Source organism: Muntiacus reevesi, chromosome 1 (assembly GCF_963930625.1).
Source record: "Muntiacus reevesi chromosome 1, mMunRee1.1, whole genome shotgun sequence".
Taxonomy (NCBI): Eukaryota; Metazoa; Chordata; class Mammalia; order Artiodactyla; family Cervidae; genus Muntiacus; species Muntiacus reevesi.
Genome location: NC_089249.1, coordinates 237,954,514 through 238,076,409, shown reverse-complemented (window position 1 = coordinate 238,076,409; position 121,896 = coordinate 237,954,514). Strand labels below are relative to the sequence as shown.

The window sequence follows — 121,896 nt, the reverse complement described above, 5'->3', positions numbered from 1 at the left end:
TTCCATTGAAAATGTTAGCCAATGGAGAGGTAAGGATCGAAATGCAGCTAGGGTGGCCTAGGCTGGATGCTTTTGCCTGAAGTAACAGAAAGGAATCTTTCTGATTATCTCTGAAGACAGGCAGATCTGGTTTTACTTGGAACTGAAATTTGCCTCTGTCACAGCCGCCAGGCACATTCTGCTCACTTAAGATGTCCCTTTCTTCTCAGAGTCCTACCAGCTCCAGATGTATGGAGAAAATGCCCAGGACTAACAGGACTGTGATTGTGTGTGTGGATGTGCACATGTGCATGTGCGTGCACATCCACACACACAAGATTTGCATAAGTGAAAAACCAACACCTATAAACACTTTTCTATATCCTCACAACCACTCTGTGAGGGAGAACACTTTTGTTACCTCCATTTAATTATTATTACTATTATATATAATAATTATTGTTGTTGTTGCTATTTACAAAGGAAGAAATATGCCAAAGAGTATATGCAGCTTGAAAATGGCAAGAGCCAGGATTCAAACTTAGGTTGTCCAACCACAAATCCAAGTTGATCACTGAGATGTAAAAACACAGAGTGGTGGTGAAATTTCTGTTACCTTATTGGCCAATAGCTTGTTCCCCTAGCTCTTCCGCTCAGAGAAGACAAGCCCAGGACTGGGGTTGCTCAGGTGGGGAGGGGCATGCCCCTCTGGGTACCCATGTAATGGACTGTGCGATCTGCTCTCAGGTAAACTGAGTAGAGATGTGGCACCTTCAAGAAAAGAAGAGGCTTGCTCTGGTTCCTCTGCCGTTAGTCATGGATCCCAGCACCAGGGAGGGCCCTCTAAATAGGTCGCTGGTCAGGTGGAAGCATGAGGAGGCAGGAGGAGGGAGGCTATGTCTGCAAGACTACATTCCCAGAAGACAGCGTAGCTATTAATATTTTCATGGCAACAGCCACAGAAGATGATCCTCAGATGAAAAAGTTACCTCTTCTTGTAGCTATAACCAGCTACAGGCAGTGCTCTCTGAAGGCCATCAGGAAACTGTGAGGAGTTACAGGACTTTGTTACTGGAATATGCCCTCTTACTTTGAAGATGCTGCAGACATTGTGTCTGGCATTCTCCAACTGATATTGTCCTTCTGTGGTGCTCGGTATGAGAGACCCTTCCTCAAGTCAGAGCCAGAGTGTCAACAGCTTGAAAGTCACCCTCTCACAACCTCCCCGACACACTGTGTTTACCTATGCACCTCCCCTCCTCCTTCTCTTTTTTCCCCATCTTTCTTTGTTCCTGAGTTCTGTATTTATTATGACCATGAAACATTCTAGTTGGAAAACTTGCCTTAACACAGAAGTACATAAATAAAAAGACTTCATGTCCCTTTTCCCCTACCGCCACCTCTTCACCTGGCTACAGGAGGCAGGGATGTTGTCTGCCCTGCTCTCTGCTGATCCTCTCATCCAGTGTAGGGCCGGAGGCACAGGGGGGCCCTCGGTGAGCATCTGTGGAATAAATGAACAAATCGTCATCATCAGGCTGATGTGACCCCTTTATACATACAATCACATATACGGTATGCTTCTATACATAAATGGGTCCACACCATATGTACTATATACAAGTTTCTTTAGTTTTTGCTTCATAATATATCTTAGAGGTCTTCCCTTGACCCTCTATCTAGACCTGCTTCATGCTTTCTCACTGCTGACTAGATGCACCATCATTATTTGACCACTTCCATATTGACAGGCATTCAGGTTCCTTCCATTTCTATTTCCAACCATGCACCTGGATAGGCTGTGGGTAGTTGGACACCCAAGAAAGACATCTGAGATGGACTCACTGAATGGATGGGGCTCCTCCTTCCTCTCCCATTTCCTGAAAACCTGAATTTTTCTTAAACTGGACAGAGGAGAAATTCTTTTCCTTGGGAGTGGTGGGGAGTGTCAGCCCTAGGGCTTGTACTTGGCATGCACAGTCCAAGTGTGCATACACACACACACGCACACACACACCCCATCCTATCCTGGCCTGCTCACTAGGGAACTTAATTTTGAAACATGAACTGATTTATCTGTCATGTTCTATGGAAGCATGAATTGAGAGTTCTGAGGTTTGAGTTTTGACATAGGCTTTGCCACAAAATCGTCTAAAAGTATTGAGCAAATGACTCAGTTTTTATGGGGCTCATCTTCTTTACCTTTAACTGGGGTTGGGGAGTGGACGTGTTACTACTGTAAGGACACTTTTCACTGCTATCCTTCCAGGGTGAGGCATCCGTTGCCTGCCCTTGACTCCGGGTTGGCTGTGGGAGCCAAGAAATAGGAAACTGATGTTTTGGAAAGAGCAGTCAGCAGTCCTGGGTGAGGTCAGAGCTGGCAGCGTGGTGACCTCTGCCCTGGTCAGCAGATCAGCAGCCAGTTCTCCTTCCTGAGCTGCGGGGCCAGTTGCTCAGCTGACCCCTGGCAGGGGCTCGCTTTCACCCCACGCAGAGGGAAGTCTGGGCATCACCTTGCCCATGGTGTGGTGGCCTATCTACACCTCTGACAGCCTCCTGGCTACACGGCACAGACAGGGATCGGTCCTCCTGGCACTAACCAGAGTGGTGAGGACCAGGGCCCTGAAGTCACCCTCCTGGGCCCAAGCCCTGACTCTGCTGTGCTCTGTCAGTGGTGAGCTGGGGTGACTCAACCAGACCTAGTTTGCTGATCTTTAAGTAGGGGGTGAAGGTTAAATGGGAACTTTTCACATGAGCATGAGTTCAGTAAGCATTTATTATTATTAATGTCCATGACAAAAATAGCTGTTAAAGTAGGTGACCAGTAATGTTCAATGAATAAATAGATAAGTGATGAAAGAACCAGAAGTTAAGAGGCTTATACTTGGCTCCCTGCATCAGTCCGACTCATTCAAATGGAATGACTGTTTCCTAAACTTTTCCTCAGTGTCTACCCTAGCACCTTTGTTAATGGCTTTTCCTCAGTCTGGGATTCTCTTCCCATTTAGGTCTGTCTGTCAAAATTCAATCCTTCAAGGCCCTCAGTCACACCACTTCCTCCATGAAGCTTTCTTTGCTTTAATCAATGGGATATGCTAACTTTCTCCTCATGTCTCCAGTATATCTCTGTATACTGATGATTGATTCCAGTAGAGGCCTTTACCTTGAACTCCAGACTTGCGTATCCTACTGCCTGTTCAAGGTCCTCAGGAAGATGGAGAACAGACTTTTCATCCTCACCCTGTCTACCCACCCACTCAGCCAAGCTTACTCCCCCTGCAGGACCCCATCTTTGGTCTTGGCTATCCTGCTTCTTATAGGACCTTAGGCCCAAACATGGGAAGCATGATTTACTCTTCCTTCTCTCAACAGCCTGCATCTCATCCACAGGTAGTTCTGCCTCTACCTTCAAAATAAGCTGGAATCTCACCACACTTGCTACCTTCACTGCTACCTCCTTGACCCAAGCTGCCCTCTCCTCTTGCTTGGATTATTGCAAGTATCCTATGATAGCCCCTCTGATTCTTTCATATCATAAGTCACTCCTCTGCTCAAAACTCTTCAATGGCTGCCATTTCACTCAGAGTGAAAGCCAACTTCCTTAAAGTGGTCCAGTAAGTCCTGCACCCTCAGGACAATGTTACCGCTCCCTTTGTATTGGATAATCTTCAGTTATTCTCTGGAATCCTCTCTCCACCCTTTTCTCCACTGCTCTCGGTCCCTTGGAGGCTGGCTTCTGCAGGTATCCTCAACTCAGCTCTCTTACACTTTGGCTTCCAGTTGTGTTCAGTCAGTGGAAGTTGGGAGGTGAGAGGATGGAGTATTATTCCTTTGGCCCACATGTGCACATGGCCTTGGCTAGGCCACAGCTGTGTTCCACTATTAATAACACAGCGCCTGTCGTCAACCTTGGCCTGCGGCCAGCTCTTGCTAGGTTCCAACAGCCACTCCTTTCTCTTGTCCTTTCAGGCTTCCCTTCAGGATGTTAATGGCTCCTTCATCTTCCTAGCCCTGCAGTACCTCACCATCCTTGCTGGTTTTCTCTAACTCTACCCACACTTTTGTAAATAACTCCTTCTTTAAACTGTATTTAATTCCTCCTTTGGAGGTACCCTCTGCTTCTTGCCCCATGGTTACTCTGCTCAAGTTACACTCTCCCTGGCTCTTCCTCTAGCATGCTGGGTACTCTCTTGCCTCAGGGCCTTTGCACTGGCACTTCCCTTTTCCTGGCAGGCTCTTCTCCTGGATGCCCATGATCCCCTCCACCCCCCAAGTCACTCAGCTGTCACCTTCTCAGTGACCACTCCTTTTTTAAAAACTAGATACATTTTTTTAACATTTTATTTTGTATTGGGGTATAGCCGATTAATAAACAATGTGATAGTTTCAGGTGAACAGAGAAGGGACTTAGCCATTAGTGACCATTTCTTTCTCCACCCTTTTGAAAACTGTAGCCCCTCTACTCTGATGGTTCATTTTTTTTTTCCTGTAACACTTTCCACTCTCCAATACACTGCATAAATTACTTATTTATTCTGTTTCTTGTCTTTATTCCCTTAGTAGAATGTATGCTACACAAGGGAGAGTTGTTTGTCTGCTTTGTTCACTGCTGTGTCCTTACAACTTAGATCACAACCTAGATTAGTGGGATGCTCTATAATTTTCTATCCACTGAATAATGTGATTGAATAACTGGCCTGTTGTTCTTATCTCTCATGTAGTCTGCATTTGTTTCCTTGGGCTGCCCTCACAAAGTACCACAAACTGAGCAGCTTAAAACAACAGAAACTTAAAGTCTCATAATTCTGGAGGTTAGAGGCCCCAAATCAAGGCATTTGCATGGTCATGCTCCCTCTGCAACCTGCAGGGAGAATCCTTCCTTGCCTCTTCCTAGCTCCTGGTGGTTACTGACAATCCTTGGTGTCCCCTGCCCTGCAGCTGCAGAATGCTAATTTCTCTGTTCATTGTTACCGTCTGTGTATCGCTTCACAGATTGTTTTTGTTTGTTTGTTTTTTAAAGAAGGTAACCATTCATATTGGATTAGAGGCCTATCCTACTCCAGTATGAACTTATTTGAACCTAAACAATTACATCTACAACAATCATATTTCTAAATAAAGTTACATTCTCATGTATTGGGGGCTAAGGCTTCAATATATCACTTTTGGGGGCCATAATTCTACCTATAAGATGGTCTTTCAGTTCTTCCAGTGAATTTTAGTATCCAAGTGCATATCTTATTACCCAATTAGATTGTAAATTTTATAAGAGAAAAATTCAATTTTTCATCTGATGTAGCAAACTGTCTGGTCTCAGGCTGGATGTGACCTATAGGCATGTTTATCTGCCCTGAAGTATTGGCCCATGCAGTGATTTGGAAAATGTTCTGAATCAGTTTGTGAACATTTAAAAATTTGGAAACTATACCTGAAAATCTGAGAGTCTGGTTTTCATAACAAATCAGAATGTCTGGTCACACACCAGAGGAACATTGTGCCATGTTCTTCATTGCCAGAAGCCTAGCAATGGCTTGTCCTTGGACTGGATAGTGCCTTCTTCCTTACACACACACACACACATCCATATACTAGTGGATTTGCTTCTCTTAGACAACTTTGACTAATATAGTCTTCATTCATAAATGTCCATTACTATTACCCTGGTTCAAGCCATCATCACCTCTCTTCTGAATGTTACAATTGTTGCATACTTGGGATTCTGCTGCTGCTGCTGCTAAGTCACTTCAGTCGTGTCTGACTCTGTGTGAACCCAGAGACAGCAGCCCACCAGGCTCCCTTGTCCCTGGGATTCTCCAGGCAAGAACACTGGAGTGGGTTGCCATTCTAGCTATAGCCTATTTTCCAAGGAGCAACCAGAGAGACCCTTTATAACCACAAGTCAGTCATGTGACACCTCTATTTAGTGTCCTCCCTTGGCTCCTATCTCTGTCAATGTAAAAGCTGAAGTCTTTAGATGGCCTTCAAAGTCCTACACAATTGACCTTCAGTGACCTCATCTCTACAGCCTTCCCTGCCTCATGAGACGCCAACCACACACGCTTTTCCTTTAACTTTCTAGGCAAGTTCCAGCCTCAGGGCCTTTGTACCTGCTGCTCTCAGTCTGGAAAGCTCTTTGTTCTAGCTAATTCATCTGAGCTTCCCATAAGCAGAAGAACACTGCTTTCTTGTATCTCAAGAGAAGCAATGACTTTTTCCAAAATGGACCATTTAGTTCAGATTTGCCAAAATGTGTGTCTCAACCGACTGCCTGAGACTGTCCTCTCTGAGCTGGCCTGGGGTTCCTTCCATTGGTTGTTCTTGATCATTTATAATTTATGACCTCCATCATTGCACCTGTATAGAAATGGTGTTCAGCCAAGTCAAGGAGAAATGCTAAGTCTGAACATTCAGCATCACTTGCAAATTACACCATGGTTTCTCTTCACCAGTTCTCACATACCCCCCAAAGTTCTGAGTGGTTGCTTTGTAAAAAAAATCCTTGCCCTTTTATCTTAGGCCCAAGAAAACATCTGAATTCATACATGAAACATTGTGCTTTGGTGAGGGGAAATGATATGAGACACGTTATGGGAAGTGGATACTTTAAACTGATCTGTGCAGAGAAAACATCTTCCATGGTAGTTCTGTGATCAGAGAAACCCTGTGTCCCTGTATTCCTAACTCCACCCCAGGCGGCCTCTCCTGGGCCTTCTGTAAGTGGTCAGCTAAGCTCCAGAGGGCTCAGCATCAGATCACCAAATCCTTCCTCGTTGTATTCATGGAAAGACCCTGACTATTAGAAAAGAAAAGCTCCTGGACTGTGGAATCAACTAAGTTTGGCTCAAGCCCTGAATCTAACATTCATAAATGGTGGGGCCTTCAGCAAGTTATACATGCGTTAGCTTCCTCACTTACAAAATAAAGATGATAATGCTAATATTATGAGGCTGTTATGCGACTTAAATTAAGTAATGTATGATGAGAGCCTAACCTGTAGTGAACATTCAGTCACTGGGAATCAAGATGGGTTAGCACTGAAACTGAAGCCAGACTTCGGAGACATGGTGGAGAATCTGTCACCTGGGACTGAGCTGGGGTGTGTGATGTACACCCCCGATCCCTCCAGTGAGACTGATGCCTAGGTGCTCCTTCACATTGTATTCCCAGTGCTCCTCTCAGAATATAAAAGTGAACAGACCACCTCCCTCCTTGAAGTGGTCGTGTGACTGGCTGCAAGCTCAACCTCCAAGTAGCCTGCACAGCAGGACTACTTGCTTTCCCTAGGCTACACCTCCTCACTCTTTGGACCGTTCAGGAGTGACCTTTGCTCTAGGCATTAAGGAAACAATAAGTAACTTATGATCCTTCAGCTTGGCTGCTGGATCAGTCATGCCTCTGTGTAATGTTACTGGCATATTGCCATATTTTCTCCATCTCCCTTAGGAGATGCCATGGGAGGTTTTCTGAAATTCAGTCATACTGTCTCAACTGCATCCCACTGCTGTGCTTCTTATTGTTGTCAAGTTGTGTCCAACTCTTTGTGACGCCATGGACTGCAGCATGCCAGGTTTCCCTGTCCTTCACCATCTCTGGGAGCTTGCTCAAACTCATGTCCATTGAGTTGGTGATGCCATCTAACCATCTCATCCTCTGTAACCCGCCTTCTCCTTCTTCCCTCAATCTTTCCCAGCATCAGGGTCTTTTACAATGAGTTGGCTCTTCGCATCAGGTGGCCAAAGTGTTGGAGCTTCAGCCCCAGTCCTTCCAATGAATATTCAGGGTTGATTTCCTTTAGGACTGACTGCTCCTTAAACAAGATGGAAAAGAGTTTGGTCTGGTATGACCCATTTTGTGTGCATATTTGTAGCCTTAACATACTTACTTGGTCCTCCATCCTCTCACCTGTAAGATGTTGGGCTACATCGGGCAATTTCTTGGATTCCTTCTGACCTTCTGATTTTGGCAGCCAGGGCTGGGGATGAGGTGAAATGCCGTACCCGCAGCTCCAGCTTCACCCAAATAGCTAAGGTGGGGTGTTTGCAGAGAGAGACTGGGTGGGGAGCACTTTCCCAGCAGCAGGAGAATCCGTGTGGGCCAGGCCAGGCAGGGAGGGAGCAAGAACAGAAGCAGCCTTGATTCCTGAGATGCTCTCTGCCTCTTCCTCCCGTGCCACTCCCCCACACCGTCCACCCGCACAAGAACCAAACTGTGTATCTCAATCCTAGAATGTGTGGAATGTGCCACAGCCTGATAGGCATGAAGCAATCTGCAGAGAGGCAGGGAGGAGCTCTGCTCCCCAGTCAGAGGCCCGACAGTGCAAGGACTATGGGTCCTGAGGGCCGGGCGGCCCCTCCCATCCTCCCCGGGCCTGCTGCCACAGCCAGGATATCAAAGGCTGCATTGTGTTGTGAGCGGGACTTGGTCCCTCGTGTGCCAGGGAGAAGGCGGGAGGAGGGACACCGCTGGGAGGCTGTCTCCTCCCAGTGCTCCTCTGGCTGGTGTTCCCAGGGGCCTCCGCCTGGGGAGGATGGTGCACACATGGGTGGCTGCTTCTGCATCCCTGGGGAGCCAAGTCTGTCCTGGGGCCCAGGTGAGTTTCCTGGGGGGAAGGGGGACCCCGGCCTGTGGAATGCTTGAGGCGGTGGTGGGTCCACTGAAGGCTTAGGGATCTGCTGGGTTGTGGAGCTACTCTTCTCAAGATGGGGAGATGGTTGCACTTTCTGGTGTCTTCTCCTCCCTTCCTCTTCCTCACTTAGTATTTGTCATTCTGACATCGTGAAAAGGGGGTGAAACCTGGGAAGCATCTACTTTTCCTAAAGAAAGAGGCTTTGAGCTCACTCTAGGAGGAGGAGAGAAGGCTGCTTTCGGCTGCCACTCCCAGGGAGTGACTAAGCCCTTCCTTCCTTTTTTCCCAAGATGCCCCAGTTCAGGAAGAAAGCTCAGGCAGTTGGTTCCTCTGGGGACCAGCAGTGGTCATAAACTTGGTCTTAGTCACTCAACCCTATTTTTGTCAGGGTTAATGTTAGTGGAGGAAAACAGGCAGTTTCCTGCCTCCTACCTGCTACTGTGTGTGTGTGTGTGTGTGTGTGTGTACGTCAAACTGAGGTCACTCAGAGTTGTTGCTCTAAGAAATTGTCAGGTCATCTGAGGCTTGACATATGGTGACCAACCCTGCCAGTTTTGCTGGGACCCAGGGCTTTCCTAGGATGCATTCAGTGCTAAAATCAAAACAGTCCCAGGCAGACTGGGGTCACTGATCCCTCTAATGCAAGCTCCTTGCTTCTTTTCAGAGGGAAACCAAGGTGAGGCCCAGTGGTCTCACGTATGGCATTCACCAGGATGAGCTGTGGCTTTGTGGGAAGAGTGTGGATTGCGGGAGGACTCTCTTGGAAGACAAATGAGCATTATACCAAGAAATTATTTCTAACACTTGTTAGGATTCCATGTCTTCCTGGAGCACCACCATGTTTTCTTGGAGGGGGAGCCCAGGAAAACCTCTAGCCAAGGTTTTCTACTCTCTGATAGACAACTTCCCCCTGTAGTTTTGTGACCTGGGCTCAATAAGGTGGAAGGCACCAGAGGTTCCTAAAGCAAACCTGAAGCAGCCATGTTCTGCTTCCTCTGCTTGAAGTTCCAGCCTAGGCACCTTGGTATCTCCAGCAGGGAGAGGCTCCCAGACTAAAACTACCCCAGACTTAAAAATCCCCCAAATAATGCCCTTGGCACTAAATGCATGACCTTTAGCTAGAAAACATTTTGCTTCTCTAAATTTCTAAAATGTACACACTTTTCAGACCCTCCCCCTAAATCCTGCTGTCCTTGTACCCCATGGGAGCAGACATTGTGTGGGGGCTGCAAGAATATGAAGGACCCCTGGTATGTAAGGCAGGGACCTGTGTTCTAGATCTGACTTGGTTTATCTCCTTTTAGTCAGGCATCCTCATAGTTAATTGCTGGGTCTTTGAGGTTAGGTCTCATCTGGATTTGATCTTGGTTCTTTGATTTGCCTTGAGTAATTTGTTTATTAACCTTTCTGGTTTCAGTTTCCTCACCTGCAGATTTTATGATATAATTATGCTTTCCTTATAGGGTTGTGGTAGGGATTAAGTCTACACGAAAAACAGTTAAAACAACCTGGCACAGTTAATTAAGCACAGTAAATAAAACAAGGCACATTAATCACATCTCTATGACTCTGGCATATCACGCTCTCTCTCTAGGTCTCCCTCTGCTCATCTATAAAATGAGGGGGTTGTAAACTCAGCCTGTGGAGGTAAATCAAGGAGCTCTGCTCCTAGTCCCTGACCCCCCAGGTCCAGCCTGAATAACCCTGCTTCTGTTTGACATCCTGTTGTTTAGCCCAAGATTTCATGTAAAGAATTCTGCAGATTGAAAGAAACAAACCAACACTGAAGAAAACAATCTTAAAGTTCTTATGACACTATCACTCAATTACCTCATTATTTCACCACATTTTTGCTGTTCAATTGGTTAGCATCCTGGATTCACTTTTTCACCAATAGTCAGCCTGATATTTATTTCTATTGAGGCTTTTCATGCCATCTCCCCAGTTTTCTGTACTTGTCAGGGCCTTTCCCTCAGGAGGATGATATGGCATTGTAGGTATGAGGTCAGTTGTTATAAACATCCCCTTCTAGGTTCCCCTATTTATCCTAGAGAAATGGAACAAGGTATGAGACACATCCTAGGGTGACTTAATAGTATGTGAGTTTGGCAAGTCTCTTGTATTCTTTGAACCTCAGTTTTCCTGTCTCTAAAATGAATATAACGATATTATCTGTCACACAGAGCTTTTGTGAAGATTAAATCAGATAATTCATCTCATGGATTTAGCAGGGTCTGGCTTTTGATAGCCGCTCAGTAATTGTGGGCTGTTTTGTTGGTAACTAATAAGGACCACTCCAACATCCCTTCTCCTAAGCCTGACTCCACTGGAGTAGGAGTCGGTGCTCTTCTTTCTTCGGCTGCTTCTGCCATTGTGTCTGTTTCAGTGGGAGTAAACAGTGAGGACCAACAGTCCTCAGGGGTTAGGGAGGCAGGAAAGGAGGCCTGATAGCACTAAGCCCTGGACCGCTGCCCAGCTGGTCTGCAGTGGAGTGACAAAATGAAAAACACTGTTCCTGACGCCCCCCAGGTGTGCTGTATTCTCACACATGGACTCTGCCTGCAGCATTTGTTCCCATGATACTTCTTACTTTGGACATGGGCAGGGGGTGCGTTTCTGGTAACTGCCATTATTTCTGACTTCTGGATTCCTGGAAATTCTTGCCAATGTTAAACCACAGTTGCTTAGTTAAGATCACAGAGCAAGTCATGTCAAGATTTGTTGGTCTAAAAGCTTCTAGCACTGCCGATTTATCTTTCAATACTATCTTGAAGAGATCTGGCAGATTTATACCCTTAAACAGAGGATGTGGGAGAGATACATTTGCCTGCATTGATTGCTGTTGTTTGTAACTTTCCTTTCAACCTTCTTTGGTAAATATGAATCATCAGTAGAATTATAAGAGATGGAGGGATGAATGCTGACAATAGTAAATCATGATTCACATTTGAGCTTTAACAAACTTGTGAGACATTTTGAATATACTGATAATCGAGAATATGAGAACAATATGCAACTTTCTACTTTATGTCCTATTAGCTTCAGAACTTCTTTATTTGTTTCTTTTACTTTTTGGTAAAATAAAAGATTACAGATACAGTTAGGGTCCCCTGGTGGTTTTTCCCAATCTTACTCCTCACTCTCTCTCCCCCAAACTAATCACATTCATGAATTCAGGGGTTCTGTGCCTTCACTGCATATCTGTATACTCATGAGTGTTCATTAGAAGGACTGATGTTGAGGCTGAAACTCTAATACTTTGGCCACCTGATGCGAAGAGCTGACTCGTTGGAAAAGACCCTGATGCTGGGAAAGATTGAGGGCAGGAGGAGAAGGGGATGACAGAGGATGAGATGGCTGGATGGCATCATCGACTCGATGGACATGAGCTTGGGTAAACTCCGGGAGTTGGTGATGGACAGGGAGGCCTGGAGTGCTGCAGTCCATGGGGTTGCAAAGAGTTGGACACAACTGAGCGACTGAAGTAACTGAACTGAATCATTGTAAAGAATTTATTGTTAAGATTTTAAAACTTAAAGTGATATCATTCAGCAACCTTTTTTTTTTTTTAATAATTCAACACTATGATCTAAGATGGGCTTCCCTGGTGGCTCAGATGGTGAAGAATCTGAATGCAGAAGACTCAGATTTGATCCCCAGGTCGGGAAGATCCCCTGGAGAAAGGGAATGGCAACCCACTCCAGTATTCTTGCCTGGAGAATCCCATGTACAGAGGAGCCTGGTGGGCTACAATCCACAGGGTCACAAAGAGTCGGACATGACTAAACAACTAACACTACTAAACTATGATCTAAGATACATTCATGTAGATAAACATAGCTGTAATTCTAATTTGATATTTGTCCCAACAAGGACAATGTGGGCTCACATCATAAAAACTGCTGGTGGTATGATTATCAAGTCAAAGAAATAAAATGTGGGTGGAGAAAAAAAGCATGCAGGGAAATCTTTACTGTTTAGTTTTCTTCTTGAATTTGGGAGTGGTGGTGAATAAGTGGGACCAAAGAGAGACTAAGAGAGAAGTGGGAGTATATTCTCATTTCCAGCAAGTTTCTGTGACTGAAATATCTCCTGAGTTGGAGACCTTAGACTTCAGTGTTCTGAAGTTAGGTTTAAATAGTGGAACCGGCAAGATCTACACCCATGATCTGGATGATATCTGACTCTGTATGACTCTGGTAAAATCACTACTTCTCTCTGGGCCTTAGATTCTCAACAGTAAAATTAGGAGTGGAATTCATTGATCTCTATTTCCTTCAAATATTCATTTTCTGTAATTATTGCCTCTCCTCATTTTTATCTCTCATATTTAAAATGTCAAGATGCCTTCTCTTTTCTAACTTTAAAATACAGTGTCACTTTATTCCCTGTCTTCTCATTTGCCAAGATCACAGTCCACATTCTCACACTCACATTGTGGATTGTCATACAGTTTTCAGCTATCCTCCCTGCCTCTCTTTCTTGCCTCTTGCTGTCCTTTCAGTGCTATCCCAGGTAGAATTTCCACTTTTGTTTTGCCAAACCCATACTCAAGAATGTTCCATAGCTCCATATTGCTTGCTATATCCATTCTAAATTCCTCTGACTTCTTTAAAATGTTCTCCTTATCCTGACCCTACCATATTTATCAGTTTTAGCTCCATCATCCTGACCTCTCCAGTATGTTCTTTGTCAGCTCATGCACATGCAAACATTCGCTCCTGTCCTGCTGATCTCTTTACCAGTAATCCCACTTTTCTACCACCTATATAAATCTACCAACAAAGAAAAGAGGAAGCCACAGACTGAGAGATAATATTTGCAAATTACATATCTAATACTTGTATCCAGAATAGAAGAAAAATCTTATAACCCAGTAATGAGAAGCTAAACCATCCAATAAAAATTTTCAGATACTTTCATTCAGAAAATATAAGGATGGAAATCATACATGTGAAAAATGCTCAGCATCATTAGCCGTGCTCAGTCACATCTGACTCATGCGAACCCATGGACTGTCCACCAGTCGTCCCTGTCCATGGAATTTTACAGGTGAGACTACTGGAGTGGGTTGCCAAGTGGGTTCTCTCTTGGCAAATGAGAAGCCATTCTCTTCTCCAGGGAATCTTCCCAACCCAGGAATTGAACCCAAGTCTCTTGTATCTCCTGAATTGGTAGGCAGATTCTTTACCACTAGTGCCATCTGGGAATCCCTCATTAGTTATTAGGAAGGTGTAAATTAATGAGATAAAACTACACACCTACTAGAATGACTACAGATAAGAAGACTGATACTAAAGTGGTGTGGATGTGGAGAAACAGGAACTTTCATGTGTAGCTGATGGGAATGCAAAAGGTACAGCAACTTTGGAAAGCAGTTTGGCAGGTTTTTTTGAACTAAGTGTTAGTAATTTTCTGACCAATAATAAAAATAAAACTAGCTTCCAGAAAGTAATTTATTGATTCACAAATGAAAAGTCCAGGGATTGTTTGTTTCAAGTACGTCTGGATCAAAGTATTTAAATGATTTTAACTGATTCCAGGTGAGCTATTTGAAAACCTAAAAGATGATGCTGTTAAAGTGCTGCACTCAATATGCCAGCACATTTGAAAAACTCAGCAATGGTCACAGGACTGAAAAACGTCAGTTTTCATTCTAACCACAAAGAAAGGCAATGCCAAAGGATATTCAACTGTTATGCTGATTCCACATGCCTCCATGTGATTTCATATGCTTCCTTGATTTTACCAGGGCTTCCCTGGTGGCTCAGCTGGTAAAGAATCCTCCTGCAATGTGGGATACCTGGGTTTGATCCCTGGGTTGGGAAGATCCCCTGGAGAAGGGAATGGGTACCCACTCCAGTATTTTGGCCTGGAGAATTCCACGGACTGTATAGTCCATGTGGTTGAAAAGAGTCGGACACGACTGAGTGGCTTCACTTTCACTTTCACATGCTAGCAAGGTAATGCTCAAAAACCTTCAAGATAGGCTTCAATGGTACATGAACCAAGAACTTCCAGATGTACAAGCTGGATTTAGAAAAGGCAGAGGAACCAGAGATCAAATTGCCAATATCCATCGAAACATAGAAAAAGCAAGAGAATTCCCGAAAAACATCTACTTCTGCTTCATTGACTATGCTAGAGTCTTTGACTGTGTAGATCAAACTGTGGAAAATTCTTCAAGAGATGGAATACCAGACCACCTGACCTACCTCCTGAGAAACTTGTATGCAGGTCAAGAAGCAATAGTTAAAACTGGACATGGAACAACAGACTGATTCAAAATTGGGAAAGGAGTACATCAAGGCTGTATATTGTCACCCTGCTTATTTAACTTCTATACAGAGTACATTCGAAATACCCGGCTAGATGAAGCACAGGCTGGGATCAAGACTACCAGTAGAAATACCAACAACTTCAGATATGCAGATGACACCACCCTAATGGCAGAATGTGAAGAGGAACTAAAGAGCCTGTTGATGAAGGTGAAAGACCAGAGTGAAAAAGCTGGCCCTAAAACTCAACATTCATGAAAACTAAGATCATGGTATCCAGTCCCATCACTTCATGGCAAATAGATGGGGAAAAAGTGGAAACAGTAGCAGATTTTATTTTCTTGGGCTCCCAAATCACTGCGGACTGTGACTGCAGCCATGAAATTAAAAGACACTTGCTCCTTGGAAGTAAAGCTATGATAGACCTAGACAGCATATTAAAAGCAGAGATATCACTTTGCTGACAAAGGTTCATATAGTCAATGCTATGTTTTTTCAGGTAGTCATGTATGGGTGTGAGAGTTGGACCATAAAGAAGGCTGAGCGCCAAAGAACTGATGCTTTTGAACTATGGTGCTGGAGAAGACTCTTTTTTTGGATAAGACTCGAGAGTCTCTTGGGCCGCAAGGAGATCAAACCAGTGAATCCTAAAGAAAATAAACCCTGAATATTCTTTGGAGGGACTGATGCTGAAGCTGAAGCTGCAATACTTTGGCCACCTGATGCGAAGAACCAACTCATTGGAAAAGACCCTGATGCTGGGAAAGAATGAGGTCAGGAAAAGAAGGTAGCAACAGAGGATGAGATGGTTGCAAGCATCACCAACTAAATGGACATGAACTGGGCAATACCCAGGAGATAATGTAGGTCAGGGAAGTGTGGTGTGCTGCAGTCCATGGGGTCACAAACAGTCCGACGTGGCTTAGTGACTGAACAATTCCAACAACCTTTCCCACTCTGTTTAGAAAATCGCTAGCTACCCAAGTCATGCAAATACTCTTCTATATTTTGCTCCAAGTTTTTTGGGTGTCTTTTAAAAAAAACAAGTACCTAAATAATTCTGATGCAGATGATCCACAAATCACATTCTACAAAACTGTGATTTTTCTTCTCTAAACCTCACATGTTTTTTAAGAGCTGTGCGCCCTGCCTTCTCCCCCAAATTGAGGTCACCATCCTGAACTTCCTTCTTCAAGATGGGATTATGCCACAGACCCTCACGGTCCTTAGGCAACTGTCTCTTCTCATGGACACACAAAGCTTGGGAGGACTAGGTGTAAATAAGTGAGCTGGCATTCCTGGGGACCATGATGGCCAGAGAATAAATGCCCCGTAGAGGTGGCAGCAACCACTCAGTACCAGCTGACTGTTGCCAGATGAGCATGAAGGCCCCAGACTACAGTTCTTCCAGTTTTCAAAGCAAAGCCAAGCATCTGGGTTATGTAAAACATCCTGATTTCTAAATGATGTAGAGCAATTTAAATCTTAAAAGTGCACAGTGTAGAGGAAAAAAAAGAAAAGAAAATGGTGGGTTTTTATGGCCCGTGGCCTCTGGTATACCAGTTTTCAAACTCTATCCTAGAGTAGGGAACCAGGCTGCCACTCAAAGTGATTCTAGGACCTGCAGGATTATTACTTGGGAGCATATTAGAAATGCAGAATCTCAAGCTTTCAACTAGTGAGGCAGAATCTGCATTTTATCAATACGTGTTGATAAGTGTTACTCGCTCATTCGCATCTGACCCTTTGGGACTGTAGGTTCCTCTGTCCATGGGATTCTCCAGGCAAGAATACTGGAATGGGTAGTCATTCCATTCTCCAGTAAAATCTCCCTGACCCAGGGATGGAAAGAGGGTCTCCTTCATGGTAGGCAGATTCTTCACTGTCTGAGGCACTAGGGCAGTTTATCAATAGCCCCAGGTGATTCATTAAAGTTTGAAAACCTTATGCAGATAATGTGGTTCTTACTGACTCAAATCAGAGTCATTTGGGAACTTAAGAAAAATACCTGCATCGATGTGGTGACGTCGCGCTCTTCTTGTCTAGGCTTAAGCAGCACCTGGCAAGGAACCCAAGTTCAAGGCAACAGGACCACTCTTCTCATTTGTCCGGGCCCCTCATCTCCCCTTCCTGCCTGTTGGTGGTGTGTGTAAGGCCGGTGCTGTGTGAATCACGTCCCATCTGGGTCTCCTGCCCCCTCTCCCAGGCCATCGGCGGGGCTGGTGGCTCAGACGCGCCAAGGACAGTCTCGTTTAGTTTTCCTGGAGGGTCTCGCGAGGCGTCGCGCCGTGCTAGTCTCTCCGTGCGTAAACATCCCACCTGCCCTTGCGGTGCCCATGGAACGCTCTTTTTTCACTCAGCGGGTGAGGCTTCCAGTTCACAGCGAGTCCCTGGGGTTCCCCCTGAGGTGGTGCATCTTGTTGAGCAGCTCTCTTGGAGTGTCGAGATAAGATAAGAGAGGCCCGTGCCTCGTGGTGGTCGTCCTCACTGCGTGCTGTGAGGACTAACTTGGCCCTCGTATTCTCCCTTCGTCGGGGTTGCATGGGGGAGTTTGAGCGACCTTGGAGGGTCCGGCGAGGCGAAGCGGAGCCTCTGTGAGACATTTCAGCTTCTTGTGAGGTAAATGGAGGAAGAAAAGGGGGGAGGATACAGGGTGGGGTAGAGGCCGGGGCCAACCTGGAGGGTCCCTTGTATCCTGAAGGGCCTTGCATGTCAGGTCTTTTCCTCATGACCTCGTCATGGATGGGATCCTGGACGGCCTTGCGTGTCAGGTATTTTTTCATGACCTTGTCATGGGTAGGATCTCCAATAATGGCTCCCGGCATCTCCCCCTTTTTTATTTTTTAAAACAGCCAGATGACTTTTAGCTGCAAGCTTCCGAGTGCTCTGCTGAAGAGCTCTGACGATACAAGGGAGGATAGTAATAATAATAAGAATCAGTGTTTATTACAGCAATGTAACTGAGAACAGTAGACAAAATATGTTTGGCAGAAATAAAGTTGGAGAAGGCTTTAAAGAAATCACTGGGAGCTCCAGCGGCAGTAAAATCCAGTCGGGAATGCTTGATTGTTCTAATCTGTGCATGCAATCTGTCTAAATCTAAACTTATGCTAGAGCTATTCTATACCCCTGAAATATGATTTTTAATTTTTTCCCAATTGTAATCAGTCTCATTAACCTTTAAGGGTCTTACACAAATCCACTGGTAGTCTGCGTGGCAGGACAGTGCTAATTTTATTTTTAGGGCTTGCAGTTCTGTTTCGATATGCATCACCGCTTCCTCCAGAGCATCCACCTTCATCTCCAGTCCTCTGTCAACGACCTCTCGAGGAGCCAAAACCAAGGAGACACCCTTTGACATAGTATCAACATACTGTGCAGTATGCACCCGCAGGGTTAATGCAACTGCCGCTGGGAAGAAAGTAAAACAAGCATAGCAATAAAAACCCTTTTAGGAGAGGCTGAAGATCCCTGTAGAGAAGCTATTCCCTGTGCTTGATGGCAAAGCGACTCATTTTGTCTCCATGTGGGTATGGAGGCTTGTTGAGTTGTATGTGCAGAACATCCTGGTTGCAGGTCGTGAGGCATCTGATCTTCATCCAAAAATAAATTACTGAGATAAGCTTTAGAAACAAACTTAGAGTGTCTTTTTTAATAACTTAATTAAATCTGTTAGCAATATAACATAACAAGGAACTATCTCAGAAGTGAGTCTTAGTAAACACTAAACCTTAATTAACAAAACTAGAAACTTAGTTTAACAATTTACAAAACTTAATATTTAGTGATTTTAAAAAAAATTATGGATATATTAATCCTGTAGCCAGGGAAGGCTTTAACCCATCAAATAAAAATGAGGTTTGTCAGGGAGCTGGGAAAAGCCAAGCGGCTGTCTTGGATTTCCCATAGCCCCGACTCTTTGATTTTCAGCTATTGTTCACCCATTTTTAATTACCCAATTTAGGAGTAGACTGTTGCCATGTGTTAAGACATTAGGATAGCACAAGTCTAACAGTGAGGGGTTATTTTTGGTAGAAACAGAATGAGCTTCTACATGTACCATAGTCTTAAATAACACTTATTTGCTTTACTAAAGTAACAAAAGATTTTAAAAACAAATATAAATAACTGAAAGGCAAAGAAATTAATAATCTGTTATTGAAGATTCATTCTAAGAAAACTTTGTTCTCTTAACATAGAGAGTAGACTAAATTTCAGTCTGTTACCAACTTACCAGATAGCAAACAAACAAAATTTTTCAGTTAATCTTAGATAAGTCTTTTTTATAAATCTTGAAGAACTAGCAGTATTTTTTTTTAAGGCATGAGAGTGAAACCATACAAGGCATGTTTAAAATCTAATTAAATTGTAATTAACAAAGTAGTCTGGTCATTGCTGTGACTTGTAACACTTTAACATGATAACTAAAATTATAACTGACAGCATTTTACCAGGACATATCAGATTTTCATGAATGTCACATAATTTTTAGGATATCTATATAAGTAACATCAATCATACAATATATCCTGAGGAGATTTATCACTCCTCCAACAATATTTCCCATGCAATTTAACATGTCAAGTGAACTCAGGTAGTTTAATAGCTCTTTGGGATGTTTCAGGGGCCCTCTGAATCATCCCAAAGTCAGTTAGAAGTCAAGCTATTTAGGCAGTTTTGTCAATAAATATCAAAAGGATTTATAACACAGAGTCAGAGAGAGTCATATAGATCACTGTGAAATAATATATTCACTTAGCCAAAGTAACAAAGAAGATTTCAAAGGTAAACATAGAACAGATCACTTCAGAGGTAAAGAAACTTAAAATCCAATATCAAAGGCAGTTCAACATCTCAAGAAAATTTTTATTTATACACAAAACTCTTCCCTTGGGGTCTAGTTTCCATAAAACCTTTTAATCACTTTTTGTACCCATTTGTTCTCCCATCCTGGAACAGCCAACTGTAAGTCAAACTTACTTCCTTTTTTCTTCATAAAATGTAACTTCATTTTTCATACCTTCTTTACTGAACACACACATCTTACTTTTTTTTTTTAAGCAACCAAGAATTGACTTTCATATTAGCATTTTATAGATTGGTGAACATAAATACCAGTGATAATTAAAAAAAAAAAATTCTAGCGAACATCTCAGGATGGCATCAAACATTATTCATTTGTAGTCTCAAATCTCCTTAGTTTTTCTGTAAAAGAAAATCAGTGTTTAGTAGTAAATGTTTGAAAATCTTATTTTATTTGGAAATGACCTAATTATTTAATAGACTTACAATACTTAGTTTAGCACAACCCTTAGAAATTTAAGTTACACCAATCTGGAGAGACTATTGTAGACAGATATTTTTAAAGAATAATTATTCTTAATAGAGTTTATATACAAACTCATATCTCACTTACATTTTTTAGAAGTTTTTTCACTCGAGGTAATTTCTTTGTTGACAAACTTGTAACAGATATAATATTTAACTTATATTAAACCTAGGCACAATGAAAATATTTTACTTGATGTTAATTACTCTAAGACATGTCTATATTAGATAGGTCAACAAAAAAACATTAATATCAGGTATTTAATACTGAATATTTCCCAGTTTACCTGAACCTGGAATTTATTGTTTAATTTAGAGTTATTTGATTTGTAAGAAGTGCTCCCTTCTGGAAACCAAGGACATTGCTCTTGGACAAACGTAAAAAAGGACTGAACACTGGTCTTTTTAACTTTAATTCCTCTGCGGTTAAGGAGTTGCATTATGACTCCAATAAAAAGCTGCCTTTCTTTTGACTAACTGTTGCCCATTTTTGTTAGTAATTAGAAGAAGAAAAAGGAGAGGATCTTAATCTTAGAAAAGAAGGAAGCTGAAACCTACCCACCTTTTTACCCTACCTTTCTTATGTAGGGGGGCCTGTAGCGCCCTAGTGGGGTCTTACCTGAAACCTACCCAGCTAGTGGGGTCCTACTTGAAACCTACCCAGCTACTGGGGTCCTACCCACCCTCCTTACCCTACCTGTCTTATACAGGGGGGCCTGCAACGCCCGGGTGGGGTCCTAGCCGTTTCAAAAACTGGACAATGAGAGACTTACCTTTGGGTCCCTGTTTGGGCGCCACTTGCCAGGGCCTTTGCCCCAGCAGGATCCAGGAGTACCCTCAGGATGAATGGCGTCGGCGAGAGAGAGAGAGAGAGAGAGAGAGAGAAAGAGAGAGAGAGACACCAGACCAGGGTGTGCAGCAGAGTCTGGCAGTGTTTTATTTTTCATTGTAGCCTTTATACCCTAAGTTGGTACATTTCTAAGGGGGAGATAAGCATACAGACTTAGTTTAACATTACATCAGCTTGTCCTTCACAAAACCAGGTGTTCTCTGTATATTTTTGTTTATGAGAGTCTTTTCCATAGATTTTTTTGTACAGTATCTTCTGGCCTTGAGCTTAGCAGAAAACAGAAAAGTGGCGATCTCATGGTACAGCAGGTTGCAACATAGTAGAAATACAATCCTGTTAACACAAAGGTCAGTCTTTTTGCGGAAGTTCTCAGCTAAATTTGTCTAAAAAGTTTAGCACACAAAGACTCTGCGGCTCTGGTGAGGGAGTCCCTGTATAGCACTCCTGGTTAAAATGAACAATTATCTTATTGTTTTTACACTAGGGCTAAACTCTTATTTTTCTGGATCTTTAACTATATTAACAATAGTTTCTACTGCACAACCTCAGCACATTAACAGCAATCAAACGTTGATCCAATAACCACTTTTAAAATAATATTTTTTGTGTTCTCTAATAGGACTTCCTCACCCCCCAAAGGGCCCTGTGCCTATTAGGGCCTTTTTTATGGATAATCTCTATGTATAATATCTTTTGGCTTTCAGGCCTGTTGACAATTTATGGCTTGCACCTGGTGTAACTTTAAGCAACTTCAGTAGCCTACCCTGTCTTTTTTGTGGTTAATCTATTTTCTTTTTATTAGGTGTCATCTCCATGGGAACTAGATAGGATTACATTTTTACAGAACAGAAATACAAAGGATTGCAAAAACAGCAGGTATAGCACAAAACAGGCTCTAGTCTAAAAGTTGACTACCTGCAGGACTCACAAGCTAATCTCTATCTAAACTATTTTCTATTAGGCACATTTGTGGCTATTTTATTTGTGGAGCCTTTCTCACCCCGCGGAGGGACCTATGCTTAATGGTTTCTTTTGTTAGCATACGGTGCTTAGGATGTTTAGAACAATCATGACTATTTTTTGCAATGAGAACACACATTTATCAAGCAAGCCAGAATGCCAGCAAAAGGGTTTGAATTGAAGTATTTCCTTCATCTTTGGCCCCTTCATAGGGTACCAGTGTCCAGGAGATTTATTAGTTAGGGTTTTAAGTTGGTCCTCATTCAGTGAAAGAGGAGCAGGAGAGCTCTCAGCAGGCAACACAAGAATCCGCAACAGGGTGAACAAGAACAACAGCAGAAAAGGGGGGAGGATACAGGGTGGGGTAGAGGCCGGGGCCAACCTGGAGGGTCCCTTGTATCCTGAAGGGCCTTGCATGTCAGGTCTTTTCCTCATGACCTCGTCATGGGTGGGATCCTGGACGGCCTTGCGTGCCAGGTATTTTTTTCATGACCTCGTCATGGTTGGGATCTCCCATAATGGCTCCCAGCACTGGGAGAGGGGGAAGAAAAAAAGAGAAGAAAACAAAGGAAAGGAAGAGAAAAGAAAAATACGTGTGACTGGGTAGCATGATGAAGGACATAAATTAACATTTTTGGAGATGAGGCCTAGGCACTGATATTTTAAAAAGTCACTGCTTTTTCAGAAGCCTTTGGATAACTTGAATAGGCAGACAGAGTTGAAAATCACTCAGATCAAGCCTTCACCTATAATCAGGAAAAGTGAAATCTGAAAAAAAAAGGACAGATGAAATATCCTGACCAGTGTCACTTAACCTATGTATGGGAGAATCTGATTTGTGCAAACTCATATCTCATGATTCTCAAGCCAGAACCTTTTCTGCTACAGTTACTTTGGTTCCTGGGGGCAGAACTACAAAATGATCCTGGTAGACTATAGCTCATTACTGCTAGCTTCCAGGTAAGCTGCCTAATTTCAGGACTAACGCGATTGCTACATGAAAAGCTGTGAGCTAATGACCCGTCCTACAGCACATTCAAGCCTAAATTCATTTCATTCTCCCTTGTTCATTACCCTAAAAAAATGTTAACTGTTCCTGCTATGAAAAAATGGAAGATCCTCAGCTTTGGTCTCAAAATCCCACTGAACAGGCATGGAAGAAGGCAGACTTCTGGCAGCAATATGAGGGTTTGGGTTCAAGGTTAACCAGCCATGATTGGATGGTGCGTGATAACTTCATTCCTTATCACTCTTGGACTGCCTGTGCTTCAAAAGAAGCACAGGTTCAGAATGCATATCTAGTAGATCTGCTTGACTTTGATCCACCAGCATTTTACAAATGAAGAAGTCGGATGGATTAGATGACTGACTGACGATTAGTAGCTGAGCCAAGATTCCTAACCCCTATTTCCAGTATCAGGTATTGCTTACAATATTCTGACCCCATGGTAGAGTTCTTGACCAGTGTCAGGTTCTAAAGAACAGAACAACCAACAATAATGGGTTAAGAACCTGAGTTCTTTTGTTGTATTTTGAGGATACCATGAAAGAGGCCCACATTCCATGTCAATACTTTCAAATTTCCCTTCTTTTTTATCTACTGCCTTGTGCTTTATAACTGCACTTTTCTTGACTTTTCAACTCTTTGCCATCAAAATAGCCTCCTCCTTAACCCTAGTATGTGCTATGATCTTCTCTTTTTCACTCCAGTTTTACAGCTGCAAAGACAGGAACATCTTAGCGAGCTGGGGATGAAAGAAATCCCATAAAGCAACGGTTCTCAGCCTTTTTGGCACTAGGGAGTGGTTTTGTGGAAGACAGTTTTTTGCAGTGACTGGGGGTGGGAAATGGTTTTGGGATGATTCCAGCATATTGCACTTATTGTGCACTGTATTTCTATTATTATTACATCAACTCCACCTCAGATCAGTAGGCATTAGATCCTAGAGGTTGAGGAACCCTGCCATACAGAAGTCTGTATAGTGGGCAGACAGAAGGATAGTTTGGGGCCAATCATAGATTTCAGGGCCATTACAACCATGTCCCAGTCACCTCCCTCAGGATGTTATTCTCAATTGCTCTGCTCCAGCATTTCCATTATCCACCTTGCTGTAGTCAGATTTATTATGACCTCGTAGGCCCACCATATATTGAACATGTAAGCCATGGGACTCACTCTGACCTATAGGTGGGAAATCTGTTTTTTCCCCCCTTTTTAAAATATAGTGGAGATACCCAGGATGCTGTAGCATTGAGATAGCATGCTTTAGTTGAGAAAATAATTCTAAGGCAAAAGTGATAATAATTAGAATTCTTCTGGACCACCAGCCTGGAGAAAAGAATGATTGCTTGACAAAAACTTGTAACCCTTGCTTATGGCTTTATTACACTCTCACAAATGATCTTTCATTTGATTTCCTCCAGGTAAAGACACTTCTTCCAAGGATCCAACCATATCGAGTGAATTTATATCCTCATCTGAAAACAAGGAAAAATGTTTCCTGCCACAGAACATGATTCCAGGTATCTAAACCCCAAAGACAAAACTTATTTAAAAATATTTTTCATGTAGAATTTTACAGTAACCCCCTTATCAGTCTCATCTACAATTTCCCTCCCTCTGATCCTTCCTAGGCACCACCATTAAATACATCTTTGTAAGCGTGACCTTGACTGTGATATTCAATTGCCCACAAATCTTCCAAAGCTCTCCATTGCCTGTGTGATTAAAGCCAAACCATCTCAGCTGACTCTGAAAGCTTTTTGCAATCTGGTACATATTAGGAATTCTATACATATTTGCTGTATTAAATAAAGTATATATCACCAAATAGATTTTAAGGTGCTGAAGGACAGGTGCAATTTTGTGAATAATCAAGTATTCTACACAGTACCTAAAAGAGTTGTTTGTACATATGTAATGGTGCTCAGAAAATGTTTGGTAAATAAACACATGAATGATTGAATAAGTCCATGGAGGTCTTGTTTGTCTTCTATATACCACCTTATGCAGAGGTTATTAAATATATAAGGGCATAAAGGGTTGAGTATGTGGGATGAGATTGGCTGAGCAGAAGGGTGTCTGTCTGATTCTTTTTGGCGGAGCGAAGGGTGTCTGTCTGATTCTTTCAGAATGAAAAAAAAAAGATTTTGAAATTAAAGTAGAAAAAATCTTTTTCTTAATACATATTTTTCACAATGTTATCTTTAAGAGACTTTAATGAAATTGGCAAAGAGAACCATCCAGAGAGAGAGGTGCAACTGAGCTGAACCTTGTACTGGAAATTCTGAGGATAAACCTGGGGAAAACCCAGTTTCTATTATCCAGTAACAGGGACCATTTTTAATGGCAAATCACGTACCAAGCACATGCTAAGTCATGCATGCATTTACTTTTCATCGTCACATACTCACTTCTAGGAGGTGGCACCACATTCTGCATTTCAAAGGTGGCAAACAGAGACTCACAGAGTGGGGTAAGTTCCCCAGTGCCACACAGTTAATACATGAGGAGAAAGGGATTCAATCCCTGGTCCTTGTTTGTAACCATGAGGCCCTGTTGTCTCCCAAGTATGTATTTCTCTACAGCATACAAAATCAAGATTTGTGAAAAAAGATCTGCAGTATGAATATTTCAAAGGATATGTACTATGTAAACAGATAGTATATAATGTCATGCCACATTCTTTTATTTCCCCATTTTAAATTCTGTCAAACTTCTTCGTTGACTATGAAAAAAGACTTACCCTCTATTTTTTAGCTGTTCTGTCAATCTGCTTATCTGTCTGTCAGCTTGGGCCATCTCTGAAAAGGCTGAATTGCCAGCCATCTGTTGTTTCATGAACACAGTGGAGTCAGCATTTTATCCTATCAGTGAATGAACAAAGGGTACATGTAGGCGAAACTTAACCTCCCAAGCCAGAACTTGTCTATCTTTCAGCATTTTCTGCTATGATGCTGTTTCCAAGAAGATCATAGTGTAGGAAGGGGAGACTCAGCTCCAACTGCCAACCTCTTCTTCATGAGAAAGAGTCACAGATAGTCAATCAGATACATTATCATGATTAAACCACTAGTTTTCAGAAGGATTAATAAAAGTGACAAAACGTACTTTGCACTAAAAGTAGAGTGAACTTGACTTATTCCCTTGTCCTCAGTGGGCACTGGATCCCACTGAGGACATGCCACTGAGGATCCCACGTTGGCCTGGAGGTGTTGCTCTGAGTATCAGCTCTCACTGGTTGAGATCCAAAAGCAGTCTGCTTGTTTAAATCCAGGTCTTTTGAGTTCCATAACCATGAACTCAAGTGCATGGCAAGGAGATTCACTTTGAAGGGGCCATCACTTATCAGGAGCTTTTCTAGGGGAGATTCTGGAGGGGAGTTTGGATCAGGCTTTGGAAGGAGAAGAAGTTTAGTGAAAGGAAGTCACAGAATCAGTTAGTGTCAAGGTTAATTACAGTGTAACATGATGAGGGCAGTGAGCAGAAACTGCTGGAGTACTAGGGTAGGGATAGGGGTTTGTGACGGACAACAGCTAATGCTTAATGTGTTTTTTGAATGTTTAGTATGCACCCAACATGGAACAGAATACTTTATGCACATAATCTCATTTAGTAAGCCTCTTAAAAATTATGTGGGATTGTACTGTAAAAGCTCTTCAGCTAATGAGAAAAGTCAAGTATAGAGGGATAATTAACTGCTCAGGTGGTGCAGTTAACAAAGGCAGAGCCAAGCCTTGAGCCCAGGTCTGTGTGACTCCTCCTCCCTGGGCTTACCTCCCAGAGATCAGTGTTCAGTGAGGCTACCAGATGAACATTGGACCTGGACTGCTGAAGATGGAGGACTTGCATGAGATTAGAACACAGGCCAGGGAGGAGCAGCGTGGAATAAACATCCACCTGAAGCTCTCACCGATGTCAGGTCAGTGGGTATTGTCGTGTTGGAGCTGGCCTGCAGCCACAGCATTTCCGCAACTTCTGCATTAGAGACAAGCCTTTTTAAAGATAGAAGTTCAGGCTGCCTGTGTGCTCAGGCGAGCATGACAAGGGCTGTCTTTAATGTGTTTAGGAATTTACAGAAGCCCTGGCAAGTTAAGGCTAGAAGACAAACCTCTGTGCTTATCCAGTTGATGCCTTCATGGTTCATTGTGTTTGAAAATTGTTAATGGTATTGCTACTTATTGTCTAAAGAAGACACATGGCAAAGTGCAGTTATTATAATGAACCTCCTCAGCGTGGCCTTTCACGACAGCACTATCCACTCTCTAACAGCTCCATCACTCTGTCTCTTTACCCTATTAACATTTTTTTACTCACACTCCTTTTCTCCATCTGAAATTATTGTGTGCACGGAATTGGTTACTTGCCAAGAACACAAGCTCCATGAGAGCAGGACCATGTTTATTTTGTTCCCACTGTATCCTAGCACCTAAAACAGCTTCTGTTCAGAGTGCTGGTTTGAATGAATGTGCATTTTGATGATATTAAAGATAAGCTATATTAACCATTTATCCTGACAAACAATAAATGCATTATCAGAAAGAAGCGTATTAGAGGAAATACATGTGTATAAGTATAATGCATGGGCTTCCCTGGTGACTTAGTGGTAAAGAATCAGCTTGCAATGTAAGAGATGTGGGTTCAATCCTTGGGTTGGGAAGATCCTCTGGAGAAGGAAATGGCAGCCCATTCCAGTACTCTTGCCTGGGAAATGCCATGGACAGAGGAGCCTGGTGGGCTACAGGAGGCTGGTATGACTCCATGGAGTTGCAAGGGAGTCAGATACAACAACAGCAATGTATAATGCATAAAGTACATGATATTTATTACATATCATAAATCTGACATATAAATACTCTTCCATAAATATGGATAAATTTCATATTCTTTGGAAACTTTCACAAATCATCCACAGTAGGAAATATGTTTTAGCTGGTTCTGTGTGGTACTGTTCCTTCAAGGCCAGACAGCTAGGAATATACCCTGTACAAGCAGAAATAACCAACCCAACTGTAGCAGTTCCTGAGATTCTAGAACATTCTGGGCTTCAGCATATATATATATATATATATATGTGTGTGTGTGTGTGTGTGTGTGTGTGTGTGTGTGTGTGTGTGTGTGTATCTATCTATATATATAGATAAATCTTTCTTTTTTTTTTGAGAGGGAAGAAGTTTCAAGAATGTGTTCAGAGAATTGTTAAGATTACTTAACAATTACTTAACAATCTCTAATTGATGAGACCACCACTTTAGGGAATGGATGTGGGAATCACTGGGGGTTATCTAATTCTTTCTTCCCTATTAGTGCATTTCCATGCTCATCTTTCCCCTTTGTTCTCTTTAAGATCTGACACTCTCCTTCAGTGTGAAGAGTCGCTCCAGAAGGTGTGTAAATGGCCCTTTGCAGGAAGCAGCCAGGAGGCGGCTCTGGGCACTGGAGAATGAGGACCAGGAGGTGCGTGCATTGTTTAAGGTGAGCTTCTGGGAGCAGTGCAACCTCATCTTTTGTCCTTCCACTACCTATACTCTCCCCAGCACCTAGGACAGTGCCAGGAACAAAATCCCTCAAGAAAACTTCTAACTGAATGCACAATAATGTATAGGTTCTCTGCTCAGCAGGAATGGGTCAACCCTTGGAATCAGAGTCAGAGAAAGCCTCATTTTAAATCTATTAATTTTTGATTGCCTGCATACTTCTGTAGAATGGGAATCATTATAATATCAAGTATACTTTTTAAAAAATGTTGTGAATTTGACTCTTAAAAATTGTGATAAAATATACATAACGTTTTCAGTTTTAATGATTTTTACTGTACACATCAGTGATATTAAATGCATTTATATTATTGTGCAACCATCACCACTATCCATTCCGGAATTTCTCATCATCCTGAACTAAAACACTGTACCCACTAAACAGTAACTCTCCTCTATCCCCTTTCCTCAGTCACTGGTAACCTCTAAGTGTACTTTTTTTAAGTACCAAAGTTACCAATCAAAAATTAATAGCTATAAAATTTAGAATGAGAGGAAGAAAAGACAATAAGATAAACCAGTTTCTCATCTTTCATAGTAGGTAGATAGTATCTTCAAGTTCTAGACCAAGGAAGGAGGGTGTAATTAAATTATTTATATTTTAGGGGGTACTTCAGTCAGTTTAGTCGCTCAGTCGTGTCCGACTCTGTGATCCCATGAACCGCAGCACGCCAGGCCTCCCTGTCCATCACCAACTCCCGGAGTTCACCCAAACCCATGTCCTTTGAGTCGGTGATGCCATCCAACCATCTTATCCTCTGTCATCCCCTTCTCCTCCTGCCCTCAATCCTTCCCAGCATCAGGGTCTTTTCAAATGAGTCAGCTCTTCGCATCAGGTGGCCAAAGTATTGGAGTTTCAGCTTCAACATCAGTCCTTCCAATGAACACCCAGGACTGATCTACTTTAGGATGGACTGGTTGGATCTCCTTGCAGGCCAAGGGACTCTCAAGAGTCTTCTCCAACACCACAGTTCAAAAGCATCAATTCTTTGGCACTCAACTTTCTTCGTAGTCCAACTCTCCCATCCGTACATGACCACTGGAAAAACCATAGCCTTGACTATTCGGAATTTTGTTGACAAAGTAATGTCTCTGCTTTTTAATATGCTGTCATAACATAGGTTGGTCATGACTTTCCTTCCAAGGAGTAAGCCTCTTTTAATTTCATGACTGCAGTCACCATCTGCAGTGCTTTTGGAGCCCAGAAAAATAGTCAGCCATTGTTTCCACTGTTTCCCCATCTATTTGTCATGAAGTGATGGGACCGGATGCCATGATCATCATTTTCTGAATGTTGAGCTTTAAGCCAACTTTTTCACTCTCCTTTTTCACTTTCATCAAGAGGCTCTTTAGTTCTTCTTCACTTTCTTCCATAAGGGTGGTGTCATAGTTGCTAGGAGAATTAAAGGCAGAAATAGTTAAAAGTTGCTGTAAGTTGTTAAAAGAGATGGGGGAAAGAGAACACTGCTTTACATATTAAACTAGCATGTTCTAGTTATTTTACAGTCTCTGTATGAATTTGATACAAATTTAAAAAAGGAACATACTCTCTTAATCAGCCTTATAATAAAAAAGATAGTGTTTGGTTTGTTGGGAGAAGTAAATGAGGTAGTATCTGTAGAGAGCTTGGTGTTGTGCTTGGGTGGTAGGATGTGCTCCAGAAATAGTAGATATATTATAAATAACAGAATGGTTTTGTTTTTAAATCTCCAGAATTCAAGAATTTGGAGGGATTAGCTACTAACTGGCATCATTGAGTTTCTTTTAATTTGAGTCACTTTTGACATGGGCAAGAACTGGGTTTGGTGGTGTAAACTGGCCTGCTGGGGCTTGGAGTCAGTTGAATCTGAGATCCAGTTTGGGTGTCATGACTCCCTTGACTTACCCTGTCTAGGCTCTGGCATCCTTGAGTATAAAACAGGAATAATACCATTTCCTATTAAGTCTGAAAGGCCATTTGATTATAAATTTATTATTTTGAGAAGGAAAATAAGTGATGACAATTATTTATGATGTCACGCTTCCTCTTCTTTTATTTCAGAAATGGTTAAATGTTATAAAAGTGTATTTGTAATGGGTTAACTCCTCTTTTCTAGGGTTATTGTGCAAGTTAAATGAAGCATTGCTCATAAAACTATTGCTGAAGTGCCTGGTGTGTAGTAAATTCCTTGTAAACCAATTTTTACTAAGGACCCTCTTCCCTGACTACCAGGATCCACATCTCCCAAGGACCTGAGGCCTCTTGAGGCCTGGGATGGGAGAATCTCAGAGTTGACTTTGCTGATGTAGGGGTTTTTTCTTTGATCCTTCTGTCCTCTTCTTTCTCCAAGGTTGGATTTCAGGGGTTGATAAAATCAACCTCTCAGGATAGGATTTCAGGGGTTGATTTTTGATGGTAGGACCTGGCCTGGAGGGAGAGGGACTGTCTGATCCTAACTTGTTATTGTCAAGTCCAAAAGCTTGAACAAACAGAAGAGAAATGTTTTAGGGGAAAACCAAGTCTGGGCAGTGATTTAGGCCTTTTTATTCAGGTATTTAAAAAGAGGGGGTAAGTGTTGCAGGTCTCTTCTTGCTCTGCTAGTGTGTAAATTTACAGCCTTTTGGAGGGTAGCTTGGCTCCTGTATTTTAGGATTGAAAACATGTATTCCCAATTACACTTCTTGGAATTACTAGTGTCAAAACAATCAAGGATGCAGGCAAAGGTTTAGATATGGAATGTTTATCACAGTACTCTTTAGGATGTTAAAAAATTAAAACAACTCAAATGTCTAATCATAATAAATCATTAAGAATTAATTATCTTAGTGTGACAATGGCATAAATAACCATTAAAAATAATGTAGATTATTTAATGACTTGGGAAATGGTTCATAAAACATTGTTTAGTGACAAACTAAATAGTTACATAGAAACTCACGTTCAGGATAAAAGGTTCAAAGTTCATAGACAAAGTTGTTAACATTGATGATCTCTAGGAGGAGGGATTATGGATACTTTTTATTTTTGTATGCTTTTGTTTTTCTGTTTGCTAGTTTCATAAAAATAATTATTAAACAGAGATTCACAATTGAATTTACTTCCAAGGTGCCTTCTGTGATGCATTCTTCACCCTCTAACATGTACTTTTTTTTTTTAAACACAAAAGATAACATTTTCTGTGCATAGTTCTACACTTTGGTTTCTTTTTGTTGCTGCTGTTGTTTCATTCAGCGCGTAGATTTGGAGCCTGTATCAATTCACAAAGAGATTTTTTATGGATATATAATATTATAATTTTATAATATATAATGTATCTATTGAATGGATGAATCATAGTTTATCTTAACCAGTATCCTATTGATGAACATTTAGGTTATTTCCTTTTGTTTTTCTGGTAATGTAAAAAATATACACCAGAATTGGTGAAAGTGGTTAAAAGGTACAAGCTTCCAGTTATAAGATAAATAAGTGCTGGGGATGTGACATATAGCATGGTGACTGTAGTTAACAATACTATATTGAATATTTGAAAGTTACTAAGAGAATAGATCTTAAAAGTTCTCATCACAAGAAAAAATGAATCTGTAATTATATGAGGTGGTGGATATTAACTAAACTTACTGTGGTCATCATTTCACAATATATACATATGTTATACCATTATATTGCACAGTAAAAATTAATACAATGTTATATGTCAATTATATCTCAAAAAAAGAAGTTCATACACAGCATGTTGTTCACAGAACACTTCTGTCATCCCAGACTGACTCATTATTCTCTTTACTCAGGACCTCTCAGCCAGGTTGGTGGGTATCCAGTCCCAGAAAGCCCAGTTCCTCATCACCTTTAAGACTATGGAGGAAATCTGGAAGTTCTCCACCTACCTGAACTTAGGTATGACATGGAGCAGGCAGGTAAAGGAGCACCTGTGTCTCAGATCAGCCATTTTGTAGAGCTTGACATTAAGGAATTGGTGTGGCTCTAATAATTAAAAAAGATAGCACCTAATTGGATGTTCTAATAGAAATATCACAAACTTCCTGGAACTAAATCTAAAGCAGATACTGCACTGAAATGTCACATGCAACACTTCTTTGTTTCAAGGAGTGATTATTAGATAATCAGTTAAAATTGCCCAACAGTTATTGTTCATCTACAAAATTCAAAATAGAGATAGATTCAAAATTTATGGTTAAAAAGAAAAAGAAACCAGCCTTAGGTAGGATCTAAATAGCTGTTCAAAATAGTTCCAGATCCATGTTCCATGTTTTTGAAAGAGTCAAAGAAAGATATGGGGGAACTGTCTGCTAAAGAGGCCTCAGGATGAAGGATTTTCTAGAAGGTAAAGAAGAATATTGGGGCACAGCACCAGTACCAGTGTGGGGGGAAATAGTTTACCTACCATCTCCGTGGAGAGTAACTCATGATAGGGAAGTTACAATTGCAAAGCAAAACCAGGCAAAGCAGGAGGAGGCCTCTTGAATTGATGCACATGTTTTACATCTCTTAGACAATGTTGGGCTCCATGCAAACCACAGGAAGTGATTTCATGTAGGGGAGGAGGGTCAAGATGGCTCTTCACTAGAAGCCATAAATTCTTCTCTTGTAGTCAAGGTGATTTTCTACTCTCCACTCTACCCATTTGCTTCTGTGACCATTAGAGATCCTTATTATTCAAAGTGTGCTCCATGGACCAGCAGAATCAGCATCAAGTGGGGCTTGTTAGAAAAATGGAATCCTTAGCAAATGAACAACAATAGGCCCCACCCTAAACCTACTGAACCAGCATCTCTATTTTAATAATGTCCCAGGTGATTTTTGTGCACATTAAAGTATGATAGGCACTGTTACAGAAGATACACAGGGCCTAAATCAGTACAGTGGAGAGTCAGAATGGAAAAAGACAGGTTTTGCATCTTAAGAAAGTAAGGAAGTCTAGTGTAGAATCAAAATTTTAATACAAATCATTTAAATTTATAGGAATGTTTAAAATACTATCCATTATCATTATAGTTTTGCAATTTGCATAGTTTTTAGTCTGGTTTTAACAAGTGAGATCTTACTGGGCATGAGGTAAGGGGAGGGTCAGAGGAATGTTAAAGTAAATCCTGACTCACTTATGGATCATAGAGAATCTCCCTGGCTACTGCATCATCAGGGATATAAGAATTTGGATTTAGTCAGGAGAACTTTAAGGGGGAACCAGGAACCCCCAGAGTCAACATTGTAATCTTGGAGATTCCTCTATGAGTATATTATAAAAAGGTAGTTTGGTTTGATAATCTTGTTCTGCGTTTATGGAGACTCATAATATGTTGAAAATAAACATGATTTAAAAATGATTTATACTTCCCAATAGATGTTGAGAAGAACTAATCAGTTTTAGAAAATTTCTAGCTACCTCTCTATGCTCTTCTAATTCCAGTTACATGTAGTCAGGTTAGGGATGAAGGTCTGGGGGAGAAATTCAGGTGGGAAATTGCTCACTCTAATGCTCAGCTAATGATAGGAATCATGTTGTTGAGGAATCCTGTTGGGCTTGACTTAGGCTACGTATCCACATGTCTGGAGCATCTCCTTTTTGACCACAAGTACTGGCTCAACTGCCGACTCGTGGAGGATACAGAGATCCACGTGTCAATAGATGATAAACACCTGGAAACTATATACCTGGGACTCCTGATCCAGGAAGGTGAGTATGGTATAGGGGTGGGAATGAGGGTCTTACCTGGATATTTGTTATCAGAGTCCTTGCAATAGGATACAGAGGGAGGCAAAAACCATTCAAACATGAAAATATTCACAAACGAACCCACCTGTTATAGTATTATTTCAAGCATCTCAGTTTAACATCAATATCCCATGAACAGCTGTGTTGGCCAGTCTCACTGATTGTCTGATGTTGGAACTACTTGAGAATTTTTAAGAAGATGCCCATGTCAGGGCTCCACTGGGGTCAGTTTATCTCCAGAAATGGGGGTCAGGCTTTGGTATTTTTCAAAAGTTGCAGATTATTCTAACATGCACCCAAGATTAAGAACCACTATTCCAAGCATGTGATATAATTTGATTGTAAAATCAAATTGCAGATCTTGCAAAACTTGCATGATTTCATGAAATTAAAGAAAGTGATAGTAGAAAACTTCTTTGGTGGAACACCCACCAATCTGTTTACAAGAAAGGCTTGATCTAGGCTGCAACCAACTGGTTAACACCTGATGACATCTTAGACAGAGTGAAAGAGCCAGATTTCTGTAGAATATTTTGCAGAATAATTCTCTTTCTGATTGTATCACATGAATCATACATGAAAGAAAAACTTGCATACTGTACGACTATGAAGTTTAGTTGAAGAAATTATGTTCACCCAAATCAACTTAATTTATTCTTTTTTGATCTTAAGATTAAGCATGAAAGCATGAGGTTGCAATTGTAACTGCTGCTGCTGCTGCTAAGTCACTCCAGTCGTGTCCGGCTCTATGTGACCCCACAGACGGCAGCCCAGTTATAACTGAAGTTCCCTTAAATATATTTTCACTAACTTTGTTTCATCTTTTCTCAAGGTGAAGTCCCAATTAAACTTCATTCTTGAGAATTATTTGGAATTTTTGGTGCCTATTTTAAGTGAATTCCTTCTCAGTGGTTTTTTTTTTTTTTTGAACCTGGTACCAATTTCCTGGGGTCACAAAGACCTCATGTAGCACCTCTCCCTGGACTGTATACTTTATTTTCAGAAAGAAAAGTATTTGGGCTCTATGGAAATATAGAGTGGATACTCCCTTTTCACTTCCTGCTACTCCTTGGAAAGAGCTTGTCTCACTATCTACAGGTCACTTCTTCTGCAGAGCCATGTGCTCTGTGGCTCAGCCAGCTGAGAAGGAAGGGGAGTATTTGGCACTTTGCGAGAATGAGTTAATCTCGGTGAAGATGGCTGAAGGCGAGTCTAAGTGGGAAGGCGTGTCCTTGGTGACGGGTCAGCGGGGCCTGGTGCCAGTGTCAGCCTTGGAACCCCTGCTTCTCCCTTTCCACCAGTGAGTAGCCACTCAAATACTGGGAGAGGGTCCCAGAGCACACTGAAGTCTCCTTAGAACAGAGTAGGCACATTTGTAGATACGGACATCCGTGGTGCCAGGGAGGGGACAAACCTGGATGCTTTTTATCTTTTTTGTTTTTTTTTTTAACAGTCAAGATTTGCACAACAATTAGATGAAGTGGAGAAAACCCAAAATTTCAAATGGACATTGCTTCAAAGAGGAAATACACTGCCTGGTCTCCAATGCAGTGTTTGTGGGGACTGGGGACCATTTGTACCAGAGTCACTTGGGGATTTTACTACAAGTTTATACCCCCTGGTTTTCCTCAGTCTCTCTTGGGGTTGGATCTAAAAATCTTCAATTTATGTAAGCTCCCCTTAAATATCAGGGGATGTTTTTTACACTAAAGTCTGAGAATCCTTGCTGGGAGATAGTCTAAATTCCAGCAGAGTGACAATAAACGTGATTCCAGGCCATGGGCCCTGTGTGTCAAAGAGTCTGACAGTAGAATGGAGTGGGATCTCTTTGTTAGTTATTTAACTGACAAACGAATTGCTGAGCTAGAAGATACCCCATCCCTGTTGAGCTTCCCTCTTTTTCATAATGCTTGATAAAAAGTAAGTTCTCAATGAATGTTTGCCACTATTAAAATAAGAGTAATCCAAATGACAATAATACTTGTCATTATTACCATCATTGTTATTTTAATGAATTATTCTGCTCACTTTTCAAATTTTTTGAAATCCATGTTTACAAAGCCTGTGTTTCCATTGGCAGATGGTTCCTAAAGAATTTTCCAGGAAGCTGTGGTCTTTCCAGGAAGAGAGATTGGACAGGCTCCTATCAGATAGGTATGGCTGAGTTGAAGACAGTATTAGTAGAGAGATAATATTGCTCTGCCTCCTACTTTATCCACAGATTTGGAATCAGTTGATGTGAATTCCTGTCTCATCTCTGCTGTTGACTTCACTTGGGGAAGCTAGTTATACCATCCATAGACATGAATGGTATATGGATGTTATACAATCCATAGACATTTCCTTGCCTGTGAAGTGAGAGGTCTCAGATCAGGGTTATACTTTAGATATAAATGCCTCCAAGGGCAGGCAGAACACACAGATGCTTGAAGGGCCTGAATGGAAGATGATGTTAGGAGATGGTGGGGACTGTAGGGTTTTAAAGATATGTGGGTGAAAAAGAAGCCCCATATAGGCCAAATATGGCTTGCAGGCTGCTTGCTTTCAATCTCTAGTCAAAATGTTTTCTAATTTCCCTTAGAATTTTGCGCTTAGGAAGATTAAGAATGCTTGGCACATAGTGGGTGCTCAGTAAATATTTTTTGAATAATGAAATGCATGCATACATATATACGTATAAATATATGCATACATTATACATTATTAACTAAAGTTAATCTCTCTATGTATGTGTGGGTATATATGGGCTTCTCAGGTGGCTCAGTGGTAAAGAATCCACCTGCCAATGCAGGAGACACAAGAGACGTGGGTTCAATCCCTGGGTTGGGAAGATCCCCCGGAGAAGGAAGTGGCAGCCTACTCCAGTATTTTTGCCTGGAGAATCCCATGGATAAAGGTGCCTGGCGGGCTACAGTCCATAGGGTCACAAAGAGCTGGACTTGACTGAGCATGCATGTGATGCACATACTTATATATACATATACACACATAAATATATATATACACACACACATATATATACATAAACACATACACATATATCTGTAAGTATATTTATATCTACTAGATAATAAAATTGAATGTTTTCATCTTCATCCTTGGAGCTGCCTTACCACACCTAGCACAAAGTGCAATTTTTAAAGTTCTGGGCTCAGATAACACTTAAAAATATACAGAGGAAATTATGAGATCCAGACATTAGATCTAATCAATAATTGACCATAAACAAAATTTTTAGCTATCTGAGGCAGTATGGCCTTGTAGTTAGGAACATGGGGCTGTGAAGTATGTTCTGGGTTCAGATTCTAGCCCTACAACTTAAAACCAGTGTGACCTCAGCCTATTCGTGATGTGCCCTCACTATGCCACAAATTCCTCAATAGCAAATGAGGTTACTGTAAAACCAACTTCAGATTTGTCATGGGAACTAAACTAAGTGACATCTATAAATCACTTAGTACAGTTTTGTCACATTGTGTTTAACACATGGTAGATACTATTAACCCCCAACGCAGTGGGAACTTCTGATTTTGAAGACATAATCAATAGCTAGGCAGCTGGACAGTCATAATGGCCAAAGGAGCCAGAAAGAAATGGAGAGATCCTACAGTGGTCCTCACCCTGGTCTGCGGATCTGTGCTAGCCATGATGAAGTGTTTGCATGGTAATGGCAAATAAGACAAAGTAGGACAATATAGTGAGCTTTCCAGTTTTACACAAGCTGCCTTTATTCTGGTTTAAGAAATACCTGGTATTCTGAGTTTATATTTCCTACATTTGTTAAAGTTTCTTTTATACAACAATGGTAAAAGTGGATGGTAGTTCCTTTTTTGAATTTCCTAGATTGGCCAAATGAAAAACCAGTTACCCTGGATCATTCCTGCCAATTTCTTTTTCTTTTTCTTTTTTTAATTGAAGAGGGGGGAGAAATTTCACTGGTCCTTAAAGTTTCTAAAGTCTTGGGAACACTTCATTTCATATTACATTGGAAGCTAGTGGGTGGCTCAGCTGTTTCTGCCTTATTTGGTTCACCTGTGTGCTGTTTTCCCACAGGTAGAGGAAAATGTAAGGCCTGGAAGGAATATGAGAGGGAAGAAGAGGATGAGCTGAATTTCCACCAGGGAGAAAGCATTGAGATCATCGGCTTTGTCATTCCTGGGCTTCAGTGGTTCATTGGGAAGTCAGCGCTCTCAGGAGAAGTGGGCTTTGTCCCTACCAGGATCATAGATCCTGATTCTTATTCCCCAATGTGAGTATGACAGATAGACCGTCTGGGATGTGCTGGAGCAGGGCCTCTTTTCCCAGTGGTCCTGTCCCATTCTGTGCAGGTTGCAGACGAACTTCAGGGCTTCCTAGTAACACAAAAACCCATAAAAGCACATTATGACAACCTAGACAACATGAGGAGTGATAGGAAGGGAACGATGAGTGACCAGGGAAGGAGTCAGTTCATTTCAGCAGATGGTCACGGAGGCCTTCCTCTGTGCAAGGAGGGAAGCACAACCCTCCAAACTCAAGGCCCGCTCTTAGATCTGCCCATCCAATCAAGGGGCCCCATCAAGGGAGTGCATGCACAAGGACCTGCAGACTGCTGCTGCTACTGCTAAGTTGCTTCAGTCATGTCCGACTCTGTGTGACCCCATAGATGGCAGCCCACCAGGCTCCCCTGTCCCTGGGATTCTCCAGTCAAGAACACTGGAGTGGGTTGCCATTTCCTTCTCCAATGCATGAAAGTGAAAAGTGAAAGTGAAATCGCTCAGTCGTGTCCAACTCTTAGCAACCCCATGGACTGCCGCCCAGCAGGCCCCTCCATCCGTGGGATTTTCCAGACAAGAGTACCGGAGTGGGGTGCCATTGCTTTCTCTGACCTGTAGACTACTGCTTCGTAAATGGAGAGTTCCTTCTCATGTAGGTCTATCTGCTGAAAGTTCAGTGTGGGAAGTCAGTGTTGGCCAGGTTGATGGAATGCCTCTTTTACTGTTTCCTGCCTTAAATCCAAAAGGCTTGGTTCTGAGGGACAGAGCTACCATGTGACTAGTCAGCAGCAGGTGGCAAGCCTGCTCCAGTCACCCTGTCAAGAGTCCTAGAATACATCTACCTCTCTCTGGGTGAGCATCCTGCACTGGGATAGGAAGTAGTGAAAAGCCTGGGTCCAGGAAGTACTAGAGGAAACACAGAGTTGGTGGCTAAACTTGAGACACTGTAGCCCTCCATGTGGGGAAAAAATGGCCCAAGCAATGCCTTAAGCTCTGAACACTCAGACTGGAACTCCTTCCTTCACTGAAAGAGCCACTAAGGAGAGTGAGCCAAGAACAAGCTTTTTCCTTTGTAGGGAGAGGGGAGAGAAGGTGATTTTCCCCACACAAACGTGTAGGAACCCAGGTACCTCTATAAGAGGAATGACTCACCGAGCTCCTGGAGAGGTATGGAGTACAATAGGAATTTATAAGGAGGCAAACTCCTTCAAGGGAACTTTCCTCAAAAAGGTAACATGTGAGTTCAGCTTTGCATGATATGAGACAGTTCAACAGACATAAATAGGAAAGGAGGTCATGGGTAGGACAGTAAGGGAGATGTTGAATGATTCGTATTGTTAGGAGCAGGTCACTTGGTGGGCCCTAGTGTGGCAAAGGCTCATATGGGCCATGATGGGAAAGATGGGAAATGCCAATGCCAAGGACCTGTCCTTCACCTGGCAGGGAAGGAGGAGCTACTGAATGTATCTGAGCAAGGGTGACATGATGTGACTGGGACTTCTGTCTAGGAAGCCAGCTCTGGCTTTGGGCAAGCTATGCATGTTCAGGGGAGAGCCTGGAGGCAAGGGACCAATAAGAAGGCTGAGTTTAGGGGCATTTAGGAAGGAGGAAGGGGACTGGAGAGGAGAGGGCACTGCTAGGACCAGTCAACAGACTTTAGAGATTGTGGGAGCTTTATAAATATGGATCCTTGAGTCCTGCCCCTAGAAGTTCATTCTCATTGGTCTGTTTGGGGCCTGGGCAGCTATGGTTTTAAAAGCTCCCCAGGAGGGGCTAGGGTACAGACTGGGTGAAAACTGCTGCTCTAACTATCCCCTCAGTTTACTGCAGGGGTAGATGAGGATCCCAGGAGTGAAACAGCTGAACCCTCAGCCTTGGTTCTAGAATCCTAGATTTCTGATGTTAAATCTGGGGTTCTCTTTCAACAGCAGAGTCCTGAGGCTCTGATGACAGGGAGAAAGAATAAAAAGAACAGAGACTTAGTGGGGAAGAACCATTTACAGAGCAGAGAAAGAATGTAGTGAAGGAGACAACTGAGAAGGAGGAACTACTAGCCATGTGGGAGATGGGGGGATGGTTAACACTGTGAAAGGCCTTTGAGATTGACCATTGAGAAGTCACTGGCCAGGAGGAGGTCCCTGGTCATTGGAAAGTAGCATAGCTCAGTAATAAAGAGTTTTAGAGCCAGATTTCCTGATAGGCATTTATAGCCACACATCCTGTGTCTCTATTAGCTTACCAGTGGGTGACTTTGGGTATGTTAATTTGTGTCTCTAAGCTTGAGTTTTCTCATCTGCAAAATGCTTACAGTGTTAGTATTTGCCCATAAGATTGTCTTGAGTTGAAATGAGCTATGTGTAAATCCCTTAGAATGGTGTCTGGCATAGTGTGTATGTGTATGTATTATGATCAATATGCATTAACTCTTATTATTGCTGTTACTGTTGTGGGTGGTAATCTTTGAGAGGCCATTTAAATAGGCTGTTGAGGGTAGGTGTCAGATTTCATCAATTATATTGGACTTCTGTACCTCATACCATGGGCTTCCCTGGTGGCTCAGTGGTAAAGAATCTGCTTGTCAATGCAGGAGACACGGGTTCCATGCCTGGGTTGGGAGGGAAACTCCCCCAGAGAAGGAAATAGCAACCCACTCCAGTAGCCTGGCAGGCTACAGTCCATGGGATTGCAAAAGAGTCAGACATGACTTAGCAACTAAACAACAACCTCATACCCTGCCTCAAATGACAATAACCCAGTACTACTAAATTAATATGATCATCACATTTTAGCTGGCTTAGTTGCACAGGATATACTCATCCTGCAGAATATCATCCCCTGTATCACAGAGGTGGTAGGAGACCTTCTCCTTACTTGCACAGAGTTACCTGTTGGCCTCCACCTGGTCACCCGTGGGATGCCATGCACCAAAGATTGCACATTTGGTAGGGAAGGAAGGGGAGAATGGACAGGAGACAGAGAAGGGCGGCAGAGGGAGAGGGGAGGGGAACTTGTTCATTGCACACCCCCAAAGCACTCTCTAGATTACACTCTCTGCTGCTGCTGCTACTGCTGCTAAGTCACTTCCTTCAGTCGTGTCTGACTCTGTGCAACCCCATAGACGGCAGCCCACCAGGCTCCCCCGTCCCTGGGATTCTCCAGGCAAGAACACTGGAGTGGGTTGCCATTTCCTTCTCCAATGCATGAAAGTGAAAAGTCAAAGTGAAGTCTCTCAGTCGTATCCGACTCTTAGCGACCCCATGGAGGACAGGCTCCTCCATCCATGGGATTTTCCAGGCAAGAGTACTGGAGTGGGGTGCCATTGCCTTCTCTGACAGACACTCTCAAAACACAGCAATTAGATGAAAACCCCACAACCTGCCGCCTGCAGCAGCCATTGTGTGGACCAGGAACCAGCATCCCTGTGTGCTGTGCTGTCCCTGTGATCAGGCCACTGGGTGTCACTCTTAGTCTGTGTTCGTTTGGGGTCAGGTCTCTGAAGATGGCCCAGCATTTGCTGAAGTCTCCATCCTCTCCTCTCAGCTTCCCTCCCTTTGCTGGTTTTTTATTCTTTGAGGTGTTACTACAACATATGTATGCATGTATGCATGCATATATTTTTTGTTTTAACCAAATTGGCTGTGTATTGACAATGAAATTTCTCAGAAGCTGTTTTATGAGTCAAATTTAGCTCATGTCTCTGACATGTGGGAACAGGATCTTGCTTATCCATGGAAGCAAATTTTTGTGGGTTTCTCTTTTTATAGCTCAGATTTCAACATCAGCTACCTAGTTTTACAGCAATAGTAGCTGGATAACCTGTTCTTAAACCTTGGGCAGGTCTGTCTGAATAGATATAGTCTTTGTATTTGACCAGAGTGACTTTAAAGACTATCACCCTTTTGAGAGTGACAGAAGGTCACATTTGTGCTCTTTTTGTTTTTTTTTTTAAACATTTAATGTGTTTGTGTTTGAGTTTGTGTGTGTTTTGAGTGAAAAAAAGTCTTTAGATACAATTGAAGATGCCTTTTTACCCCCCCATACTTCCATCCTCTGATCCTGATTCCATCCTATAGGCCAACACTGTTTGAAATTTCCAATCCTTATTCTGATACATTTAAAAAATTGACATTTGTTTATAAATGAAAATACTATGGTTTTGTGTATTGAAATTTTACATAAATGTTTTTTCTACAACTGGCCTTTTCCGCAATTGACATTATAAATTTAAGATTTATTCATGTTGTAAAAGATATAGTTCATTTTCATAAAGTGCTACTTACAAGAAATTTATATACTTAAATGCCTAAATTTAAAAATAAACAAGATTTAAAGATTAATGTACTTGAAACCAGATATAAGAGAATAGGAGAAAAGCCAATATCTCGTGGTATTAAATGTTAAAAAAATTTCTTAATCCCTTCTTTTATTCTTATTGTTTGTCTGTTTCTTCTTTATAATTCCATTTCTTGTGGCATCTATTTTTGTTGATGAGAAGTTTGCTGTTTCATAACCATTTCTTTGCAGTAGGTAGCTTTTATCTTGTTTTTGTTAAGGTTTTGTTTTGTTATTGATGTTTTGCAATTGTACCATAGTATGTCTAGCTTTGATATATTCTATTATTTATAGCAAGTTGCCTGCTTCCTTCTCCATCATGTACACCTCTAGGTAGATATTTCAGTGGAGATCTGTGAATTGGTAAATGCTCTCCATCTCTTTAAGATACTTAAAATATACTCTTGAATGATCATTTACATAGGTGTAGAATAATATCTTCAAAGTGTAGAGTGAAAATTAATTATTAATATAAAATTTCAAATCCATTTTGCCAGAGTTTTGTCAATATTATTAGTCTTTTCAGAAAACCAGTTTTTCTTTTGTTTACCATCTTTATTGTTTGTTTCTATTTCATTAATTTCATATTTACCTTTATAATTTTTCTACTTTGCTTTTATTTCATTAATTTATGTTCTTATCCTTTGTATTTAACTCTTTTATTCCATGATTTGAATAGTTAATTAATTGATAATTGAACCCAGAAAGAATGATTAGGAGAAATAGAAAATCCTAAAAGACTTATAACCTTAATGAAATGGAAATCTTGTTTAAATTGTATTATTTTTATTTATTTTGCTTAGGACTTGGTGTGCTTCTTCAATTTGAAGACCCATGTCTTTCTTCAATTCTGGAAAATGCTCAGTCATTCTTCCTTTGAATATTGCCTCTCTCTCATTCTCTTTAGTCTCTCTTCTGGAATTCCTGTTAGAGGTATGTTGGACTTGTCATTCTGTCCTCAATCTTGCTTAATCAGTTCCTTTATATTTTTCATCTTTTGTCATGCTAGGCTACATTCTGGATGATTTCCTCAGAACATTCTTCAGTTTCACCAATTTTCTTCTCCGCTGTGACTAAACCTGTTGTTTAACTTTGCTCATATGGTCCCAAATGTCTATGCTTTTATTTTCACTTCTAAAATTTGTATTTTACTATTTTTCACATATGCTGTTCCTGCTCTTGTAGTCCCATATTTTCATTGTAGCTTCTATTCATTCTTTTTATTTCATTATTTTAACCATGCTTTTTATAAATTATCTTCAGATTACTGTTGGTTCTATTGTAGTGTTGATCTACCCATTTGTGCACTTGCTGACTCTCTTTGTCAATAGTTCATTTTCTTGTGTGGTTTGTATTTTCAGTTATGTGAATGAACTTTCAACATTTTAAAATATGGTCTTTGCCTTAAGCCTTGACTACAGAAAGCATTCCAGCAGAGCAGTTTTGGCCTTTGCTTTCCCTGGAAATTTAGAAACTCAGTGGTTCAGATCTGGTTCTCTGATAGGGTACCTACATTGTGCAGTGTAAATTCATATCCCACACCTTCTAATAATGTAAGCCTAGATGTTTTATTTTTTCCAGGCACTCAGACAGACAGAAAGCATGTTCTTGGCAGGTTATGAGACGTTTCCAACTCCCTTTTATAGAAGTTGCAGCCCTTCTAGATTTTAGGCCATAGGGAACACAAAGCTATTTTGGGAGCTCCATTCAGCTTCCCTGCTTCACACAGGTCCAAAGTCACATTCTGTCCCTAAGTGGTATTAGCAGGTGAGCCCCACCTCTGAGGGCCAGTGTCCCAGCTGAGAACCGCCAGCATCTCTGGACCATCTGCTCTAACTTAGCAACATGGCTTTGGTTTCTCCTTTTGTTTCTGGTTCCCAGGAGTTTCCCTTTCTCTCTTTAAAGACTATATTAAAATGTTTATCTTTATCAGATTTTATCCATGCTTTGTTTGTGTATATGGTGGCAAGTAGCCCTGTGCTTCAGCCTGCTGTATTTCTAGAAGCCCTACCACACTCCTTCTAAGTCCATCTCCATGCTGGCAAACCCTAATGTAATTTGTCAAGCTTCTTGGACTCTTAAGTATCTGGGACGCAGGGTATTAGCATATTAGCCATAGGCAATGACACAGAGGCAGAAGACCTCAGCTTCGGTCTCAGCTTTACCACTTTCCAGCTGTGTAATTTTGAGCATGTCACTAAACCTTGAATCTTCATCTACAAATATGAGTAAAAATACCTACGTCATAGGATTGTTATGAAGAGTAAATGAAATAGTAAGTTCAGGAATGGGATCTTATCATTCTTTTTATCTCAAATGAGTTTAGATGTAGAATTCAATTACACGCTCTTTTAAGGATGGAATATCTTAAACTGCTGGGGAGAATCTGGAGGTCAAGCCAGAGAGATAGGGGTTCCATAAAACAGGGAGGCTTGGTGTACTACAGCCCATGGGGTTGCAAAGAGTTGGACACGACTGAGCCAGTGAACTGATTGACTTAAATATGGTGTCAAGAGCTGTAGATATCAAGACAAGCTTTAGTGCCAGTTCTGCCTCTAATCAGAGTTGTGACCTTGAGCAGTTCACATTACTGGCTAGTTTTCTCAACTAGAAAGCATCTGCTAAATTGGCTGACTTTCAAACTGTATTTATCTGAGCTATGGAGACAATGGGTAAGTGGCAGACCATGGCACTGCATCCCAGCCCCTCCCTTAACCATGCTTGAAGTAAAGAAGCTCCTCTTATATACTGCTTTATGGTTACCTAACCACAGACTTTATTTTTCTGTACCTCAGTCTCTTCCTCTGTAAAAAGGGGACAAGAATAATATATGCATCATAGGGCAACTACATGCATTAAATGAGTATCTGATTCATAGTAAACACCCCCCACAAAGTATTAGCTGGTATTAACAGTTGGGCTTCCAAGTTATTTTTGTTTTAAAACTGGATTCTGAAGTTAAAAATATATTGGGAACAAAGAGATATTAAATGTTGTCTAGATAGATACTGGACTGAATACTTTCCACAGCACTTCTGGTCTTCATGTTCTTTGATTTTATGACAGGTATCTAGCCGACAAATTGGTTTTAACAGTTAGTTTATACAGTAAAGTGAATATACAGAGCTCTATTATTTATAAACATTTCTTCTAGCCCCCTGGCCTTCCTTCTACCCATTTCCCATGCCTTAGCCTTCTTTCCCTCTCTTTATGGTGCATAACACTGTTGTGCTGTGTCATGGAATCTGATGTCAATATCAGCTGTGAAAGGTTTCTTCTGACTATATTCAAGCTTTCTCCATCGTTCCTCTAAATTGTGTCATCAGTCCTGAGTGTTTTCATGAAATAATCTGTCAAAGAAACATCTTTTAATGGTCCTTTTCCAACCCTTGCATTTAAGACAGCCAGTTCCTGTTTCTTTCCTTAGAAATGGTCACCATGTGGTCTCACAGAATGGGTAGGGGTTGAAGAAAGGGGTTTTGTTTTTCTTGAGAGATGGAGATTTAATTGGAGGGTTGTTTTCATGTGCCCCTTCAGCCACCACGTAGGTCGGTTCTGCACAGATGAGGTGCCTCCAGCTCTTCTTTGATGTATAAATAAAAGCATTATACAGCAGCGAGATGAGGAGTCTGATTTCAGCTCTGACTGTGTAGGCTGATGGCTCCTCTTTGTGCTTCACTGCATTCTAGGGTAAAGAGAGAAGAGGTCATGTCTGAAACCTTGCACTGATCTGTGTCCATGTCTTCTGCCTCAACACAGGAGCAAGAACTCCGCCTTTTTCAGTGATGAGGAAAAATGCTCTCTGGGGTTCCTGGGAAGTGACAGGAAAGCTGAGTGTGTCAGCTTCCTCCGCACACTTGCTCAGACTGACATAACATCTGTCTACCAGCTTAGTGAGTATTTGCTTCTCAACTGCCCCCTACCACCCCAAGAAAGCCCAGGCTCCTCAAGATTAAGGAATTGTTCCTAACCAAAAAGTACAGTATCTCTAAGTCTAATCACATACATGTATGTGGGGCTGTGACCACAGCTGATAACCTGGGTCATATATGATTAGCAGCATTTTCACTTTGGATTTCAGATGATTCTAGAGTCACAAGTGACTTGGTGCCTATAAAGTATGAGATGTAATGAAATCAACTCAGCTATAGAATGGGAGGCTGGCCATATTGAACCTTCCATTATAAACTGGAGAAGAAAACTTCCTGGGTTGTGGCTAAGGGTCCTCCTCCTAGAGCTGAAGTAGGTCTGGCCCCGCAATAATAAAGGTGGGGCCATAGACCATTATAGCTGGAAAGACCTAAGAAATGACTTCTATCATTTTATAGATTAGGAAGCTGAGGCCCAAGTGGAATTAGTGCCTGAGCCAGGATAAGAACTGCCCTCCCCTGTCCTCTAGTCAGCACAATTCCTACTTCACCACAGTGCCCCTAACACAAAATGACTTTGGACTGTTGGATATGTCAGCCTTGGGTGAGTGAGGAGCCTCAGTACCTAGCACAGTTTTCAGCGGTGTCTGAATGACTGACTGAGTGAATGAATGACATTCCTTTCCCTTACTTTGTGAGGGGTCCCTTGCTCTGTGTCAAGAAGTGCTTCATACATTGACAGGGTTTGAGGAAGGATTCCTGTTTCTCCTATCTCTTCAGTGATGGGAATGCTGCATCCACTCCTTTGTGGCCACATTAGATGGTACACAGTTCATGGGTATGGCCAGAGATTCTGCAGAAGGACTCACAGGCTAGCCTCTGGAGCAGAAGTGGGAGTTGAAAACTTTCTCCAGGCACAGGAACATTTGTGATTAGCACCTTGCCCAGGTATCAGCACCAACCCAGGCAGCACTTTCTTACTACAGGCAGATCACACTGCTGCACCCAACTGAACTGCGAAGCTGAAGTTATGAATGCAGCCTGGTAGTCAGGAGCCAAGGTCTGAAAATCAAGGATTAGCGGCCTGCTCTGGAGGTAGGGGTGGCTGCAGACTTGGATCCAGGGTATCTGCCAACTGTTGACCCAGTGGTTGAGGGAGATCCAGGGACAGGTCTCAGGCAGCCCATTAGCTCTTATCTACAGACCAAGGGTGCATCTCTGCTGGGTGCTAGGCTGTACTTCATGGCTTTACAGGTTGTCCCTGGCACCAAGGCAACCAGCAGAAGGGGCATCCTGTTGGTAAGTTCCAACTCCCCCAAGGCCTATGCCCTGTAATTCTTTCTCTGAGAGGAAGCACTATTATTATTATTATTATTTTGGTAATTCCTGAATTATTTGTGTTCTTGGGGGTCCTGGCCCCAAGAGAAATGTTTGCAGTAAGACAGGCAGGTGTCCCACAACATCAGTGAGGGATAGGTGCAGGAACCCAGAGTCCAGCTTTCTAGCTCTGCTGTGTTTGGCTGTAGAACCTTTGGGGGTTGCAGATATCAAGTACCTTCAATGACACTCACAGAAGAAACCTTCTCCTGAGAATAGCAAGTGGAGGCTTGACTTGGTGAGGGACCTGCTACCCTCAAAGTTCACTGGAGAGCTCAGAGTGGGGGCACAGGTGGCTGGTTATTGCTTCTTTGCCAGGAAGAGGTAGAATCTTTTTTCTAGCAGCTCTGTTCTATGGAGCATGAACCTAGCCTTCACCTCCACCAGCTCCACTGTGGCTACTTTGGCCAAGGGGGTCAACTTCTTTGCTGCCAAGCCCAAGGTCATCTTTTTGGTTCTCACCTTATCTTATTTCACTTTTGTTCACTTTTGAACACAGTGAAATGTGTTCACTTTTGTTATCTTGTCACTTTTGTTCACTTATCTTATTTCACTTTTGTTTCACTTGTGTCACTTTTGTTAGATGGCTGCACCATAAACCACCCTGGTCTCCATGACTCTTCTCTTCTCTGTGCCTTTCCAGTCTCCTGGATTGGCTCTCATCTGCCAGTAAAATGCTGATGTTTTCCCAGCTCATTCGCAAATCCCCTCTAACCACTCCTCCCGCACCTGCTTTGCTTTTCCTTTCAAATCCTTCTTTTGGGACTTTGAGACATTTTTTGTGACCTAGTGTCAGTCACAAATCCATGTTTGCAAGTCTCCACTTTTCTCCTTGGCCACAGATCTATTTCATCCACTGCTAGAGCTCCTGCAAGTACTACAAATTAAAAATGTCTAAAACTACTAGAGATTGTGCTTTCTCCCACCTCATCCCACCAAAGTACTTCAGGGAACAAGACTTAGGAACCTCAGATGCTTCTTTACCTTCTTTTCTTAATTATTGACATTTGGTCACCTCATCAAGTTTACAGGCAACCAGCAGAAGGGGCATCCTGTATCCAGTTTACAAAGCACATTACAAACTTTGTATCAAGTTTACAAAGCACATTGTGCACACTGAATCTGTCTGTTGAATGGGTGGATGACAGAGGAAGGAAGAAGGAAGGCTGTATACATGGCAACGAGAAGCAATGCCACAAGCCACAGGTGTGCTGCCCATGAAGTTTGGTTCACGGCTCTGTCATAAACTCACTGAAAGATCTGGGCCTTCAGATTCCATCACCACCCCTGTTCTGCACACTCGCACCTCTTGGCACAGAGCTCCTGTTTCTGGCTTTTCTTCTCTGACTCTCTTCTCATTTCTACCTCTGCTAAACTGTATGGTGAGTGGGTTAGACCAGATAATCTTTAGGTCCCCGCAGCACTGATGGTGAAAGGGAAGTGCTGTCTTGTACCTTAGGGACAGCAGATGGTCTGAAACACAAAATGTCTAAGGTGCCACTGGTCTAGGGAACACATGCAGGCATAAGCATGCTGGACCATTCTGACCTAACTCGGGTCTGTCCTTCATCTCTATCCAGGTGGGTTTGAATCCATCCAAAGTCTTCCAAACGACCTGAGCGGTGAGTAGAGATCATGCTGAACCAGACCTGCAGTCCTGTGGGACAGAATCTTGTCCTCTTGCCAAGAGCTGGCCACCAAAGTTGCAGGTACTTAGTGTTAATCAATTCTGCCTGTCCCTTACAGTGTCCCAGTCCGAAGGCTTCAAGGAGACCCGGCCTGGTGGAGCCTGGGAGGAGCATCAGGCTGTGGGCTTCAGACAGTCCAGCAGCTCTGAGGACTCCAGTCTGGAGGAAGAGCTCCTTTCAGCTGCCTCAGACACCTATCATCTGCCAGAGCCTGATAACCTTGATGACCCAGAATTGCTCATGAACCTGAACACCACTCAGGAGGAGGAGGAGGCTGAGAACTTCACCCCCCTATTGGCTTTTCTGGATCACGAGGGTTATGCTGACCACTTTAAGAGCCTCTATGATTTTTCCTTCTCTTTCCTCACGTCTTCCTTTTATAGTTACTCTGAGGAGGATGAGCTCATGGCTTACCTGGAGGCCTCGAGGAAGTGGGCCAAGCGGAGCCACATGACCTGGGCCCATGCCCGGCTCTGCTTCCTCCTGGGTCGGCTAAGTGTCAGGAAGGTCAAGCTCTCTCAGGCCAGGGTGTACTTTGAGGAGGCCATCCACATTCTTAACGGGGCATTTAAGGATCTATCCTTGGTGGCTGCCCTGTACATCAATTTGGCGGCCATCTACCTGAGGCAGAGGCTGAGGCATAAAGGCTCATCCTTGCTGGAGAAGGCAGGTACCTTGTTGGCCTGCCTGCCTGACCGGGAGTATAGTGCCATGAGTGAGCTGGATGTGGTGGCCTATGTGCTGAGACAGGGCATCGTGTCAGGCAGCTGCCCCCTGGAGGCCAGGGCCTGCTTTCTGGCCATCCGATTGCTCCTAAGCCTTGGCCGGCATGACGAGGTCCTACCCTTCGCTGAGCGCCTGCAGCTCCTCTCTGGACACCCTTCCACCTCAGATGCTGCAACCACCATCTTGAGTTTTCTCTATGACAAGAAATATCTGCCACACCTTGCAGTGGCTTCTGCCCGGCTGCGTGGAACTCAGAGTGTCCAAGGGATGACCCTTCCAATTTGGCAGGTTCACCTGGTCCTGCAGAACATCACCAAGCTCCTTGGCATCTCCTCCCCAAGCTGGGGTGAAGTTTCTTCCTTGGCTTGCCCGGCACTCAGGCAGGCACTGACTTACTGTGAGGAACAGGCGGATTGGAGCACCCAGAGGGTCCTGTGTCTCATCCTGTCCAAAGTGTACCTCCAACACAGGTCTCCTGATGGTGCCATCCACTACCTGAGCCAAGCTTTGAGGCTAGGCCAGCTGCTGAGTGAGCAGGAAGCTTTTGAGTCTTCCCTCTGCTTGGCATGGGCCTGTCTCTTATCCAACCAGCCAAAGAAGGCTTTGGACATCCTTGAGCCATTCTTATACTCCCTGAAGGAGACAGAGAGTGTTATCCACAAAGGAGTGGTCTATAACCTCATGGGACTTGCACTTCAAGGTGAAGGCCGGGTGTACAGGGCAGCCAAGAGCTATCTTCGGGCCTTGAACAGAGCCCAGGAGGTGGGGGATGTGCGCAACCAGGCAGTGGCTTTGGCCAATCTTGGCCATCTGACCCTTAAGTCCTGGCCTCAGCAGCCAGCCAGGAACTATCTTCTACAGTCTGTGCAACTCTATTCTACACTCCAGGCCAGCATGGAGACAGACATGGAATTAGTACAGGTGCTTCTCTGGCTGGCCCAGGTCCAGGTGTATGGACGCCAGCTGGCCAGTGGCCGCTTTTGTTATGAAATGGCACTGCTGTTTGGCTTAAGGCATCAACACCTGAAGAGTGAGTATGTCCTGTGCTGCTGAGATGCTTTAAGAGAAAAGTGTTAGAGGACGTTTTTTTCCTTTGTCCTATCTCCAGTCATCTCATCCATGTTCCTGCTTTATGTTCAGGTCAGCTTCAGGTCACCAAATCCCTCTGCCATTTCTACAGCTCTGTGTCCCCCAACCCTGCGGCATGCATCACCTACCACGAGCACTGGCTGACACTGGCTCAGCAACTCAGAGACCGGGAGATGGAGGGGAGGCTGCTTGAGTCCCTTGGACAGCTCTATCGGAACCTAAATACATCCAGGTGAGTTCAGGCTCAAGGACGCTCTTAGAAACATCTTTTTTTCCTTAAGGAGAATCAGTATACTTTCCCTCGCAAAGTTAAGTACAAATGTACATGATGTGTTTATGGCATCATGGAAAAGAACATGGTCTTTGCAGCCACCACACATTGTAAACTCAATGCCACCCATCACTTATTAGCTGTGTGACTTTGGGCAATTTTTATACTTGCCCATGCCTCCACTTCCTCACAAGTTAATGCACACGGGTCACTTGGACAGTACCTGATAAGGCTCGATCACGTTGGCTGTGTTATAAGTAATTACCTGTGTGTTTCTATAACAATTTATCAAATGGACGTGGCTGAGGGTGCATAATTCAGAGAGGTGGCAATTATTATACTGAGGACCATGGAACCCTCAGGAGGTCTTCATTACCTGAGGACAGTTGGTATTACAGAAAGGACACAAAGTAAATAAATGCACAGAAAGTAGGGGTGTAAAATTTCACAATAAAAAATTTTGATTGGTAACTTACCTTTAAAATGAAACTGGAAATGATGAAACTAAGTTTATTTTCACTTTTTAGTTAAGAAGCTAAAGTTATAACTGCAACTATGCTCTAAGTCATAAACTAAACATAACAAAAGAAGTGTTTTATGATTGACTTTTTGGGACTCTCTTAGACAGGCTCATTTTTCCAAAATATCCCAAAACGTAACTGTTTTACCCAAAGGCTTTTTTCCCCCCCACTCTTGATATTTAAATTATTCTCAAGTGAACTATCCTGCCGTCTCTTGCTGATTTTCCTTTCTGTCTCTTCACTGATCAGATCTGCCTGATCCTCATTTGCCAGTGGCATGGCCTGCAGCTCTGCTGTCTAACAAGCCTTTAATTGATTCCATTAAACTCTGCATGGTTTATATTTAATTTCACTTTGCAATAGATTAGCATTGTAGCATTGTATTCAAAATTATGAATGACTTCTAACATAGGGGAGAGATGATTGCCAGGGTTGAGCAAAGAGAAGTAATTGAGGAAAAAGCATTTAAATGATAATTTTTGCTTTTCTAGGCAATATGGTAACCTTGGGTACCTGATAAATCAGACCACTAATAATCAGATAATGAAATCTTTCTTTGTCTTTCTTTCTCCCATTCTGTCTCCCTCTCCCTCATCTCTTCCCTTTCTCACAAGAATCAGGTATCCTCCAAATATCCCATTGTCTTTAGTCCCAGGAATGGAGTTTTGAATCATTGCACTCTGTGAGGGGCCAGGAAGCCTGGCCCCAGACCCACTCTGTTTCTGTTCTGAACACCTTAGGAATCTGTATAGCTTGGGAGCAGATCCAGAAGGTAGGCTTAAATTAACCTTAGAGATGAGAGAGTCATATATTCATGGTAACACATAGTGAGAATGGGCTTTGGGAAAGTTGACTTTTAAGGGACTGGAGTATGGGTGGCAAATATGTGTCAGGTTTATTGCCACCCTCCCCTGTGTGCAACTTCAGTCTATTGCTGTGCAGTGATTAATCACCTACCCAACTGCCATCCTTTGCTCACAGCCTTCCTCCTTCCTCCAGTTGTAAAAAACCATGGAAATTCTAAGGGAAGAGCCAGAGAAAAAGCCCTGGATGCTGTCAACAGAGTGCAGAGGCCTTTCTTAAGGCAATATGAAGGACCACTGGATTTCTTAGGTGTGGGGAGAGATAGAGAGAAGGGAAGGTGTGGAGCTGGAGCTGCTCCAAGGAGTGTCTGGAAGTCAGAGGCCACAGAGCAGTGAGAGAAGAGACTGAAACTGGATTGGGAGTCAGGAAACCTGAGCCTGCCATAAGCTTATAACGTGTCCTTAAATAAGTCATTTCTCCTCTTGGTTGCCCCATTTATAAGGTTAAATTGAATAAGGTGCCTTCTAGTTCTAAAATGTTATGTCTAGGACGAGCCAGATATGCTATGCTACACTGGTAATGGCCCTGTTAGTATAAGAATTCCTGCTGCCTCCAAAGAGTCTTGAGTTTTGGAGGCAGATTCTTAAAGTTATGGGCCTTCTAGATCAGAGACCTAGACTTTTGGGGACTCTGAAGTTATGGGCCTTCTAGATCAGAGACCTAGACTTTTGGGGACTCTGAAGTAGCTTCAGAAGGTCTTGATGTAGTGACTGTAAACTCCATGTGGGCAGACCTAGTGTCTAGCGTAGAACAGAGAGACATACATATTTGTGTGGGCGTGAGATGTTTACCCCTTTTCAGGATGCTCAGTTTGTCAGAGAGAATGTGCTATAATGCTCTATTTATTTAGCATGTATAAATCAACTACTCCTGCAAAGCCTTTGTGAAAAAGAATAGAACAAAGACCAGCTAACAGAAATAGATAAACAAGTGTTTCCATGCACCTGGAGGTGGTTACTGTAATTTAGCTCTAAGCTTCCTGGTAGCTGAGGTAAAAAGGGAAAAACCATATGAGGTTCCCACTGTCTGATAAAAAAAATATAAACAAATGTATCTGTTGGAGCAAATTTTTTCCTGGCACTGACTTCTAGGAAGAATTTATTAAGTGGGTTTTGATGTAATGGATACATTTTTTCAACTAAATTCTCCCCATGGGATTTCCATTCTTACAAAGCTCAAAGCCATATCAGGCAAAGGCAGGAAGTGTTCATGGGTGAGATGGCAGGCATCTGTGGGGTCAGGTTTGGAGGGAAAGGAAACAACACTTTCAGCTAAGTGTTGGTGGATCACCTTCATGAAGGTGATAGCATTTAAAGATGCCTTTGAGGGATAAGAAAGATTTTGAAAACTGGAGAAGGGTAAGAGAAGACCATTTGGGGCCAAGGGTCTAACTGTAGCAATGGAAAGGGGAGGGCACATTTGAAAAACATTCTGTAGATTTAACGGACTGAGTTTGATGTTTCTCTGGGTATAGGTACTAAAGGAGTGAGAAGACTATAGCCTACCTCCCAGGGAGGGATGTGGAGGTTAGATGGGGGTGCAGGTGGACCTCTGGACTGGCAAAGTCAGCATCTGTATTGAAAATGGTGGTCATAATAGTAACAGAGCATGCACTGATTACCAGCCAACGTGCAATCTCATGATGACCTTATGAGGAAGGAAGAGTGAGTGATTTTCACTACCCATACTGCTTTTCTGCTCATTTACATTCCTCCTATTTGAAAGGTTTTCTCTAGTGTTCAGTGATGGTGAGTAAGAAGGGAGGGCAATAGATAATGAAAACTTTGGTTCAGCGTTCAGAATTTTGTCTTGAGATACTTTGCTATCCCTTTGTTCAGTATATCTTTTGAGTCTTGCTTTCTTTGCCTTCATGGTAATGACTACAGAATCTAGTTTGATGAAGTCTCAATTCTCTCAATGAGACAGGTCATTAGGGGTCTTGTCTTCTGTTTCAAGGTGACACAATATAGACTTTAGATTGTCTATAGACTCAGCTCTAGAGCTGAACCAGGTGGGAACTTTATGGTTCCTTGAGAACTTTATGGTTCTATTGGATCAGTTCGACTAATACTTGCTGAACATGTACTATGGCCCAGGCCCTATGTTAAAAGCTGACAAATGTCAGCCCAGTCCCTGAGCTGATAATGCTTATCATCTAGTTCAGGAAGTAGATATTACACACATACTCATTGCAAGTATCACATAAATGGTGCTAAGAGACACAAAGAATGTGCATATTATTTTTCAGAAAGAAATGCCTTGCATGCAACAGGCCTTTGCGAAGTAATGATTCTTTGCATGTAATACAATCCCTAGATGCCTATAAGTCATTTTTCATGGCTTTTATTCTTATTCTTGTGCATCTTACTCCTGTGGAACTGAAAAAAAATGCTTCAATGTTTGGTTTTCAGTGTAGCTAATATGAGCAATCCCTAACATTTTTGGAATCATAAACAAGGAAAGAATTGCACTTGCTGACATGTTCTCCTTCTATCACAAGCCTAGGATGTACATCACCATCCATCTTTTTCCAATGGGGGCACTTTGTTCAAGGTTTGAGGTTGCTTTATGTCCTTCAAAATTTTAAAGTTGTTAAAGTGGCAAAAGAAACAAAAGTCTTTCCACAAGTTGGTTTCTGAGCCAGAAATTGAGCACTGTTCGAGGGTCTGTGGAGGGGCTCTGGAGTTTGATTCTCAGGGTTAGATCCTTGTTTAAACAGAGTTTATTACCTGGTCTTTATTGCCTACCCTCCAAAGCCTTATTTTTCCCATTTGCAAATGGATATGATAATAATACTGTTCTCTTAGTGCTGTTGTGATGATTAAATGAAATTATGAGTGTCAAGCCCCTAGTGCATGCTAAGGTCTCAATAAATCATAAGTAACAATTACAGTCCATGCTGTTATTAAAGACAAAACAGCAGAGAGCTACACATAAAGCTTTAGAAATGAGGAATGCAAACATGGACAAGTTTTTTTAAAAGACCCCTGGGTTTCTTTATTTGCAAAATGAGCTAAGAACTTTCATGGCTGGGGATTTCTTGAGGATTAAATGAGAGGATGTGTACTTAAAATTTGTATCCCAACACCTGGCCCAGGGTCAGCCCCTGGTGAGTGGCAGTTCTTATTATGGAAATTGGATAAGATCAATTAGTGGAAGCTGGGCTCTGGCCAGAGGTTCAACATTCATCCAGGCAGGGCAGGGATCTGGAAAACCCCAGTAGGGGTTGGTAGGAGGAAGTCTGGGAATGCAGGTGTACTGAAGTCATCTCACCACAGACTCATGACTGATATCCACAGGATATCAGAAGGAAGAAAGAAACAAGTATTCAGACACAGAGATTGAATTTTGGGGGCAGAAAAAAATGAAAAACGGAGATACTATGGCAGGGCCTGGGCATAGCTGGCCAGGAATTCATGAGACTTGGGATCAAGATTGATTTCATAGTCTTCCACCAGCTGTTCTCCTTACTTCTTTGATTTGGGAGCTGAGCCACACCTAGAACCTGAAGGTGTTGACTAGAGGAATTGACATGCTGGGACATTCCAGGACAAGCTAGTGACTCATCTCGTGGGTGATATAGCGTAGCCACTGGTAGATATAAATACATGGGGTGGTGAGTGGTGGTAGGAAAGAACCAAGAAAGCTGGAGACCACTTCCCAACTTTAGACCATAAAGTGCTTGTCTTATACTGGAGTCATGAATCAGGTATAAGTCTTGGTGGAAGCAGTGATCTTTGGAAAATCCATGCACATAGAGTGTTGATAGAGTTATGTGAGCATCTGGGTCTCTCTAAGTCCTGTCTTCCCCTTTGGAGTAATATTTGAGGAATTCTGACCTCCTCTCTTTCACAGTCATAGTGAGCTCAGAGAGAAAATTTCTAAGATCAAAATACCTTCTTGTGAGTTCATTTCTCTGTGATAACCCACATCTTGCTCCCTGGGGGTTTGGAGAAGATAACCATATCCCAAGAATCTCCCAGGATGAGATGTAGGGTCCTGTCTTCATTAATTGTTACAGTGGGAGTAGGGGAGCACTGGAGGCCAGGCCTGTAGAACCTGTTATCCCTGCTGGCATTTAAGGGGTGCAGAGTGGATGAGAAAAGGTCAGGGCCTCCTGTAGTGAAGGAGGCATGTGGTTACCAGGCCACGGAGGTTGGTGACCACCTCAGCATTGCGTGCAGCTTCTCGGCTCACAGCACAGTCTCAGGAGCAAGTCTGACATTCTGCTTCTTGACGGAGAGTGGCCACTGCCCATCCTTAATGTCAGTAAATGTCATATCAGAAGCAGGGCATTAGAGAACTAGAGTTCTTCTCAGGACTTACAAGGACCAAATGTCTGACAGTTTCTCTGAAGGCTAATAGCCGCCTTGTTGTCAAGATGAATCAGGGCCTTATTAGTCACAAACAATACTTATTTCCATCACTGTGCACAAGGGGGCCTGGGGCCTGGGTTGCCTATCATGAGAGGGAACCATGTTTGATAAGGACCTCCTAACTATTTACAGATTTAGTTGGTAATGGTCAGTATTCCTAGAAGGATTTCCACGGTTTGGTGTTTCCCAAACTTCAGTGCACAGTAGTATAATCTGGGTGTGTCTTAGAAATTCAGATTCCTGGCTTGCTACTGTGATGATTTTGATTCAGTCAGTCTGAGAGATCTCTGAGAGTCTGTTTTTAATAAGCTCCCAGGTAATGTTGGTACAGGTGAGTCATGAGTCACACTATGAAGAATATGGGTATTGTGGGATGGGTCCTGGGCTGAGAGTCAGGAGAATGGAGTTCTGGCCTTTGATTGTCCCCCAGTGCAGTGTACAGTCTTGTGCAAGTCACTTCCCATCTCTGGGCCTGTTTTCCCTATGAAATAAGGAGAGAGTCTCAACCCAAGTTGCACAATAGAGTCACAATAGTAGCTGATGAGGAGCTTTGACAAAATGCTGCTACTTGAGCTAGAGTGTACCAGTCTAGCATGGTATGTCAACACATTGGGGTGATGACTTTGCCTGTGGATGCATGTTTAAAGAGTTTCTAGATGATTCTAGTTACTGCTGAAGTTGGTGATGCCCAATTTTCCTTCTTGTTCTGAAATTCTGAACATGTACAACACTGTATTACCTATGCCTTGTTTCTTCATTAATCCCTGACGTGAGGGGAAGAGTTTTCTACATGAACAATTTCCAAATAACTGAAGAGTAGTCTGTTAAACATCAAGACTTTCCTCCTTCTTTGATTTTTCTTATTATACAAACATCAAAATCTTTCTAACGATTTACAGTTACCACTATGGTCATTCTTTTGTTCATTTACTCAATAATTATGCATTTATCATCCACTGTGTTAAGTTCTTATGAAAAATGTTATAGTGTCATGGAAAGATGGTTGGATCATGGGCCAGTAATCATAAAAATGATAACTAGCATTTAACGTTTATCAAGTGCCTACTCTATGGTAGGTACTGTTCTAAACACTCTATCTCATTTAATTCTCATAACCATCCTCTGAGGCAGGTACAATTATATCCCCATTTTGCAGATGGGGAAGCCAAGGCACAGAGAGATTCTATACTTTCTCAAGATCTCACAGTTGGTTTAGGCAGATCCAGATCACAGCTGGTTTGGAATGAGGTCACAGTTGGTTTAGATAGATCCAGATCACAGCTGGTTTAGGTAGATCTCCCTGTGTGATCTGAAATAATGTTGTCCACCCACCAGAGCTTTAGTGTCCTCCTGTGCTGAATGACTCTGGGTCTCTTTGAGCCCTCATACCTTATGAGTCCATGTTCATCCCCAGGTCCCTCAGGAGGTCCCTCATCTGCATCAAGGAGAGCCTGCGTATCTTCACTGACCTGGGGGAGAGAGACAAGGCTGCTGAGGCCTGGCTTGGGGCTGGGCGACTCCACTACCTCATGCAGGAAGATGAACTGGTGGAGTTGTACCTGCAGGTAGGTCTCCAGCAGAGCTTATCTGCTGGCCTGGACCATGGGAGTGGGGGCAGCTGTACCCTCCAAAGTGGTGAGCTAGAACTAGGGAGAGGTGATGTTCTTGTCAAGCTCTTAGGGAGACAGTCAACTCTGGGTTGCTCCCTGGACTAAAGGTGGAAACCAGGGCAGTCTGATAGGCTGAAAACAAGCAGCTGTGGGCCAGTCCCTGAGTTCCATATGCATGTGTGAGCTCTCAACATGATGGAGACTTGCTCATCTGTCTTGGCAGTTCTATCCATCTTTCTAAAGCTCAACACACAGCTTGACTTCAGGGAGGTAAGGAAGGTTGATGTTTGCAGTGTATTAACATTATTATTTTCTTATGATTTTTTTTTGTTTGTACACCTTTAACATCTGTAGTATATCATAGTATAGATTAAGTACCTCCGCTTTAAAGGAAGATGGACCTGGAATCAAATCACAGGGCCATTGATTATGAACTGTGTGACTTATCTGAGCTCTCTGAGCCTCAGTTTCTTCATGAGGGGATCTGTCTTTAGTAAATATTAAGTATAACATTTGCATAGTAAACACATGTACTTAAACATTTACTAAGTACATGGGAATTAGTAAATGCTTAATAAATGGTATTTCATCATCATCATTATCACTGTCTGCACAATACTGACATTATGATGGTAGATAAGAAGATGTACTCTATCAAAAATATGCCTTTTAATCTTCACTTCCTTCCCATTTTTCATTTTCTTCCCCTTTACCCAACTCCCTTACTCTATTACTTATACTCACACAAATTTGCTTCCACTGAGTCTTAATAATGATTGTATAACATGTTTGAAGTCTTACTTTGCATGGGATACTTTGTTAAACACTTCATATGCACGATGTTGTTTCATCCTCATTACAAATGTGGCAGGAGTTTCTATTGAAATTTACATTTTACAGACAGTACTCAGTGAGGCTGAGTTACTTGCCTAAAGTGATACAGCTAGTAAGTGGTTAAAACTGCTCTCCAGCAGTATGACTTAAAAAGTTTTTTCGTTCAGACTCTATTCTCTAGCCTTGGGATTTTAGAGGTGGAAGAATTATCAGAGAACAGACAATTCGGTCTTGTCTTTCTCTCTCCAGGAGACAAGGGCCCAGAGGGGGCTATTGGGGTTGTTCATTGCTTGGTAGTAGAACTCCTGACTCCAGGATTTCATCTCACTGCCTCTATTTTTGTGTATCTGTATATGCAATAAAAATAACGGAGGGACCTTGGCCCTGTAATTCACAGACCAGAATTGGTCCCAGACACCCCTAACCCTAGACTGCCACCTGACTTGATGTTCCACAGTCTTCCCATTGAGGTAAATCATTCTCTACCTAAGGATCTTTGAGATACAGTAGTTGTGCTGCAGGTGTGGTACATGCTTCTCTTCTATGTCTTCATCACATTTTGTTTAGGTGCAAAATTAAATAGCTTGTTCGAGATAAAGAGATCATAGGGGCCAGGAGAAGGGTAATGGGATCAAAGACACTAGCATTTGTTTGCCACTGACTATTGATGTAAACTTGAAAACTCCTTATTCTGAGCCTGTTTCTCCATCTGGAAACTACATGTTGGATGAAATCACTTTTTCCAAACTTCAATCATTTATACATCAGGTTTATAGTTTTGCCATATCCACTACCTCTGTGCCATTATTTATTTATTTTTCTTTGACTCAACGTCATATCAGCTTAACTTTTTACATTAAACAGTGCTATCTAAAATCAGAGATTTTGATGTATTATTTTTTTAATTTTTAAAATTTTTAATTGGAGGATAATCGCTTTACAATATTGTGTTGGTTTCTGCTGTACAACAATGTGAATCAGCTGTAATACATATATCCCCTCCCTCTTAAGCCTCCCTCCAACCATGTTCCCCATTCCACCCATCTAGGTTGTTACGCAACACTGAGCTGAGCTGCCTGTGTTGTACAAATTTCCCTCTAGCTATCTATTGATGTATTATTAATATTCTTTCTCTGAACACATTAAAATAAATATTCAACTATTACAAGATGTTTGTGCTGCTGAAAACCATTTCTAGGGCTGTCAAAGTAAACTCATCATCTCATCAAATGATCTCATCTCCATGTCATCAAAGGGGAAATGCAGAACTAGGGAATTCTGAAGGCTTCTTACCAGCCTTTTGAGTACGGAAGACAATTTAAGGTTCCGGGGACTTAACAGAGGGTTAAGCTAGATGGTCAGGATGTCCTTCTTGCTAAGCCTGTGGACATTTCGATGTGCTTCTCTCCGCCTTTGACAGCAGTCTCTCTCCCACCCAGACAGCCATCCAGAAAGCGCTGAAGTCAGAGGAGCCCTCCTTGGCTCTGAAGCTCTATGAGGAAGCGGGTGATGTGTTCTTCAATGGGACTCGCCACAGGCATCGTGCGGTGGAGTATTACCGAGTGAGTCATGGGCTACATAGTCAGCAGTATCTCCAGCCAGGCTGTGGCACAAATGTAGGCAGGTTCACTGGACTTTGGCTTGAGGCCCCATTCCCCTCTCTTGATGGTGTTTCTTTGTCTGCCCACAAGCTCTCCCTCTCTTAAGTCCAGCAGGCTCTCAAAGAAGGAGCTGATAAACTCTATCACTTTTGGGCTTGATAAATAAAGTATTCTTCCTGAGAGAACATACCATATTAATTACAACTTTTAGGTGCACGGTACTTTACAGTTTGTAGCACATCTTTGTTGACCAGAATGTTTCTATATACATGGCATGGTGGGAGATGATTGGTCTATGGATCAACACTTTTGCTTTACTATGTTTTATTACGTATTAAAATATACGTAATTTTAAAATAATTTTTAAAATTAAAAATGTATAATACCAGTTCATCAAACTCATGATTTCACAGATGTTATTGCAAAGAATGAGGCAAGAAAATAAAAGACAGTTAATTTAAGAAATAATATTAATTAAATAAATGTCCATATGTTAAGTAGATATGTAAAAAACCATAATTGCTCATTACAGACTGAAGTTTGGGAAACTTTGTTATCTTATTTGATCCTAAAATTTCACTTATTCCAATACTTACTCATTTGCTTGTTCAATTGTTTATTCAGTCATCAAACATTCATCAAACCAGCAATATGTGCCAGGCACTGTGCTAGGAGTGAATGAAAGACATGTCTCTGATTTTTGAGGTTCTCCTGGTCATATACATTTTATAGATGAGAAACCTGAGACTCAGAGAGATGAAGTGACCTGCCCAACATTCATAATAAAAATAATAGAAATGACTATTTCCTGGGGATTCTCAGACACTATGCACATACTCCATGTATGTACTTCGTAGATTAGCACTGTGGGTGTGAAGGGAGTGCATAACTGGAAGGTGAGTAACTTCCCATGTGGCCTTGAGGAAAGTTGTCTTTTCTTTCCTGCTCTCAGTTTCAGGGTAGCCTGATGACCCTTTAGTTCCTCCACCTCTGAGGGCTTGGGAGAGCAACCAAGAGCAAGGATCAGGAGAGAGAGCTGAGAAAAGCCATGCATGGGAAGTGCCATCTCCCCCTGGGCTTCAATCATTGCCATCCCTCAGTCCCTGGCAGTAAGATATAATATAACCTCCTAGAATATGGTATATGTTAATGATTCTCGGCTAGACTAAGTTTCCTTGTGCCTCTGTTCTCAGACTGGGGCTGTTCCCTTAGCAAGGAGGATGAAGGCAGTGAGAACCGAGCTCCGGATTTTCAACAAGCTGGCAGAGCTGCAGATCAGCCTGGAAGGCTATGAGAAGGCTTTGGAATTTGCTACCTTGGCAGCCAGACTCAGCACAGTTGCAGGTAGGTGGTCCTAATTGTCTGGGGTACTGAATGGGAGGGGGTGATACTCCCTGAGGGACAACAAAGATGTAAGAGCATACCCTTGGAGTATGACTCCATAGGTTCAAACTTTAGGTCAAAGTGTCAAGGAGCCCCCAGGTAAGCAAGTTACCTAATTTAATATCTATAAGCCTCAAGTTTGTCATTGGCAAATCAGGATTAAAAATGACATCCATAGCATGCAGTTGTTATGAAGACCAATGATAATCTAGTTGAAACCCACAGCACAGTGCTTGGTATATAATAAGTCCTTGATAAGTGTTACTTGTGCACACTATTATAGTTAGTATCGTTGGTATTATTCTGAGTCCAGGGTAAATGGTATTTTATCCTATGCACATTTGGTATCCTATCCTATCCTATGCACTAATGGCCTTTTACAAAAGCACTGTGCCTTAACTTTTTAATTAGTTGATTATTAGTCAGGTGCATATTTTCATATGGTATTGAAATGTAAATGAAAGTCAGATTCCCATTAACCTAACTCACTCAGTAGCTGAAATAGCTTGCATTTACAACAAAAGCTAATGGGAAACAATGTAAGTCACTAAAACAGGAAAAAAATGCAGAATATAAAAAGATAAACTCATCTCAAATATTGGTGCTTGAGGAAAAGCAGGTTTTATTAAAGGATGCCTGATTAGATGTAAGGGCAAATGGAGTCTTCTGTGATGATTCTAGAAGGGACTTCTGGGCATTCTCAAGGGCATGAGATGTGGATGGTACTGGACTTTATTGTGTTTAATTGCACTTCAGAGCTCTCTCTTCTTTTCCTAGCTCTTCCTTTACTGCAGAAAATCTTATTTGTGCAACTGTCTGCTGGTCTTAGGAAGAACTTGAGGGCCCAGGCAGCTCCCTCTGGAGCATTTTTATCCTTCCTTGGATGGAAGCTGAAAGGAGGATATATTCACCCTTTCATGCGATTCCGCATTACTGGATATTTCCGTATCAGAGAGCTGGATTCTTCTCTTTTAGCTTTGGCTTTTGGCTTTTTGAAGCTTAAAAGTGATGTTTTTAGATTACATCAAACAGCCACCTTGTAAATATTCCAAAAATACAGTTGGAAGCCTTTGTTCTGTTTTAAAGTCTGTTTTGTGTTAAAGGAGTTAGTTATTGAAACAATAAATCCACCAAAGGCAAAACCAGTCATAGACCCATTAGACCCCAAGATTCTAAAGCATAAGTTAAAAGTGAAAGGGTCTCTAACTTGTACAGAATGAATGAGTTAACTAATGATGCAAGGTGTTGGCTATAGGATATCTCTCTCAGTCTTCCAATTTCTAGAAGATCAGCGGCAGGAGCTGGTGGCCTTCCACCGTCTGGCCACTGTGTACTATTCTCTGCACATGTATGAGATGGCTGAGGACTGCTACCTGAAGACTCTCTCCCTCTGTCCACCCTGGCTACAGACCCCCAAGGAGGCCTTATACTATGCCAAGGTGTATTATCGTCTGGGCCAACTCACCTTCTACCAGCTGAAGGTAAGAAGCAGGCTTGCGAGGCTGTCTGAGAGCTGCTGTCCACTTATATTCTTCCCTGACCCTGAGCCTTCAGGGTAAAGTAGAGAGGGGTAAACTGGGGAGTGTTGTCTCATAGGGTGGGGAGTGGCTCCTCTGGGAACACAATGACAGTCTCCACTTAGCCCCCCTTGGAGACCTCAAAGAGTCTCCCATCTCTGCTGAGGAGACATGTTCCTCTCTTTCCTTGCCCTGCTGGGATTTCTGGGCCCATTTCATTTATCAGATACTATGGGTACATGTTCTAGTACCTGTGAGCTCCTCCAGGGCCTGTGAAAATATATGAGACCTAAACAATACACGAGACCCCCAAACAAAAGCTTCAAATAAGCTTCAAAATTAAAATTAATTCCTAACTGTATGTCTGAAAAATGTTATAGATGAACTAGTCAGTTGCAACTCACTTCTTAAGAAGTTTTGTAAATTATATTTTAGATGAAATCTAGGTACATGTTGGCATGTTTGAGATAATAACATGCAGGGTCTTAGATTGTAAGCATGCCTAGGTCCTGAGAAGATCTTAGCCCTGATCTCGTGTTTGCTCTTCTGGAGTTGAATCCAGAACTTCTTATTTTTCCAGTGACTTCTATTAATAGAACTATGTGTGTGGTCTATAATTCTCAGTTGCATTCTGGCCGTCGAACTTTGTCCCTAGACATTGGCTTCCCTTACCAGATGTCTCTCTCTGCTTCAGCAGAATTCTTACTCTTTTCACACAGAAACAGTGGCTTCTGTTTGCAGACCATTAGGGCAGCTCTGCTGTCTTTTTCTTATTTGCTAGAGTGTTTCTGGTCTGAATTTACTATTGCCTTATGAGGGTTAATGAGAACCAGACATGTGTTTTTGAGTCTCACCGGAAGAACCATATTTTCTGCATCCCAACCATGTAGGGAGGGACGATGGGGTAGTGAAGAACTCCCCTCAGCGATCTTGCCTTTGATCCACAGCTCCCAGGAAGTAGGACAAAGTGTGTATGATTTGATTTCATCAACCAAGGACTCTAGGCATTGCAAGGGAAAGAGCTCAACTCAAACTAGCTTAAGCAAATAAGGAGATTTATTGGCTCAAGGAACTGGGAAATTCAGGTATAAGTTTAATTTCAGGTAGTGCTGGAAGCTGGTAGCCAGAAGCCATCATGGATCTGAGAGAGAGGTGGGGACCTCTCTCTGTATTTCTTGGCTTAGAATGTTTCTACTGCTCTCTGTTACTTGGCCTTTTCTCCTCCTATTATTCGCAGCTTCAAGCCCCCATCTAAAAGGGTGAGGGACCATTTTCTCTCTTAGGTCACACTTGAAAAGTCCCAGGGAGTGACTTGGGACAAGTCAGCTTGAGTCATATTCTTATACCTAAAGCTCTGTGCCCAGGGTGATGCTGCTTCATGATTGTCTGTGTCTGGGTAAGACGCCATCCCTGTGCCTGGGGAGGAGGGCCTCCGGGGTTAGCAACGTCACAGAGCTGACGTGGACTTGGTGAGGGAACTCCCCCAAGGAACCAGGAGAAAGAGGTGGGAAAGGATGTCAAACAGGCAAAAGCTAGTTTTCTTAGATTTCCTGGCATTGCCTCCAAGCCTATCCTGGAAATGTCTGCTAATGCTGTCTCTTTTCTGCCCCCATGCTGGGGGTTAGGATGCCCACGATGCCACCGAGTACTTCTGGCTGGCCCTGGCGGCTGCGGTCCTGCTTGGTGACGAGGAGCTGCAGGACGTCATTAGGACCAGGCTGGACAACATCTGCCAGAGCCCCCTGTGGCACAGCTGTCCCTCTGGGCGCTCCTCAGAGAGGGCACGCTGGCTGAGTGGTGGGGGCCTGTTCCTCTGAGGACAGCTGTCCCATCTCCAACCAGTTGCCATGATCAGAAGCTACCTCTCTTCTTAGCCTCTTAGACACTAATCTGGGGAGTTCAAGCCATGACCTGGCCCATCATCTCATCTCAGAGTGGGAAGAGCACAGTCCAGAGGGAGAGGGCTCATCTCAGTCACACAAGGAATGGATGGTGGACCAGAGATTAGGGTCCTGACTTTGTGTCTAGAGCCTTTCCAGTAGACTGTGGCCCTTCCACACATGCAGCCCCTGAAATGTACTTTCTAGACACACAGTTCTAGAGAAAATGAGAATTTTTTCCCTAGAAAAGCTGTCCCCTTCTGTCAGTGAAGACATCAGGCACTGCACTGGAGAGAAGGCAAGCAGATTGGACTTTGTTCCCTTTACTTACTTTTCTCAGGGAAAGACCCCTCCCCTTGCCAGCAGTGAAACTAGTCATTTCTTTCTTTTCTTTCTTCAGCCAGTCGAGGTGCTACTCCTCCTGTCACGAGGACTGGCGGGTGAGAATTCACCATGCTCTTAGTGCAAAAGACAGCCTCAGAATGGCCAGGTGGAGTGCACAGAGGGTGAGGTCTGATGTGGATGCACCATCTCCATCCTTCCCTGAGGCTCTGCTCCCCCACAACCTCCCTAAAACCCAAGGGAAGCCTCTCCAGGGTCATGGCTTAAAAATTGAGCACTAAGAACATTGTGACATAAATTACATGTAAACAGTGTGTATTATTAAATATTGCTCATTTATGTTTATCACACATTTGTCTCCTTAATAATAAGGAAGATGAGATGAGGGACTTGAAGGATGGGTTAAATTCCAAGGGGTCATATTGACCCCAGGGTTGCTCATGTACAAAGCATCTCTATTATCTATCAATGCATAACACATCTAGTGACTTGGAACATTGATTATTTCATAGCTCCTGTGAGAAGGCAGGAATCCAAACTTGACTTTTCTGGGTCCTCTGGCTCAGAGTAGCTCATAGGGCTTCCATCAAGGCATCAACTACACCCGTAGTCTTCTTCTCAGGCTCAGCTAGGGAAGGATATGTTTCCAAACGCACTCACATTGCTATTAGTAGGAGTTAGTGCCTTGCTTGCTGTTGGCCAGAGGCTACCCACAGGTTCTTGCCTTGTGGGCCTTGCCATTGGGCAGCTCATAGCATGGCAGCCTCTTCATCAACAAGCATGTGAGAAGAATAAGAGCAAGGGTGAGAGTGAGTAGTCACTATCTTCTCATAGCTAGTCTCAGAGGTGGCATCCAACTAGTTTTGCATATTTTGTTCATTATATGTGAATCACTATGTCCAGCCCACACAAAAGGGAAGGATTTACCAAGGATATGGATTCCAGAAGGTGGGGAGTCAGCTGGGGTACCACAGTGTCTTGAGTTCTTTGATGACAGTATCAGGAATTCTAAGGCAGTGAGCTCCAAGTATGACCCACTGACTGGACAAGCAACATCAGTGTCACCCGTGAGATCGTATGAAATGTGAATTTCAGGGCTCTACCTAAGACATCTGAAGCACAGTCTCTGGGGCCAACGAGCCCTGGCTTTACCCTGTTTTCAAGGTGATTCTAATGCACACTAAAGATTGAGAAGCAATGCTCTGGAACCATGGTTCTTGGAGAATGTGAAAAGAAGGTACCTGAGAAACTTGCAGAAAATGAAATTTATGGTTCTTACTCCAATAATTTTGATTCAGTAGGTCTGGGAGATACCCCAGGAACATGGATTTTTAATGAGCATCTGAAATACTCCAGATGTTGGTGGTTCACTATTGTTCTGAAATGTGGAAACATGCAAGATGTAGCTACAGGTCTCACCATCTGATCACAGACAGCTTAGATTTACTGTAAGATGCTCTGCCCTTTCTTTCTAGCTTCTTGGGGCTACTGGATGATTGGTGGTGTGGAGGGGAAGGATAGAGGTGGTGAGTTGTGTCAGCAGTGCATCTTCTAGTCAGGAATATTATGCACATATTGGTACATCTTATTTTCTCTTAGGAGCTTGATTGGTTGTTAAAATGATCTCTACTCTAGAGTATTCTTCTTCAGGAAGGAAATGAAGTGACCTAGTCCACTACCATGTAAGACAGATGTGGTTTTGCCCCCACCACAAACCATAAAATCCCCCAAGGGAGGGATGTTGAAGTTGAGTCTAACCTCCCATACAGAAGCCTTTCAACAACATTCCTGGGAAGCACATGCATTCCAGAATGGTTACGAATCTTGTATTTGAAGAAGACTTGGTTGGCTCTGGGATCCAAGCCATGAACCATTCCCCACTTGTCTCAGGTTACAGACCCTCTCCTTTTTCCCCTTTTCCCCACTGACCTATTACTCTCCTCTGGCCAGATGCCAATTCCTGTCCCTTTGATAGTGTAGTTCTAATAACTGGTATTGGCTGGTGGGTAGAGAGTACTGAGGGTCATTACTGCACTTCCCCTGCTTCTTCAGTTGTGTCCAACTCTTTGCAACCCCATGGGTTGTAGCCATCCCCACCCCCGCTCAGGTTCATCTGTCCATGGGATTATCCAGGCTAGAATACTGGAGTGGGTTGCACTTCCTTCTCCAGGTGATCTTCCTGACCTAGAGGTCAAACTCGGGTCTCCCGTATTGCAGGCAGACTCTTTACTATCTGAGCCACCACGGAATCCCATTTACTTAATGTGGTTTAATATCGTATTTTAACATTGCATTAAGATTTTTATTCTCCCCATCATCTACATCTTATCATTGGCTCACACTGAATTTATCATTTGCAGTCTCTGCTCATATGAGTTTCTGTTTGGCCAAGTATTTTTCAGTATATCTGTATACATAAATACATACACACATGGGCTTCTCAGGTGGCTCAATGGTAAAGAATCTGCCTGCAATGCATGGGACATGAGTTCAGCCCCTGGGTTGGGAAGATCCCCTGGAGAAGAAAATGGCAACCCCCTCTAGTATTCTTGCCAAGGAAATCCCATGGATGGAGAAACCTGGTGGATTACAGTCCGTGGGTTTGCAAAAGAATCGGACATGATTTAGCGACTAAACAGCAACAACATTCCCCACCCCCCACCCCCCGCCAACATACATATATTTAAGTGAAGAGCATTATAGCCACCCACCCATTTTACACTTCACTGAGAAATTTGGTTAGACTTTCTGATTTTGCATACTTTTAAAAATTGAATTATAGTTGACTTACAATGTTGTGTTAATTTCTGCTGTACAGGAAAGTGATTCAGTTATATACACACACACAAATATATATTCTTTTAAAAATTCCTTTCCATTATGATTTATCACAGGATATTGAACATACTGTGCTATTCCCTGTGCTGCACAGTAGGACCTTGCTGTTTATTCATTCTATATGTAATGGTTTGCGTCTCCTAACCCCAAACTCTCAACCCGTTCCTCCCCTGACCCCCTTCCTCTTGGTGAGCCCAAGTCTGTTCTCTATGTCTGTGAGTCTGTTTTTGTTTCCTAGATAGGTTCATTTCTGTCATGTATTAGATTCAACATATAAGTGATATCATATGGTATCTGTCTTTCTGACTTACTTCACCTAGTGTGATAAGTATGATTTACTTCACTTAGTATAATAAGTATGATCATCTCCAGGTCCATCCATGTTGCTACAAATGGCGTTATTTCATTTGTGCTTTTTTATGGCTGAGTAGTATTCTGTTGTGTATATGTACCACATCTTTTTTTCCATTCCTCTGTTGATGGACATTTGTTTCCTAGTTTTGGTTACTGTGAATAGTGGTGCTATGTTTGTATGGGTGCATTTACCTTTTTAACTTGTGCTTTTGCCTGGGTATATGCTCAAGAATGGGGTTGCTGAATCATATGGCAACTCTATTTTTAGTTTTTTGAGGAACCTCCATACTGTTTTCCAAGGTGGCTGCAGCAACTTACATTCCTACCAATAGTGTAGAAGGGTTCCCTTTTCTCCACACCATACCCACTATTTGTTATTTGTAGACATTTTAATGATGGCCATTCTGACTGATATGAGGTGGTACCTCATTGTAGTTTTGATTTGCATTTCTCTCATAATTCGCAATGATGGGCATCTTTTTATGTGCCTATTGGTCATCTGTCTGTCTTCTTTGGAAAAATATCTGCTTAGATTTTCTGCCCATTTTTCACCTGGGTTGTTTGTTTTTTATGTTGTTGAGTTGTATGAGCTGTTTGTATATTTTGGAAATTGAGCTCTTGTTAGTCACAGCATTTGCAAATATTTTCTCCCAGTCTACAGGTTGTCTTTGTTTTATTTATGGTTTCCTTTGCTGTACGAAAGGTTGCCAATTTGATTAGGTCCCATTTGCTTATATTTGTTTTTATTTCTTTGGGAGATGGACCTGAGAAAACATTGGTATGATTTATGTCAGAGAATGTTTTGCCTGTATTTTCTTCTAGGAGTTTTATGGTATCACGTCTTACATATAAGTGTTTAAATCATTTTGAGTTTATTTTTGTGTGTGGTGTGAGAGTATGTTCTAACTTCACTGATTTCTGTGAGGCTGTCCAACTTTCCCAGCACCACTTACTGAAGAAACTATTTTTTCTACCGTATATTCTTGCCTCCTTTGTCAAAGATTAATTGACCATAGGTGTGTGGTTTTATTTCTGGGCTCTCTATTCTGTTCCATTGATCCATATGTCTGTTTCTGTGCCAATGCCACTGTTTCAATTACTGTAGATCTGAAGTATTGTCTGAAGACTGTGAGGGTTATGCCTCCTGCTTTTGTTCTTTTTCCCCAGGATTGCTTTGGCAATTCTGTCTTTTATGGTTCCATATAAATTTTAGGATTGTTTGTTCTAGTTCTGTGAAAAATGTCACGGGCAATTTGATAAGAATCTCATGAAATCTGTAGGTTGCTTTGGATAGTATGACCATTTAACAATATTAATTCTTCCAATCCAAGAGCATGGAATATCTTTCTATTTCTTTGTGATTCTGTGTACTTTTGTTCACCTGTAAATCTGATAAATTTACCTTTAACCAGGTCAATTATAAAAATGTTTGGCACATTTCCAAAGACGAGGATAAGGCTATTTTTCTTAAATGAGAAGAAACATTGCACTATATCATTGCATTGACTACACTGTATATGCAAATTACTCTGCTAAGATAGTCTTTAAAAGTGTCTGAAAATTCCATTTTAAAAATGTTGGTGAACTATTACCCCTAGAATCATGTTCATGCACTTTTTCATGATCCATAGAAAGTGAGTAAAGTGGTGTTTGGGTCTGGTTTCTATTTATGCAGGTATTATTATTCGTAGGTAGTAGCTAAAGATGAATCAATTACCTGCTTTATCCTAATCCTCCCCCAAAACTTAGTGACATGCCTGGCTCCTGGCTCGGGGCTCCTTGCATCTAATCTAAATAAAGAACAAGGAGGAAATTACAACATTGTGGAAAACCCATGACACATTTTCTCAGCTTTCAGGTACATTACTTCCCTATTCAATCATGCTAATGCTTTGAAATCTAATATTGCCTTTATTCTTTTCTTGTTTACTTTGCCATCATCTTAAGATGTCTTTATAATATGTCTGTCTGTGTTTGCTTGTAATTTGTAAATAAAACGTAATTCTTTTGACAAGTTTATCTGGAGAAAGAACTAGGAGTGCAGAGTTTCAGAAATGAAGAAACAGTTCACTGGGGGTTGGGTAGACTTGGATTTTGATCTTGAATTTGACATTAAATTGCAATGTGACCTTGGGCATGTCACTTAATTTCTATACACTTTGAATCTCTGATCTCTAATAGAAAAAGTATGATGCTTCAGGTTCCTTTTCAGCAATGTTATTTCTATGCGATATGAACAGGAAGAGAGATGTATCTGGGAGATGAACTCCTATATTTTTATGGCCCAGTTTTTTCTCTTCTTCCCAGGTGTCGCAATGGTAAAGAATCCACCTGCCAATGCAGGAGACACAAAAGACGTAGGCTTGATTCCTAGGTCAGAAAGATCCCCTGAAGTAGGAAATGGCAATCCACTCCAGTATTCTTGCCTGGAAGATTCTATGGACAGAGGAGCCTGGCAGGCTATAGCCCATGGGGTCGCAAAGAGTTGGAGACCACTGAGCACCCACATACACAAACTGAAAAACAGAAAAGTAATTTTCTCCCTTCCACACAGGTAGTTGTGGCCAAGAGCAGTACCCTGGATCCAAGGACTTAGCTCCACAAGTGATTACTTCAGGGCTATGTTCACAGTTAAATGCACGTGTGCATATGTGCATGTTTGTGTTCATATGTGCTCATGCATATGCACAGGTGCGTTTACCACCATACGTGCCCCCTTAAAAACCACTTACCAGTTTTTTTCTAAATTGACTGACTTCTTTACTCATGTAAACTAATTTTATAAAGGATGACTGGTCTGTGCAGAAGAGAAACTTCTGTATTGCTTTCTATAAACAGAATTTCATAAATAAAAATAAATACGGTGAAAACAGTGTACCAAATTCAAGTTAGATCTTGTTGCTTATGGCAAGTGCTGAGCCTAGGCTTGATCTAGCATTATTTGAAAATAAAGAGATTAACAAATGGCAGGGAGTGTTGAAGACAAACTAACACAGTTCTCCTTGCAATCAGGAAAACAGCAAGCAGTGGGAACAACTGGCCTCCTTACTCTGGGAGTCAATGCTATTTAATGTCATGCCTGAGTGCATGCTTCCCACTTCAGTTGTATAAGAGGAAAGGGGCATATATATATATATGATCCAGGATAGACAGCACTGTGATGGGAGCTAATTACTGGGTGCAATGAGAACTCAGGGGATAGGACTTAGCCCAGGCATAGGAATGAGAGCATCAGGGAGTGGTCCCCAGAGGAATCTAAACTGAATCCGGAGAAAGAGAGAGATTTCTATTTAATTCTAACTGATGCCTGGGGGGTTGACCGACAGGGTATGTGTCAAGAAAGGTCCAGAGGGTGCAGAGGGCTTGTTTTCTGAGTACAGCAGTGAGTTGAGCAAAGCTGGAGCAAAGTCAAGGAGGTAGGGAGGGGAAGTGAGAGACGACTCTGGAAACGGGAGCTGGAGACAGATCCTGAGGTGAGGGTGAGCCACAAAAAAGTTCTAAGCAGGAGAGACAGCATGGTCAGATTTGTGCTTTGGAAAGATGAATCTGGAAGCAGCATGAGAATGGATTACAAGGCAGCAGGAGGGAAAGCAGGAAACCCATTAGCTGGATATTGCAACAACGGCACTTCAGCTTTTATTTGGATTTCACCAGTTTCCCCCCCTTAAGTCCTTTTTGTGATCCAGGATATCACGTTTCATTTAAGTTGTCATGTTTCCCTAGTCATCTCTGATCTGTGATAGTTTCTCAGTCTTTCCTTGTTTTTCATGATCTTGACTTCCTTTCCTTTTGATAGATGCTGCCATTGATATGTGTGGATGAGGAGATGGGAGGAATTCAAGGGGATAAAGAATTCAAAATTTCAAAATTTTGAAAAAATTCAAAAATTCAAGGGGATAAACCCTGCACTCACTAAGTTCTTAGTTGGGGGCAAGGAAGTCAGGGATACTTGGATTAGAATCTCTCTTACTAGCTGTGTGACCTTCAGCAAATTAATTTCTCTGAACCCAAAGTTGTAAGAATTATATAAGACAGCACATGTAAAAAGTACCAAGCACACTCAATGCCTGACACATAGTGTAGACACTAGATGAAATGATACACTTATTTACATTCTTTATTTTATAGATGATGAAATGACTGAGGCACATCTGTCTTGGTGGCAGGCTTTTACCTGAGGAAGAAAGAAGTCTGATCCCAGACTTAAAACAAATGAGGCTATTTTTAAAGCAAATTAATAGTTTATGTTCTTAAAAAATGCCGATTATGACCCAGCCATTAGTTTATTTATTTTAAAGTTAAGATTAAACTCTTTTTTCATACTGAGTTTTATTTGCCAATCTACAATTCAGTCAGTTTTTTCTGTTTTTGGTGTAAGCTCTGAAGTTCTGAAGTGCAGCCAGACTTAGCGCAGTGGCTAGGAAAGCTGGTCCTGCACTCAAGGGGGTCTGGGTCTTAAGCTGGCTGAGTGACTGGGCAAGTTACTCTACATTCTTTAGCCTCAGTTTTAGTGGCTTCAAGTTTTACTTGAGACCTCAAGTGTGGATGACTAGGTATGAGCCTTCAATTCATAGTAGCTCTCATACTGAAGCAGGACTAGATAGATTCTTAGTAAGTGTATCTGGTTTTCTGGGCTTTAATGTCTTAAGACAGGGGTGTGTATTAGGGGTGCTGTTCTCTTAGGGTCTTTACCTCTTGGTGCAGGCTTACCTCTGTGGTGGGACAGCATATCTTTCCAAGTCTATGCCCCTCTGGTCTTCCCACCCTAGTGAGTTACTTTAGAATTCAGGAGCATTAGAGGTTGGAGGCTGCTGGCAGTCCCAGCTCTGAGAACACGCAGTCCGTTCACCTTCCTCTGAGGAGTGTCGTCTCCCCAGAGAAGCAGAGACATGCCCTTAAGCAGGGCAGGCTCTGCCAGGCTGTGATGTATGACAGGGCAGAGGTGAGACCTAGGATAACTCAGTTATGGTGCTGCTCAGCTTAGTTTCTGGGAGAGACTGGGAGGCAGGTGGAAGGGAGGGACACTGTGCTTTCAAAATTATTTTAAAGGTGAGAACTCTGGCTCCCACTTCTAGTGCTGCCTTGGACTCATTGCTCAGGGTGTCAGGATAGCTCAAGGGATGTATTCCCCCCAGGCAAGCTTCGAAACAAGGTTCTGGTAGGATGGATGAGGTCATGGTCTAGGAGAAGCAAGGCCTCTACCATTTTACGGTTGTTCTTCTCCATGAGAAATAAAGAATTCCAGCAGAGGGCAGTAATGTCTCTCTTAAATTGTATCTCATTACCAGAGTGTGTTTGGGAGTTCTGGATCAGCCTACAGCAATGCCTTTCAAAACTCATTTTTTTTTTTTTTAAAAACCATGACACACAACAAGAAATGCATTTACATTGTATCTCAGTATGCATATGCACAAACATACATATAATATTTGACAAAACATCATTTAGTGCTTACAATATGAAATGTACTTTAATATAGTCTATTCCATTCATTTTAAAGAACATTCTATTCTAATTAAAAATATTCAGATTATGACCTCCTAAATTGATTTCTAGACTTACTAACCTACCATTTGAAAAGCACTGACCTTGAGGGCTCTGGCTTTTGTTCTTTCATATACATCATTTGCTGGGACAACTTTATAGAGACCAGAGAATGTGTACATTTCAAAATAAAGACAATGGTTGACACTGTGAATGAATATTATGTGCTATTCCCTATGTAAAACTTTTTAAGAACTATCTCATATAATTCAACAGCATTTTGAGGAAGATACTATTGTTGTTATCTCAGTTGAGGTTTAGAGAATGATATGTCTGAAGTTAGTATGTGGTTGAGGTGAGATTTGTCTCCCAGATACTGGAAGTAGAATGGAGAAACTATTATGTTATATTGTGCATCTAAGTCAGGTGACACATCTTTGGGACAGATACCATTACTAATATGATCATGAAGAGAAGCAAGGTTAAAACTTGTTTCAGCAGCCTGGAATGCTAAACTGAAATCAATATGGTGATTCTGGTGGGTCAAGCAATTGTGGTGGGTCTAGAAACAGGGTTGGAAAGAACTGATTTTCTATGGGATCTTGAGAAAATTTGGAGATTTTCACGGATTACAGTCTAGTAACTCAGTTGGTAAAGAATCCACCTGCAATGTGGGAGACCTAGCTTTGATCCCTGGGTTGGAAAGATCCCTTGGAAAAGGGAAAGGCTGCCCATTCCAGTATTCTGGCCTGGAGAATTCCATGGACTGTATAGTCTATGGGGTCGCAAAGAGTAGGACACGACTGAGCCACTTTCACTTTCACCCACTTTCAGTAGTTCAGAAGAAATGATAGAACATCTTTTCCAGATAGAAAATGAGAGGAGAAATAGAAAGCTTATAGTCACACAAGGGTGATACATCAGAACAAATTATAAATTCAATTTTAAAGATTCCAGGTGAGGAATGGGATGAATTTGCAGGAGACCCCAGAGTCAATAGTAGAAGACTGTGGATACCTGAGTAAGTAAAGCAGTAAGGTAGATGGAAGTTGTGGTACTTGAAAAGGCAGCGCAGAAAGGAGGTCACAGACGTGAGAGAGTTTACCTACTTTTGATAATGGAAAGCTGGTGGGGATGCCCTCATCTTCCAGATGTGTCTTATGAAACAAATAGCCAGAGTGAAGCCTATGTTCATGTTGAGATGCTTTAATTCATATGCATGAAGACTGTTAGGAACAGGGTTGTTGTTGTTTTTAACCGACTCACAATATTTAGGAACACATTTATTCTCTTAAACTTCTATTTTATATTTATTTGGGATCGCAGATTTTTGCCTATGCAAATTTTTACCTACTGCAAACTCTTTATCTATGGAAAGAATTTTAAGCAGGTGATCTCTTCTGCTTTTGATTCTAACATTTTAGATCTAGAATATGATTTTTAAATGTGATATATACGACTCAATTACTTTACCTTTCTTGCATGGGCCAAATATTATGTATGAAGGTGACATTTTTGTTTTTGAACTTTCTTGTAAATTAAGAGCTTTGATGTTTGTTCATCTGGGAGTATACTGGGCATCTGCTTCGTAGAGATGCTCATAGGAACACCTGTTATGTATGCACATTGCCCCAGACAGCAGTGACACTAGCCACATCTGCTTTCTTCCCCAGGGGAACTGCCAAGGGCCAGGCTGAAAGAACAGCTGCAAGGTAATCCCGACAACCAATTCCTTATTCATGAAACAAACAAAACAGATTTTTGTCTATCCTAGAACATGTAGCTTTGGGACTCTACTGAGCAGAGAAAAGGATAGCCAAACAGAGAGATGACATGGAGGATCTGCATTTTTGGTAGTTTTAAAGTTCTAAGGGATTATTCAGATTTATAACCTGGCCCTCTTCCAAGTGCCATGGTATTCCTTTCTTTTCTTCCCAGTTATATAAAGTCTGCGTCTTTCTTTGTTCTTGTATCTTTACATTAAGCTATCCCTCTTTCATGTGCTCATAGATCCCTGCACTTTTCCATTAGGGCATTTATCGCAGTTTATAGTTATACTGTCTGTGTGACTTTAAAAAAAATTCCTGTGCACCATCCAGACTGGAAGCTCCATGAGAGCAGGGACTTTGTTTCAGTCACTCACTTCTATATTCGCAGAGTCATTACCAGTGTCTGACATGTGTTAGAACCTCAATAAAGGTTCAGTGAATGGGTCAATAAAAAATTGAATGAAACTTTCGATTCAGGTTGTGGCCCCTTCTTATTAATTATGAGATGGAGAAAGTATTAAGACCATAATCTACCTGATTTGTGCTCATGAGAAACATAAGGAATTAGGAGATAAGACTGCTCACATTCATAGCAGGTGCTCAGTAAAAGTTTATTGAGAATAATAAACATAATTTTCATTTGTTTAGGATGTATCACTGTAGATGTGCTAGTCTCTTCCTGATTTTCAGCTCACTACCAGTTATGATCAGGGATGATCACAGTCTTTTGCTGAGTCCCTGCCCTGTACTAGGCATGGTGTTAAGTAATATACTTATGGTATTTGACTTGATCCTTCAAATGACCGTACAAAGAATGTGTTATTATTCCCACTTTCCAGATAAAAGAGTACAGGTTCAAAGAAGTTAAGACACTTGCAGAGATTCAAAAACAGTTCTATCTGATCTGAAAAGCAGTGCTTTCAATAACCATGCAATTCTGGTTTCACATTTTCTATTTAGATCTTAGGGTCCTAAAGAGAATGATTTCCCTTGTGAACGCTTGATGGTTCCCCTTTGTCTTAAGGAAGTGAATGACCAGGAAGCTCAGTTTATATAAGCATTAATTTACCAAGCATTGCAGGAAATCCCTTTAGTTCTGAAAGTTCTTTGGAAGTAAGGGCAGCAGGGAACAGGTGAAATTTTAGGATGTCTTGAAGCCTGAGTGGGCAGTGTTGTTTCAGACTTCCAAGGCTCCTTCCTAGGTGAATCATAAATTGGGGCTGTGGTGAGATGTAGGACAAAAGACCTGCCTTTGAGTATCTACTGGTCTTCTTGAGGGAGAATGGATTCATGTATGAGAAACTCGTGGAAGGAGAGTTTGAATTGGGGCTAGCTCCTGTGGGACAATGGAAACAGAGCCATCCATCTATCCATCCAACCGACCAACCAATCACTCAACCAACCAATATTCAACATCTTTTATGTGCTAGGCTCACATTCCAGTGAGCAAGGTAATCAAGGTCCATGACCTCAAGGAGTCTATGGACTCTTGGGTGGGCCAAGGTCCCAGATGTGAGGCCCCATTATATCACTGACTCCTCATAATGGTCTCACCCTACCCAGGAAGTAACTGCATAGTATAATTGTTCATATAGAACACATGAGGAAACAAGTTCAGAGAAGTTAAGTAAGAAATTAACTCTTTCCCAAAGTCCTTCAGGTGGAAAGTGGCAGAGTTAGGATACCATCTGAGCCTCATCCAGACTGCAGGTATTACATAAAAACTGAAGCTCGACATTTGCTAAATTTCATGGAATTTCAGCTGGATTGATCTTGTTTACCTGAACATCCTGCCCAAGGTGAATGGTGGTACCATTAAACAATTTCACTGCTTATCAGAGAAGCTTTTAAGCTCTTGGTAAAATGAGGGTGATAATAGTATTAATAATTCTTTGTGGGATTTTTGTGAGGAATAAGTGAGTTAATGTATGTAAAGTCTTTAGATTAGTGCCTGGCACATGTCATATAAGTAGTGGCTATGATTGCTGTGGTTCTATTGACAGGCATTTGAGAAGAGTATTTATGTGAAGAAAATAATGAATTTCAGCTTGGAACATGTGGAGCAAGCACTTAGAGTTTGCATCCAAATGGATGTGAAAACAGTTTAATGTCCATATTGTCCACTTGACATTATGCGCCATGGGGTCAGAGATTGCCGGGGTCAGAGATTGCCTGGGTCACCCTTGTACCTACAGCATGAGAACAGTGCCTGACTCACAAAAGGTACTCAATATTGATTTATTGGATAAATGATTGAATGACTATGTGATTGCATGGTAGGCATTATTTAGGATATAAGTTATACATGGGTAAAGTAATGAAATAACTAAGTATGGTCCCCCTCTCCCAAAAAGGACATCAGCAAATGAGAAACAGAGAGGAATGCGATTGAGTGTGGCCTTCCTACAGAGACTCCAAACAGTGTATTGCCTAAAGGAAAAAGTGGGGTCGTTCTCTTTCCAATTCTTGAGCGAGCTGTCCTTTCAGGGCCCTGAGATGTCCTGGGCCAGGGCTTCCCAGTGCCCCAGCGTTCTCTGCCAGCCAAACTATGTTGCCAATAGTCATGAAAGTAAAGAATCTTTCTTCCTGTCCTTTGACTTCAAACTGGGGTCGAAGGCCTTAGGCTGGTGTGAAAATAAATAAAGGCCCAGAGCAGACAAAGGCCATTCTGCAGCCAGCCGTCACTGTAAACACTGGCCTTCCTTTCCTCTAGTCTGAAGCTTCCAGTACTTCCCTGGGCCCATCATGACCTCAGTTGGCCTAGTGGCCTGGTGGCTGCAGCAGGTCCTGGTGGTCTCATGGTAAGAGATGGGAGGCTTCTGAGGGACGTCAGAGGTAAGTGACAACTCTGGAAATGTGTGTGTGAATGCATACTCAAGGTTATGATATGTTTTGCTTTTATGAAGGATGTACAACACTCAATTTACAAATAATAAAATGTAAATGCTAAGGTAAATTCCATATTGATTTTCAGACAATGCATTCCTTGATTTATTCAGAACTCTTGTATATAGAGTCAATCATGGTTGCAGTTGGATAACAAGAACAGTTTTGACATGAATGTTCGTTGATATTTTCATTAACAAGTAAGACAAAAGTGAAACAACAAAGAGCTTGGAAACCACTCATTTGTCAATAGTGTGAGTGACTTTTTTGCTGAGTTTGAAAGAATATTGCCTGTTTTTTGTGCTTATCACTGTGAAACAGCTATAGACTTATCAGCTTTAAGTATAATCTACATTATTAGTTTCACTTTCTTCAATCTAGACAATCAACAGAACCATAATTAAGTCTGTATTTGTAGCATTTGCAATTTTCTGTGGTATAACTACTTCTACTGTGGCTAATTTCGATTTAGTGTGATGTTACTGAATATAGGGCTGGGAAAGATATGCATACCACCATATAGTGACTACCATACAGATGTGATAGATGTGATAGAACGACCTTAGAAGCAGATTCTACTAAACTAATCAGGAAGTGATGAGTTTTGAATATTTATTACCTCTTTTTAAGGTGGTATATTTGATCATAAGTTTGCATTCTTTATATAATTTCACTTTTAATAATGGCTGTATTTAACACCCAGCTCATCAAATTCTTAAAATTTAATACTTGGCTTTCAGGAGTGGGTTTGAGCCAGTTCTGGCATACCACTGACTCCAGCCTTGTTAAAGAAGATAAGAGATTGCACAGGCATGAGGCTCAGAGGTCTGGTGAATAAGCCAGAGCCTAGCACTGGAGATGACCTGGTGCAAGTAACTCCTGGGACCACCAGAAAAGGAAGACAAAGAGGAAAGAGACCTCTCTTGTTCAGGAAGAAAAGTAAATTCTCCTGGAACCCCCTTGCAGGTTTGAGAAATTCTTCACTCACTCCACCCATAAAGATAACATCTACTCCTTGATGTTTTGTGTCTTCATGGAACTTGTAGGGTTAAAGCACGCCTAAATAATATAGTCTGTGCTAGTTGTTTGGCTTTTCAAGTGAGCTTTGCAAAGGCAGTGGCCATGTCAGTTTGTCTGCCTCATCAGAGCATTGCCTGCAAATGATTGCAAATCCTCACAAAAGACTACAGGATCTCCCTATATTAGCACTTTCCTTTTGACATGTGTTTAACATGGCAGACATTTAGACCTCTGTCCTTTGGCACCGAGGATGCTTTGACTCCATGTTTATAACTAGCACCAACATGGTTGAATTTTTGTCAAGAACGTATTTTTCTTAATTAGTCTCATTAAGCCATTTTAATTTCAAAATCGATGTTCAGTATAGTGCAGTGAAATGATTTCTATTTTTTGTCATTTCTTATTTTATCAAAATCAGTTTTACAGGAATTCACTCCTTTATGTGAATTTTTACAAGGAAGGTTTAATTATCAGTTGTGATTTATCTGTATCAAATGTAATTGTATCAAATTTTAGCTTCTTCCAGAGTGAATTTTCTACTGTGGCTTTACTTCTACTAAGTCCAGTTTTCCTGAAACACATTTGGTTGATCTGAACTTTGTCAGGACAATGTGATTCAGTGTTTAGTTGTTAATATATTTTGCTTTGTGTAGTTTAGCTATTTCAGTTTTCTTTTGAACTGATTTTTTTTAACCAGAACAATGAGATAGAAATTCCCAACTACCTTAGGCATCTATAGAGGTCAGGAGTGAAGCTGGTAAAGGCAGACTGGACCAGATATGAATGAAATATCATGGGCTAAGTTTTCATGAATATCAGAGAGGCAGATCAGTGGTAATTATCAATGATAAGAACTTTAGAGAAACAATGAAATGCCATTTTGCATGAAGCATGAAGCATGATGATTTTCTAAAACTACCCAGTTTGTGAGCTGTGTGTGTAATCCCCATTAAAGTGTCTTGACCCTGGCAGGCTCTTGATGCATGTTGAAGAAAATCGAGTTGAATGGGCATGATGTAGTCAAAGAGCCCAGGCTCTGGGTCAGGTGATCTGGGGTCTGAACCCAGCTCTGTCCCTCCTTGCCGTGTGTACCTGGTCAGGTCCATTTTCATCTGGTGGTCTCAGCTGTATCGACTGTCAAAACATGCGTCGATCTCTAAAAGTTTTCGGACCTTGGAAATCTGAAGAAATCTACTACATCTGTCTTCACAATTACACACACCCTTATTTTGCGTATAACTTTAGAGAGTTTATGTGCTCTTTAATGGCTGCTCAAGGATAATGAGTTAAGAACACCCAACCCAGATGATCTGTTAGGACCTGTCTGGTGTTGACATGCCAGTACCTAGGTAGGTGATATGTATGTACATCTGCCAGATGATGCCTGAGAGCTGACACACACACTGTTGATGGCATAGAAATGGAGAAATCCTGAAAAGAAGCATCTGGAACCCTTAGTCTGCATGACTGGTTCATTAGTATTTTCATTAATAATATTAATGGTTAAGAGCATAGGCCTATGGGTTGAGCTGCCTGGGTTAAAATCCCAGCTCTGCACAAGTGTCTTGGGTAAAACACTTAACTAGTCTGGGCCCCAATTTCTGCCTCTGTAATATGGGAATATTAATAGTACCGACTTCATAGGGTTGTTGTATGAAACAGTTAGATATTAAATTATTATTTCTTACTACCTCTTAAAGGAACCAATGCTCAGAGAATTTTATATCGTAACATGTGGTAATATTACAGTCCACGGGCTTCAGAAACCATCTAGTTCAACCCTTCATTTTACCAAAGGAGAATCAGAAAGGGAAGAGCTTTCTCCAAGGTCACCCAACTCACTGGAGTCTGTGTTGCTCTCTGAAACTACCCTTAGACACTGGTAAAAATGTCAACTCACATGATGTCATTGGCATGCCACCTTTCAAGGCAAGAGAAGGCCCATCTCCTCGGATCAAATCCCAAGTGTTCCTGTGATGTATTTATCAAGTTCTCTGATGCCAGCTGTTTCTGCTTTGAGTGTAGAGTGATTCAGGGCAGATTGGACATTTAAGGGTATGATTTCTACAAAAGCAATTTGTAAGAGCCTCTGATTCTACCTGGAAATTAGTCACCCCAATTCTAATAACAAGGCTGTTATGACCCCAGCTTTTGTGACTGGCCACCCCTCCCAGAGCAGGCATTTCAACCAGCTGTCTGCAACACCTAGGGTTTGCTTAATGTCACCACTACTCAAAGAACTGGAGCTTCTGGGGGAAACTTTTCTGACCTAATCACTTTAGTATCTGACTCAAGGTAAAAACTAAGGTGGAAGCCCACCCATGACATTTCTCAGTTCTACTGGGCACCCAACAATACAGGATGCTCCCTGAAGACTGAGGTTAACTTTGCTGTTGAGGAACTGTAGATTATAGAACTGGTAACGGCTTGTGTTGCTACTCTCTCAAAAGAAGAGGACTTCTTCCTCAGAGTCCAGCCATTAGCACATTACCCACCCATGAGTACTTCACTGCCCTGCTGATCTCAGCAGCTGGTAGGAGGTTGTGAGAACACTGCCAGCCCCTAAGGGGTCCTGAGCATGGCACCCAGGCTCTCCAAGTCTTGGTATCCTTGTCTCTATGATATAACTGTTTTGAGAATTAAATATTAATAATAATTACAAATAACATTTTTTAACACTTAACAATCACAGTATTATTATTAAGAATATTAACCAAGGATTTCCTATTTGTCTTGCACTGTGTCATGTGCTTCACAGGGATGACCTCATTTAACCTTCAGAAACATCCTCTGGGGAGAGGTGTGTCCTGTTACCTATAGAGATGAGGACGCAGGCTCACAGAGGTGAAATGAGCTGCCCAAAGCTGGTGAAGGACAAACAGAGGGCTTGAAAGCACGGTAGTCTGACTCCAAGCTCTGAGCAGGTGTACATCGTGCTCTCTCGCTGCCTCACCTGCTCTCTGCCATGTTCACCGTGTGTCAGGACTTGCAGCATCTTAAAAGCATTTATAATAAACACATTTATCCTCACACCAAATATAGAGTGTGGGTGTGAAAGCTCATAGAGAAGAAAGAGTCCTCTACACATGCTCGTTTTTGCCCCATGTGAAGTTCTCTGACTTCAACAGTGGATACCCCTGGTATTTTAAAGGGCCATAAAGGTTTTGGGGAGTTCAGGGGGATTGGGGTCCTGAAAGGCTTATGGAAAGTGTTGACAGATGTTCAAAGAAACTCTGTTCTGGGTTTTAGGAAGGTAATTTTGTTTGAGACTTGGCTAGGACCTCAGACTTGAAGTCGGACCAACTGTGCTGTGATTCTTAGTAACACTGGGACCTTGCAGACATGACTTAACTTATTTGCATCTCAGTTTTCTCATTTGGAAAAGGGAATATTCTAGAACAGGGCTTATAGGGTTGCTCTGAAGATTAAGAGAGATAGTGTATTTAAATAGCCTACAGTCTTGTATGTAGAAAATATTCAGTAACTAATAGGTATTATAAATTTTATTCTGTGTACTATGTAGTAAATAACAACAGCTAATGTTTACTGAGCATTTGCTATGTATCAGTCATTGGGTTAAGTATTTGGCATGTATTGACTTATTTCATGTTCAAAACAACTTTGAGGGTAGGTACTATTAATATCTCCATTTTACTGATGGGAAGCCAGGGCTTGGAGAATTTCAATACTTTGCCTAAGATCTCACACTTCGTGAGTCATAGGGGTGGGGTTTGCAGTGGGCTGGTCTGACCTCAGGGCCCTTGTGCTTTCCAGCCTGTACTGATAACATTTGCTCCTGACTTGGCTTCTTTGCAGTCTTGTCTCCAGGTAACCCTAGTCATGCACTCAAGTCTCTTTTCAGTTAATTGACAATACAATGTAGTGTGTGTGTGTGTGCATGTGTGTGTGTGTTGACAAAGGCCAACTTATCTGGGAGGAGCGGTATGGACATTTACTCATGGGGAAACTGAGGCTCAGAGTCACACGTTTGCATTTCCATAGAGGAGCTATTGATTATCGTAATATAAATATACTGTATTTACTTATTTTTGAATTTATTTTAAATGGCAAATGTCCTAGAGGGAAAGAGGGACTGCAAGTATGACTAGAGATAGGAATAAGAGAAAAAGAACAAATAGAGCAACCCACCCCACCCCTGCACATTCTACCATGAAATCTCATCTGAGGCTGTCTCAGTTTCTCCAGGATGGTTTGGCTATAAAAGAATGCAGAGAAAATTGGTTTGAAGGGGCCCAGATGGAATGAGAGGAAAGGTTGTTTGGAAACAACTCATGGAGGACAAGCAGCCCCTAACCTTTCAACATGCGCGCGCGCGCGCACACACACACACACACACACACACACACACACACACACGCAAATGTGTGCACACATGTATACCATTCCCTCCCTTCCAAGAACCCATTCTTTTCTGTTGTGTATCCCGTTCTCTCCACAGTGCATATAGACTGATCCATAGGAACGGTTCCTAAATGTCTTAGTTGCTATTCAGTTCATGCCAGCAGCCTCTGAGTTCCCGATTATTGAATCTCCTGGGTCCCTGTGATTGCCTTTTGTGTCCCTGCCCAAAGTCTTCTGAATGGATAATCCCCAATGTCCATGCACATGAAAGTAAAAGTGAAAATGAAGTCGCTCAGTTGTGTCCGACTCTTTGTTACACCCCATCCGTGGAATTTTCCAGGCAAGAGTATTGGAGAGGGTTGCCGTTGCCTTCTCCAGGGGATCTTCCTGACCCAGGGATCAAACCCGGGTCTCCCGCATTGCAGGCAGGCGCTTTTACCGTCTGAGCCACCAGTTTCCCAAACTCAGATTCAAAGTCTCTCTTCAGGGTGATCCACAAGAATACATAGTTATTTTGGCCAAGCTATGGTTCCTGCTTAATGATTCAATAATTGAGGTGTGATTTCTGGATGTGTGGGAATTCAGAGGTGTTCCCAGTTATGCTTCTGTTGCTTGAGAGGGGGACCTAGGTTCATAGCTCAGATCTGTGAAACTTTAGCAAATCACTTAACTTTTATGAGCCATGGTTCTTTCAACTGTAAAGTGGGGATAATAAATAACAAACCTTGTATTTATAATAATAATAATAAACAACCTTGTATCACACAGTTAATGAGTAAATGTATCTAAAACATTTAGCACAGTGCCTGGAATACAGGAGCCATAATTTAACAAACGACTCATAAGTGGAATTCAATGACTCCAAAAGGAACCGAGAGAAATTTAAAGAAAATAAATTACAAAACAATGACAACATCAAATTCTTCCATGATCCAAGATATTTGTTTTCTGTGTATTTGTGTGTGTTTCTATGAGTGTGTTTGAAGTTTTCCATTTCTGTCATGATTGGGTTCAGTAGGGCACAACTAGACCAGATAAATCAGCATCCCAAATCCAAAAAAGAAAGCAAAGCTAGTACCCTAGACAATGAGTCATGGGGATTATGTTTTTTGAAACATGAGAAGGAATATATGACTTGACCTCAGGTTTCTGTGCTTGTCTTTGGTGTGAGATGCAGCTTGCAAGATGCAGATTAGACACAATATTTCAACTTCCCCCCAATTCCCATAATTTATTTGAAATCAGGATAATTTTGAAGAACATAATTGTGAGAGCTATAGACCATAATTGCAGACATGTATTTGGAGCCAAATTTATAAAACTAGTTTTGTATTATATTTTAAAAAACTCAACCTCATTGTTTTGCATTCAGTGCAAATCTTTTCAAATTCAATAGGAGAAAATCCTAACTTCAAAATTTAATTTGGAAGTATTTAAAACAAACTCAGCTATTTGTAAACTTCTATTAGGAAGGGGCAGGGTCTTGCATATATGAGCATAAATGACTGATGAGAGCAACTCAAGGTCATAGAAATTTGTAAAGGAATTTGAGGCAGTGTTCCAGTTACTCCTGGAGAAGGAAATGGCAACCCACTTGAGTATTTCTTGCCTGGAAAATTCCATGGACAGAGGAGCCTGGTGAGCTATAATCCATGTGGTCTCAAAGAATCAGATATAACTGAGTACTTACACATGACATCCAGTTACTTATTGTTGTTACAAAACTTTGTGACTTCAGTTCAGTTCAGTCACTCAGTGATATCTGACTCTTTGCGACCCCATGAACCGCAGCACGCCAGGCCTCCGTGTCCATCACCAACTCCCAGAGTCTACCCAAACCCATGTCCATTGAGTTGGGGATGCCATCCAACCATCTCATCCTCCGTTGTCCCCTTCTCCTCCTGCCTTCAATCTTTCCCAGCATCAGGGTTTTTTCAAATGAGTCAGCTCTTTGCATCAGGTTGCCAAAGTATTGGAGTTTCAGCTTCAACATCAGTCCTTCCAATGAACACCCAGGACTGATCTCCTTTAGGATGGGCTGGTTGGATCTCCTTGCAGTCCAACTGACTCTCAAGAGTCTTCTCCAACACCACAGTTCAAAAGCATCAATTCTTCTGCACTCAGCTTTCTTTATAGTACAACTCTCACATCCATAATGACTACTGGAAAAACCATAGCCTTGACTAGATGGACCTTTGTTGACAAAGTAATGTCTCTGCTTTTTAATATGCTATCTAGGTTGGTCATAACTTTCCTTCCAAGAAGTTAGCATCTTTTAATTTCATGGCTGCAATCACCATCTGCAGTGATTTTGGAGCCCAGAAAAATAAAGTCAGCCATTGTTTCCGCATCTATCTGCCATGGATGCCATGATCTTAGTTTTCTGAATGTTGAGCTTTAAGCCAACTTTTTCACTCTCCTCTTTCACTTTCATCAAGAGGCTCTTTAGTTCTTCTTCACTTTCTGCCATAAGGATGGTGTCATCTGCATATCTAAGGTTATTGATATTTCACCTGGCAACCTTGATTCTGGCTTGTGCTTCCTCCAGCCCAGCATTTCTCATGATGTACTCTGCATATAAGTTAAATAAGCAGGGTGACAATATACAGGCTTGACATACTCCTTCTCCTATTTGGAACCAGTCTATTGTTCCATGTCCAGTTCTAACTGTTGCTTCTTGACCTGCATACAGGTTTCTCAGGAGGCAAGTCAGGTGGCCTGCTATTCCCATCTCTTTCAGAATTTTCCACAGTTTATTGTGATCCACATAGTCAAAGGCTTTGGCATAGTCAATAAAACAGAAATAGATGTTTTTCTGAAACTCCCTTGCTTTTTAGATGATCTATCGGATGTTGGCAATTTGATCTCTAGTTCCTCTGACTTTTCTAAAACCAGCTTGAACTTTTGAAAGTTCACATATTGCTGAAGCCTGGCTTGGGAATTTTAAGCATTACTTTACTAGCATATGAGATGAGTGCAATTGTGCGATAGTTTGAGCATTCTTTGGCATTGCCTTTCTTTGGGATTGGAATGAAAACTGACCTTTTCCAGTCTTGTGCCCACTGCTGAGTTTTCAAAATTTGCTAGCATATTGAGTGCAGCACTTTCACAGCATCATCTTTCAGGATTTGAAAGAGCTCAACTGGAATTCCATCACCTCCACTAGCTTTGTTTTTAGTGATGCTTCCTAAGGCCCACTTGACTTCACACTCCAGGATGTCTGGCTCTCGGTGAGTGATCACACCATCATGATTATCTGGGTTGTGAAGATCTTTTTTGTACAGTTCTTCTGTGTATTCTTGCCACCTGTTCTTAATATCTTCTGCTTCTGTTATGTCCCTACCATTTCTGTCCTTTATTGAGCCCATCTTTGCATGAAATGTTCTCTTGGTATCTCTAATTTTCTTGAAGAGATCTCTAGTCTTTCCCATTCTGTTGTGTTCCTCTATTTCTTTGCATTGATCTCTGAGAAAGGCTTTCCCATCTCTCCTTGCTATTCTTTGGAACTCTGCATTCAGATGGGTATATCTTTCCTTTTCACCTTTGCTTTTCACTTCCCTTCTTTTCACAGCTATTTGTAAGGCCTCCTCAGACAGCCATTTTGCTTTTTTGCATTTCTTTTTCTTGAGGCTGGTCTTGATTCCTGTCTCCTGTACAATGTCATGTACCTCCATCCATAGTTCATCAGGTACTCTGTCTATCAAATCTAGTCCCTTAAATACCTTATTATTTCTCTTGGCCTGGTGGATTTACTAGGTTCAACCAGGAAGTTCTCTCTTGAGGAGTGTTATGTAGCTGCAGTCAAATTGTGACTGGGACTAGAGTAATCCAAAGAGTCTACTGGGCAGAACATCCACAATGGCTACCTTGTAAGCTAGGGGTGGATGCCAGCTGCTAGCTGGGAGCTCAGTTGTGACTGTGGTGTGCAGAGACGTGGCCTTTTCATGGAGCTTGGGCTTCTTACAGCATGGTGGCTGGGATCTGAAAGAGAGCATTCCAGGAACTAGCTTTCCAGGAGTCTAAAGTGGGAACCACAAGACTTCTTATGACTTAACTTTATACATTACACAGTGTTACTTCTGCTGCATCCTGTTGGTTGTCTTAGGTCTGACTTAGATTTGGTAAGAGAGGGGACTACATGGTGGCATAAATACTGGGATGTGTGGTTCACTGGGGGACATCTTTGAAGATGAGATAGATCCTACAGGGGCTTTATGAAATCAGGTGGCATTCCCATCTAGGGGAGGATTTTTGAAAATTACTTTCTTTTCCATAGAAAAAAGAGAAAGGTGCTTTGTTGTCCACTATCCACAAAATCCAGCAGTTTCCTTGAACCTTCCACCATGGAGCACACATGCACAGGTTTTTATTATCTAGTGAGGTTGGAATAAATCAACCTTATCTCTAAGAGACACAACAATGATAATAAACAAATCACCTTTTGTACCCATATATGGGACAGGCATGATTCTGCCCCTGGTCAGAGGCAGGTGATACAGAAACCTCAGGCTTTTCTTGTGGGCATCCGGAGGAGTGGTGAAAGTAAGAGATGGGTTCACCTTTAAGTGCACTCTGTATAAAAACTTACTTGGTCCATAGAGTGATTTTTAGATGAGAAAACCCATGTTCTAAAAAACTTCCCCAGTTTTTGGATGAGGTCTAGAATGAGGATGTGACTTGGTGGCATTTATATACTAGTTAAGTGATGTGGGAGTGAACAGAACTTTGTTCCAAGTTTTAATCTGATGATCCTCACTGAGTCACTCCACTGCCTTCCTTGTAAGGTTTCCCTTTGTTTCTGTACTGATTCCTGGGACCTCCTTTTTTCCCCAGAGTTTGTATGTAGCGAGGCTCTCAGAAAAGTACCATAAGGTAGCTTGAGTAGGAAACCCAGTTGAATTCATGGGATATATGAAATGTGCCTGAGAACATGGATGTAAAGACCACATAGGTCTCTTCTGGAATGGTGCTGGGAGCTAGAGGCCCAGGCTTATCTCTCCTTGAAAAAGCCATGGGAGGAGGGTTTTGACTTGGGTAAACAACACCACAGTTTTTCATGCACTCAGTAAATAGTTATTACATTTCTTCTATGAGCCTCATACTATCCCAGGTTCTAGAAATAGACCAGTGAGCAAAACTCACAGAATCCCTGACCTCCAGAGAGAATATTCCTAAAAATTCCCAGTGGTGGCAAATGGAGCCAATTTTTGTTCAGAACAAATAAGGTTGCAAATTATGTGTTTTTTTCTCCACATGGATGAGTTACAATGGTTAAAATTCTAATTAAATTTAGAAGCATTTGCTTACACATTTCTTCTAAAAAGTTAGACTAATAAGATGACTGTGGAATGGATATAAAATTAAGAATTTCAAATGTGAGAACTAAGCACAATGAATTCCCATGAAAGAGATTAGTTACTGAGTTAATCCTTCATTTTCCAAAAATCTTTTCATAAACAATAGCTCCCTGGCACGGAACTAAAGTACTTAAAACACTGCCTCTCCTCAGAATTCTTGATATTACCTCATCTTGTTGCATTGTTAAATAATCTCAACCCTTTTGGGTGTAACTGATTTAACAAGTTAACACTTGATACTGTTTAGACAATGTGTCCCTTACAGGAGCAAGACGGAGCAGGACTGGGCAATGACGGGATGGAATGGGATTTAGGCCCCTTGAGTCTGGTTCCCTGAGCAATTATCTTTCTCCCGTTGGGCTTGTGATGCCTTCAAGTCACCCAAACAAACGACTTAAAAAGTTGTCAGAGAAGATACCTGTCGTTTAGTCAAAACTGCTATGAGCATGAATGATCTGATTAATGTCTGTTTTTCTAAACATCATTCAACAAAATTTTATTTAGGATTTTACTGTGTGTCAGATAACGTAGTTAATAGAGGTTCCTACCCTGGCAGAATTTAACTTCCACTGGGGCAGAGAGACAGTACAACAAATGGGTGAGGGTGGGAATTAGTACCAGGTGAGAGGAAGACAAGGGCATGTGATAGGGAGCAGCTTGGTGTTAGTATAAGCTGGGTGGTTATTCCATTGTGGAGGGGATTAGCCTAAAATTTCAGTTCAGGTCAGTTCAGTCACTCAGTTGTGTTCAGCTCTTTGCAACCCCATGGACTGCAGCACACCAGGCTTCCCTGTCCATCACCAACTCCTGGAGCTTACTCAAACTCATTGTCCATTGAGCCTCTGATGCCATTCAACCATCTCATCCTCTGTCATCCCCTTCTGCTCCTGCCTTCAATCTTTCCCAGCATCAGGGTCTTTTCAAATGAGTCAGTTCTTTGCATCAGGTGGCCAAAGTATTGGAGTTTCAGCTTCAGCATCAGTCCTTCCAATGAATATTCAGGACTGATTTCCTTTAGGATGTACTGGTTGGATCTCCTTGCAGTGCAAGGGACTCTCAAGTGTCTTCTCCATTACCACAGATCAAAAGCATCAATTCTTCAGTGCTCAGCTTTCTTCATAGTCCAACTCTCACATCCATATATGACTACTGGAAAAATCATAGCCTTGACTAGATGGATCTTTGTTGGCAAAGTAATATCTCTGCTTTTTAATGTGCTGTCTACTTTGGTCATAACTTTTCTTTCAAGGAGCAAGTATCTTTTAATTTCATGGCTGCAATCACCATCTGTAGTGATTTTGGAGCCCCCCAAAATGAAGTCTCTCACTGTTTCCACTGTTTCCCCATCTATCTGCCATGAAGTGATGGGACTGGATGACATGATCTTAGTTTTCTAAATGTTGAGTTTTAAGCCAACTTTTTCACTCTCCTCTTTCACTTTCATCAAGAGGCTCTTTAGCTCTTCTTCGCTTTCTGCCTTAAGTGTGTTGTCATCTGTATATCTGAGGTTATTGATAGTTCTCCCAGCAATCTTGATTCCAGCTTGTGCTTCATCCAGCCCAGCATTTCTCATGATGTACTCTTCATATAAATTAAATAAGCAGGGTGACAATATACAGCCTTGATGTACTCCATTCCTTATTTGGAATCAGTCTACTGTTCCATGTCCAGTTCTACCTGTTGCTTCTTGACCTGCATACAGATTTCTCAGGAGGCAGGTAAGGTGGTCTGGTATTCTCATCTCTTGAAGAATTTTCCACTTTGTTGTGATCCACACAATCAAAGACTTTGGCATAGTCAATAAAACAGAAGCAGATGTTTTTCCGGAACTCTCTTGCATTTCCAGTGACCCAATGGATGTTGGCAATTTGATCTCTAGTTCCTCTGTCTTTTCTAAATCCAGTATGAACATCTGGAAGTTCATGGTTCATGTACTGTTGAAACCTGGCTTGGAGAATTTTGAGCATTACTTTGCTAGTGAGTGAGATGAGTGCAATTGTGTGGTATTTTGAACATTCTTTGGCGTTGCCTTTCTTTGGGATTAGACTGAAAACTGACCTTTTCCAGTCCTGTGACCACTGCTCAGTTTTCCAAATTTTGGAATACCAGGCCACCTGACCTTCCTCCTGGGAAATCTGTATGCAGGTCAAGAAGCAACAGGTAGAACTGGACATGGAACAACTGACTGGTTCCAAATTGGGAAAGGAGTACATCAAGGCTGTATATTGTCACCCTGCTTATTTAATTTATATGAAGAGTACATCATGAGAAATGCTGGGCTGGATGAAGCACAAGCTGGAATCAAGATTGCTGGGAGAAATACCAATAACCTCAGATATGCAGATGACACCACCCTTATGGCAGAAAGTGAAGAAGAGCTAAAGAGCCTCTTGATGAAAGTGAAAGAGGAGAGTGAAAAAGTTGGCTTAAAACTCAACATTCAGAAAACTAAGATCATGTCATCCAGTCCCATCACTTCATGGCAAATAGATGGGGAAACAGTGGAAACAGTGGCAGACTTTATTTTTTTGGGCTCCAAAATCACTACAGATGGTGATTGCAGCCATGAAATTAAAAGATGCTTGCTCCTTGGAAGAAAAGTTATGACCAGACTAGACAGCTTATTAAGAAGCAGAGGCATTACTTTGCCAACAAAGGCCCATCTAGTCAAAGCTATGATTTTTCCAGTAGTCATATATGGATGTGAGAGTTGGACTATAAAGAAAGCTGAAAAAAAAAAAAAAAGAAAAAGAAAGCTGAGCGCTGAAGAATTAATGCTTTTGACCTGTGGTATTGGAGAGGATTCTTGAGAGTCCTTTGTACAGCAAGGAGATCCAACCAGTACATCCTAAAGGAAATCAGTCCTGAATATTCATTGGAAGGACTGATGCTGAAGCTGAAACTCCAATACTTTGGCCACCTGATGCAAAGAACTGACTCATTTGAAAAGACCCTGATGCTGGGAAAGATTGAAGGCAGGAGGAGAAGGGTACGACAGAGGATGAGATGGTTGGATGGCATCACCGACTCAATGGACATGAGTTTAAGTAAACTCTGGGAGTTGGTGATGGACAGGGAGGCCTGGTGTGCTACAGTCCATGGGGTCTCAAAGAGTCAGACACGCCTGAGAGACCAAACTGAACTGACTGAGTGCAGCACTTTCAGAGCATCACCTTTTAGGACACAACCTAAAACTTGGTTGTGTCTAATTGCTGTTCAAAGCAGTCTTGAGAAGACAGTTGGGCAGATTAATGAGAGAATTGGACATTGGGTCAGAAGTTTCTGAATTCTCTAACTAGCTTTGCAACTAGTAACTTTGTGTGATCTCAACTTTTTTGGGCCTCCATTTCTTCACTATCATTAAGAGCTAGGACTTGGTGGAAGATCTTGAAGGTTCTTTTAGTTCTAACTTTTGAAAATCATGTTATCTGGGCTAACATTTAATAATCATATGGTCCATGCTTTAGGTTTTAAGCCTACCTGGGTTTAGTAAGCTTGCCCATAGAAAGCAAAACACTAACAATATCTGTTTTTTAAATTTTTTATTAATGCTTCATATTTAACTAGTTTTTGATTCCAGAGTTCTTTCCCATACATTTTTCTCTTGATTCTCACAAAAACCCTTTAGAGATGAAGAAGTGAGCTTAAAGCAGCTAAAGAACATGTGCAATGTCACATGGGCAGTAAACATGGGGTCTGTTGAACAGGGTCTGAAAGAGAGACAGTCTATTATGATTGAGTCAAAACAGCCCTACTCAAATGGCAAGATTACTTTCTTTTTTTAATGCTGGATAATATTCCACTGTGTGTTTAGATATGTATAATCTCACATTTTCTCTCTCTATTCAGTTGGTGATGGACACTTAGGTTGTCTCCATACCTTGGCTATTGTGACTAATGCTGCAATGAGCAATAAAGAAAATCCTGCCATTGTCACAACATGGATGAACCTCGAGGGTGTTATGCTAAGTGAGATAATTCAGACACAGAAAGACAAATACTGCATGATATCACTCGCGTGCAGTCTAAAAAATCAAACTCTTAGAGGCAGAGAGAACATAGTTACCAGGGGACTGGAAGTATGGGGAATGGAGAAATGTTGGTTAAAGTTTCATATATGCAGAATGGGTAGGTGCTGGTAATCTAATGTATAGCTTGGTGACTGTAGTTAACAGTGTTGTACTGTATACTTGAAAGTTGCTAAGAGGGTAAATCTTAATTGTTACTCCCCTCCCTGCACACACACATACAAAGAAAACTATGTGAGGTGATGGATATGTTAATTAGCTTGACTGTGGTAAACAGTTCACAATGTGTATATGTGTATATGTATAATAATCATAATGCACAAAATTGTACATACAATTTTTATTTGCCAGTCATACCTCAAGAAAGCTAAAAAAAAAAAAAAAAAAAAAGAAAAGAGAAAACCAGCCCTACTCAAAAATATTGAAGCAGTGAACTTTAATTTCCTTTCAAATATCACAGTTCTACATTTGTGTCTTTTTCAAAAATCACGCTTGAGCTAGGGTTCTTAAGTCTCACGTCACAAAAATGATTGAGTGATATCTGTAGGTTACTGTGCTCTTACCAAGGACACAAAGCCCCCTAAGACTTAATGGAGATATGATGATATAGCTAAACCTATATAAAATGACATTCAACCTATTTATGAATGAAGGTGACTATATTGCTGCAGGGAATGCAAAATGAAACAGTCACTGTGGAAAACGCTTTGACAGTTTCTTATACGTTAAACATACACTCAACCCGCACTTGTCCTCCTAGGTATTTGTACTAGAGAAACAAAAACTTATGCAGACAAAAACATGTAAAAAAATGTTTATAGTGGCTTTATTCATAGTTGCCAAAACAGGAACACCCAAATGTCCTTTCTCTGGCGAATGGATAAACAAACTGTAATACATACACACAATGTAATACTACTCAATAAAAAAGAGGAACAGATTCCTGATAGATGCAACAGCTTGGATGGATCTCAAATGCATTATGCCAGTTAAAGTGAGTCAGATTTCAAAGGTTACTTACTGTGTGATTCCCCTGTCATGGCATTTTGGGAAACAAGGTTCAGAAAACAGATCTATGGTTGCAGGTGCTGGGACAGGGGACAGGGACTGGTTATCAAGGGACACAAGGGAATTGCTTGAAGTGATGAGACTGTTTTGTATCTTGATTGGGTAGTGATAGCGCAACGGGAATGCATTCGTCCAAATTCATAGAACTCTGTAACAAAAAAGGATGAATTTAATTGTATGTCTTAAAACCCCGAATGCCTTAAAAACGTAGCAATATGTATCTGTGTGCTTTGATTTTAAAATGTTTTGAATGAAGAGCTTTCTGTCAGAAAAACACCCCATTCTTATGCAGCAGTGTCTATTTTTTGAGGATGTCAAATTGGGTCACAATTAATAATATTTCCAACAAGAAGCATCTCAGTTAAACATATCAACTTGCCCAAATTCGGGAAATCATGAAAGCCAGTTTAGAAATAATCAATGAATAATCTTTCATTGCTTCAGTCTCCAGGACTCACTTCTTTTCTTCTGTTTTTGTAAACTTTTAAAATGCGACCTCTGTAATCCATTATGCTTTTAGTATCATTGCTCATTTTGACCACATACAAGATTGCAGACTCTTTGTGATCAAAGAAGTGAGTGGAGAATAAGGCACGCCAGGACATATAGGAAGGAGGTTTTTCTTTCAGAGTATGTTTTGAGGATAGGTACAACAGCACATTAAATTAAATTAAAAGATGCTTGCTCCTTGGAAGGAAAGCTATGACCAACCTAGACAGCATATTAAAAAGCAGAGACATTACTTAGCTGACAAAGGTCCGTCTAGTCAAAGCTATGGTTTTTCCAGTAGTCATGTATGGATGTGAGAGTTGGACTATAAAGAAAGCTGAACGCTGAAGAATTGATGCTTTTGAACTGTGGTGTTGGAGAAGACTCTTGAGAGTCCCCTGGACTGAAAGGAGATCCAACCAGTTCATCCTAAAGGAAATCAGTCCTGAATATTCATTGGAAGGGCTGATGTTGAAGCTGAAACTCCAATACTTTGGCCACCTGATGCGAAGAACTGACTAAATGGAAAAGACCCTGATGCTGGGAAAGATTGAAGGCAGGAGGAGAAGGGTATGACAGAGGATGAGATGGTTGGATGGCATCACTGACTCAATGGACATGAGTTTGGGCAAGCTCTGGGAGTTGGTGATGGACAGGGAAGCCTGGCATGCTGCAGTCTGTGGATTTCAAAGAGTTGGACATGACTGAGTGACTGAACTGAATTGAACAACAACACAAGAGACAACTTTACACATGGACATCACCAAATGGTCAATACAGAAATCAGATTGATTGCATTTTTTTGTAGCCAAAGATGGAGAAGCTGTATATAGTCAGCAAAAACAAGACCTGGAGCTGACTGTGGCTCAGGTCATCAACTTCTCATAGCAAAATTCAGGCTTAAACTAAAGAACATGGTGAAAACCACTAGGGAAGTCAGGTACAATTTAAATCAAATCCTCTATGAATATTCAGTGGTGGTGATAAATAGCTTCAAGGGATTAGATCTACTAAACAGAATGCCTGAAGAAATATGGGCAGAGGTTCATAATATTGTACAGGAGGCAGTAGACAAAATCATCCCAAAGAAAAATAAATGCAAGAAAGCCAAAGTGGTTGTCTGAGGTTGCTTTATGAATAGCTGAGGAAAGAAGAGAAGCAAAAAGCAAGGGAGAAAGGGGAAGGTACACCCAGCTAAATGCAGAGTCCTGGAGAATAGCAAGGAGAGACAAGAAGGCCTTCTTCAATGAACAGTGCAAAGAAATAGGGGGAAACAACAGAAAGGGAAAGACAAGATATCTCTTTAAGAAAATTGGAAATATTGAAGGAACATTTCTTCCAAAGATGGGCACAATAAAGGCCAGAAACAATAAAGACCTGATAGAAGCAGAAGAGATCATGAAGAGATGGCAAGAATATACAGAGGAACTGTACAAAAAAGATCCTAATGACCTGGACAACCACAATGGTGTGATCACTCACCCAGAGCCAGACAGTCTGGAGTGTGAAGTCAAGTGGGTCTTAGGAAGAACTGATGTCAATAAAGCTAGTGGAGGTGATAGAATTCCAGCAGAGCTGTTTAAAATCCTAAAAGATGATGCTATTGCTATTTAAGTGCTGCACTCAGTATGTCAGCAAATTTGGAAAACCCAGCAGTGGCCACAGGACTGGAAAATTTCAATCTGCATCCCAATTCCTAAGAAGAGCATTACTAAAGAATGTTCAAACTACTGGACAATTGCACTCATCTCCCGTGCTAGTGAGGTAAGGCTCAAAATCCTTCAAGCTAAGTTTCAGCATTATGTGGACTCAGAACTTCCAGATGTCCAAGCTGGGTTTAGAAGAGGCAGAAGAGCCAGAAATCAAATTGCCAACATTCGCTGGATCGTAGAGAAAGCAAGGGAATTTCAACAACAACAACAACAACAACAGAAAATGCATCTACCTTTGTTTCATTGACTACACTTAAGTCTTTGAGTGTGTGGGTCATAACAAACTGTGGAAAACTGAAAGAGATGGGAATACCAGATCATCTTATCTGTCTCCTGAGAAACCTGTATGCAGCTCAAGAAGCAACAGTTAGAACCTTGTATGGAACAAAATGACTGGTTCAGGATTGAGAAAAGAGTAAGGCAAGGCTGTTTATTGTCACCCTGTTTATTTAATTTATATGCAGAGCACATCATGCAAAATGCTGGGCTGGATGAGTGGCAAACTGGAATCAAGATTGCTGAGAGAAATATCAACAACCCCAGATATATGGATGATACCACTCTAATGGCAGAAAGCAAAGAGGAGCTAAAGAGCCTCTTGATGAGGTTGAAGGAGGAGAGTGACAAAGCCAGCTTAAAACTGAGTATTAAAAACGAAGATCATGACACCTGGTGCCATCACTTCATGGCAAATAGAAGGGGAAAATGTGGAAGTAGTGATAGATTTCCTCTTCTTAGGCTCTAAAATCACTGCAGATGGTGACTGCAGCCATGACATTAGAAGACAATTGCTTATTGGAAGGAAAGCTATGACAAACCTAGGCAGTGTGTTAAAGGCAAAGACATGAGTTTTCCGACAAAGGTCCATATAATCAAGACTATGGTCTTTGCAGTGGTCATGTGAGAGCTGGACCACAAAGAAGACTGAGTGCAGAAGAATTGATGCTTTCAAACTGTGGTGCTGGAGGAGACTCTTGAGAGTCTCCTGGACAGCAAGGAGATCAAACCAGTCAGTCTTAAAGGAAATCAGTCCTGAGTAGTCATTGGGAGGACTGATGCTGAAGCTCCAATACTTTGGCCTCCTGATGCAAAGAGTTGACTCATTGGAAAAGACCCAGATGCTGGGGAAAATTGAAGGCAGAAGGAGAAGAGGGTGACAGGGGATGAAATGGTAGGATGGCATCACTGATTCAATGGACATGAACTTGGGCAAACTCGGGGAGATGGTGAGGGATAGGGAAACCTGGTGTGCTGCAGTCCGTGGGGTTGGGAAGAATCAGATGTGACTTGGCAGCTGAACAACAATGACAACTAGGAAGAGATTTACTTAAGGCACCAAGTTTCTTTGAAAGTAGGTACCCCCACTAAACCCCTAGGTAAATGTGGACATCTACCTTTCTGGGGACACATGCTAACAAATTTCTTCCCATATCCCAACCTGAAAGACTATGCCTTAAAAAAAGTGAAGTATCACCCAGTCCAGAGTGAGGCAGAGGATGAGTCAGGGGTTTCATCTTAGTTAAAAAGATGTACCATTTTATATCTTCCTCTTCTTCTCTCTCTGTGGCATACCGTTCTCATGAGTCATGGGCCCAGATAAGGTCCTCAAGGTTCTTCTCAATATAATTATTCAGGCAGTCATTGTCAGTCTGCTGGAGCTGGCATTTATATGCAGGTCCTTTGATTGCAAGAAATAGAGGTGAAGTAAACTGGCTTAAATAATTGTAAAAAATGTATTGGTCCATGTGACTTAGAAACCAACAAGATTTCAGGAGCATGTTAACCATATGTCAAAGCTGTTGCCATCTCTTGTTTCTGCTTTCTTCTATTCCCAAGTTTTATGCAATTTCATCATGGTGACCAGCAGCTCCCTTACATCGCTCTTCCCCAAGTTTTTATAGTTAACAGTAAAGAAAGCATCTTATTTCACAATGCGTTGGACAAAAGCCCTGGGCCTGACGATCACTGCGGCAGGGTAGAATTCTACTGTTTGGCCACCTGGGGACACCTGGACCTAGGGATGTAGGACAAGGGAAGGAGCAGAAACCCCCCCACCCCCGCGCCAGAAATAGGAATGTAGAATATTGTTATTAGAAGGGGAACATTTCAGTTTGGTGAGGTGAAACCAGTGTGTCTCACTTCATTTAAAATCTTACCACTCAGAGCAACTCAGCTCCCAGTTATGCAGAAGTGGGAGAAAGGGAGCTGCATTTGGTTTCCTAGAATATCCATCTGGATGAACTGAGTCTCTTGGTTCAGTATGCATTTATGGGCTGCTTCCACCCCACTGAATCTTGTTTCTTGGTGGCTCCTACTCTCTCTTTCTGAGTCATCTTCTACTCAGGTCCTGTCCTATCCTCTACTGCCGTATCCCAGGCCATAGTCATCTTCATGACCATGTAACCTTAGCAGAGGCAAGATGAGAGCTTCTCAAAACTAACTGTAAAAAGGCAGTTTTAAAAAAGAACACCCATGAAGCAAAGTGAAAAAAAGTATGCAAAATGCCTTAATAGGACATATTTTATAAAAGATGTAGTTTAATTCAAATTAAATAAAGCTTAGTCATTAAATACATCCCAGAATGTCAGAGCAATAGGGGACCTTTAAAAAGTTTCCAGTTCATGCTTATTATCTTATAGGTGGGGGCACTGAAGCCCTGGGAGGGAACAACTTCCCCAAACGTCAGCATCAATGTCAATGTCAATGTCAGAGCAGGCCCAGGATCAGCGACTTTTCCTGCTTCAGTTCTTTTCCCAAACATGATGCTTCTGCTGGTCCAATCTACTGAAATGATCTTTCATAAGACCAAGATATGTTGTAACAGCTCATTTTTTTTTTAGCAATCTCTATGCAAGCAAATATTTTTAAAGAAAACTACATAAACATATAATGCATTCTCACAGTTCCCAAGTAAAAGATTAATATGGAATGGCATACAAATCCTGTCTCCTTCCCTTACCCCTGTTTCATCTATCCATAGCAATGCTTTTATTAGTTTATTGTGTATTCTTCCAGAAATACTTTGTGCATAAATAAGCAATTTAATGACATACTCTCCATTTTTTAAACACAAATTATAGCATGCTATATACTTGGCTTTTTCACTCAAGTTGTTATCTTGGAAAACGTTCCATATGAGTATATAGAGAGCATCCTCATTCATCTTTACAGATGCAAAGTTTTCCATTGCAAATGCAGACCCTAATTTATGTAGCTGGGTCTCTAAAGATATCAATTTTGTATGGTTTCCAGCATTTTGCCATTGTAAACAATACTGCAACAAGAAAACTTTATATAAATGTCATTTCATGTTTATTTTATTTTATATATATACTATTATATATTAGTTCTAAAAGGTCTTGTAGGTCTTGATAGAACTGTTCAACTTCAGCTTCTTCAGTGTTACTGGTTGGGGCATAGACTTGGATTACCGTGATATTGAATGGTTTGCCTTGGAAATGAACAGAGATCATTCTGTCATTTTTGAGATTGCATCCAAACACTGCATTTCAGACTCTTTTGTTGACTATGGTGGCTACTTCATTTCTTCTTAGGGATTCCTGCCCACAGTAGTAGATATAATGGTCCTCTGAGTTAAATTCACCCATTCCAGTCCATTTTAGTTCACTGATTCTTAGAATGTTGACATTCACTCTTGCCATCTCCTGCTTGACCACTTCCAATTTGCCTTGATTCATGGACCTAACATTCCAGGTTCCTATGCAATATTGCTCTTTACAGCATCGGACCTTGCTTCTATGACAAGTCACATCCACAACTCGGTATTGTTTTTGCTTTGTCTCCATCACTTCATTCTTTCTGGAGTTATTTCTCCACTGATCTCCAGTAGCATATTGGGCACCTACCGACCTGGGGAGTTCTTCTTTCAGTATCCTATCATTTTGCCTTTTCATATTGTTCATTGGTTCTCAAGGCAAGAGTACTGAAGTGGTTTGCAATTCCCTTCTCCAGTGGACTCTGTCAGACCTCTCCACCATGACTGTTCGTCTTAGGTGGCCCCACATGGCATGGCTTAGTTTCATTGAGTTAGACAAGACTGTGGTCCTGTGATCAGATTGGCTAGTTTTCTGTGATTGTGGTTTCAGTGTATCTGCCCTCTGATGACCTCTTGCAACACTTACCATCTTACTTGGGTTTCTCTTACCTTGGTCATGGGGTATCTCTTCACATCTGCTCCAGCAAAGTGCAGCCACTGCTCCTTACCTTGGACGAGGGGTATCTCCTCACAGCCGCCCCTCCTGACCTTGAATGTGGAGTAGCACCTCTGGGTGCTACCCCTCCTGCATCTGCGCAGCCGCTGCTCCTTGGAAGTGGGGTAGCTCCTCTCGGCCACCACCCCTGGCCTTGGGCATGGGGTAGCTCATCTCGGCCACCGCCCAATTCTGAAAGAGATGGGCATACCAGACCATCTGACCTGCCTCTTGAGAAACCTATGTGCAGGTCAGGAAGCAACAGTTAGAACTGGACATGGAACAACAGACTGGTTCCAAATAGGAAAAGGAGTATATCAAGGCTGTATATTGTCAACCTGCTTATTTAACTTATAGGCAGAGTACATCATGAGAAACTAGATGAAGCACAAGCTGGAATCAAGATTGCTGGGAGAAATATCAATAATCACAAATATGTAGATGACACAACCCTTATGGCAGAAAGTGAAGAGGAAATAAAAAGCCTCTTGATGAATGTGAAAGAGGAGAGTGAAAAAATTGGCTTAAAGCTCAACATTCAGAAAACTAAGATCATGGCATCTGGTCCCATCACTTCATGGGAAATAGATGGGGAACCAGTGGAAACAGTGGCTGACTTTATTTTTTTGGGCTCCAAAATCACTTCAGATGGTGATTACAGCCATGAAATTAAAAGACGCTTACTCTTTGGAAGGAAAGTTATGACCAACCTAGATAGCATATTAAAAAGCAGAGACATTACTTTGCCCACAAAAGTCTGTCTGGTCAAGGCTATGGTTTTTCCAGTGGTCATGTATGGATGGATGTGACAGTTGGATTGTGAAGAAAGCTGAGTGCCGAAGAATTGATGCTTTTGAACTGTGGTGTTGGAGAAGACTCTCGAGAGTCCCTTGGACTGCAAGGAGATCCAACCAGTCCATCCTAAAGGAGATCAGTCCTGGGTGTTCATGGTAGGACTGATGCTGAAGCTGAAACTCCAGTACTTTGGCCACCTCATGCGAAGAGTTGACTCATTGAAAAAGACCCTGATGCTGGGAGGGATTGGGGGCAGGAGGAGAAGGGGATGACAGAGGATGAGATGGCTGGATGGCATCACTGACTCGATGGGCGTGAGTTTGAGTAAACTCCGGGAGTTTGTGATGGACAGGGAGGCCTGGCATGCTGTAATTCATGGGGTTGCAAAGATTCGGACACAACTGAACGACTGAACTATTTTATATATATATATATATATATATATATAAAACATGAATTTCACAAAAATAAAATAGAATCTTAAGGGTATGTGCATTTGTTGTTTTGATAGATGTTGTCAAATTGCCCCAGTAATAGTCTGCTATAAGGTAGACTCTTATAATACTTGAGAGTGAATTTTTCTCCATGTCTTCTCTAACACACCCTGTTACCAAAATTTGTATCTTTGCATATTTGATAGTACTAATATAGTATCTCAGTATTTTAAAACTCAAATTATAGAAATGCAACATTAATAACCGTCTCCCTTCCTCACTTCTGAATTCCTTTTCAGATACTTTTAAGATACTTTCTATGAGCATTTTGACAATAGAATCTCATTAGGTAACTCTTCTTTTTTACTCAAAGTACATCATTAGTTTTATTCAAAACATACAGATCTGCCTCATTCATTCATACAACAATTATTTCCTGAGCATTTATCATGTTTTAGGCCCTGGAGATAAAGCCCTAAACAAGACAGATACATTCGCTGTCTCAAGGGGCTTGTATTCTGGTTGGGAAGACATGTAGCAGTGGATAAACCAAATAGACTATTATTTAAGTGAATGCTAAGTCCCTTGAAGAATACACAGGGTGATTGGCAGAGGGGCTAAGCTGGGGATACAGCCTGACCCACCTCCTGCGTCTAAGGTTGTTAAGAACAAACAGGGCAACAGCTACTAAGGGAGCAAACATTATTAATGGTAGGAATTTATTTGATCTTATACTTTTTTATTGGAGTATAGTCGATTTATAATGTGCCAATCCCTGTTGTACAGCAAAGTGACTCAGTGATACATTCTTTTCTTTCTATATATTCTTTTCCGTGATAGTTTATCAAAGGATATTGAGTGTACTTTCCTGTGCTATACATAGGATCTTGTTGTTAATCCAGCGTGTGTGTTAGTCGCTCAGGCGTGTCTGACTTTTTGTAACCTCATGAACTATAGCCTGCCAAGCTCTTCTGTCCATGGGTTTTTCCAGGCAAGAATACTGGAGTGGGTTGCCATTTCCTTCTCCAGGTGATTTTCCAATCAAGGAATCAAACCCAGGTCTCCTGAACTGCTGGCAGATTCTTTACTTTCTGAGCCACCGTGGAAGCCCTGTTAATCTGGTAGTGATTTCTTATTTGTTAGTTTTGGCCTGAACTGACCTGTTGCTTTGGTATTATGTAGACAGAATTCAGATCAGCCTTAAGATCGCTTCAGAGGTGCTGAGCTAGAGACAGAAAAAACCCTTCCAGTTTTCCTAGTGGGCTAAAAACACAAATATCAGTCTAATTCCTGAGGACACAAGCCAGAACTCAGTTAAAAGAAAATGATCTCCTCATTTTCACCAAGCAATAAACAATTCATTGTCTTGAGGTTTAGAAAATCCCGTTTGGATTTGGAGTCTAGCCCAGGGAGCATCACATGGATTAGGTACTGGAAAGAGTCCTGCTCAGCGGATCAGGTACAGGGAGCTATGTTTCTGATTCCTACCCCTTGCTGGCCATGTGACTTTGGACAAGTCTTAGTGTGAGACTTAAAGTATTCTGGGCAGGAAGCGTGATCCCAAGTAGAGTCAATTCTGACTCTTACTTTTGCTGTGAGTCACGATTCCTCCTTCATAAACCAGACAAATCCCCAGCTTGGATTTCGGTTCTGGCGTAAGTCTTGTATGTATTTAAGTCCTAGTTTTTCCCGGGGAGGGACCTTATTTAGTTCCCACTTCCCTTTCCCTGAGGCCCTGGTCCTCTGACCTGCTCGCAGACCTCCCAGAAAATTCTTTGCTCATAATCAGCTATCAGGCATGTAGTTTAACACCCCTAAGAGCTGGAGAGTGTTGGTTTCTACTTCGTCTTGTTGACCTCTATAAGGCTGCTCTTTCCCTGGCTCACCCCCATTTCTGCGTTCCCTCATGCACTGCCTTCCCAGAGTGGTTTCCCAGCAGCTTCTGCTGCGCTGGACCTGAAAGCATGTCTAGTTTCTACCTTCTTCCCCTCTGGCCCCTACCATGGCCAGAATGAGGGGTGGACTAAAAGTGGTAGCTTTCAAACAACTTTTTCATTAACAGTGAGTTTACTTTATACATCAACTTTTAGGTGGAACCCCCAAACAGAAAAGAAAATAATAGCTTACTTAGGCTAATTAAATCTTTCTTAAGAGAAACACATCATTGTTTGCTGGACCCAGCAAGTACCACAGAATCCTAGAATCCCTCAAAATTTAGCCCCAAATTATGAACTAGGTGATCTGTCTATCCCCTTCAATTTTCTAGGCAGCTTACATTATTCAGTGGCTTGCTAAGGTCACACAGTAAGACTGGCCAAATCTAGCCTCTAGAATAGGATGTGAATTCTATAGTTGAGAGGGTGGAGACCTTCACTGCCCTGTGTAATTCTTGCATCCTCCGTGTAGAAATGCAGTGCCTGGCATGACCTAGATGCTTCATCAGTAGTGGTGAAAGAATGAATGAGTCTTACTGAAGAGCTTTTATGTTCCAGGCTTCTTCCGGCCCTTAGCTCTCAGAACAGAACTATGAATAAGGCTGACCAACATGGGTCCTTCTCTTATGGAGCTCAGAGTTAAAACAGGGACTTGAACCTGAAACTGATGATCACAGGGAGTTAATGAATAATTACAAGTATCTGGCCCTACCCAGGCAAGAGGACGGAAGTCAGGCAGGTCTTAAAGTGGCCCACTGGAGTCAGGTGTGGGGTGGGGTGGAGGTGGGTCCTGATTCCTAGGCCCTGCCTTTTCCTCATGCCTCGTTTTGCAACAGAGATCTGGCCTTCATCATCTTGGCTAAGGGGGTGACTGAGGACTGCCTGAGGGGAGGCAGTGACCTTGGCTGCTCAGCTGCAGGAGCCCTGCTATTCTCTGTCACAGCTACAGTGACTGCTGTCTCTGCCTGGAGCCCTGAGCTGGGCAAGTCTCCACTCATCAGCTGAATGCTCTGTTCCCTCCTCCCACACCATCTTCCCAAACTGTTCTTCCTGCTTAGGGTAGCCACTTCTACCTCTCATTGCCCACCAAAATCCTTTCCATACTTCAAGGTGAAGTTGAAATACCACCTCCTTCAGGAAGCCTGCCTTGATTACCACTCCCACTTCCTTACCCTGGGAGGAAGTGATCATTTCCTCTGCTGGCCTCATATAGTGCTCAGTTTCTACCTCTCTTGCTGCAACGACAGAAGCAGATTATGGTGTGTATTAGATCATTTATCCATTTATTCCACAACTATTTACGGCACCTACTATGGACTGGGGGTTGTAGACAAGGTCCCTGCTTTCTTGAAGTTTGCTTTCTTTTAGGAGAATCAGGACAGAAAAGTGAATAAACAAATGAAATATTTTCAGATTGATAAGGGCTAAGAAAAAAATTTAGAACAGAGAGTTTGGGGGTGAATTGTGTGTATGCTGGGTTAGACAGGTCAGTCAGGGTCGGCCTTGCTGAGGAAGTGAAATTTGAGCTGAGCTATGAATGACAAGAAGCAGCTAGCTATGGAAAGAGCTGGAGGAAGGGCATTCCAGGTCGAGGGGAGAGCATGTGCCGAGATCCTGAGGCAGGCAAAAGCTTGGTGTGTTTGAGAAATAGGAAAAAGGCTAGTGTGGTCGTCATGAGTGGGACGAGAGAGGTAAGAAGGCATCAAGGAGGTGGGCAGGACCAAGGTCAGCTTGGGCCTCATGGAGTTTGTTAAACATAAGGAACCACATTGGCAAGCAGGGGAGAGGTGAGAACTGACTGATGTTCATTCATTCATTCAGCGATGACACATGTCTCCTTTGTGGTAATACAAAAGGAGGTGCTAGAACACAGGGACCAGAGATGCTGCCTGCCCTCTAGGTGTACAGGGGAAACAGAGGGGCCTCTGCTGAGTGAAGTCATCCTAAGTGTATGGTCTGGTTTTCTGCTTTGCCAGTTCAGACTCTTGATCTGTCAGGGTCCTTTCGCAGGAGGGGCCTCTGCTGAGTGAAGTCATCCTAAATGCATGGTCTGGTTTTCTGCTTTGCCAGTTCAGACTCTTGATCTGTCAGTGTCCTTTCGCCTTTGTTATTGGGAGAGTGGTACATGAGCCTCTGCTGCCATTAGCTGGGAGTATGTTAGAAATACATACTCCAGGGGCCCACTAGACCCACTAACTCAGAATCTCTTCCCTGCATCGATTTGTGCTTACATTAGAGTTTGAGGAGGACTCAATTCAGTGAAGGTATGGAATAATAGACTCTTCCTAACCAAACTGAGATGGAGAAGGAAATGACAACCCACTGCAGTATTCTTGCCTGGAGAATTTCTTGTACAGGGAAACCGGGTCGGCCATAGTCTATAGGGTCACAGTCAGACCTGACTGAAGCAACTTAGCATGCACATACAACCAAACTGAGAGGATGGTAATGAGTCAGATGCCAGCTTAACAATTCACTGCTACTAACCTCTTACATCAATGCATCTCAAAAGTTTAAAGTGCATGCATATCACCTGGGAATCTTGTTAAAATGTAGGTTCTGATTCAACAGTTTTGGAATGGGACCCCACGTCTTGTGTATCTCTCAAGCTTTAAGGTGATGCTGAAGCTATTGTTCTAAGGAGCACAGAGCTTTGCATAAACTGAATGAAGGTCACAGAAACCAAAGCCGGGTGAGGAGGGTAGGAGTGCTGTGGGACAAGCTGGAGAGATAGATAGGGGCTTGCTTGTGCTGCCTCTCTCTATGACTTCCACAGTGTTATGATAGTAACTCTGTGAAATACTTTCCATGTTGGAGCATAATCTGGGCATCAGAGACTGGGTTTGTTTTTTTCTTTTTTCCTTGTCTGTAGCCCCAGCAGAGTGTCTGGTTCATAGTCAGGATTCACTACATATAGACTGAATGCGGGTTGATTTGAGACAGGATGGAAAGTCTGAGGAATAGTCTTTTTGATGCAGCATGTCCGATGCAATCTTTGCTGAACCAGCACCCTTGGTACACTTTTCTCCAACTAATTCTGGTAGCAGCTGGGCATATTCCCCAAATTTGAAAACAGCTCCAAAAAAAGTCCTGCCTCTGGTTGAGATAAATATAAATCACCATCTCTCCCATATGGCGCAGAGGTGGACAGAAGGTGTTCTGCAAACCAACAGGAGTGTTTGACCAAGACCTAGTCAACTTCAAAATAGAAACTGGAACTGAGTGTAAATGACATAAGAAGGACAGGGGCATGGCCCCAGGAAATCAAATAGGCTGGCAGGACAACAAGCACTGGCAAAGAGGGAATCTGGCTGTTGAGCCTGGTGACTGTAAAAAAGTCAGACCCAACCAGGATGAGCAGGCACCCAGGAGTGAGGGTCTGAGTCACCGCTAATGAGACATCAAGCCACACTCGGCTTTTCCTGCCCGCCTAGTGAAAACCGTTTGCTCAAATCCTGTTCTATTTCAGGAAACACCAGCTGTATCATAGGAAGTCCTGCTCTTTCCACATTAGAAACAAGAGTCACTTCTCTTTGCTTTTTTGATGCTCAGTGATACTTGTCCTAGAGGGCACAAGGGTATTGTGCTGTTCATGTAAGATAGATAGGCACAGTCTACCCCAGGAGGTTAGGCAGGCAAGGAGAAGCTGAATTTGAGAGTCTTCACCATAAAGCATGGATTTCAGTCCCTCTGAGAAGCCTTAAAATGTCCTGTGCCAGCTTCCAAGTAAAGAGAAAAAAATCAGCTAGGTTTCATGCACTGTCACACCCCCCTTTCCCTCCCTCTTGTCCTGTGAGAGGTGCTTTGAAACCCTGGCCTCATCTTCCCAGAAGGGAGTAGAGATGCTGGAATGTACCCTCCTTGACAGGCAGATGGTTACTGTGTCTCTGGCATCAATGATTTTCCCTGGGACCATTGCCAAGAGCTGTTCTTTGAGATGGGTTGGGGGCAGGCAAAATGAAGGTGACCTCAGAAGACAAGAGAGGATTTCCCCCACATCTGTCTCCTAGACTTGATTTAAAGTGTTACCATCAATATGTGGTGATGGCTGCTGAGTATAGGATGCGCACACTGGGAGTTTAGGGGACAAAATGTCCTTAAGGAGCAGGGCTACGTATTTTTTTCCTCACAGAATACCTTACCATAGCAAGTTAGCTAAGGGTGTAGGATATTCAGAAGTTTCTACAAGCTTGCTAGGTTTTATTTGGGATCTTGGTGGATATTTCCACCAAAAGAACTTCTATAACATGTGGAAAACGAGTGGATGGAGAAGACAGAAAGAGGAAAAATTTGATTTTTGTTAATGAGAGGCATCACTACGTCTGCCAGTTTGAGGTAGATTTTGGTTTCTTCCCATCCAAAAGTGAGGTGGATCAAGACTGGTCTTCAGTCATGATGAAGAGCAAATGTACAAATTTATTTAGTTGTTTGCTGATCTGTAGCTCACTGTAGTAGAACATACTGGTCTGGATAGAAACATAGGGAATTGGGGTTTGGTTTCAGCTCTGTTATTCAGGTGCTATTCAGCCTTGGTCTAGTTGCCACCCGTTTCTGGGCCCCAGCTCCTTCTGCAAAATGAGAGGGCTGGATTAGACCTGATTTCCCAAATCCTGTAACTGATTATTACAATAATTAAAAACAATTAAATCACATAATAGATGACTGCAAAATTTCATTATCCTTGAATCCTCTTGCTTAAGGAAAGGAGAACATCTCAGAGTAGTGTTAATATAGCTCTAACACCTTCTGAATTCTTCCTGATCCTTTTTTAGATAGTGAGATCCGACTTCAGGTTCAGTCTTCCTAAGACTGTATGTATGTATCCAGATGAGACTCTAATTATGTTGTTTTGTTTTTGTTTCATTTATTTTTATGGTTACTTTTGTTTTTAAGACAAGTGACCCCAGTTTTCCTTTTACAGAAATGATACTGAGTTTTCTCTTAAAATAAGTGTTTACATAGTTGAGACCATCTAAAGAAATCTATGAAGGTGATACTCGCATATGCAAAAACCATGAGGTTGGTACTTGAATGATTGCACTTGGGAAAAACCCATCTAGATGACCTCTAAGTACCTTTCCATCTCTTGGGTCAGTGGGTGTGAATGCCCTGGTTTCAGCACAGAACATACTTTGTTGGCCTCCAACTGCCTTAAATGTAAGCTTTGTGTGTGCAGTGATCGTATGTGGCTTTTTGGGCTCTGTATTCAAAACATCTGTAACCACTGTATCCATTCAGTGGGCAGCACATGGTTGGACTTCACTATATAATTCTGAAGGAATGAATGCATGACTCGGGTGGAAAATACTGCATGTGGTATCTTTCTATGTTTTGTTGCAAAAGGGAAAGAACCTCCTGCATTTCAGACTCTGTGGAGCTGTGACAGTCACAGGTGGACACACACACATGCAAACACGCTCTATACTTTGACTGTTGAACTTTAACCTAAGTTGAACTTTTGTGATCCCATTGACATGTACAGGACAAATTTAATACTATTTTTGTTTTTAAATAATTTGGCTTGTGACATCTTAGATCTTCTCTGGAAAAAGGCAAGATTTAAATAGTGAATGAGTGAATAAGTGTGTGTGTGTGTGTGTATTTGCTTTTGATTTTTGGTTTTCCTTGTTTTCAAATCTCATTGGCTCTCTGCTTGGAGTATTTTTAAATTGACTGGCTGGTTCAAACTGTGCTTGAAAACAGTTTTGGCATGGTCTATAGACCTGGTGTGTCTGCTGGGTTAGTGTTTGGGCGTGCCACCAAGCTGCTTTGGCTGGATGACAGTTTAAATACCGCCAAACAGCTGGTCCTGCCGGGGGAGACACTGCTGAGAAGATTCCACAGAAACAATGCCTTGGCCTGGTTACCCCTGCTCCCATAGGGGCATCTGAGGGTCCAAGGAGACCAGTGGATTCAGGGGAGCTATCATGGTCCTCATTCACCTCTGTGTTCTTTTCCCTTTTCCCCTCAGAGCTGTAGATGGTTCTGACTTTCAGTCATTGGGAACTGCTGCTTCTGCAACCAGAGTTAGTGCAACAGACAGCAGAGACTGGACTTTCTCATCAGCCCCACCTCATGTTTCAGGTGAAGGCTTTTCCCTACATGGGGGAAGGTAGGGGAGTGTGAGGTCATCTTTTAGACAGCGCCATCTCTGCTCCCTCAGCCAAGCTTCAGCTGTTTGGTTTCATTTGTTAGTCTCCTCTGAGGGCAAAGGAACATTGAGGGTGAGGTAAGTGGAAGCAGAATTATTGAAATGTAATGAAAAACTTCCTAGTTACTTAAACCATGAAAATAGTTATTACAAAAGAACAAAGTGATGTTCTCCACAGGGCTGTTGTGATGAATTGAGATGCTGTAAGTAATGCATGGCAGTTGTGTCCAGCCCATCAGATGCACTCCATAAATAATAGTTATGATTATTATTTAACTCCTTCCACAGTAACTGGCTGCTAGTGGGCCTCAGTAGATGTTTGCTGAGGGAACAAAGGCTGGAACTGGCTGCCTTAGAGGAAGGAAACTAGAGATGTCCAAGCTGAAGATAAATATTACCAAGTTACGGTATTGATACTCCCATCAAATATCAAAATAAAAAATGGAAATGGGTTTGGAGGCAGCACTTTAGACCTGTCACCCATCAGCCCAGTTGTTGTCCTTTAAGGTCAAGTGGCTTCGACTGGCCAGACAAGGATGACTTTCCATGTACTCTCCTCTTTCTGCATGACTGAGGTTGAAGTGAGCATATGCCTCAAATTAAGCCAACATGCCTTTAGATGCTAGAGTTTTGCAGCAGCTCTTTGATAGGGCAATAGTTGGGGGCAGTGAAGCAGGTGGGTATCCCCTTTCTCACATGCGCTTTTCGAGTTTTTGAGGTTTGATGTGACGTTCCAAGGAGCCTGCTCTTGACTTGGTGGAATATTAAGGAGTTAAGGTCTCTGAGTCATGTCTTCTGATAAGGGTTTCTGTTTCTCTTTTCCTGACCTAACAGTGTGATGAAAGTAAGCTGCCAGAACTCAACACTTGACTCAGGTTGACTGGATTAGAGAGAGATGACATATAGGACATTACTGAGATAATAAAGAGAATAAAATCCATGTGAAAGTCTCTTTCTGAGCCACAGTTGGTCTCACCCCAGATATTATTGGACTCCTAGTGGCATGGACTATATCTTGTGGTCAGCAAAATTTTTTCAAGTTCCCCAGTCAAGTGGTCTTTACATTCAAAAGGTAACTAGGGAGCCATGATTCCAAAGAGGAAAAGGTCTAAGTTAGAGGTAACTGTATGACAGGCACATTGTGGAGGTGGCTCTGGCTTCACAAGAAGCATAAGATGTCACAAAAGATGCTAATGGCTAAAGGACAGCTTACTGTGTACCAGGCGACATGCTCAGCCCTTCACGTGGATTGTCTGTCAATCCTCTGAGCAGCCCTCTGGCAGGTGTGTGATGGTATTATTAGATGCTCATGGTTTGTGGTCCCAGGCAGCACTCATACTCTGCTCATGAGTCCTGGTTTCTCTCTGGGAGTTATATTCCTCTCTGTTTCTGGTCTTGTTGGAATGGTAAATCAGCTGTCTCTCTCTCTCACTGTGGTACTCAAGGTTTCTTCAAATCACACTGTGAAGGCAAGGGAAAGTCCAGTTGGAATTTCCCTCTTTCAGAACTTGGAATCCTGAGCTTATCATTTGAGAGCAGAATTCCTAGGACTGGATGATAGCTCTATTTCCTGGTGGAGATTGCCAGGGAACTTCTGTTCCTGCTCTGCAGTTGTCTCGAGCCTTCTCTTCTCTTCCTTTTTGTGAGCAGCCCCACACCCTCCAGTGAATGTGAGTGGTCTTGAGTTCCAGTCTGTTTGCCTCTAGAGCCCAGGAATTTAACCGTTATACAATATTGGAGAGAACCTCTCTGTTTCCTTGAAGGCCAGAGGTTCTAAGAGGCTCTGATTCTTAAAGTCTGAGAATGTACGATTCTAAAATATGATTAATGCCTTTTCTGTTCTTTTGGAGCTGGTCCGTATTCACACCTGTAGGTCCTCCTCCCAAGGTAGCTGTTGGTCTGAGCTGTCTGCTGAGTTAGCAGCAGAGTGGGTGGGTGAGGGCTTTTAGACTCTAGCATAGCTGACAGAACACATCCCTTTACTTACTCTGGCTTCTGCCCACAGGCTCCTTGCAGTTGGCTCTGCCTTCCTGATCTGCCTGCTTGTTCACAGACCTGGGGTTTACGACTCTTGTAGGATAAATCTGCAGGCCACACGGGAAAAATCTGAACTTGAGCAAAAAGGGGAAGAAAACAGCACCTTGGACACTACTTCAGAGTTTCTTCCCTGTTGACAATCCCCAGAGAGACCTAGGGATGGTCTATCCACTAAGCAGTAATGACTGGGATCTCATGGCAGCTTTGAGAAGCACTTCATAACCCATCTGCAGAATGAAAAGTTAGAAATGTTCTACCATATCACCACTAAGTAGATATAAACAGATATTCACCTTAAGTGGTCATTCATTTCCTCAATGCTATTCTTCAATCAAGGACATAGATAATTTGAATTGTGTGTGAATAGATACATTTTCCCCATTTGAGAATCAATAAAATTGTTTTAATTTTGGACAAAAATTTAGCCCAATATTCCCTGAGTTGCCTTTTGCCAAAAAACTACTGCTTACCTTTGGGTATCCTATAGGATTCTTCAGTATAGGAGCCTGAGATTCTCCATGTAATCTAGCTACAGTGGCTAGCTTGGGAATTTTCAAACTTTTTTTTTAAAGCAATGGAATCATTTTTTTCAATCATAGTTTTATGTAGAATTATAATATACCAAACAGGTATGATAGAACTTCTCTCTTGAAATGACCCCTGACCTGTGACATCCCCCTTACTTTTCCTACCTGGGTCCCTAAGGCAGCTCAGAAGAGTCACAGGTGCTGAGGAACCACTGGAAAACTACTGACCTAATTTGAACCGAAGTGAGCATAGGGCAAGTGGGCATCTGAACAGGATCTGGGCTAGAATGTTCGCATTGTTCTTTTTCTCTCTGTCTCTCTCTCCCTGCCTGGTGCCCCCTTCCTTGTCCCAAGATCAGCTGAGGGGAACAAGGGAGGGATATTGAGAGACGAGAAAGGCAGGCCGGTATATCCTTTAAAGCTGAGACTGCAGGCAGAAGGTGGGAAGATGGAGTGCTGAGCTGGGTGAGAAGAGGCTCCCAGCAAATTCTCAGGCTCCCTCAGGTGGACAGAAACTAGGAGAAGGGTAAAGAAGTTAAGAATAGGTGAGGGCAGCAGCTCAAAGACAGTCAAGGACAGGGTGTCACATGCTGAGCTGTCCGCAGCCCAGGGTATTTACGTGATTCCCGGGCTTCCTCAGACTGGGGTCAGACACAGCATAAGGGTGTTTGTACCAGAAGTGCCTGGTTCCTTTTGCTTTGTGTCTGTCCTCCTTGCCTTACTTCTAGGGGCCTCTAGAGAATATACCCATGATTGGAGCCTCTGAATTTGGGTCAGTGAAAGTCAGAAACTGGCCAAGCCAATGTAGCTATGATTTTATGGTTTGCAAAATACCTTTCTATACATGACCTCATTGCTTCCCTGAGGTATGTCGGGAAGGTGTGTAAGAGGAGTGCTACACAGCATCTGATGTCACAGAACACTGCAGATGCCACCCCCATGAGAAGGCAGAGCATTAATGAGGTAGGGAGAGGAAAATGGTACAGACAGGCTAATTGCTGACTCTCCTGTGTACGGCCTCCCACTTAGGCTTGGCCACCCGGCAGGATGGTAGCGGTTATACATTCCATTCCCAATAGGTCAGAGTGGCTTTGTGCTAAGTTTCCTGGATCATGTCACTCAAATGGGTCATGTGTACTTGGTAGTCATAGCACGTTGCTCAAGAAGGATGATCTTCTAAGCCAGAGGTCACACACTGTCTGCACCCAGTGGGTTTTGTTTGGTCTGCATCAGATTAAAAATTTTGAATAGTTCCCAACACTAAAAAAAATTAGAGGATATAAACATCTGCATTTCTGGTTTTCTTGAAAAACTAGAGGATCTGACTATGTTGGTTTTTTACAACAGCGCTCTTTCCATGAGTCATGTATTCTCCACACCACCAGAAACCCCACCAGCCTGCTTGCTTCTTTATGTGCCTTGAGTAGGCCCATGCACATTTGAGTTTGAGACCCTTGGCCTAGGTTTGTGTCTTATGTAACTTGGCATAGAGAACAGGGGTTGCAAACTATGGTCTGTGAGCCAAATCTGGCCCTCCACATGTTTTTATAAATGAAGTTTTATTGGGTCATATTGGCTGCTTTCATAGTACTCAATGCAGTGGTTACTTGCTAAAGAGATCATAGTGTCTGCAAATCCTAAAATACTTTCTATCTGGCCCTACAGAGACCCTGATCCCTGATCTAGACCATGTTTTCTAAACAAAAGTTTTCACCTATCAGGAATTCTTACCAGTGTTTGAAACTAACTTCACTTTCTCTCTCTCCAGACTCTATTTATAACCTACCAAACTGACAGGGGAATTTGGTGACCGGGTGTTCCCTGGGTCTGGGGTATTAGGAAGACATGCAATGTCAGCTTCAGTGTCTGGTCATGAGGCAGTTGGCTTCCTTTTATTTTCCCCTCATCTGTCATGGCCTCGGAAAAAGAACAGCACTACCCAGAATTACTGACATCCTGCTTTTTTGCAGACTCTAATTATCCTTGCAATTATTAATTATGAGAACGTTAGCTTACAAGTGTGTAGTGAAAGTGATCAACTCCATAGGATTCCTGCACCTTTTCTCACATTTCCTTCTCAAGACTATCCTGCTAGGCAGGTCAGTTGCCCACTCAGCAGCTCTTCTTCCTCCCGTCTTCCTTGCTCTAGAGCCCAGCTCTAGGTAGTGACTGAAAATGCCAGAATCTTGCCTTTTGACCTTCTACAGTGGCTGAGAGGATCACACGCTCCTATTCTGGCTAATAACAGACAAGGGAAGTCTTCCTAGAGGCTCTGAGGGAATACTTTCCTTCCTCATAAGAAAGTGACAGGTGCAAGAGAGATTTCCATGTCCCTTTGTTCTGTTTGTGGGTGTGGCTCTGTGAAGATGTGATGCTTGGAGCTGCCGTAGCCATCTCTGGATATGAGGATAGGTGTCGGTGATATGTGGAAGATGTTGGGAGGAAGAATGAGACAATTCTGAGTTCCTGGGGACATCCTTGAGCCTGGAATCATTGTCTTCCAGATGGTTCTCATTGTGAGAGATACTAACAAAAGCTTCTTGTTAAAGCCACTTTGGGTCAGATACTCTGTTATTATATAGACCAAAGTATCTTAATTTGAATGATCAGCTCTTACCTCTAGTTTACATAATTTTTTAAAACTAGCTAATATATATTTAGTTCTTACTATGTGTTAGGTATTATTTTGAGTTCTAAATAGTGGCTCATTTAGTCTTTATAATGACACTAGAAAATAGATATTATTCCATATGATATCACTTGTGTCTGGAATCTAAAATATGGCACAAATGAACCTATGTACAAAACAGAAACTGACTCACAGACATAGAGGACAGACTTGTGGTTGCCGATGGCGGCGGGGAGAGGGATGGACTGGGAGTTTGGGGTTGGTAGATGCAACTATTATATACAGAATGGATAAACAGCAAGATCCTGATGTAGAGCACAGGAAATTATATTCAGTATTCTATGATAAACCATAATGGAAAAGAATAAGAAAAGATTATATATGTATAACTGAGTCACTTTTGCTGCCTAGCAGAGTAAATCAACTAGACTTCAATTTTTAAAAGTACATATTATTATCTCAGTTTTATAGAGCAAAAAAATGACACTTAATAAATGCTAATATTGCATGAGGTCACATACCTGGTAAGAGACAGAGCTGGAAATTAACCCAGTCTGGTTCTGGAGCCCATGGGCTTAATACTCTATTGTGCTCTCTCTCTAGAAGAAAAGAAAATGGTCTGCTATCTCACAGCATCTGGTGTATCCCTCAGCTTGGGTCAGACACTGGAACAGACCTTATACTTGTCCATCCTCATCAGACAGTGAGTGCTCCATCACTCTCCATCCTCATCACTTGTTACAGCCTGGATCTTAGTGGGTGCTCAGCCCTCGGACTGGATTTCAAGCCCCTTTGCTGCTCACCTGCTGCTCTTTCTTTCTCCTCTCAGCTGTAGGCATCAAATCATTGCTAGCCTAGAAAAGTGCAGGAAGGCACCTTGTGTCCTGTATCCTAATGAGGGACATTTCATGGTAGCCATGGATACATGGATACTGGATTTGAAGCCAGGCAGAGTCAAGTTCAGTTATGGCTCTGCAACGTCTAGCTGTGTTACCATAGGAAAATCCCTTCCCCTCTCTGAACCTCAGTGTCCTTTCTTTTAAATGGAGTAACAATGACCTATCCCATGGGGTTGTTTTGAGTATTAAAATGATAGCAGTATAAAATGCTTAACAAATTACCTGGCATCAAGTAATTACCCAGTTAATGGTAGATACTATTAATTAGTAAGGTTGCTTTTTTATTCTTTTTTTAAAAGTCATTTTATAAGAGCTGTCTTTAAAAAAGAAAATCTACTTGTTTATTGGGTGTGCTGGATCTTCTTTGCTGTACGTGGGCTTTCGACAGCTGTGGTGAGAGGGGGCTACTCTCTAGTCGCAGTGCACAGGCTTCTCATTGTGGCTTCTCTTGTTGGAGAGAACAGGCTCTAGAATGAGTGGGCTTCAGGAGTTGTGGCGCCCAGGTTTAGCTGCCCCATGGCACACTCTTTCCAGACCAGGAATCAAACCCACGTCCCCTGTATTGGTAGGCAGATTCTTAACCACTGGACCTAAGGAAGTCCTGCCTTTTTATTCTTATTGTCATTATGAGGCTGTTTGTGGAAAAGCATGTCTATATGAGGTAGACCTGAAACCCTGGGAATAAAGGAGGGGACTCACTCTGGTGGTGACATAGAAGTCAGGAGAGCAGGATGCTAGCCTGGTTAGGGGATATCAGGGCCTTCCCTTTCTCTCTCTGGGCTTAGGTTTTCCCACCTGTCAAATGCGTGTATGTGCTGAGATGACCTCTAAGGGCCTTTCCCAGGCCAGATAGGACACACTATGAGATGCACCAAACACATGGGCCTGCTTTCTCTCCAGGACTCTGCACAGCTCAGGAGCTGTTACCGTCTCTGAGAGCCCTGATTCAGTCTTCTCCAAAATCAGCCAAGGTTGTATATGGGTTTCCAACCCATCAGCCACCAGCATGACCCAGTGCCTGGCCCAAGGTGCATGGTCAACAATTCTGAGCTGGATGAATGAATGAACTCCATTGAGTGAGTGAGTGGCACCTATGACCCCTGAAGTTTGGGCCAGTTTGGTTTCTTGTAATATAAATATTTAGAATATAACCATTTTTATGGTTTTTGGCAAGGGTGAATCACTTAGTCATGGTCATGGCCTTGAACTGAACCAAACTGTGAGCCAGCACCAGAATAAACTGCATTCAACCACTGACCTCAGAGCCAAAGGGAAACTGACTTTCCATTGACCCACGAGCCAGGTTTGGTTTTGCAAGAAAAAAAGATTATGAACAATACAATATTTAGCAAATCCTGTCTCCTTCCTTCAATTTTCTTCTAAGCCCTCAAACTGGGACAAAATTAGACCCTAAATAATCCCTGCTTATATTATTGCACAATATACTCAAATAATAATAATGTTACCCAACACTTGCAGGGCAATTACTTTGTGCTAAGTGCATTATCTCATTTAGTCCTGAAACAAACCTATAAAGTAGGTACTATTTTTATTCTTCTTTTACAAGTGAAGAGAATTTGACAGCTAAGTAACTTTTGCTCATGTCACATGGCTATTAGGAGGCATGGTGGACATTTCAATAGCGGTCCACTGGATTCCTTGGCATCAGTGACAGTACATTTAATGAGCATATGCTAGGAGGCAGTCACTGGACTGAGCGTTTTGCATGCATATGCTCAGTTAATCCCTACAGTAATACTGTCTGCAGTGCATTATTATCTCCATTTTAGCAATGAAGAATCAGAGCTTTTTGGAGATACATAACCATCCTATAATTTGTGTGTGGTGGAACCAAGTTATCATTGTACAATGGCAGAGTTCAGAAAACTCAAGGGTAATAAAGAGGGAGAGACGTTTCCAAAGTCATCATGAATCAGTGGTTGAACTGGGTCTGGGTTTCATTGAAAACGTTTTCCATTCATTGCTGGGAGGGTGTTGTTCAGTAACAGTGGGAGGGGACCTGCCATATGGCCAATCCACCATGTCTCCTGCCCTCACAACAGGCAAGAGAGTTCAGTGGAATAGAGCACATGCTTTGGAGTCAGACCTGTGTTCACATCACAGCTCCCAAACTAACTTGCTGGATGACCTTGGGAATAACACTTCCTTTCTCTGAATCTCTGTTTCCTCTTCTACAAAATGGAACAATAGCCAGGCTTGCTTCTGAGCTAGTAGAAGGAGTAAATTAGAAAAGGAACATAAAGCATGTGGCACTGAGACCATCACACAGTTAACGTGGATTAGCTGTTTTTTTTTTTTTTAAGTGGTTTTATTTTTTTGGGGGGGGGGGTTGTCATACATTGACATGAATCAGCCATAGCGTTACACGTATTCCCCATCCCGATCCCCCCTCCCACCTCCCTCTCCACCCGATTCCTCTGGGTCTTCCCAGTGTACCAGGCCCGAGCACTTGTCTCATGCATCCCACCTGGGCTGGTGATCTGTTTCACTATAGATAATATACACGCTGTTCTCAAAAAAACATCCCACCCTCACCTTCTCCCACAGAGTCCAAAAGTCTGTTCTGTACATCTGTGTCTCTTTTTCTGTTTTGCATATTGGGTTATCATTACCATCTTTCTAAATTCCATATATATGTGTTAGTATGCTGTAATGTTCTTTATCTTTCTGGCTTACTTCACTCTGTATAATGGGCTCCAGTTTCATCCATCTCATTAGAACTGATTCAAATGAATTCTTTTTAATGGCTGAGTAATATTCCATGGTGTATATGTACCATGGCTTCCTTATCCATTCGTCTGCTGATGGGCATCTAGGTTGCTTCCATGTCCTGGCTATTATAAACAGTGCTGCGATGAACATTGGGGTGCATGTGTCCCTTTCAGATCTGGTTTCCTCAGTGTGTATGCCCAGAAGTGGTATTGCTGGGTCATATGGCAGTTCTATTTCCAGTTTTTTAAGAAATCTCCACACTGTTTTCCATAGTGGCTGTACTAGTTTGCATTCCCACCAACAGTGTAAGAGGGTTCCCTTTTCTCCACACCCTCTCCAGCATTTATTGCTTGTAGACTTTTGGATAGCAGCCATCCTGACTGGCGTGTAATGGTACCTCATTGTGGTTTTGATTTGCATTTCTCTGATAATGAGTGATGTGGAGCATCTTTTCATGTGTTGGTTAGCCATCTGTATGTCTTCTTTGGAGAAATGTCTGTTTAGTTCTTTGGCCCATTTTTTGATTGGGTCATTTATTTTTCTGGAATTGAGCTGCAGGAGTTGCTTGTATATTTTTGAGATTAATCCTTTGTCTGTTGCTTCATTTGCTATTATTTTCTCCTAATCTGAGGACTGTCTTTTCACCTTACTTATAGTTTCCTTTGTTGTGCAAAAGCTTTTAAGTTTCATTAGGTCCCATTTGTTTATACTTGCTTTTATTTCCAATATTCTGGGAGGTGGGTCATAGAGGATCCTGCTGTGATTCATGTCAGAGAGTGTTTTGCCTATGTTCTCTAGGAGTTTTATAGTTTCTGGTCTTACATTTAGATCTTTAATCCATTTTGAGTTTATTTTTGTGTATGATGTTAGAAAATGTTCTAGTTGCATTCTTTTACAAGTGGTTGCCCAGTTTTCCCAGCACCACTTGTTAAAGAGGTTGTCTTTTTTCCATTGTATATCCTTGCCTCCTTTGTCGAAGATAAGGTGTCCATAGGTTCGTGGATTTATCTCTGGGCTTTCTATTCTGTTCCATTGATCTATATTTCTGTCTTTGTGCCAGTACCATACTGTCTTGATGACTGTGGCTTTGTAGTAGAGTCTGAAGTCAGGCAGGTTGATTCCTCCAGCTCCACTCTTCTTTCTCAAGATTACTTTGGCTATTTGAGGTTTTTTGTATTTCCATACAAATTGTGAGATTATTTGTTCTAGTTCTGTGAAAAATACCATTGTTAGCTTGATAGGGATTGCATTGAATCTGTAGATTGCTTTGGGTAGAATAGCCATTTTGACAATATTGATTCTTCCAATCCATGAACACGGTATGTTTCTCCATCTGTTTGTGTCCTCTTTGATTTGTTTCATCAGTGTTTT

The 121,896-nt window shown here is 42.0% G+C and overlaps 1 protein-coding gene across 6 annotated transcripts; it reads left to right on the top strand.

The window, feature by feature from the left end:
• Positions 1–8,379: 8,379 nt before the first annotated feature.
• On the top strand, positions 8,380–77,667 carry SH3TC2 (SH3 domain and tetratricopeptide repeats 2). Of its 6 annotated transcripts, XM_065918870.1 has the most exons (18): positions 8,543–8,569; positions 24,446–24,544; positions 24,656–24,794; positions 28,369–28,496; positions 32,330–32,435; positions 34,051–34,233; positions 35,371–35,572; positions 36,353–36,426; positions 38,326–38,521; positions 46,620–46,753; positions 49,687–49,728; positions 49,853–51,550; positions 51,661–51,841; positions 59,056–59,206; positions 61,525–61,647; positions 62,880–63,030; positions 64,339–64,550; positions 66,212–77,667. In XM_065918870.1, exons 5-18 carry the CDS (start codon positions 32,396–32,398, stop codon positions 66,401–66,403), a joined length of 3,579 nt encoding a protein of 1,192 aa, XP_065774942.1. In that variant the 5' UTR covers positions 8,543–8,569; positions 24,446–24,544; positions 24,656–24,794; positions 28,369–28,496; positions 32,330–32,395; the 3' UTR covers positions 66,404–77,667. The 6 variants fall into 6 exon arrangements, with proteins under 6 accessions (XP_065774941.1, XP_065774940.1, XP_065774939.1 ...); XM_065918869.1 differs by lacking the exon at positions 24,656–24,794 and having other exon boundaries at positions 8,380–8,569; positions 34,090–34,233; positions 64,354–64,550; XM_065918868.1 differs by lacking the exon at positions 24,656–24,794 and having other exon boundaries at positions 8,380–8,569; positions 34,090–34,233.
• The last annotated feature ends 44,229 nt before the right edge of the window (positions 77,668–121,896 follow it).

Excerpts from the sequence above, each read along its gene's own strand:
- SH3TC2 (XM_065918865.1), top strand. The coding sequence starts at position 8,518 with ATGGGTGGCTGCTTCTGCATCCCTGGGGAGCCAAGTCTGTCCTGGGGC. Across the intron at positions 28,497-32,329 it reads AGGTGCGTGCATTGTTTAAG|GACCTCTCAGCCAGGTTGGT; the intron begins GTGAGCTTCTGG and ends CTCTTTACTCAG. Across the intron at positions 63,031-64,338 it reads CAGACTCAGCACAGTTGCAG|TCTTCCAATTTCTAGAAGAT; the intron begins GTAGGTGGTCCT and ends TATCTCTCTCAG.